At 42.5% G+C, this 135,803-nt stretch overlaps 8 protein-coding genes and 1 long non-coding RNA gene across 11 annotated transcripts in view; 3 read left to right on the forward strand and 6 right to left on the reverse strand.

Moving 5' to 3' along the window:
- Positions 1–1,572: 1,572 nt before the first annotated feature.
- Positions 1,573–11,556, reverse strand: LOC310874699 (carbonic anhydrase 4-like). The gene is made up of 12 exons (XM_083787563.1): positions 11,433–11,556; positions 10,306–10,401; positions 10,139–10,217; positions 9,869–10,035; positions 9,329–9,500; positions 5,349–5,506; positions 4,431–4,580; positions 3,920–4,015; positions 3,753–3,831; positions 3,486–3,649; positions 1,881–2,064; positions 1,573–1,604 (listed from the first exon to the last, which is right to left on the reverse strand). Exons 1-12 carry the CDS (start codon positions 11,436–11,438, stop codon positions 1,588–1,590), a joined length of 1,368 nt encoding a protein of 455 aa, XP_083643689.1. The 5' UTR covers positions 11,439–11,556; the 3' UTR covers positions 1,573–1,587.
- Positions 11,557–19,926: 8,370 nt separating this feature from the next.
- On the reverse strand, positions 19,927–35,251 carry LOC310874700 (uncharacterized protein). Its single transcript, XM_083787564.1, has 17 exons — positions 35,113–35,251; positions 34,017–34,071; positions 32,997–33,026; positions 32,709–32,885; positions 32,042–32,193; positions 31,657–31,746; positions 29,237–29,312; positions 28,548–28,708; positions 26,983–27,124; positions 26,619–26,798; positions 25,876–26,030; positions 23,612–23,701; positions 22,779–22,825; positions 22,721–22,730; positions 22,324–22,396; positions 21,945–22,108; positions 19,927–20,719 (listed from the first exon to the last, which is right to left on the reverse strand). Exons 1-17 carry the CDS (start codon positions 35,134–35,136, stop codon positions 20,561–20,563), a joined length of 1,785 nt encoding a protein of 594 aa, XP_083643690.1. The 5' UTR covers positions 35,137–35,251; the 3' UTR covers positions 19,927–20,560.
- A 2,996-nt stretch (positions 35,252–38,247) lies between these two features.
- LOC310874498 (uncharacterized protein) lies at positions 38,248–42,757 on the reverse strand. The gene is made up of 6 exons (XM_083787319.1): positions 41,870–42,757; positions 40,884–40,990; positions 40,516–40,584; positions 40,366–40,420; positions 40,237–40,273; positions 38,248–39,322 (listed from the first exon to the last, which is right to left on the reverse strand). Exons 1-6 carry the CDS (start codon positions 42,456–42,458, stop codon positions 39,301–39,303), a joined length of 879 nt encoding a protein of 292 aa, XP_083643445.1. The 5' UTR covers positions 42,459–42,757; the 3' UTR covers positions 38,248–39,300.
- A 4,381-nt stretch (positions 42,758–47,138) lies between these two features.
- On the reverse strand, positions 47,139–78,384 carry LOC310875004 (transient receptor potential cation channel subfamily M member 4-like). Its single transcript, XM_083788009.1, has 28 exons — positions 78,130–78,384; positions 75,239–75,300; positions 74,929–75,106; positions 74,047–74,227; positions 71,667–71,830; positions 71,279–71,456; positions 68,825–68,889; positions 66,611–66,841; positions 56,884–56,986; positions 56,652–56,773; positions 55,522–55,812; positions 55,202–55,303; positions 54,464–54,592; positions 54,235–54,364; positions 53,456–53,601; positions 53,110–53,222; positions 52,856–52,975; positions 52,589–52,653; positions 51,030–51,265; positions 50,810–50,925; positions 50,346–50,478; positions 50,072–50,246; positions 49,807–49,972; positions 48,833–49,014; positions 48,285–48,420; positions 48,090–48,162; positions 47,773–47,911; positions 47,139–47,197 (listed from the first exon to the last, which is right to left on the reverse strand). The coding sequence occupies exons 1-27, from the start codon at positions 78,193–78,195 to the stop codon at positions 47,774–47,776; spliced, it is 3,801 nt and encodes a 1,266-aa protein (XP_083644135.1). The 5' UTR covers positions 78,196–78,384; the 3' UTR covers positions 47,139–47,197; position 47,773.
- A 7,887-nt stretch (positions 78,385–86,271) lies between these two features.
- On the forward strand, positions 86,272–94,473 carry LOC310874701 (chaperone Ric-8A; the record flags this gene model as incomplete). The annotated part of the gene is made up of 13 exons (XM_083787565.1): positions 86,272–86,361; positions 86,663–86,710; positions 88,198–88,287; positions 88,411–88,675; positions 89,360–89,690; positions 90,001–90,133; positions 90,406–90,594; positions 90,693–90,787; positions 91,290–91,440; positions 92,218–92,313; positions 92,779–92,923; positions 93,301–93,580; positions 94,332–94,473. The coding sequence occupies 13 exons, from the start codon at positions 86,272–86,274 to the stop codon at positions 94,471–94,473; spliced, it is 2,055 nt and encodes a 684-aa protein (XP_083643691.1).
- A 2,352-nt stretch (positions 94,474–96,825) lies between these two features.
- Positions 96,826–102,583, reverse strand: irf3 (interferon regulatory factor 3). 2 transcript variants are annotated; one of them, XM_083787139.1, is made up of 11 exons: positions 102,366–102,583; positions 101,858–102,026; positions 101,442–101,613; positions 100,276–100,349; positions 100,100–100,160; positions 99,877–99,939; positions 99,522–99,761; positions 99,142–99,232; positions 98,722–98,897; positions 98,158–98,279; positions 96,826–96,964 (listed from the first exon to the last, which is right to left on the reverse strand). In XM_083787139.1, exons 2-11 carry the CDS (start codon positions 102,020–102,022, stop codon positions 96,851–96,853), a joined length of 1,278 nt encoding a protein of 425 aa, XP_083643265.1. In that variant the 5' UTR covers positions 102,023–102,026; positions 102,366–102,583; the 3' UTR covers positions 96,826–96,850. The 2 variants fall into 2 exon arrangements, with proteins under 2 accessions (XP_083643265.1, XP_083643264.1); XM_083787138.1 differs by having other exon boundaries at positions 98,614–98,897.
- An 857-nt stretch (positions 102,584–103,440) lies between these two features.
- On the reverse strand, positions 103,441–123,612 carry prr12a (proline rich 12a). Its single transcript, XM_083786856.1, has 15 exons — positions 122,584–123,612; positions 120,330–120,487; positions 118,090–118,251; positions 112,824–117,763; positions 111,966–112,196; positions 110,317–111,028; positions 109,545–110,017; positions 108,426–108,542; positions 108,177–108,310; positions 107,341–107,906; positions 106,471–106,590; positions 105,677–105,774; positions 105,256–105,387; positions 105,057–105,152; positions 103,441–104,809 (listed from the first exon to the last, which is right to left on the reverse strand). The coding sequence occupies exons 1-15, from the start codon at positions 122,664–122,666 to the stop codon at positions 104,675–104,677; spliced, it is 8,157 nt and encodes a 2,718-aa protein (XP_083642982.1). The 5' UTR covers positions 122,667–123,612; the 3' UTR covers positions 103,441–104,674.
- A 2,379-nt stretch (positions 123,613–125,991) lies between these two features.
- On the forward strand, positions 125,992–127,861 carry LOC310874441. Its single transcript, XR_014570569.1, has 3 exons — positions 125,992–126,126; positions 127,168–127,280; positions 127,653–127,861. It is a non-coding gene; the product is annotated as an uncharacterized lncRNA (long non-coding RNA).
- A 4,597-nt stretch (positions 127,862–132,458) lies between these two features.
- The window catches only part of brsk1a (BR serine/threonine kinase 1a), a gene marked incomplete at both ends in the record, with an annotated part of 13,279 nt that continues 9,934 nt past the window's right edge, over positions 132,459–135,803 (forward strand). For both annotated transcript variants that reach the window (XM_083786788.1, XM_083786789.1), the window contains 5 exons: positions 132,459–132,543; positions 132,728–132,822; positions 132,953–133,038; positions 134,136–134,276; positions 135,202–135,318. In XM_083786788.1, coding sequence (XP_083642914.1) covers positions 132,459–132,543; positions 132,728–132,822; positions 132,953–133,038; positions 134,136–134,276; positions 135,202–135,318 — 524 coding nt within the window. The remainder of the gene's footprint in view (positions 132,544–132,727; positions 132,823–132,952; positions 133,039–134,135; positions 134,277–135,201; positions 135,319–135,803) is intronic.

The raw sequence follows: 135,803 nt of genomic DNA on the forward strand, positions 1-135,803 counted from the left end.
TAATTGGTCTCAAATGTCTAGGTTGAGAGAAAACTTAACATTAAAATGTCAAATTATTTACAATATGTCTTATCCTGGTCCTTGTCTACTTTTGTTTATCTTGTCCCTGACACCACTCCACAGCCATCTCAACTTCTGATGAATGTCAAACGTCATGATACTGTTAAGTCCTACTGTAATGTTGTCTTTGTGCTCATGACAAACCTGTTCAGTGTACTGTACATGCTGTTCATTCTCAAGTGATGGTTATCAGTGCCTTGTGATCGTAACATTCCTGTTGATCAATATCTGCCCCTATTAGAACCATCCCTTCCAACTGTGCGTCATCATTCTCTGCATGTTACTGTCTATAGATGGTCACTGTGATGAACATGAACCAAGTATGCTACCTGGACTCTCTGAAAATCAAATAAGAGAACTTAGGCAGATGACTTCAAATACAGGATGGTACATCACTATAGGATTGCTGGTGAATTGTGAATTTGAATAAAACTGACTGAGCCAGTCAGAACTAGAAACATTCTCATGAAATATATCAAAAGCGTCTGAGCTGATTACCCTTGTGTACTGTAACCTACTGTACATGTAAACAACAGTACCTCTAATTTGCCATCTTCCCACACTTTATTGACAGCCATGAGTGAAAAAACACTGCATATACTTTGTTCAATATTAACACTGTTGGCACTACCTCAATCATTTTTAGCACCTATTAATAACTGTCCAGTTAATTCATGCCATAAGGGTTTTATCCCTTAGATGCTTTTCAAAGTGCATCAGTGTCCCTTTATTAATCATGGAAGCAAAGAAAGATGTTTGCAAAGTAATGTTTATTCACTTCTTCTATTGTTGGACACTTGAAACACTTGGCAAGCTTGTCCCTTTCACTCATGTAGTCAATATACGTCCATGGAACACCGCAAGCATGCTGCTAGAAATCACTTAACAATACTATAGTAAATGAACAATGAATGGCAAAGCCAAGAATGGACTCTGCCTACCATCAGTCCAAACTAGGCGAGTACCACTATATTTTGGAACAATGTGCAGGGTATACCTTTCAATTATTTGAAATAGAATCCACCTGCTTTTGTTGAACTAACGTTGAACTAAGGTTTTGGGAACACTTCACACGCTTGTCAGAGGCTAACCTCTGACAAGCCCATATCAAGCCCATGGAAAAGTGCAACAAGATTGATTAAATGTAATGTTACTATAGGTTACATACATAAATCAAAGTTCTACATCATTGATTTTAATATATTTTATTAAACATATCTATGAATACAATCCTAAAATAAAAAACAACAACTTTGTAGTTGTAATACATTTACATTTGACCACCTTGTGACCAGAATGCATCTCAATACACCCCCCCGGGGTGATAGTGATGCTGCAATCCAATTTCCAATTTGAAAAATGTATAATTAAGTTATTTTATCAAATACATTTTAATGGAAGATGGATATGCGTATGCAAATATCAGCAATTACTTAAACACAGACAACTGTTTTCCTCCACTGGTTGTTCAACAACAATGTCACAGGTGGCAGTTGATTTAAAATGATGAGGTTATCGCCTATAACTCTAACGCCAGGGCTCCACTGGGCGCGTTGCGTCTCCGTCGCGTCCTGCTCGTGTGAGGTGCTCCACCGCGGGCCTTTGAAAACTGCGCGTCAGCAACATTCTTTTATGTTGCAGTGTCAACGCGTGCGTGCGTCAAAAAACGAACCGGGGAAATTTTTTCACCGAACGCAGCACAACGCAACGCAACGCGGGCAGTGGAGCCACCCTCCATTGATTAAAAGGGAACATTCCCGACGCTGACGGAGACGCGACGCAGACGCGCCCAGTGGAGCCCTGGCGTAAGGTCTAAGCACTCCAGATCAGTAGGCAAAGAGCCATGAGAATGATGAGACCTAGAGAGAAACACGTTTTGGATGATCCACTTGTTGTGGCCTGGGTTGTTACTGGCTGTGCCGGCTGAACGCCTCTGAAGTTGAGGGTCATCAGCTCTGATGAGGTGGAGTCGCCAACATGCACCATGGTGCTGAAGAGGTCAATCTGCAGGGAAGACATCAGTCCATCAACTACAGCAGTGGTTTGATGTCAATCATAAGAGTTTGCTGTTAGGAAAAATATTCTTTTGTTTTGGATCAAGGATGTTGCTCCATCAAATAAATCATGGCATAACATTATAATGGGCTGTATTCCTTGTATGTTGCATTCTAAATTGGACACTTTCTACAAAATCTGGGACCCTTATTTGAATCATATTGGAACCACACTGTCTGCCACGATACTTGGATGTTTTCCGTACCAACCTTAGATATTTTATATGCCAGCATTCTTCCCTAGTGGGTGCTCTGCTTTGGGGCGGGGGCTTGTCTGCCCTTTGGGTATATGGGGGGGTGGTCGCCCGTGCAGGGGTCTCGATGCGTTGCGTCGGGGCCGCTTCTTGGGGCGGTGGCCCTGCCGCCTGGAGGGTTGGCGGTTGCCGCCTTTGAGTGGAGCATGCATGGGTCTGCTCTTGTTGATTGTTGTTGATTTGGTGCCTATGATAACTATTGTTTGCCTTTTTAATATATGTATTAATGTACTGTATGGATGTATTCCCTGATTGGGAGTCTATGAAAATTCGAAAGTCACTTGTCATTATAGTTCATTGTCCTTGTCATGTCTTTGTATATTCAATCTTTTTATTTATAATAGTGTTGTGCCTGAGCTGTTTTTCTTTTCTTTTCTTTTGTTTGTTATTATGTTCTTGTTGTGTAATGTCTGTGTCTTTAAAAACCAATAAATATACTTTATAAAAAAAGAAAAAAACTACAGCAGTGGTTCCCATACGCATTATCCCGAGACCCAAAGAGAAATTTGCTCTCTCTCCGGTACCCAACCAGTGAAAATAGCCAATTTACAGTAAGATCACAATATGGGTCACATTAAAGATCTGCTATTTTCACAAAAGTTTTTAAGATTTGAAATTATTAAATTCTTTTGAAAGTTAAATTTTCATTTTGAATGAATATATTTCTGCGTGCCAAAGATGGGTGCTGACCCGGCCAACTACAGATCCTCCCATCAGAGCTGTAACATAATGTCATGATTTCAAAACGGTTGCATTATTATTATTTTTTTAATACATTTTATCCCACAAATTTTGTAGCCCATTTTTTTCACCAGGTGCCAATGACTGCTGTGATCCTGGGCCCTACTCTCCCTCTGCCAACCTGGGGAACGCCCCAAACTGAGCTCATGCTCCCTTCATTGCATAAGGAGTTAAGGAGCTTCTTATCATCTGACAGGGCGGAAGGAACACTTCCAACCAGTTCCTTTGCCCTCCATCATCAGGCACCCGAGTTGACCAGGGGGAGGCAGTAAAAAGACCAGGATTACTGCATGTTTTTGTGAGGGTACTATACCTGCATTAGGGACACAGGGAGAAAATGCAAACTTCACACAGATTCATGTAAAATCAAACTCACCAGATCTTTGCTGACTTTGATTGATTCCTTGAACACAGTCCAAACTACAGCTTCGTTACATGTGGGGGTGGTCAATGAGCCGAGGTAGCGGTAGTACTTGGTACGATCCACTCCACTTAACAGATCATCCAGGGAAAGGCCAGCAGCAATTTCCGCACTGTGGTCTGTAGACAGATGCACTGACTGGTGAAGGAACTGCAGCTGATCCTTCATTGAATTCATTACAAGGTCAAATTTGAAGGGAAATTATGAAAAACAAATGCTTACCTTTCAGTGTGATGCTGGCCAAGTTGTCGGTCAAGGTCTTCCAGCTTGCAGGTGATGCAATTTCGTTACCTGACATTTCCTGTTAAAGTGCAGTAAACACTGTATTAAACCACATGTATCAGGTCCTGTTATTAACACCTGATGTTAATGGAAATCCCCTTCTTTACCTCTATAAGGAACCCAAGAGCAGCAAGCCCAGTGGAGTCATCGAAAGCGAGACCTACAGACCCATTATGTGAGGCCTTGATATTGACAAGGTGCAACTAAGAGGGAGGGAAATAAAGAAATAAGTAAGTAAGGTCAGAGTGGTTTATTTCGAAGAACAAGGACGAGTCTCTATTCCCTTTACAATGCGCTATAGAGCACTGGGAGATGGATTGCTGAGGTGGAGCCACTGGAGTGAAAAACACCTACCATCAGCTCCCATTACTTACCGGACGACTTAAGCGAAATACATGCTCCTTCTGAGGTTTATGAATTTACTTAGTCAGACGTTCTGATGGGCCGTCTCAGTTTTTTCAAGACGTCAGAAGGAGCATGTCTTGACCGTTAGTCACTCAAGCCGTGCTATTTACATTATACTTAGTTGGTAGTGCCTGGGATCAAACACAGAATCTTGTAGTTCAAAGGCGAGGCAGAAAAGCCTAAAACAAATCTTTAAAAAAAAAACGGCCATACCTCCATGGGGTATTGTTTGCCATCCACAGTGTGCTCTGAACCGCCGACTGAAGAGCCATTGCCCCAATGCAAGTGGAACTGCAGGCTGTCATAGGCCTCACCTAGACCACCTCCTGAAATACTGACCCCTCTAAGTCCTACTTTGACTGTGTGTGTGTGTGTGTGTGTGTGTGTGTGTGTGTGTGTGTGTGTGTGTGTGTGTGTGTGTGTGTGTGTGTGTGTGTGGGGGGGGGGGGGGGGGGCGGGGGGGGGGGGGACAGGAAATGTATTAACATATTGTACAGTTATCATTCTGTAGTTGGACAAACAACATTCAAAACACACAGGAGGAAGGTAATTGTCAGGTACTACTGTATGTATGTGTACAGATTGAAGGCACTACGGAGGTAATCCTCACATGAAAATGAAGGCAGGGAAACACAGGAGAGTAAGCGTGTGTGTTCTCCAACTATAAACAATTAATTTAGCCCAATGACCATAGGTATACTGAACTACAATTTTGAGGTATTTTTACTTAATAGCATAATAGCATTTTATTTATTACCAAAAAAAAAGAAGAAAAAAAATCATGACGGGTAAAATACCCAGCAGAACATTAAGTAAATTCTTCCCCAGCTTTACCAGCTGCAACATTAATGATGAATAGTCTTAATTAAAACACAGTGAAATGATTGTGAAATGGGTCATTCTGCATCATGCTTGGCATTGTTCCACAGTATTTTAAAAAAGTCACTTTTCAGGATTAAAATTAAGATTAAGATTTTTTAAAATTAGCTGAGGCTTTTGATGCTTTTGTGTGATGCTGTAGTATGATCAAGTAGGATGTTAATCTACGAATATAGACATAAGAAGTTTCTGGGACAACAACGAAAAGGTCTCTAAAGCTGCTGCCTGCTGCTCGCCTGTTAAGCCGCCAACATTGGTGATCTTTGTCATTGACGAGTTGCTGTCAAAGTTGGTAAAGGTGAAGGCTCCCAAATTGGAGTCGCCGGTGGCTGATGCTGAGACGATGTCAATGGGAGACTGCCTGGTACCATTACAATGATCTGGAGCAATGGTCGGCCAAACGGAATAGTCTAAAAGTGCACAAACACAAGAGTTTCAATTGGTCAAGCAGCGTAACAAATTCATTGTTCATTGTATTAATCACATCATTGTATAAACCATTTAAATCCCATAGTCCCTCATGGTCTTTTCTGTTTTTAAGTTATTGAGGGCAAAGCTTTCACTAGCCTGCCCCAGCCAGTGTGATTTCTGGTCTAGAGGGGCGGGTGCCGGCGAGTACAATCCTATTGGTTTACCGTTCTGAGCGCCCGCCCCCGCTCCCTTACTGTTATCGGTTAGCGAAATACAAGTTGACTCCCACTTCCTATATGCCAGATTTTCCAATGGGTTGCCCCAGGCTTTTCATTTTTTAACTGAATGCGAACGAAAATAAAAGCTTGGGTACCGAAGCTAAGCTTTCACTGAAGATAGCAGATCGACAATCTCAAAATTGTAAGCTTGTCGATCTGTTATTTTCAGCAAAAGCTTTAAAAGATATCACGACATCTCTACAGTTGTGGTTCCCAAAGTGTGGTCTGACTGGGGACCCCCTGGGGTCCTTCAGTGGGCTCCTGGGGATCCCCAGTAAAATTAATTGATTGCATTGAGTCGAGTGTGACATCATCGATGGGGAATCCAAGCTAATAGAAACTGTAGGCTTTCTATAGTCTATGTGACATTGAAGACATCATTCTCACGATAATATTAATCTAAATCTTGTTTAAACAAGGCCCTCCATTTTTGATGGGCGCTATCCCCTCCTATGTTTTGAGGGTGTGTGTAAACACAAACATTGTCCTAACAAAAACATTAATGCCATTGATAATGAATGGACAGTTTTAAGTCATTGTCCCAACACAAACATTAAATGCCATTGACAATGAATGGCCTTCCTTTGAGTGTGTGTGTGTGTGTGTGTGTGTGTGTGTGTGTGTGTGTGTGTGTGTGTGTGTGTGTGTGTGTGTGTGTGTGTGTGTGTGTGTGTGCGTAATCACAAACATTGCGTAATCACAAACATTGAAGATGATGAAGGTGAGGCGCAAATTCTAATTGGCCGAAATTAGATGATGTATTATGATGATAAGAGTGCCCCTCACTTCACACGGGTGTGAATTTTTCAGAATCGGTAGGACGTTCAATATGAATGCAGAATAGGCCACTACTAGCCCATACAGGCATACAACCTGGTGACCGCTGTAGGCCTATATGTCGGTAGCAAAAATATATATTTTTTGTCAAATAGGTTTTTATTGAGAACAGATTATAAATTGTTACACAAACATTATGATATGAAAGCAAAAATTTAATTTTGACGAAAAGGTCCATCACAATTAATTGGTGATGATGTTGAGTGAAGACCATACGCCGGGTGGATTGTGCGCTCGGATATGCAGCGGGAGCGCATTACTTTTTTATTGCACAGTGAACGCACGTCAAGAACCATGGTATTTGAGGAAACCTATGCGCAATGCAATGGACTTACTGCAGTGTGGAAGATGGTAACACCAATCTGCGGGAGAAAATAACAAAAACAAAAGGCTTATTATAGCCTGATACGGCCATATGAATATGCAACTAAATTACGAATAGATAGGCTTTCTAAACAAAATCAACAAATGTAAACTTGTTACTTAAAAAATAAAACCAAACACTAGCCTACCGACTGAGTCCGAAGCTCTGTCTTCTTTGACTACAGCGGGCTGTAGTACAGCCCACTGAGGCCAGTCATCCGCTTTGACTACAGCCCAGCTGGACACGAGAGCGCAAGAAACTAACACAAGAAGCCACTTCATCTAAAAAGAAACGGACAGAAAACGGTGACTCGGTGAGTGACAGGCAGCAATTCACATCACTGACTCAAATCAAATGCACAACTGAGACGAAATGATCACTGCAGGCTGCAGCCAATTAAGTGATTCAATTGGCTAATGGCTTTCAGTGCACTTCTTTCCTTAATTGCAAGAACAGCATTGAGTTATCCCAATATCTGGCCATGCAGTCACCGTTTTTGATCAAATTGTCAAACGTAGGCCTATGGTGCAGCTATATTAGGCTAGCACATTAACTAGCTTAAAGGGGAAAACGCAAATAAAAAAAACCACAAAAATAAATTAAAATGCTTCTTACCTTCACAAAACACATGTTGTCGCCTTAAAGTTCTCCTTGGGGATCGAAGGATCAGCTCCTCTTTTATTCTGTTCAGCTAGCTTGAGCACGCCTCCATCACCCCCTTTTCAAGTTCAAGTCATGCGAACAAGTTTTTCATGGAGTAGGCTAGACTAGGTTGGGGAATCTCTTTGGAATTTTTAACCAGTTGAGTGTGTAGCTGTCTAAATTAACTTTGTTGTCAAAAGATAATTACAGTACAGACTATCTGTGTGATATATAGCCTATTGTGGTTACTTGTGAGAGAGCAGTAGGCCAAAGAATTTGACTGAGCACAGAGTTCATCTACTTCATTGATTTAAATATATTTTATTAAACACATTAGGTTATACAATCCTAAAAAAGAAAAAAAAAGAAAAAAAGTAGTTTACAAATGGAAAAATAAATAATAGTGTTTTTCATTATGCTCTCACCACTACTGCATGTTTACATGATAGTACACGAATGTATAACAGGGAAAGAGAGCATACAATATTGTCATAAATGTTGGTGAGTAACATCAGTCCTTCATTACAGTCCTTCATTACACCAACAGCACAGTTCTAGCTGAGATCTTCATTATCACCTGGATTACATTGTGTGTGTGTGTGAGTGTGTGTGTGTGTGTGTGTGTGTGTGTGTGTGTGTGTGTGTGTGTGTGTGTGTGTGTGTGTGTGTGTGTGTTTGTCCACAGTATTCTGTGCAAATCAATGTGGACAAAATCAAAGCTTTGCAAGGAATGGATGGAATAAACTGTAACCAGTAGGTTCAACTACACTTATCATGCTGATTCTACACTGGGAGTGGTCTTGTGAGGTGCATCCGTTTAATGTTACTTTGTGCGTGCTGTTCTGTTCGGGTGTTCATAAAATACAGGGGTTGACAGTTTGACACTAAAGGTCTCAGGTTGCACATCGGGCAAGTACTGTACAGGTCATGTTCTACTTGCCCAAAGGTCATGCCCACTTGCCCGAAAAGTCTAAAATAACAGGTAAAAAGTACGTTTGTAGAACAAATTAATGTTAAATCCAATCAATAACTGCCGAGTGACAACAGTCACTTTGAAATAAACTGAATTTGTTAAACTGCTATTTGTAAAACAAAAAGAAAAAAAAAAGAAAAGAAAAAAGAATAGCCAATAATATTTAATGAAGACGGAATGCACTTGCTCGTCGGGCAACCTGGAAGCAAACTCCACTTGCCTGAACATTTTATTTACTTGCCACGGGCAGTCGGGCAAACCGTTTGTGTGTTTGTGTCAACCCCTGAAATACATTTCAATGGTGTTCATATCTATAATCTATTCATCTATACATTCCTGCCATTGCTATAGTTTACAGAAAATGGTGTCAGAAAAAAAACATCCAGTAAGTGCCAGTTCTGTGGTCAAAATGAGAACGGTCACACCGGGCCAAGCTGAGGGGAAGCACTGGTCAGTGATGCTGCATAGAAGAGCATTGTGCAGTTGCGTGAGGGTGGGAGGATCATACAAAACTCTAAACTCTAGAGCTTTGTAAGAACCTCCCACCCCCACGCAACTAGAGGACAAGTCAGTAGGTGACATGGAAAAATAAGGGAGACATGGGTATGCAAATAGCAACTTAAACACAGACAACCATTTTCCTCCACCAATATCGGTGTTCAACAACAATGTCACAGGTGGCAGTTGATTTTAAAATGATGAGGTTATCGCCTATAACTCTAAGCACTCCAGATCAGTAGGCAAAGAGCCATGAGGCCTAGAGAGAAACACGTTTTGGATGATCCACTTGTTGTGACCTGGGTTGTCACTGGCTGTGCCGGCTGAACGCCTCTGAAAGTGAGGGTCATCAGCTGTGAGGTGGAGTCGCCAACATGCAGCTTGGTGCTGAAGAGGTCAATCTGCAGGGAAGACATCACATCAGTTCATCAACTACAGCAGTGGTTCCCATACGTATTATCCCGACATTCTCTGGTACCAAAACCAGTGAAAATAGCCAATCAGATCACAATGCGTCACATTATAGATCTGCTATTTTCCTAAAGTTTTTGAGATTTAAAATGATTACATTATTTTGAATGTGAAATTCCTTTTTTATGTTATCTTTGAAGATCTTTTGAAATAATATTTCTTTTTAAAATGGGGTGTCCCCCAAAGATGGGTATATATTGACCCATTATTTGGGAAAAAGTGAACTACAGAACCTCTTATCAGAGCTGTAACATTATATGATTTCAAATCGGTTGAATCCATGTAAAATGAAACTCACCAGATCTTTGCTGACTTTGATTGTTTCCTTGAACACAGTCCAAACTACAGCTTCATTACATGTGGGGGTGGTCAATGAGCCGAGGTAGCGGTAGTACTTGGTACGATCCACTCCACTTAACAGATCATCCAGGGAAAGGTGAGCAGCAGTTATTGGTACCTCCTGGTCTGTAGACAGATGCATTGACTGGTGAAGGAACTGCAGCTGATACTTCATTTAATTCATTACAAGGTCAAATTTCAAGGGAAATTATGAAAAACAAATGCTTACTGTGCTGTGTAACGCTGGACAAGTAGGTGGTCAAGGTGTTCCAGCTTGCAGGTGAAGCAGTTGCGTCACCTGACATTTCCTGTTAAAGTGCAGTAAACACTGGATTACCACATATACTGTAGGTCCCGTTATTAACACCTGATGTTAATGTGAATCCCCTTCTTTACCTCTATGAAGAACCCAAGAGCAGCAAGCCCAGTGGAGTCCTTGATAGCCTGTCCCACATTCCCATTATATGAGGCCTTGATATTGACAATGTGCAACTAAGAGGGAGAGAAATTAAGAAACAAGTAAGTGGTTTATTTTGAGGAACAATAAGGACAATTCTCTATTCCCTTTACAATGCGCTAGAACACTGGGTTTGCTGAGGTTTAACACTGGGATTGCTGAGGTTGAGCCACTGGATCGAAACACCTACCATCAGCTCCCACTAGTACTTACTGGACGACATAAGCGCAAATACATGCTCCCTCCTTCCGAGGTTTTCGGAAAGGGAGGACATAACTGTGACACATATAATAATATATATGTACTCACTCAGAAGTTCTGATGGGCGGTCTCAGAACTCCTGCACCTCCAGATGTCCTAACCTCGCATCGGCGGTTTAGAAACGTGTTTCTAAATGTGATCCGGTCGGGAGCGGATGGTAACTTACGTCATGTTGTTGTAGTCACTGATTTGTGTCACTGATTTGTAATCATCAGGCAGGAAACCACAACCGGAATAAGAACTACCCAAAATAATTCCTAGGTAGGCCCTAATTAATAAAATAGAATTTCCCTGTGGGATAACAAAAACATAGAGACGCTAGCTAAATAATTTATCTGCTAAACTACTAGGATTGTTTGGGGTAGGCCCTAAAACTATGATCGCAGTTCATTATTTTGGGTACTTCTTATTCCGGTTGTGGTTTCCTGCCTGATGACTGCAAATCTACTACAACATGATGTAAGTTACCATCCGCTCCCGACTGGAACATAAACCCGAAAAGGAATGCTTCCCAGGCTACAAGATGTCCTGACTCCCCAAACTAGTTCAGAAAGCCCGTCCGATGAAACATTTTTTCTCAAGACGTCGGAAGGATCATGTCTTGACCGTTAGTCACCCAAGCCGTGCTATTCACATTATAATGAGTTGGCAGTGCCCAGGATCAAACACAGAAACTTAGTTCAAAGGTGGGTGCTCTACCGACTGAGCTACACAGATACTACAATACATTAACATTTGACATAATACATTTGTAAAAATAAACAAGACAAAAAAACAAAAAACAAAAAATTAATTTGAAACATACCTCCATGGGGTATTTATGGCCATCCACAGTGTGCTCTGAGCCGCCGACTGAAGAGCCATTGCCCCAATGCAAGTGGAACTGCAGGCTTTCATAGTCATCAGCTAGACCACCTCCTGAAATACTGACCCCAGGGCTAAGTTCTACTTTGACTGTGTGTGTGTGTGTGTGTGTGTGTGTGTGTGTGTGTGTGTGTGTGTGTGTGTGTGTGTGTGTGTGTGTGTGTGTGTGCGCGCGTGTGCGTGTGCGTGTGCGTGTGTGTGCGTGTGCGTGTGTACGTGTGTTCGGGGATGGGGGGGTGGGGGTGACAGGAAATGTATTAACATCTTGTACAGTTATCATTCTGTAGTTGAACAAACACAATTCAAAGAGGAAGGTAATTGTCAGGTACTGTACTGTATGTGTACAGATTGAAGGCACTATGGGAGGTGACCAGATCCATTCATAATATCCACTGAGTCATTATGTAATCCTCACATGAAAATGAAGGCAGGGACACACATGAGAGTAGTGTGTTCTCGATAAAAAACAATTTAGCCCAATGACCATATATGTAGGCTCTCTATGGTCATTTCTTAAATGACACAGTAATTGAAGTACTGTACTTACGTACAATTTTGAGGTATTCTTACTGAAGCAAACTGTATGTGCATATATTTCTACCACATTTCAGAGGTAAATGTTGTACTTGTTACTCCAATACAGTTATATTTGACAGCTCAGTTACTTTTCTGGTTAGATTATTATGAAGAAAATAAAAAACATAGATAACTGATACATCATGACATATAGGCTAAGTTACCCAGCAGCACATTAAAGGGATATTTCAAAAAACATTTGGTCATTTCATCGTCTACTCAGGCTTATGTGAACACCTCAGACAGTTTTTAAGTTGCTTGATTCAGTATTTAGAGATTTCATTTGATATTCCTTTTAGCTGCTCCCCCTTCCTATACAAACCCATTGTAACTTCAACTTCAAAACACGGTTACCTCACGTATTAGGAGGGCAGTATCGGTCACCAGAGAAAAGGACAGGTGTTTTCGATTAATCTATCATGGTTAAAAAGGAGTTTGACGTTACAATGGGTTTGTATAGGAAGTGGGCGGGGCAGCTAAAATGATGATAGATGATAACATGACCAAAAGGTTTTTTGGAAAGTGAAATATCCCTTTAAATAAAGTCAGCCCCAGCTTTAGCTGCAACATTAATGATGAATATTCTTAATTGCAGCCGTGAAATGCTGCATAATGTTTGGCATTGTGCCACCACTGCATTCAAAATAAAATAAAGTCTGTCGGGTGGAGACCTCATTATGTCCAAAACGGATTAAAATTTAAAACTAGAAGATCGACATGCTCAAAACGCATGATATCCTACTTTTGATGCTTTTCTGTGATGCTATAGTATAATCATATAATAAGTATAATACTTAAATAATAATAAGTAGGGCGTTACTTTACGTATATGGATATAAGAGCTTTCTGCTTGCCCGACAACAATGAAAAGGTCTCTCACTTGTTTTGCCAGTGTTGGAGATGTTTGTCAATGACATGTTGCTGTCGAACTTGGTAAAGGTGAAGGCTCCCAAATGGGAGTCGCCGGTGGCTGATGCCGAGACGATGTTAATGGGAGACTGCCTGGTACCATTACAATATTTCGTAGCAATGGTCGGCCACTGGGTATAGTCTAAAAGAGCACAAACACAAGAGTTTCAATTAGTCAAGCAGCTACAGTAGGTGTTCATTGTATTAATCACATAATTGTATTATTAACCACTTAAATCCCATATGTCCCACTAGTGTATTTCTTTTAAAATGAGCACAACATTCTTGAAACATTTCAATCTGGTTTTAAAGCTTTCCATAGCACTGAGTCTGCACTGCTCAAAGTTTTTAATGATCTTTTAATTTCCACAGAAAATGGTGACACTGTAATTATTTTACTCTTAGATTTAACTGCTGCTTTTGACACAATAGACTATAATATTTTAATATCACGCCTGGAGCACAGTGTAGGTATCAGGGATACCTCCCTAGACTGGTTCAAATCATACCTATGCAATAGATCCTTCTCAGTTAAATTTGGTCATCATACATCTTCTTCCGCCCCCATGTCATCTGGAGTCCCCCAAGGTTCAATTATTGGCCCCATCCTGTTTTCACTATATCTTCTCCCCCTAGGACTCATCTTAAAAAAACATGGCATCGCGATCTCCTATCATCTATACCAGGGGTGTCCAAAGTGTGGCCCGCGGGCCAAATGCGGCCCTGGGATAAATGTCATACGGCCCGCAGCCGGGCCGTATGACATTTTTACTTTTTTTTATATATATATTTTTTATCCTGTGATTTTGTAACCCATTTTTCACCCATGTGTCAATTATCTAATGTGATCCTGGGCTCTACACACCCTCCGCCAACCTGGGGAGACCAACGGACTTCAACTCATGCTTCCTTCATGCCTGAGTGTCCAGGTTGCTCCTTTACACCTGACATCAGGTCCTTTGGGTCAGGTCCCAGGTTGCTCCTTTTCCCCTCCATCAGGCGCCCCAGCTGGCCAGGGGGAGGCATTCAAGCTTTTTAACCTGGGCATTTCCCAGAATATAATTTGTCAGTGTTCCTTGAGTTCAATAGAATAGTTTAAATGCAATGCACATGTATGTGACTTTGTTATAGACTAGTCCGACGCTACATTATGTGACTTTGTTATAGACTAGTACGTCACTACATTATGTCAGGAGATATAGTAAGGTTGGCCCTTGGGTGTTAATATTTTCTAATATGGCCCCCTTTGAAAAAAGTTTGGACACCCCTGATCTATACGCAGATGACTCCCAAATATACATGCCCCTAAATAGAAATAGCAACACCCCCCTATCCCCTCTCTTTGAATGTTTAAAAGATATTAAAGCCTGGATGGCCCTACATTTTTAAAATATAAATAAAAGTAAAACTGAAGTAATAATGTTCGGACCAAGTGTCATTAACGCTCCTCCCTTAGACCTGGGCCCATTTCAACCCTTTGTGGCAGATCAACAAGCTTGTATTGATCTGTGTGCTATATCCGAACACACGTCAAGAACCACTGGTCTGCGTATACTTGCGTAGGTATTTCAAGGAATATTATGCGCAATAGACTTACTGCAACCTGGAAGATGGTAACACCAATCTGCGGGAGAAAACAACAAAAACAAAAGGTTCATTATAGCCTGATACGGCCATGCATATGCAACTAGATTACCAATATGGTATATATCTAAACAAAATGAACAAATGTAAAATAAAACCAAACACTTGGCCTACCGACTGCGTCCGAAGCCCTGACTTCCGCCTTGACTACAGCCTTATCCGCCTTGACTACAGCCCAGCTTGACAAGAGAGCGCAAGAAACCAACACAAGAAGCCACTTCATCTAAAAATAAACAGACAGAAAACAGTGAGTGACAGTCACTCAAATCAAATGCAAAAGAACAACTGTGAAATTAAATGATCAATAGACTGCAATCAAGTGATTCAATTGGCAATTAAAGTACACTCATTGCTTCCCGCAAAGTTATCCCATTGACCATAAAGCTCTATTTAAGCTATGCCTCAAGGGGGCATTAAGGCTAGCACATCAACTTAGCCTAAATTTAAAGGGGGAAAAGCAAATTGTGTAGCGCCCAGGATTACATTAGATAATTGACACTGGGTGAAAAAATGGGTTGCAAAACCGTGGGATAAAAATGTAAGAAAAAACACCCCAAAAAATTAAACCTTTCTTACCTTCACAAAACACCTGTTGCCAGTTGCCACCTTAAAGTTGTCCCTGGGGAAGGATCAGCTCTCTTTTATTCGGTTCAGCAGAGCACGCCTCTTACCTTCCATCACCCCCGTTTCAAGATCAAGATATGCGAACAAGTTTTTCATGTACATTGTACACCAAACAAACACCCGATCCTCAGTATTATCACATAAAGCTCAAGGACATCATTAATCATCCAACATTCAGTTTATATATACTCTGCCCTGACTGAGTAGCTGCAAATCTGTGATAGACTCTTTGAATATGTTTTTTCTCATAGCCTGTGTCTGCCAAATCTTAATAAAATAAAAATAAAATGTAGACAAACTACTGGGGGAATTTTGGTTTGTTTAACCAACTGTTTAATCAGAACATAGGAATCGCCCTTTTAGACCAATATTGGGCAGAGGCAATCAAAGCCATAAACTCCTCCTTAATCAAGTTCACAGTACTCATTGCAGCATAGCTATAGCTAAGCACATTGAATTGTTCCCAGAACTAACAGACTCATGTTGTGACAATTAAGTGTCACCAGTCACTCACCAAAGACATTGTCCCACACATTTTGCACATGTCCCAAGCTCTCACATTACTGAGAACAACTTTTCGCTACAATCTCTGAGGTATTACACACAATGTCGGCTCGATTCACTAAGCTGCTTACATCCATATTTTGGGAGTAAAGTAAATTTCCAAACTTCTCACGTTAGTTGTCTAGAACAGTGGTTTTCAACTGATTATGAACCAGAGACCACCACCCTGACTGAGAATCAACCTGGGGACCACCACCCTGACTGAGAATTAACCTGGGGACCATTGTTATGTTGGGAGGGGGGATATGGTCGTGGTGTGGGGGAAAGAAATTAACCTTCCATATTAAACTCATGTTGCTGTTCAACTTTGCTGTTGTTGTAACTTATTCTATGAGTAAGCAGACACTTGCGACACTTGATTATGGGCACATTTCCTTATAATGGTGACTCAACCAGGCAATAGTACGGATTCTAACTCACTTTTCTGTGGAAGTTCTTGACATCCGACTTCCGTAACTAACAACATTGACGCGTCATCATTTGTCACCAGATAATTTACTGCATTGTTTCTCAACTTTCTCTAACCCTAACCCAATACAATAAATTGCATGGTCAGGGACCACATGCAACACCTTCACGGACCACCAGTGAACGCCTCGGGATCCCACCGGAAGAAGTTACTAATGTTGCTCTGGAGAGGGAAGTCTGGAGCTCTCTAGTGGAGCTGTTGCCCCCGCGACCCGACTACAGATAAGCGGTTGAAAGATAGATGGATGGATGAAGCTTTGGTCCCATGTAAGTCTGATTCCGAGCAGACTTGAGAAAAAGCGACCCTCCGCAAAATGCACAGACAAAAAAATATATTACTGAATCAGACTATACTAACATGGGAAGTTTGGAAAATTCCTTTACACCCAAAATATGTGTGTAAACTTAGTGAATCAGGCCTAATAACCCATTTGCCCAGATAGACTTACCCATTCCTCTAAGCAAGCTAGTGGGATCTCATTCTGCTCTCTCTCATCATTGCCTGTCGACAACTTTTGTTTCATTGGAAAGGTAGAAACCACCACCAACCTCATCCTTGGCTACAAGATGTCATATCATGCTCTTTTGGAAAAGAATAATTTACAATTCTTTCTACTGTGAGGGTATTGTGAGGCGACAGCGCTACCGACTGAGCTACCGTTGCCCACCTCTTTGTTGTAGTACGTATGTATAGTTTGTCATAATGAGGAAACAAAATATTTTTTTTATTTAGTTTTTAACTTTTTCATAATAGGACCAAGAGTACAATCAAATAAATCTTTATTTATTGAAGCAACACGTAATAATCATTCATTCTATATGAAAACTATTGGCTACTGTTAACTATTGGCTACTGTCAATTACTGTTGCAACCTAATGTGTTTAAAATATATATATATTTACAGAATCATTGCATGTATTAATCATTTTCTTTTTATATTTCATCAAAGCCCAACTAACCTTACATAACTTTTTTTCTTTTTTAAGATTTGTTTTTGGGCTTTTTATGCCTTTATTGATAGTGAACAGTATACAGACAGGAAAGGGGGAGAGAGATGGGCAGTGACACGCAGCAAAGGCCGTCGGGCTCAGGAGTCGAACCTGCGGCACGCCATCCGGATGGCTTGGCAGCCCAGACGGTTGAGCTAACCGTCTGGGCGCCTAGGCGACTGGGCGACTATGTTATCCGAGATATGTAAAAGAGACACGTACAATAGAGGGTATGCGCGTGGCATCATCATACCAGGAAGTTATGCGGAAATGCCTACTGACTGGCAAAAAACTACTTTCTGTCCTTGACAGCCCATACATCCAAACAGAAAAGTCATATTTGATTGCATTAAATGACTTTAATCAACATTAAACTCACTTTGTCACTCACTTTGCCACTCGATTTGCCACTCGATCTGCCATTCACTTAATGCATGCGCATACCCTCTATAGGAAGTAACAGTTCAGATTTAGCCGACACAGTCTACAGATAAAATCATTGCTCAGGTCACAAGACAGCCAACATAACTTTGATGAACCTGATTGACATACACCATGATTTTCTGGTTCTTCCACCTTACAAGACCTACAGAGAAGTAGGAACATTAAATTCCCATTGACAATGAATGGACAATTTTACGTCATAGTGTAAACACAAACATTGATATGTTGTATATAGGAGGTTTTCACAACTCAACTGTCAGTAAGGAGTCAGCGATGATGATGTACGATGATAAGAGCCCCACGCTTCACACAGGTGTGATTTGTTTTAAATAATAGATTAAATCGATTTGTTCAATCAACTGTTACATCCCAAATTCTGTAGTTATTGTATACTGGGTATGCAGGAAACCTCATCCTTAATGGACAGGAGAGACAGAAGACTAGATTCAGGCAACAAGGGCCTGGAATGCGTCAGGTATACCTTGGAATTTACCAAGGTAGACAACATCCGCTCTCTTCTCTCTCTCTCTCTCTCTCTCCTCTCTTCTCTCTCTCTCTTCTCTCTCTCTCCGGGCTGCTGAGGCATGGCATGAGTCTGTCAACAGGACGCTGAGCAAGGCATGAGACTTGCTTGCAGCGACCTTCTAAGGCAGCGAGCTGATGAAAGGCGATGTCCTGCTCAGCGGCCTGATGACAGGCAATGTCTGTGTAGTTTGACCTTAGCTTTTTTTGCTCTTCCTGACCCCACTGTGGACTATACCAGGATTAGTTGACTTGGACTTTAGCTCTTCCTTGAACCACCCGCAGACTATACACACCTTGAATAATGTTGCACCGTGAATAACGTTACACCTTGAATAATGTCCTTATTGTACGGCTGTACAGCCTGTAAATAAGGACATAGGAATAATAAAAAACAGCTGTGCTGTTTGTGAAGCAAGGTTTTCAATTATCCCTTTAAACTTTACTTGTAAAGCTGCGATGTGACAATAAAGTTTATTCTGATTCTGATTATCTCCCACTCTGTCACTACACCTGTCCCAACTGTCGTCCCACAGTCTGGGATGGTACACCCCCTCCTCTTGCTTCGCCAACACCACACAGCAAGCATTGTCAAAAAGTCTTCTACCTGAGCCCTGGACCCCCTTCCCATCGTCATAGTCAAATCCAACATCTGTGCAATAACTCCCCTTATCACAAAAACCATCACCCTCTCCCTGCAGGCTGGCCACGTTCCATCCGCTCTAAAAACTACAATTCTTACTCCCCTCTTCAGAAAAACCCACCCTCGACGCAGACATTCTTGCCAACTATCTCAAACCTCCCATTCCTCTCAGAAATACTGGGGAAAGTAGTGGCTACACAGCTTCAAAACCATCTCAACAACCTCTGTGAAAAACTTCAATCTTGTTCTTGTTTCGCCCACACCGCCCTGGTGGGTCACAAATGGCCTCCGGCAGCTGATGCTGGCTTCCCCTCTCTGCTTATCCTGGACATTATGCGTTCAACACTGTCGACCATGACATTTTACTCAACCGCCTTCACTCCACCATCGGACTCGGTAACGCTGCACATGACTGGTTTAAATCATATCGTTCTGGAAGGACAGATGGATACGTTTTGATCTGCTTTCTCAATCAATAATTGCTTGTATATGTAACAATTTACATACGTCCTGTTAACTCGTCCTGTTAACTGAACGTAGTGTCAGATGACACATGCCCTGTGCCTGTGTTCCGAGCTAAAGGAGCGCATGTTCCGGTGGGCCGGCCCCAAGGCCATTGATAAGAAGAGTGCAATAACAATTCCTTTAGGAAGACAGAAGACCACTTTTGACCGCCTGATAACGACTTAACACCAGGTCAAGGGGTGATGCTACAATAATATCAACGTGACTGCCCCATGCCCAAAGATGTCATCTTCTCGTCTTGGCCTATGGGGTCAGAACACCTCTGAACTGTCATGAAGTTGCTTGTCATATAGTCCCGTGTCCACAAGACACGGACTATCCTTTTATACAATGAAAGGAGAACTACAAAACATCACAACATATTAAACTGTTCATTTTCATCCAGGGCCGGTTCTAGGGGGGCCCGAGAATGTGCGCTTAATTGTTCTGCTGCTGGCGTAGTGATATGGGACACCGAAAATGTGACAGAGGGGTCAAAGTTGAACAAATGTTGCGCTATATGGTAGAAATAGGTCAACAATACAAATTACGCTAGATTTGTGGATACATTTATTTTTAATGGGTGGCCCCCAGACCCCCACCAAATAACCGGAACTATAATATTCACCAAAACCAAACCAGAACTCTCACCACGGGAATCAGGCAATCAATGAATGAATGCCTTTGAAACCACTATATTAAATGCAAGTATTTCCTATACAGCTTTAAGTCCAAAAATCTGAACTAACTCATTAAAGTACCAAAAGTAGAAAATAAGTATACTTTTCATATGAAAACTTGTAGATAGTAAAAGTGCAATATTGTCCTCAAGATGTACTGCACTGGAGTAGAAGTAAAAGTACAGTTTTCTGTACTTTTACTTATACAAAATACATTGTATGGCAATCCGAGTAAAATTTTGTTGAGATTAAGTGCTAAGTCATTTTAAGAAGCACACACAAACACCCAAATCTATAAGCACATTGCAATGTGATGGATACAACTATCATGAACATCAACACAGGTGACCTTTTTTCTGACCCGTTATACATTTCCCTATACATTTCCTTTAATAGATTTGATAACGAAATTCAAATAAATATACATTTTATTTCCAAACTAATTTCTGAACATTTTAAGTGGCCTATAATACACAGGGGGGCCTCTCTGTTACAACCAAACTATTTCAACAATGAGGCACACAGGCAGGCCACTAGAAGTAGTGATGTGAGGCGTTCTGTAGCACTGGCTCCAGTTGTGGTATAAACTTTCCTGCTATGAAGGGACTGTTGAGGGCGATATACGTTGCTGTACCCCGCGTGGCTTGGGAACAATTTCATCTGGTGGGAGTAAAGAAAGCTGGTTATGATCTTTTTTGTTGTAATCGATTATTAGAAGCAACTGCAAAGTGAAATAGCTTCAGTCAATAAATTGCACATGCAGAAGAGAAGCCCATGCAATACAAAAATATCCATTCCATAGCATCTCAAACATGTAATTTCAAAGGAAGTCTGTTTGTGCCTGTCACTTATACAGACAGAAATGCTGCAGACTTTAAGATAAACGAGTCAAACAGGTCACAGTTTCGAAAAGATTACCTTTAGACGATATATCAGTGGTTTTTATCTGAGATGAACTTTAGATAAACCTTGTCATGACGTAGCCACTGTCATAGCAATATACTGTACACACGCACACACACACACACACACACACACACACACACACACACACACACACACACACACACACACACACACACACACACACACACACACACACACACACACACACCCTCACACACACACACACACACACACACACACACACACACACACACACACACACACACACACACACACACACACACACACACACACACACACACACACACACACACACACACACACACACACACACACACACTACAAGCAACACCTACAGTCACACTTAAACAGCCTTATTTTATTATCTGCCCTGACCAAACAGGCTTTTCCTTTAAACTCAGCTGTAGAAGTTCTGGCCCTCAAGTGGGAGGCTCAGTTTGAATAGCAGGTAGGAACGCAGCTTTAAACGCTTGCCATAATTTATAATTTGAAAGCTAAATTTGTCCTCCGTAGTACTATGGTGACACTTACTGACAAGACCTGGTCTTTAAGCTCAACTTGTAAATCAATTTGTGCAGCAAGTGACAGTGTCATGCTATGGAGTAGAGTAGGCTATAAATTAATAATAATAATAATTAATGAATTGTAGTACAGCTAGCAGAGAGAAGAGATTTTGTTTTAGTTTACAAATTTGAAGGTTTTATGTGGTTAAAGGCCATGAGGGATTCACATCTGCATAGTACAGTATTACATTACTCTACTTATATTGTTAGCAGAATCCAACAATCTATGGATTTTGTATTTTTGTGTTTTTCGTGCAAGCTCCATCATTTTGTAGTTTCCAAGAAGAGAGGATAGTGTGAGTAAACAATATTAGAAACAGGTAGCCTCGGTCCCAGCCTTCATCGGTGAAACAGGTCACATAGGATATTGCACTGAATCAGTAAGTGACACGTACCAGTTTTTTGTCCACTTTGATTGGACTTTTGAAGACAGTCCAGATCACTGCTTCATTGCAGGTGGGAGTGGTCAGGGAGCCATTGTAGCGGTAGTATGCTGAGCGGTCCACATCACCAAGTAAGTCATCAATGGAAATGTCCTGGGTGATATCAGCTTGGCTTCCTGATTTGATAGAGGGAGGATTTTAACCACTTTGAAACCTGCTATCCCTATGCAATTTGGGGCATGTCATTATATTATCAAAATGGTGAGAAAAAACAAAACAATTTACAAGCTCACAATGTGTTGCATCGTGATCAGCTATTTTCACTATTCATTGTAGTGGAGGTAGAGGTAATAGGGCTTAAGTGGCTCAAGACGTGCATACCGGTACGTACCTATGTCTTGAACAGAAGACAGGTATGAAGTAAAGGTTTTCCAGGCATCAGAGCTGGTTGCGGAACTCCCACCCTACAGAGACATTTCATTCATTGTAATAAGGAGATTTTACTCTTCACTTATGTAGGTTATTTTATGTACTGTGTATATCAAAAGACTAAGACTGGTGCTTATTATTTAGGCAAATTTATACGTCATTGTGCAAACTTCACTCAACAGAGAAGTGTGATTTCTGTCGAGTGACAGTTGTCATTCGACCAGTGGAATCCCACTTAAAGATATGGGGCCACCTGAGACCAAAGTGCCATCTGACCAAAGTGCTCAAAATGTGACTATAGAAATGTTCAGCAACACAGTCAGGTTGATAAATATTGAGGTGGAAGCTTTTTCAATTACCTCTCCATGCCCATCTCCATCATCATGCCCATCTGCATCTTCATGCCCACCTTCATCTCCATCTCCATGTCCTGTTTCAGCACGTGGCTTTCTACCATCTTTGGCCTAAGAAATCATTCAGAAATGTTACTTCCAAAGACAAGTTATATGGACCTCCATATGCTATCACAGAGGTATAGTCTTCAACATATGCAGTAGGGTTAAATCTAGTAGCCTATGGCCATGTCATTTAGGCAGAATAATAAATAAAATAAAATAATAAGATAAATGTCAAACTAGTCCAGAAATGGTGTGGGACAAACAATCATTTAGTCAAATGATCTGCAATTAAAAAAAAATCAAATTGTTTTTCTACAATAATGAATATAGCCAATCTACAAGCTCTCAGCACTGGCTATTTTCGCTAATTGCTGTGCATACACTGTATGTCTTAAGTGGTTATTAATAAGTGGTGAAGAAAAGATTTAATTTAGCCAAGTGTCCAGTCACTCCTCTTTGAGACATTCACAGCCTGAAAGATAAATAACAGTAAACAGTATTTGTGGGTAATATCCTTAGTTCTTTTCATTGGATAGAAGCTTTCACAGCACTTGCAAGAAACTACGGTAATATTTTTTAGTTATACCTGTATTTATACAGGTGAAAATCCCATTGGGATCAATATCTATTTTTCAAGGGATCCCTGTTCAATAATAAATAGTAGCAGCATTCGAACTCTGAGATGTCACCAACCTGCGTGCGTGTATACAAGGACATGTCGGTCACATTATTGCTGTTATTAATGTAGCCTACACAGTAGGCTATATTATCTATATTATGAACTCAAACACATGTATTTCTTTCCTTCCTTATCAGAAGTTGGGTTAGGATAATGCAGCGTGCTCACTTTACCTCAATGAAGAACCCTAGCACAGCGAGTCCATTTGAAGTCTTTATTGCCTCATCCACAGTTAAATCTTTCCTCTTGGTCACGATGTGCATCTGAAAAATGATGAACCGATTGTGCACGATTTGACACGCATCAGCTGGAAGATAGCAGTATATCAGTAAACCAACATTTAACAGTGCTGTAATACCAAAATATTGGTTCTCAAACTTGTCAGGCCGCGACCCCCCAAAATAATCACATTTGTTTTGTTTTGTTCATTTCTTTATCCCACGATTTTGTAACCCATTTTTCACCCCTGTCAATTATCTAATGTGATCCTGGGCACTGGACAACCTACGCCAACCTGGGGAGAGCAACGGACTTGAACCCTTCATGCATGAGTGTCCAGGTTGCTCCCAGGGGGGAGTTTCCCTGGTTGGACGTAGCGTGTGGAAGGAACACGTTAATCCAACCAGTTCCTTTCCCCTACATCAGGCACCCCGGCTGGCCAGGGGGAGGCAGTTTAGAGACCAGGATTACTGCATGTTTTTTGTGAGGGTACCTACCCTGGGGGAGAACATGGAAACTCCACACAGGGGGGCCCTTTTGCCAACCCCGCCTCGGGTATGGGCACTGATGACGCGGAGGAGGGAGAACGCCGCCAGCACCCACGGCGTCCCCAGCGGGAATCGAACCCAGGACGTTCTAGCTGGGAGGCGACAGCACTACCGACTGTGCCACCGTGCCCCCGAAAAAAAATCATATTTGACCTGTGGACCCGCGACCCTGACGAGCACTTGGAATTGTTAAGAGTTGAGGGCCTGAGTCAATACATTATATTTGATTTGTTTCTCTAGATAAATATTGTGAACATTTTCACCCCCCAAAATAATTTGAGGACCCCCCTGTGTGTAGCTGCCCACAGTTTGAGAACCACTGCTATATTACAGTATTACAGTATTTGTTCTGTAGCCTATTAGGGGTCTGTCTCTCCAGCTAGCAATTATATCCAATCAGGAGAGAGAACTGATACAGGATAAATAAGTGACATTAGAAGTGATAGAAGTGAAAAAGCAGACAAAAGTGGCACACTATATAGAATTGAACCAGATAAATTATATTTGGTTCTCTCTACTGATTAGATAAAATTGTTATCCCAACCTGAAAATGTAATTTAAATGTACAGTACAAGTGTACAGTGGCGGAACAACATTGGCCCGGGCCGGGGTGTGAGACGGCACGACCGGGCCTCACCGAACCTGACTCTCAACAGCACCACCCCCCCCCCCCCGACGGAAAAAAAAAAAACATTTACGCAAACAGTTGCTGCTCATTTGAGCAGGCGTGCATGGACGAGAGTCGAGAGAGGAGTTGTGTGTGAGGAGCTGATCACAGTCACAGATAGAGGGAAAGTGCTATATTTTGCCTGTTATTTATGCTATATATTATTGATCGCGCCTATGTGTCTGTGACACACACGAGAGAGAGAGAGAGAGACGTAGAGAGAGAGAGAGAGAGAGAGAGAGAGAGACGTAGAGAGAGAGAGACGTAGAGACATAGAGAGAGACAGAGAGAGAGAGAGACGTAGAGAGAGAGAGAGGTGCGTGCGTCAGTGTGTTAGAGTCTACTACTCATCTTTGTGTTCTGTTTCACCTTAGTGAGTGATCGCACACAGGGAAAAGAAACAAGAAGGGGTTTAGAATCTAAAGTTCTAAACAGTCCGTTGTGGAGAAAAGGAAGTTATCCACACATATGCACTCCTAAATCCTCACAGAGTGATTAGCCTACTAATGAGTGACAGGTGCTGCACTTTTGGAGCGTGGCTGAGAAGTGAGGATGTCTGTTGGAGAGAGTGTGAAGCCCGACACACACCGTCTGCGGCGCGGCGCGTTGCCGCGCGGCGCCGCCTGGAAAATAGAACTGGGTTCTATCGGCGCGCCAGGCGCCGCGGCGGACGGAGCCGGTGTGCGTTAGGTTCATTGAAAATAATGGAGGCGGCTGTGTCCGCTGCTAAAGTGTAGGCTATTATATAGGCTATATAAGCTCTGTATCTGGTTAATTGCGGGATTCGCGGGGGCCCGCTGGTTTTATCAGTCGTGAGTGACTGTGTAAAAAATCGTCAATCGGTCAGCTGACAGCCCGGGCCCTCAGGAGGTCCGGGCCGGGGTGTGACCACCCCCCCTACACCCCCGTTAGCTCCGCCCCTGCAAGTGTAACAGTGTAACATTTTATACAAAAAAAGTTTCACAAAAACCTTCAACGGCTGGATTGATTTCATTTACTGTACCTCCATTGGGTACCTCTTGGCATCCACTGCGTGTTCTGAACCCTCAGATTTGTCCGAATCATCTCCCCAGTGGAAGTGGAACTGCAGGGTGGAGTAGGTGTGACCTAAGCCCCCCTCCGACACCTCCACCATATCATCCTTCAGCACGCATTTCACTGGCGGCAGGCAGAGATGAGTACAGTTACAGTATGTTAGTGAGAAGTGAGTACAGGCAGCACGTTAAGAGTTAAATAAAATCTGTCACTCAACATCAACAAATCAAGATGAAGTTGAAGTTGCTTAATTCAATATTTATACAGTATAAGCCCATGCAAATTCCCATTTCATATTGTTAACCATGTTATACCATGTGTTCAAAAATATATATATTAATTGAAAAAATAAGGACAACTCATTCATTACTAAAATATCAGTTGATATTGAATCAAGCAACTTAAAAACTGGGAGCATACAAAAGCCAGAGTATACATTACAATCCCCCCAGAAGCGTTTTAAAGAGAAATGCCCCTTTAACCCAGTTAGGCCTGACCTCGAAATTAAAATAATATCTGACCTACAAGTTCACAGCGTGTCATGATCTTGCACATCTTCTATTTTAGCCGTGCAACACTGACATACGACTTAAATTGATCATACAATTAGGCCTATGCTATTTTGGAGAAGTTTTCACCTATATAACAAGATGTCCTAAATAGGAATGCCAAGTTTAATGTGAATAAAACAATAGAACCCTCAACACCAACCTGTGTGTCCTGTGTTAACAATGTACTTCATGGAGTGCTTGTCATCAAACTTAGTGTAGGTAAAAGCAGCAAGTTTCTCATCCTTCATGACACTCTTGGTCTCTATGTTGACGGGTGACTGCTTCTCGCCATCACAGGAGGATTTAGGCAGAAGATGCCATTTAGTGGGACTGTAGTAATCTGAGGAGAATTAATATTTTGATATCTTGTGTATGTATCGTAATAGTGTCAACCCAAAAAGGGCTGGGCACCTAAGAAATCAATCTACTTACTGCAGTGATCATGATGATAGCACCATCCTACAGAATGAAACAAAAGAAAGATAACAAAAACAGATACATTTTTGATCGGTTAATCTCATCACAAAGGTCGTTGGTAGTGATTCCACGACATTCCAGACCATGCTCACCTGGAATCGCAGGGGAAGCATAAACATAGCGTCCATGTAGATCCTGTTTTGGCCGATACACATTTTTGAGCGCAGTCCTCATTGGGAATCGTTTCATCTAAAAAAGATTTAAAAAAAACAAGACATAAATTGGTCGTTGAGAACTTGAGACTCATGGTTTGTTCCAACTTCCCAGCCATGTCTGGATGTTAAACAACAGTATGACTTTAACCTCATGCGATAGTCTCACATCATGTCACATTAATCCTCTGAAAGGAAATCCATTTGACATGCTTATCTGCTTTTCTCTTTTTCTGTGTGCATTTACACACAGATTTCTGAAACATAAAATATTAAGTGAATCATCTGTATGTCAGTGATGTATACATTGGTATGTCAAGTTAGAGAAGCGCTCCAGCCATGCATGAAGTCAAACCAATAGTATTATTTGGTAATAGCCTACTATCCCTGAAGGGAGTCACCTGATTGACAAACAGGCAATGAACAGACTGACACGACCGATATGCGTGTCAGTGGCCCGTTTGAGGAAATACAGGTAGCTGTCACCGAGATAACACATAGAGATGAAGGGCATTGGTGCGTAGTACAGTATGAAAAAACTGATAAGGGTGATGGAGAGATTATGTACAGTAGACATGCCATTGAATAGCATGCAGACATAAAGGGATATTTCACTTTAAAAACTTTTGGTCATGTCAACATCTACTCAGGCTAATGTGAACACATATTTCACTTTCAAAATAAACTTTGTCATTTTATCGTCTACTCAGACTTATGTGAACACCCCAGACAGTTTTAAAGGTTTCATGACATTAATTTAAATTTTTTAGCAAGATATGGTGTACCAGCATACAATAATGTCAGACTAAAGAGGTCCTTTGTCCACCAGTCGACCTTGAGGCTTAATCAGGAGTTGTAGTAGCCACAGGGTAATCTAAGCGGTGGATATTGTTCTTGTCTTCATGTCTTTATGTATGTAAATTGTTCTTTGTTTTATGTCAAATGTGTGTAATGTATACATATGTTCTGCATACTTGGCTGCTGGGTCACAAGACAAACATCAGTGTGAACTGACAGTAAAGTGCTATAGGCTATCATATCATATCATATCAGTTCAGAAATACCTGTCAAGAGTGAGGGATGCTCACAGCTAGTCAACGAGGGGATCAAGTTCATTTGATCTTACCCAGGGCATTTAAGGGAAAATATGTGTTTTATTACGCCGTCGCAGCCACTCAGTGGAATACTCTCCCAGCATATCTGAAATTCCTAAATAGCAAAGTAAGAAAAATGGGGGAAGTCATAGGCCTACTGTATTATCACTGCTCGATCAGTTAGTGCAGACCACTATCACTATAGGCTACTCTAGTTTAGGGTCATGTGATATTGGACACAATCTACAATAAAAAGAAACCTGTGTGTGTGTGTGTGTGTGTGTGTGTGTGTGTGTGTGTGTGTGTGTGTGTGTGTGTGTGTGTGTGTGTGTGTGTGTGTGCGCGCGCGCGTGCGTGTGCACTCACCAGTTCTTTGCTGACTTTAATTGGTTCCTGAAACACGGTCCAAACCACTGCTTCGTTGCAGTCCGGGGTGGTCAGGGAACCCATGTATCGATAGAATTTGGTCAGATCCACACCTTCAATCAGATCACTGATAGAGATGTTGTGTGTGATGTCAACAGAGTCTATCAATAGAAATAAAAAAATGTAATGTTCCTAAATCCTAAATACATTGGCTTTAAATGAACTTCTACAGCAACAGAGACGATCAGGGTCTGTACTTGAACAGCCACAGTCAAGGTGCTGCTTTCACATGCAGAACATGACAAAGCGGTGCATAACTTGCTCCATTATTACAAATATTTTCTTTTCATTTAGGTGCAATTTGTGCAAACACATGATGGACGAGTCTACTGAGTCGGCCATCGTCAGGTCAATGAAGGCACCAATCTGGGGCCAAAGATTCTACTTTCTTACAAGATATGCCAAAATGTACTAGGAGGATTGCTAAAAAACCTACTGAGCACATTCATGCTCCCTGGAAGATAATCCCCAACTATTTGAGCGACGCCCATGACCTTGCCTCTAGTGCCACCCTCAGGCCAAAGTGTCAACTTTGGCACAAACAGTGTTCAGGGGTCTGCCTCTGCCATGACAGTCACCCCTCACCAGGGACCATGTCAGGCTACACACAAGTGAAACAGTGGACCAACCTATAGAGGAGATGTTCACCAGGTAAGATGTGAAATCTTCCCATGTTTGTGAGGTAGCAGCTCCTTCTTCTGTTGCCTACAGAGAAGAAATGATGGTGTTGGTGTTTTCAAATACAGATCAAACGTTTGTTGAATTTGTGAGAGATGTTGGTCCAGTTTAACCGATGGTGTTTGGCATCAGAGGTTAAAACCTTTAAAGAGCAGTCTGACTTGATAACTCTGGAACAGTTTAAATACTGTGTTCCAGCTACTATTGCTACCTACATAAATGAGAGAAAAGTTCAAACACCTCAGGAAGCAGCCGTGTTGTCTGATGAGTATTGTTTAACCCACAAATAATTTGGTGAGGACTGGGGTATGCACCAGACCAGTGGTCCAGGATGTAGGCCTACTGAAAAACCTGTTGTGGCTCAGGGAGCTTCAGATTGTGCTCAATTTGAGGCTGGTTCATGGAAAAAGGATGACCTTGACAATTGTCATTATTGCCACAGTAAAAGGCACTGGAAAAAGCATTGCCCTGCTATTAAAACTAAAGAGAAGTTGTCAAGTGGTGCACAAATAAAACCTGTTGCTTTGGCTGCCCCTGTCATTCCATTAAATAAAGCTGTTTATTCAGCATTTATATGTGTATGTGTCTCTGCCTGGTGGAAAGGCAGTTGCAGTGAACATCTTGACGCACTACAAACATACATCCGTCAAGCCGTAATTCCATTCTCCTCTCGAGTTACGGTTACGGTTACAATAATAACAATTAAATAAACCAATTATAGAAAAAATGAGGGAGGTGGTGGGTCAGTTCAGAATAGGAATCACTACAGAAATCAGTAAATAAGCTTAACGGTGATTTATTAACTCAAAACAAAATAAAGTTTTCAATAACAAAATAGTCACTTAATTAAATCAAAATAAAATAAACTGCCTCAAAAGGGATGGGTGTGAGGTTCAAGTGTCCTGGCACTGTCCAAAGCTAAACTTAAATGTCCAAAAAAAGAAATCCAAAATGGAACCCAGTCAATGCTGTGTATAGCCCCTCTCGGAACCGCCTGGGTCAGCCCAATCCGAACCGAACCGGGGTGACCCGTAGGGTCCCTGTGCGGTGATGTGTTTTCGTATGGAAATGAATGGACTGACAGAGTCTGGGGATTCACACTATGGTCCCGGGTGCGCACTCGGGACCACTTGGTAGATGTTGTGGTAGTGTGAATGATGCGTACCGTTCCCGGGAGCGGATCGCCCAACCGTCCCCGGGACCGCATGTGGTCTCTGGACCGTTGAAGTGTATCCAGATACGGATCGTTCCAATGTGAATGCATGTGTACCTAAAGAAGGAAGTGGACTGTTTTTTTTTTTAAGAACGTGACATAATCTCTAGTCAACGAGCCAAGCGTCAACAGAAAAAAAACACACAGCCGCTGCACAGTGCGCGCTGATCTTATTCTGCGGACTACACGTGGCTCTTGGGCTTTGCTTGGCATAGTTTCCAAAGTAAAACAAAATAATAATAATGCTAAAGTAGAATCCATAGCAAACTAATATCAAACACGACACTGGAGCACAGAACTGACTGACACAGAGAATAGCAGGCAGGCTGACGTATAGTAGTATAACGGCAAAGAGGCAATGCAATTCAGTGTGTCTGGATTTATTTGAGACAATGTCGCACAGTTGATGGTCAGTGTCCGTGCGCGCCAGCCATCAAGCACACCGTCATCAGGACTCAGGAGGATTAAAGTGTGTTATGCAAGTGTACCCGGTGAGCTGTTGAATCTCAGGTATTGTGAATCATGGCCATCGGGGACCAGGCAACCATATTCGGAAACGGTTCCAATGAAACGGATTCAGTCCGTCTCAGTGTGAATCCCCTATCAATCTCTCCAGGTGGCTCAAACAATGTGATTGCCCCTCACTCCATCAGCCAGGTGAGCTGTGGGCGGGGCTTCCCAATCACTGCCTGTTGCCATAGCAACACATGTATCTAGCTGGTTTCTATGGCATATAGTCCAGCAGATAACTAGAAAAAACTCATAGCGTGGCAGATTGGTGGGAAATAGTAAAATACATGAAAATGGTGCATAACAAACAAAAAATGCATAGAAACCAATGTGACTCTGGGCACAGATGTTACACTTCTTATCAGCCAAATATGTTAATCGGATGAAATATGGTGACGATCTTCTGTAAATCGTAGACTGATATGCGTATGCGGTCTCAAAACATTGTTTGTCAGATGAGACCGAAACTAAGATTTGATCCTGAGATGTCAGGAAGTGTCCAGATCACGTGTAAAATATTTATATATATTTAAATATTTATTTATATAGAATATAAACACTTGTATAGATGTCCCCAATTTTTTGTCAAATGTTATAGAAGCTCACATGAAGCTCACATTTTCTTCATGAACTAGTGTGGCAACGTACATTTAGGAAGAAGCCCAGAACCGCAATTCCCTCTGGATCATCCTTGGCCTGTTGTACAGTAAGACCTTTCTTCAGGCTAACAATGTGCATCTGTGGAGATCAAATCAATTCACAAGTAAACACAGTTGAGCAAAACGAAACAAAAACAAGCATATTTTTATTATTATGCTTGTAATCCCTTGATCATGATGTAACTTCAACCAATACTGTATATCAGTGGTTCTCAAAATGTGGAGCCCCAGAGGTCCTTGGGAGGTTCTGGGGAGTACCCAGCAAAATTAGTTAAAATAGCAACAAAATCTTTTCAGATGGGGGTCCACAGACAAGTACAAATCAATGTGAGGGTCCTTGACATGAAAATGATTGTGAAACACTGCAATATTACCTCCATGGGGTATCTATACCCATCCACGGTGTGCTCTGAGCCGGGGTGAAACTCTGTATCTCCCCAGTGGAAGTGAAACTGGAGAGTAGAGTAGATTCCATTGAGGCCCCCTCCACTCACTTCTACCTGGTCCTCCTCCAAATTGCACTTCACTAAACCAAAGGAAAGGTGACACAATATACCATGCATGCTTCTTAAAGTGGGGTGTGGGACTTGAGGTGGTTCCAGGGGGTCCTCAGCTAAGTGAATAATAGTTTATACAATTAAGACCCTTGTTAATATTTTGGCTGTAAGAAAATGTTGTAGTTTGTAAGTTTGAAGGTCTGCCATTCTTTTTATATCTTGACAAATCCTGGGCCCTGGCACAAATCCCTGACAAACAATCTTTTCAAAGGGGGTTCCGTGGACAAATACAGATCAATGTGGGGGGCCTTGACATGTTTGAGGAGTGATGACTGTAACTAGAGACAAATACAGATCAATGTGGGGGGCCTTGACATGTTTGAGGAGTGAGGACTGTAACTAATGTACGTTTTTCACCTTTATGCTGTTGTTGGTATGTTGATACGATGCATTTACTATACACAGCATGCACACACGTCAGAGCACGGTGGACAAAGGAAGGGCTCACACTGATGATGTGTATATATGATGCAAGTATTATTACCTGTATGACCGGTGTTGCTGAGAGACTTTATGACATGCCGGTTAGAGAAGTTCTGAAACGTGAAGTCACTGAGTTTGGAGTCCGATACAACATGGTTGGTATCAATATCGACGGGAGACTGCCTGTCTCCTCCGCAGTAAGCATCAGAGATATCGGCCCAGTGGCTGGAGTTGTGCTCTGACAGAAATAATAAGACATGATATTAATATACCACACACCATTGAATAATCTACTTTACATTTTGATCCAGATATACATTATACAGTATACTGTAAAAACGGTCCTTACCACAGCCATTATAGCACCATTCACTGCCTCCTGAAAGAGAAGACATTGCATATTGGATCCAAATAGAACAGCCAATTCACAAGACCAGCATATCGCCTGAGCTATACGCGAGGTCCTAAGGTTATCAACTTTTCACCCTGGGCGGCGGTGCAAATAACATTGCATTTTAATTTTCAAATTGGCATGTGTACTATTTGAAAATGAAAAATGCAATGCGATTTGCTTTTGCTTTTTCATTCTGACATAGCATGACCACACCTGGAGATGAAATGTAAATGCTATTGCATTATATTTTCATTTAAATGCATTAAATATCCGAAGGTTAAAAAGCATTTCTATTATTTCATTTGAATTTTATAAATTGCATTTTCATTGTAATATTGCCCACTAATTTGTGTCATAGAATGAGCACTGTAGATTAAATGTAAATGCTATTGCATTTTAGATTTATTTCTGTCTCATGAAAAGCGTTAATGACCTGAAAATGAAAGAGCATTTCTCTTATTTCAATTGACTTTTCGTATTTGCCATTTCATTTGAGTTTTGGCAGCTTTATGCATCCATAGAATTGATGCACAATCTATGTAAAGCGACTTGGATAAAGGCACTATATAAATGCACCATTTACCCTCTAAGCTTTTTTTAAATTACTCCCCTCGCCCAGGGGAATACATTTTGGGTATGTGATATACAGTATACTGTATATAACAACTGGGCCCAACAGAGTTCAGAACTTTTAATTAATCCACATCTGAGCGGATCAGATTGGGATTTTCTTACTTCTTATTGACAATGTTTGCTGAGAAAGTTCTATGCTCAAAGATCGGATATAAAAGTGATCCCAATTCCATTTATTTTATTTTTTTACTGTCCAAAATCCAAATCGAATCCACTCAGATTAAACACACTATGTTTCATTAGTGACCTACTACAATTCACAGAATGCCTGGATACCAACTATATATAGGCTATGTACAGTATAAGGCACAGACATACAGAATTATATTGCAGTGCACTCACCAGATGCTTCAGAAAATACTCCCAAACACAGATACAGAAGGCAAGCTAGATGCATCTTTGGAAGAAGAAAATAAATGAAACAATTAACAGTCACACTGGACGCTGATTAGTCAGGCAATTGTTGAGTGATTGAATGACAATCAGCTGAGTGTCAGTGTCAATGAGTGTCAGTCCTGATTTGAACCCTTTGCTCTCCTTTTCTCCAAGTTGACTTCACAGTTGTATTAAGTCCATAACATGTCTTTGCAATTTCTGGTGTGGCAATCAGGTGTGGCCACAATTGGGATGTCCCAATTGTGATGTGTTGAGCAGGGAGTATCTATTATATTCTATAGAATATCTATTCTATAGAATCCAGGTCAGTCCAGGTATCACACAGACACAGATGAATGTCACTAAGCTGGTTTATTTGGCAGCCAACTAAATAAGAGCATTGATTCAGTAATCGCCGTTAAATAATTAAACGGTTAAACTTAACAGTTAATAACTAATTGAATAAATCGAAATGTCTCTGCTTTTGCATGTGATGTGATGTGACAGACAAGACTTTTCATTTGATTATATTTCTCATGCCATTGCCTGGCCCTGTATCGCAAATGTTCAAATAACTATTTGATTAAGGAATATAATATGCCTTTGTATTCTTATCAGCAAAGTGTAGATTTTTATGTTAGACATTGAGGGAAATTAACAAAAATAAAAACGTATCTAACTAACTGGTTAATCAATCGATAAGCTTATAAAAATGTATCAATGAACTATTAATGCATTAATCAACAAGTGCATGTGCAGTGCAAGTGCATGTTGCCAGTGATTCTTCAAAAAGTATGTTTTATGCAAGTGTAATTGCATAAAACTAACTGAAAAGGGCCATATTTCTGACGATAAGATAAATATGAGGCAAAGTACGTGCCAATGTTATAAGAACATTAAAATCACATTTCTAATTCCACAGTGGGAAACATTTTTTTACATCAGAAATGTCATTGCAAATGTCATTGACATAACATCTGCCACAGATTGTCAAGACCCTACTGCAATGGTGATACACCCATTATTTCTACCATACAAAGGGGTCGTGACAATCACATCTTACCTTATATCCAGGTTTCTCCTTCATAATGTGAAGAGAGGATGATGCATCAAAATGATCCAACAGGTTCAAATCAATTCAGCTAGGGATATGGGAGGCGAGAAACAAGCATCTCAAGGTGTTTGAAGTCAGGGATATAGGGAGGACCAATACATGGGAGGGGGCCCAGTGTGTATACAACATTACGTTACATGGAAACTGGTATTAGCTTGCATGACTAGTTTGTTCCAGTTGCAATATTTTTGAACCGTGCAATACAAAATACAGGTGGCTAGACTCGAGACACGCCACCAGTGAAACAAAATTACCTTTTGTTTTTGTGCAGGTTCTCATCCTTTATTTTGTTCCTTATTGAGTGGTGCAACCACTCCTATAGACAGCTATGTGTGTCCCTGCATGGGTCCCTGGGTCTGTCCGAACACTGTTGCACAGCCTAACACACAGACATACTCAGGCCAGGGATGAGGGCTTGTACAGTACAGTACAGTACAGTACAGTACAGTACAGTACAGTACAGTACAGTACAGTACAGTACAGTACAGTACAGTACAGTACAGTACAGTACAGTACAGTACAGTACAGTACAGTACAGTACAGTACAGTACAGTACAGTACAGTACAGTACAGTACCACTCACTTCAGACGGGTCTGATTGTTTCCCCTATTTTTCACCCATCTAAGGGTCAAATTATCATAACTAATGTTACAGTGACACATCAGAATGATTATGTGTTGCATTAGTTCTTGTCCAGCCAAGGTGACAGGAGTTTAGGTCTGTACAACTCAATTAGATTTCCTGACAGTGAGAATACCAGTAGGTGAAACACTACATTAGTTCTATAGGAACGTCATGCTCATTGCTGCGGTTACAGTACATCCCCTATAGTACAGTCTGTTTATACACGACTGTGTGTAGGCCTACGTGACAACAGTAGCATCTTAACATTTGCAGGTGACACCACAGGAATAACAGTACAGTAGAAAGATCCAACTAAAATGTATTATAACAAATTAACCTCTCTCATAAATGCCAATAAGACAAAAATGAATCATTGTGCCAAGATCAGAGAAAATCACACTCCTATTTCCATCAATGGGAAAGAGGCTAAAGGGAGCGCGAGTCAAATGTGTAATAGCTTGAGGTGTTTCTAGTCAATCCTTTCCGTTTACACAACATACAAAACTTCCCCACGTGCCCTTCAATAAACCTTGCATCACCTTGCATTAGACACACCTCATTGCACTAATCCAATATGCCTCACTGGCACTGTTTCCTAAAGAACAGTACAAAGAGGAAATTATGCAAGCTTAAGGAAGAGGAATGAAATCAAACGCCTTAGATCAGCATCCTGAGCATTTCAAATGCCAAGAATACAATTTCTAATTCACGTAATGGTTCAATATGTGAGATTGTTGCAAAAAGAAGTACATTTAAAAAAAAGTGCATTACTTGGAAAAAATGGTGTAGGCATGCCATTAAATAAAGACATGACATTTAAACCAGAGACTGTACCAGAGCTAAACATGAATAACTCTGATGTTGTCTGTTTATCCCAAATGATCCCTTGGATTTAATACTGTAGTTGCTTTACACAGAACAATAGACCTCAGAATAACTTTACAGCAAGGTGGCCTGCCAGCATGAGCTTGCAATTAGTTGACCTTTGTTTGAAGGTGGTCATTGACCTTATGGCCACTACATTTGGCTAATGCTAGAAGTATAGTTCTGGAAACACTACAGTAGGCTACATACTGTACATGTCTGATCATCCTTAGTCATATAGCCTAGAAATGTATGCTACTTAAGGATGTTTTAAGCTGTTTCAAATATGCAAGCTTAATGTTTTTAAGACAAAGATACATTACATACCAATACAGAATAATAATGATTTATATATGGCATAAGTGGTTAAAAGAATGAAACTACTATAAGTGTACAACAGTGTACTTACTCAAAATGAGACCGGTTCAAGAAAGTCTGTTTAGGAATTGTGCACTTTTACAATTGGTATTAACATAACCTTTGTCTATGTCTATTTATATTGCTTAAATTGATTTGGTCCATTGCATGCAGATGCATGCAATGGACTGTCAACTGCAACTGTCTGTCACCACACTCATGTATGTGACTGACATGACATGCAGTAGAGCATGTACCAATGCGTACTGTATGTACAGTAGGTGTACTGTATCTACTTTGCCAATTTAGTCAGAAAGCCTATGACATCACATTAGCAATGCCAAACAAAAGAAGCCCTGTTCATAACCAGTGTGTGAGAGTAATAATTTAACCCATTCTGAACGGGCACCCATTTTGGTGTCAGCATCATGTTATGCTTTAGCTATTTAAAAATAGCAGATCTACAAGCTCATATCGCGCCACCGAGTGGCGCGATACGAGCTTGTAGGTCTGCTATTTTTGAAAAAAATCGAAGAACGACTGACATTTTCAGAATCTGATCTCAGGTCAGAATGGGTTCATCAGACCAGTGTGTGTCCGGCGGAAACCTCGTATGAATCTGATCTCAGGTCAGAATGGGATAAACACGACTACACCGTGCCCAAACACCAGTTTTAGTAATCATGATGTCATCTGTCAGTAAATCACTAAAAAGCTATTTCGGATCATCTTTACACCTTAATATTGTAGCTCATGACAATTGAGATGTTTCTATACTATCATTATGGATGAAAATGGAATTGCCTTTGGCTCTTGGTTGATTAAACCACCCGCGACATCTGATTGGTTCCCAGTTCGAACCTGCATGGGCTCCCAGAGTTAGCGTCAAAGTGTCCTTGAGCAAGACTCTGAACCCTAATTGCTCCCGATGTGCAGGTTGGTGCCTTGCATGGTGGTTTCCTCCGGCATCGGTGCATGAATGTGTGTGAATGGGTGAATGTAATGCACAATCTCTGTAAAGCACCTTGGATAAAGGCGCTATATAAATGCACTATTTACAATTTATATAGCTTATTTAAATTAAGAAGGGTAGTATAGGCACTATAAGCTAAAGCTGAAATATATATTTTTAATGTATTTAATGTTAATAAATACCTTTTCTGACTTGCATTATAAAATATCCTCAACTAGGCAGCATTCCTCATTGAGCAGTATTTCCGAATAGACAAACACTGTAATGACAATTACATCGACATTAGTTTATTTTCAGATGGGAATCAGTACCACCAATAACATGGTGGCAAAAAGTATAATATAAAATAAGAATTTATGCAATGATGTGAAGCTCATCTTATGGGTTGTTTTGTAGAGCAAAGAGATTATAGACAACAACTTTTATTTTTCTTCTGTATTATTGCAACCGAGAAGCCTGTACTCAGGCCTCTGCTATGGAAGCAATTATAGCCCTTCGCTAAGTCCCTCCTTTCTATATAAATAATGGATCATTACAGAAGCAAAACCTTCAAAATGTCTTCTAAATCTAGTCAACCAGGCCTGCAGTAGGCTGTGCACTGGGCAAATGTGCATGACATTATTTAAATCAAACTAAAAATACGACGAAATGACAGAGGGAAAACGACAGGAGTTTTCATGTTGCACGGTAATCACCGGGGTGGGACAGCTATGAAGTGGCGAAAGCTTAACCTGCATAGCAACAGTTGCTAAACTATTTGGATTGGCATTGGACAATCGCTTTTTGGGGTGGGATTTAGCGAAGGGCTAATTGTTTGCTCCAATGTTTGTTTGATGTCGTTAATGGAAAAGTTTTCCAATTAAAAAATGCATTATATATTTGTTTAATAAAGCTACTGAGTAAACAGAATGAAATAGTACTAGAACATTCAAAAGAAATAGCAGATCTACAAGCTGGGGTAAATATTCAGCAAAAATAACAGATCTACAAGCAGATGTGAGCTTGTAGACCTGCTATTTTCAACGAAGAGATTTGGTGTAGAGGGAAAAACGTGTGTTTAAGTGGTTAAATCTAAAGAAAAATGCCATCAGATCTTGTTTGAGATGTCAGAGCTAGTGGAGATATCCTATCTATACAAGCGTTACACCAAAATCTTCATTTCATAATGACTATCAAAACATATTGACAGGCATTTCTGTGACCTTAAGGCCAAGCGTCGGTGATGTGAAAAGTAAACATCGTAGCTCCAAAACGGAAGGCCTGGTGCATCCACACGGTGGTGTCCAAGGGCACAGCTTCCAGGTTCCAGCTAGGGTTCTCACAGTAGAGAGGAGAAGGTCCTGGAAATACACAGGTTAGAACATAGATATGCTGACCATCACACTGCATGGACATAACACATAACCAACCTACGTACCATGGGCGACCAAGTGTCGTGATTTCCCCCCTAAAACTTGATCATCAGGTACTATGATATACTATGGAGGGCGCTATGGCTTTAAGAAGGTAGTTGTGGGGGGTCCCACAACTCCATCTTCTGACCTGAGATCAGATTCTAAAAATGTCTTCTACATCCTGACAGTTTTCTGAAAAAGCTATGTTTCTATGTCAGTGGTTCTTCGATTTTTGAAAAATAGCAGACCTACAAGCTCATAGCGCGCCACTTGGTGGCGCGCTATGAGCTTGTAGATCTGCTATTTTTCAATAGCTAAAGCATAACGTAATGCTAACACCAAAAGGGGTTCCCGCCCAAAATGGGTTAAGAGAGGACATTTTTTAACAAAAAGCATTTGTATTTTGTTGCTACACTGGTTATACCTCTAGGCTTTATGACCTCATGTTTTAAATGTTTTGTTTCTGTTTTATGTTTAATGGTGTGCTGATTTTTTTCTTTTGAGATTTTTGCTAAAGTAAAGTGCATTATAAATAAAATACATTATATACCGATATTTGCTGTCCAGATTGTGTGAAATGCAGAAGTGTGTGTGTGTGTGTGTGTGTGTGTGTGTGTGTGTGTGTGTGTGTGTGTGTGTGCGCGCGTGCACACGCACTTGTCCATAACAATACATATTGACATACCCTTCACTACTGTAGACTTAGCTTACAATTTCAGTGTAAAAGTTAACTGGAGGATGTGTTGTTTGCCACCATATAAAGTATATACTGTATTTGTTTTCTGTGGGTTGCAAACTGTATTTCCCTTGGAGCAATAATACACAATGTCTTTGTACTGTACTGTATCCAGGAGTCTTACATGAAGATGGACCCGGTTAGCTCATCCAGAAAGCCACCTGGAAGATAAGAATAATATAAGAATAAAAAATACAATAGATACAAATGACAGGAAATTTGGTATCATCACTGGTGTAAAAAGTGCATTTACCTGGTGAGCAAACTGTGTCACACAATAGAGGGCACAGGTAGCAGTGCTGGCATTCCTGGGAGAACAGAGAGAAGTCATCGTTAGTTAGATTATTTGGTGTTGCCCCCCCCCCCCACCCCACTTTCAGAACCGGTGAGATAGGCTACTTACTTGACAGTATTGGCAATGGTTAGAGTCCTCTCCCTCATCACATGGACATTTGTCACAGTAATGACAGTTCTAATGAAGGACAGAGGCACACATTAGTTTACATGGGCTGTGAAATGATCATGTAAGCTGTAAGGTATTGTCAAGTCAACAAGTAGTGACTCAGCTGCCATGTTAAGTAGTCTGTTTATTTTAATGACCAATCAACTGGTTAATCGGTTGGCTAATTAAGTTCCAGATTTTTCAAGGGTTTTTCAATATCCTCATGGCCCAAAGATTGGGAATTGCTGGGTTACTCCATTAGCCGTAATTATTGTATTAATTATTGGACAGAGATTATTACTTTCACATCATCTTTGCAACTTCTTTACCTTGCAGATGGCGCAGACACTACACAGAGAGCCTGAGCGGAAGTGTGGAGCATCGATGTGAGCCTCCTCCTCCACCACATGCTCCATTACGTGACTTTCATGCTCGTCTAAGAGAAGGGTTCAATATAGTGGTGTGCATTACTGCAGAGTGTACAAAATTAGCCCGCCCTTTCATGCACACCCTCTGTAGACAAGATACCGTGAGATTATATTTCTGGCAGTGTCACACTGCATTGGAGAAAACCATATCTGAACATGAACCACATTTTGAAATGCAATAACAATGTATGACATTTATTTAGCTTGTTGTCCATTTCATGCATGTATAGATCTCTATACAGGGCTCTAGTTTCCTTTTCCCCTCTACGCCAAATCTCTTCACAGCAAATCTACAAACTCAGAAAGCAAGCAATCACAATCTGACATGTTGAGCCTGAACTTTCTTTCTCGTTTATTCTTGTTGTTTGCTGTTGGGAGGTGGAGATCAAGCTGACACTCACCTGAACCTTTCTTTGTGCAAATATCACTCCATTGTTAATGCCTGGGAATCCAGAAGTAACTACCCAACTGATCTGACCAGACAGGGTGTGTGTGTGTGTGTGTGTGTGTGTGTGTGTGTGTGTGTGTGTTTTATGAAGTTATGTGCAGCAATGTTGCCAGCAATATAATACTAATACTCCTGTGCTACTTGACACTCAGTATTGGTGGTCATGCCTCACATCACCGTCACAATGAATCAACAGGTTTGAATAGTTTAGATACTGCTTGGCTGCTCCACAGATATAGCAATCTATTAAAAGACTCCCCAAGTGTAACAACATTCCTGTGGCCTTTGCAGTCAACCTCACAATGTATCCATAACAGCGCGAGTTAGAATACACTTCAAAGACTCACATCTGTAGTTAGCCCAAGAGATATCCCATTAAACACCAGTTTAATATATATATTGCTCCAATCCCAATGCTGTTATGTGAGGAAGAAGCTACCTGTCTCCTCCTCCTCCTCCTCATCGGCATCTTCGACAACTTCCTCAGCAGCTTCCTCTTCTTCCTCTACAGCCTCCTCTTCCTCAGTTACTTCCTCTTCTTCCACTTCTTCCTCTGCCACTTCTTCCTCTGCCTCCTCCTCAACTTCTTCCTCTGCCTCTTCTTCAGCCGCTTCCTCCACCTCAGCCTCCTCTTCCTCCTCCTCAGCGGCCTCCTCTTCCTCCACTTCCTCCTCCTCAGCGGCCTCCTCCTCCACAGCCTCTTCCTCAACAGCCTCCTCTTCAGCGGCCTCCTCTTCCTCAACGGCCTCCTCTTCAGCTGCCTCCTCTTCCTCAACGGCCTCCTCTTCCTCCTCCACTAGATGTTCATGTTCCTCCTCCTCGTCTTCCAGGCCTCCGTCTGCGTGATGGTGTTCCTCGTCATCCATCACAAGCTCCTCTGTGTGAGCCATTTCCTCTGCCTCATCACGGTGGACCTCCTCTTCCTCAGCCTCTGCCACGTCCTGGGCGCTCATCCCAGAGAGAGAGAGCTGGAGAGGAGACAGGAGCACAAGGAGGAGCCCCACCATCCAGCATTTGATAACAGCCATGTTGGAAGACTCAAACAACTAACGTGGAGGAAACCTCTTCTGGACTGTAACTCCACTCAGGATAAATGAGGTCCCCACAGAAATAAAATGTAAATTGAAGCGCGGCTTCAATAAAACAATCCGTGGCAAAAAACAAAACAAACTTTATTAGGCGTTCTCAAAGTCCGAGGTCCGAGGTGGGTTCGAGTGAGAGGCCGCCTGAGTCAGAGAAAGGCTGAGTACAAGAACACGGACCCACCAGTGAGCTGCCCCTTATGCTGGTTACACAGAGGGTAGTGACAACAAGGGGGCATGTGTGTGCAGCGTATGAGGTTTATGGGACTGATTGACAGAGGCACATGTCTGGGAAGAATGCCCATAACCCAGCATATAGGAGAGAGGGGACACGTGCACGAGAAAAGAGAGAGACACACACACACACACACACACACACACACACACACACACACACACACACAACAAGAAAGAGAGAGAGGGGAGGGGCAGTCAAGTAGTCAGGCTGCTGAGTTTTTTGATGGATCTCGGGGAGGGAGGTGTGGTGTCAGAATGATGTACAGAGCAACTGGAAATAGAAAGAAACTGAGATGATGGGGCATTGAAAATGCATGCTAGGCACATACATTGACAGCTGACATTCCCCTGAAACCAAAGATTTAAGTTGAGGTATATAGTGACTGCAGGATTTGGATGTGCCCAGATGGGCAAGGAGTGGCTTGAGGCAAGGCTTTGCAGTTTCAGCGTTGGAAGCGTGCGATTGAAAAAAATGCTGAGGTGGTCCATTTAAAATCACATTGAATTGCATGGGTTAATGACACGTACGCACGCACTCACGCACACAAGCACACACGTCATAGTAGCAGTGCAGACAAATGTATGCACAAAGCAAGCAAGCACATAACTCCTGTGCACATGTTCTCGCTTGCACATGCGTGGTTACAGCATGGGTCCAACTCCCTGTGTTGAGTCACTGAAGATTGACAGGTGGCCCCGCTTGCTATTAAAAGTCTGTCTCCCCACACAGTTCCACAGTGTGACCTTCAATAAGAGTTCTGGCACACTGAAACCTTGCACTACGCTACACCTTTTCCTTGGTCTAGCCATAATCCACTGTGCCTGCACACGTTTGGAACAGTTGGTCTTCACCCCACCTCTGACATTACCTAATTCACAGCTCACCTCTTCTTAACCCCGAAGCATGATTTATACCTTACTATAAGATGGTGTTCCGTGCCAAAAATAGCTTGTCTTGTGAGCTTGTAGATTGGCACGGTAGATTTTAATCAAGGCATTGGATTCTCATGCACTCTTTCCACTAGTCTTTTATTATTTCTCATCTCTTTAACATCAGAGAATCTGTGCATAACCAAGGCTGAGAGGATCAAGGACACTCCACCACCACAGCCACAATCGTGTCACTGTGGTGCCATGACCACACAAGCAATACCAACACTACAGTATATATCTATCAAAAGCCATATTCCAATTCCACTGGTGGAATGACTATAGGGGCTGATGAATTTGCATTGAGCCCTGTTGCCAGGTCAGTCTTGGCAATGGCAACACAGGCCGTCTCACAGGCATTATCACTTCATGCATGAATATGATTACACCCAACTGCTGCAGCACTGGCTATATCATTATTGCGACCAATGGTCGCAGTTAACTATGGAATCCCATCAGTGTGTGTTGGTTGGTTGGTTGGTCGGGGTGAGAGAGGACATGACATCATCAGGAATGGAGCACGTGACATCACGTGACATCATCATCAGGGATGGAGATCATCAATATTAAGCCCATATATGGAGATACCTGATCATCAATATTGGCCAGCAACTCTACATCTGACCTCAAACCCTTAGATCTCCATATATGGAGCTAACCTGTTCTGACATTCCATATGTTGATCCTTCCCCATCAATCCTTCCTCTTCGATGTCTCCCTTTTGACTGATACCTGTCCATTTAAACTCTAGACGGGCCTGCCCCACAGTTATTAGTGCAGCCGCACCTGGCAGCCGGCGAACACTAGAGTTCTTAACAGGCCCAAAAATTAAGATCTTACCCCCCATGTCAAAGCGCCAGCGCTCGCCCAGCAGTCTGCTGTTACCCAGGCGGATGCGTGCATGCGACCTCGCCCTTGGCAAGATTGATTCTTGCCCTCAGGCGTCTTACTGGTTTTATATACACTTAAGACATCGGCTGCTATATGATGTCTTGCAGGTGGTCCCTCAAAATCTATTTTTTTTTAAATAAACATTGGCCATCATCTTCAGTTTAAAAGTACTTTATTAATAAAACACAAAAGTGTTTCATTACATAACCAACCAAAGTTATTAGTTAGCTGTTATAACAGCTTGAATAAAGCTTGAACAAAAGCCAGATGTAGGCCTATTTGACAGTGCAGAAACATAATTGCCTATGCATAGTGAGGGCCAATGAGCATCATCTGAATACAGACACACTCTCACACCTGCCCTCTGAGTCTGGCTTCATTTCTCTCCAAAAGCCTTTTAATGGAAAATGATTAAAGATTATGATTAACGTAAGCTCACCATGACATGTGGGACATGTGACAGACGGTGCAATTTCGGGACTGTCCCGCAGGTCTCCACGTCAGCTCACCCGACACAATAGTGATGGTTCCCAGGTTGCTCTTAGTCAGAATGGTAGTCCCTGGGTCAAAATCTGTTGAAAACCCGTCTTCCATTGTCTGAGTTCACCTAAAAAAAATATATTGTCCATCGATTACACGCCTCATGATTTATTGTTTTTGTCACATTCAAAGCCAATAATTTGATGACCTGTGGTCTCCAGTAAGAGAGACACTGTTATATTTTGCACCTCTTAGCCCTTATCCCTTTGTATTATTTGAAAACATTTTAAAATAGCTGACCTACAAGCTCACGTGTCGATTAGCTAGTTGAAGTATTTTAAAATATGGCAAATAACTAAGTTTAGGGGTAAGGGGTGGCGCAAGATAGGGCCCTCTCCTACTGACGATGACCCATCAAATTATTGGCTCAGGAATACGACAATCTTTTGTATTAAATCAAGGCTTCATGGGGTGTGTAATTGATAGAAAATAAGTCCTTTTTGGGTTAACTACTCCTGTGACTACACTGAGACTGATTCTACAGTACATCTGCTGCAAACTTGTACAATAAGCATTTCTTAATTTAATTTCCATTTTGACCTTATGACCTTACATTACACTATTTTTGTGAAACTGCAAAACATTGGGAGCTTGTACTTTTTGATGTGACAGACTGTTGATTTTACAAAGTAAATGTGTTCATTAAAATGTATGACTTTTACCAAGAATTTAAACTCTTTGATCCAATTAATCCTTCAAGAGAATATAATCAGTTTTCATTTCTCCCCATAATGCTCAACAGGCTGAGGGTCCAGGACAAAGATTTACTAATGCATGTTCAAATGTAAATGTACTTTAATTATTTAAAAGGATTCCAATCCATACATGTCTCATCATTGACATGTCTGTAGTATTCATATAATCATGTAGCTTTTTTGTGGAAAACCATACATGTAGCATTAGCAAGTATACATTTGTACAGTAAACGTGTACAGATACCACCAAGCACATGTACATGCACAGAACAGAATGGTCCCATGGGGTAATTTGATGCCAGTGAAACATGACCACATGTTACATGCTTGGGACATGCCGGCCTACAGCATTCTATATCGAGTTCAGAGACTAGATTCTCCAATATGTAGTATCTGCCATTTACATTAATACCAACATCAGCATTGTTGATCTTTAACATGACATATCAAGGTAGTAAATAAGTGTTTTAGTTTAAAAATCACATGGAAACTAATTAAATTTGAACATGAAACAGCAGCAACCCATGTGAACATCAAATACACCTTGTAAAAAAATATTTTTTAAAGATACAGTACCAGTGCAATAGTGCAGCAACTGTGAATACATAATACATTACACAAACATATACACCCACACAGTATATTATTTCCCTTTGCATGTGCTGAAATGAATAAGTGCACATAAAAAAATATATTCCATTATTTACTTGATAGTGTACAAAACTGTGCCTATTCCCTGCTTTCAGTTGAAGTTAGGAATACATTAGTCCAGTGGTTTTCTTTTTAACCCAAAAGGGTAAATTCTTCTATAGGCCTATCTATAATGGACCCGGAAAGGTCCATTTGGTTCCATTTGTACACTCAAGAGTTACAGATCGGTAAGGCTCTATTTGGAATTGGAACCATCACAAGGAACACGGAGGGTCCCTGGACCCCACTTTGAGAACCACTGCATTAGTCGAATACATGCTTAACATTTAGAATCAAGAACTGGAATCAGTTGGCGTAGCAGCAGACAAAGAGAAAGGAGATTCCTCCCTCCCTTTCATTGAACCTGAAGGGCTGCAAGTATTAAGGAATTGGTGAAGGAATTGGTGAATGCAGAGGAAGATGAGAATGTCTCTGTGAACAGAAGGACACTGGGTGGCCTGGGCTGTGGCTCAGCGGTTCAGGCACCTTGGCTGCTAATCCAGTCTGGCAATGTGCCGCGGGTTCGACTCCCGATCCTGACGGCCTTTACTGCATGTCACCCCCCCCCCCCCCATCTCCTGTCAGCCTACTGTCTGTCCCTCTATAAAACTAAATATTAAAAATAAATAAAGGTGAAAGCCACAAAAAAGGTGGGATCTGCAGACATTCTGTACTTACATGTTATCTAGTCTCTCTAAATGTATTATTTTACAAGTAAGACGCGCAAACGCGGGAAGCGAACGCAGCTCGTAAATGGCAATAACAATTAGAATAAATTACATACTTTAAGGTTTTCTTTTTAAAGTTCTCTTTTTTGTGTTTTTTTAAGATTTTATTTTTAAGTTACGTTTTTTGAAGTTAAGTGTTTTTAAAGTTTTTTTTTAAGTTAAGTTTTTTTTAAGTTAAGTTGTGTGTGCGTGTGCGTGTGCGTGTGTGTGTGTGTGTGAGAGAGTGCGTGCGTGTTGATTTTTTAAGGGATAGAAAGTAGGCTGACAGGAAACGGGAGAGAGATGGGGGGATGACATGCGGTAAAGGCCGTGTCGGGTCCGGGAGTCGAACCCGCGGCACACCGCGACTGGATCACCAGTCCGGTGCCCAGACCGTTACGCTACGGCCTGGGCCCGTGTGTGTTTTGTGTGATACAGCTGCGCCCTCTGGTGGCGGGCGGGTGGTGTAACAGCGGGACAGACAGACAGACACACACACACGGACACACAGACATGATCTGCAGGGTCTCATAGTTAGTGCTCACTGCATTCACAATCACTGCGTTCGCAATTATTTCATCATTCCAGAACGTGAACTCGTGTCTGTAGAAATACTTCTAAAGGTGGGGGGTGGTAGACCAGGTTTGGCCAGCGTGCTTTGTGCCAACGTATCTGTGATCCAGGTGAGAGCCTTCAAGCAATTCTCCACCTAGTGGACGGAAAGCAGAATGAATCTCAACCTTTAAATAACGTTTTTTTTTAAAGTGCCCGAGGTGTCATCACAGACAAAAGATTGTGCCTGAGGTTTCATCATCACAGACAAAAATCAATGTGAGGCATAGGAACAGGCCCAAGGGCGGTGCTTTGAATAGACAGCTTTAAGTTACCTCGGCCTCCAAAGCTCTCAGCCTGTGGTCAACGTCTCTGGTTTCAGTCAGCTGTTTCAGCACACTATCCACTCTGCCAAAACACACACAGTTCAGTACAATGCGATACAGAGCCATTTAACTGGTGCAAGTTTATGACCAGAGGTCAATTTAGTGATCGACATGAAGTGAAATTGGATGAAGTCGTTATCTCACTTGGCAGACATCCGCTTAAGCCTCTCGGAGTCGCTGCCTCTCTGAATCTTGCTCTGGTCTGTCAGGAAGTTCTCCTTTTGAATGGTCTCCCATGTAATGAGACGGTTAGCCTCTTTCCCTATTCCTAAATCCAACACTAATCATTGGGGGAAAATGCTGAAATTATTTGCATGCATTAACATAATTTGAGCAGTATCGTCGTAGACATGATGAGGTCGAGCTTGGCCTAGAGTCCTAGACAATGTCCACAAATCAAAACATTACATTGTTTCCATCATAATCAATGTTTGGTAGGTACTAACATCTGTGTTACACACATTTTGCACAGATGAGATCAGTTTTTAAGAATAATGCCTTGGGAATGACTTATGACCCGAACATCGATGAACCGACTTATTATGACCCGAACATCGATGCACTTTAATCAACAATTCTAGTGTTGTTCAAAACTTCACACAATGTTCAAATCAAAACTTCACACAATGGTCAAATCAAAACTTCACACAATGGTCAAATCACAAAATATTTGATCCAAATCAAATACTGACCAAAGTGGTGGATCTTGACAGAGGGCACCTTGCGTATTTTCCTCTTGATAAAGAGATGAAGGTGGGACAGGATGATGAATGGAGGAGCCAGAGAAGGACGGGAGTGGTACTCCACGATGAGGTTGTAGCGCTGGAACTTCCAGTAGATGTCGCTGTTCTCCTGCACCTTGGAGAAGGTGTAGCTGCATGGTGGATCCAAGGGACAAAATCAACACACTATGTACTGTAGAAATCATAGGGGCAGGAATCTCTAGATTCCTGACGATTCGATTCCGAAGGCTACGATTCGATGAATTCTGATTAAATGGGCTACAATCCGATTACCGATGCATCCCGATGCCAGTAGCTACATGATTCCCCCCCCACCCTCTAATGATCCATAATGAAAAACACCATTAATTTTCTTCCATGATCTTGTATTGCTAATAAAACGGTTATATTTAACCGTCTGGACACCTAGGCTTCTAAGCCAGCCTGACGGCATTTGCCCATCTCTCTCCCCATTTCCTGTCTACTTTCAACCTATCAATAAAGGCAGAAAAAGCAAAAAAAAAAAAAAAAAAATTGTAAAATAAAATTATATTATATTTCTTAAATAATAAAATATATTTTTGACATTTGTGAATCGATTATTAGTTGCGTTTAATTGATCGATTTCATTTTCCACCCCCAATATCAACACACTGAAAAACAACGTTTCATGGGATGCGAGGGTGACATGTACTGTAGAAGGCAAGATCAGAGATGAGGATGAGATAACTGTGATAACTGTGTGACTGAGAGGGAAACCAAGAAGAGAGTTACAGCCAGCGTACTACATATATTACTACTTAATAATAATATAACTATATAATATAATATATTATATATAACTATAATAACTACGTAATACGTACTACATACGTATTACAGAGCATGGTTATGGAGCCACAGACAGAACCAAGGGGAGATGTCCCTGGTTCCTGGTTCTCTACCTGAACATGGCAATGAGGAGGTTGATGAGCAGAATGTTGGTGACCAGCAGGTAAACCACCAGCAGAATGACCACCAGCCAGTTGCTGTACAAACTCCTGCATGGCTCAGCACCGCCATCTATCAGCGTCACGTTGTCAGTGCAGGGCATGTCCCATTGCTTTCCCACTTTGATGAAACAAAAAATAATAATAATAATGATGAGGAGGAGGATTGGAAGGTTGAATTTCAAACTCTTACACAGATGTGAAACTAAAACAGACATACCATCTACTTCCTCAACGGGAATCTGTCCAAAAATGTGCAAGTACGGTCTGTAGAACACGTGACGGAAGATACGATCTGGGTTGGGATCATAGGAATAGAGCAGCGCCTGATTAGCTACTCCATATGCCGTTATCCACACCCCCAAGAAGAAGAGGAAGAAGAAGATATCTTTCATCTGAAAGTGAGAAACAAACATGTGTTCATAATAAGACGAGTGACCAACACTACCCTCACAGCAGGATGAAAGAAAATTGATGTACGTGTCGGGTCTTACCATCTTGCCAACAATTATGATTTTTGGTCCCATTTCTTTGTGAATGGCAAAGATGTGAATGAGGCGGAGTGTGAAGACCATGTAGTCGATACACAGGAAACTTCGTCCAGACTCATACGACCACTCAAACATCCTGACAAACAAGCAGAATAAGCACACATTTTAATCTCTTTAACCACTAAAAATGCTTCTTTGAGGGGCCTGTACTACGCCCCTACATGTTTCTCTGTAACAAATTTCATGGACGAAAATATCTGATATACAGTCTGATCTACAACGCATTGGGCTATTTTTGCTGAAAGTTCAACTATTTTTGCCAAATGTTTTGCCTATTATGACTTGCCCAGACTAGGGACGCTGAGGTTCACGTATCTAAATACAATTTAATTCAACTTCTCTTTTTATGATTTGAAGATTCTGATCCCCGTTCTGGCTTAAGCTCTCCAAAATGTCCATCTACCAACCTGCAAATAAGACCAATAATGAACAAAATGATGGCAGTGAGGTCACACTGGTTCCAGAGATCCTGCGTGTATATCCTCATCCTCTGGCGCAAAGTCCTGTTGCCCACGAAGAATGCCTGAAAAGTAATTAAACGTCAACCAAACCAATTTGTGAATGCATGAACAGAGTGTTCCAACATGGGAAATGCAATGCAGGACAACCTAACCTCCTCCCACTCACCTCTCGGATCTCCTCGCATACGATGGTGAACACCCAGAAGTACAGCACGTATTCAGTGATGGCCGGGCCTCGAGGGGGAGGTGGCTTAAAGTCCACCAGCAGCACATAGGCAAACAGGAGCAGGAAGACGAAGTACATCAGCACGTTGCCCAAAAAGGAAGTGACGGGAGCGAACCAGAACTGACGCCATCTTGATAGAATAAAGGGACGTTTGCGTGGCGGAGAGTGGGGTATGCCTGTACAGGTGAGAAAGTTTGACCACAATTAGGAATATAATCACTTCAATAAGACACATCATGCCATATGAACTAGTTAAGTGTTCTCACTTCACACTGGTAAAATAAATGCTTTATTGGCATGAGTTTACATTCAGTATTTAAATCTGACGTCATTTTGTAGTGCTACGTTACGTCCGGGTCCAAGTGGCACCAGCTCCCGTCCGCATCCCATTGTAAATAGAATATCTAAACGCGTGAATCTTTTTAAATTGACGTTATTTTTCAGAAAGGAAGCCATAGAGGGTTAAAATCAGTCTTAATGCTTCCAACTCGAGTAGAATTATTAATGTTTTGTACAAGTGTCCATGACAACAAAAATATATGATGTGAAGACAATAAAGACTATTATTATCATTATTATTGAAGGTGGCAACAGTCCATTTGTTCGGTAAAATATTTCGGGGGATATTTAGAATGTGTGCAGGCTTGAGTATGTTGAATCTAGTTTGCATTAATGAGGATTTAGTTGACACAATAAAATAAAATGGCGATAGTATTCCATGTGGGGCAGACGGCCTGTCACAGCCAGATTTTGGAGAGCAGCGCAGGAAAGCGGTAAAATGAGACTTTCGTGGTTGTTTTCGTCTCAGATTTAGTCCGACGGAGCATCACAGTATAACTCCATGGGGACACAAAAGCGACACAAAAGTAGGACCCGGAAGTATCTCAGGAGGGGGCGCTCACGTCACAGCTAAAATACTGAATTGTCAAAGCAAGTGTCAAAATATAATAAACTGTTTAAAATGGGGTACAGCATTTTGTAAACAGACCTATGTCATATTGCATCGTTATATACATGTTGTATGCATGGGGTATGAAGCGTTTTGAAACAAATGGCAATCTTTTGAAGTCATTTTGGGACAAAAAGCAGCATTTTCCCTCAAAACCATTTAAATAGTATACAAAAGGAAAAAAAACAGCACATTTAAGTGTGTGTAAAAGTAGCAGCTCTGTTTACATGTACAGTAGGTCTAGAGGTCTACTCGATACAGGCAGTAGTCCTTAAGGTGGTACTATGCTATTGGCTAACCTTTTAGCAACAGTTCACAAATCTTGCACTTGTGCACAATGTTGCATTTCTCCCAATATGTATGGGAGTTTTTTTGTCGTTTGTCATGGGTGTGTGTAATCTGTGGGAAGTATGCGTCTCTGATATCTTGGTATAGTGGGCCGGTGGTTAGAAAGTGTAGCTCTGTTTCCACCACATTTTGTGTGCAGTGGGTGTCTTCCCTTGGGAGTGGAGTACATACCAACAGCAACTGACTGTAAGATAGGCTTTACCTTTGATTGGACCAGGTGTTCTGGGACTGGGATAGGGACTGTTTGTTCCCTGTGTTTCAGCATCACTAGAAAAATACAATTACATATTTTGTGTGAGTCAGTAAAACTATGATAGTCTGACCAAGGAGACAGACAATGCAATAAAAGGTTAAACATCCTACTGTATGTTAATCAAGTAAAAGCATTGCTCTCTTACTGTGGGTGGAATGTTCTCACTTGATTGATTTACAGAGAGGATGGTACATTTGTGTATTAAGTGATGATTACATGTGCTTCATATCAGAGAAGGAGAAGATGGTGTTTCCATAGCCTCCATAGCTGCTGTCATTGTCCCGACCCGGTTGGTCTTGGTTGGGTTGTTCAGACTTCTCCTCTCCCTCTGGTTTCCTGCGAGGTGGAGCGGTATGACAAACCCGTGAACAAAAACAAAGCTCAACTTAAAAAGTCTTCAAACTAATTTTGAAATAAGTACCGGTAGTATAATACACAAATGGGGCAAACGTGTAGGGCCGGGCACCAACCTGAAGGAAATGAGGCTTGTGTAGCAGAGGACGGGGCAGAAAAATGTAAGGAGAAGTTTCCACACGTCTGTGCTCCTCTTCATGTCACCCCACCAAATCTGAGACAGCAGCGACTGGACAGCAGAGAAGAATGGTCTGTGTTTAGCCGTCAGTTGATTATGTAATTTGATAAGCTACAGCTCAGTGTCGTCCTGACAAAAGTTTTAATCCACAAACTCTTCCAATGTTTTTTGTTGGAGCGACCGGCCAAGTCGGAGGCACCGATGCTAGGAAATTAATCGAGTGTTTTGAGGACCTTTTAACACAGCATCCGGCAGCTGAGCCAGCCAGATAGATATGAACCAACCTGTACTCCATCGTGGCTGAAGAAGAGGCGTGCGTCAGCAGCCGTGCCCATCTGGAGGCATGTTGTGCCGCCCCATACTGGAGACTTTCTGATGAGCAGCTTGAAGGAGCGACTCTCATCACTCTGGTAACATGAACCGAACACATCTGAGGGCACAAGACAGCCCACAGAAAATAATATTATAGAGAGCTGAAAATAAAGAAACAATTAGACATTTTCATGCAGTAGACCGTTTCCAAACTGGATAGTGTTGAAACGTAACTTCAGTTGAGTTATTACTTATTCATGATTAGATATCAAACGGTATCACAAGAGGATATCACAGGGGGAAAGTAAAGAAATGAATCAGGTTTACAATAAGTTATTTATAAAGCTATTAAAAGTTTGGTGGTGGCAGTACCATATCCACAATGCATTGTGCAATCAACCAGAGCAGACAGGTGACTGAACGTAAAAGGTTGAAATGGTATTAGGATAGAAATGGCATTAGGATAGAAATGGGTTTTGTGCCGTTAAGGAGCTTGTAGACATAGGGGGCTGTATTTTGCGTGTCTTAAGTACCAGGTCTTATTCCCTAACTTGAGTAAACTAAAGACCTGGAGGCGTGATCAATGCCATTTGGCTATTCTGAGTGGCCAAAGAGCATTGATCACGCCTCCAGGTCTTTAGTTTACTCAAGTTAGGGAATAAGACCTGGTACTTAAGACACGCAAAATACAGCCCAGGGTATCAGTTGAGGAGCAACAACCTAAAACATTAGTTTAAGTGATTTGTCTCACCATGTGCCAAGTTCTCAAACTTCTGTGCCAGCTCTTTCATAGAAAGTTGGTTCTCCGCCTCAATTTCAACCTTCGACATCTCCCTTAGCATCTTGCAAGCACTCAGAGAACTCAGCACAGACTCCCCTGCCTGGAATGAACAGGGGACAGAGTTAGAGAGTACATATGACCCAACATAACATATGTACATACAAATGTGTCTGCATTCTCTGAGCATTAGGTGTTTTACCATCTGCCAGAAGAAGACAGCCATCTCACTGCGGTTCTGTAGGACTGCCCACATAAAGAGAGAGGCCCAGGGGTAGCGACAGAGCTGGTCCCTGTACACACAGTCTCCACGCAACAGCTTACTGGCACGCTGAGGAGGAGAGAACATAACTATGAAGACGGGCGGTAAAAACACAATCCGGGAACATATAAATTAGGGTTATTTTTTGTAGATGGAAAATATACTACTTGGAACTATCTTACCCTATCATCTCTGGCATCAGCATTTCTCCTAAAGGTATCTATCATAAATATAGGTCTGTTTTGTTTACCACCATAGACAACATACATTAAAATGTTAATATTTGTAGTCTATTATGACCTGAGTCAATCACCTGACCTAGAGATTAAAAACATATCCAGGGCTATTTGTTTATGTTTATATTACTAATCAGGCCTTTCAGAAGTAACTGCTATAAGTAGCACAGCATTTACATAATCAAACGTGTAATCAAATGTAATACAGTACAAAACACATGAGCCCTAGCTAGCATCCCAATTATTGGTGTGTCAAAATACTGTAGGTGAATATTCAGCAAAATTAGCAGACATGTGAGCTTGTAAATTGGCCATTTTTGCCAGAGAGGTTTGGTGTAGAGGGAAAAAGGAGGGGGCCATGCTCAGACCCCTAGTGAATCCCGGTAAACAAGTATATAGGCATAGGGTTTAAGAAGATAGTAGTTAGTATTCTGAAGAGTACCCTCAGTGCCCTCCGGTGGGAGGTGAAGTCTTCTAGTCCCAGAGTAGGGAAGTAGAACGGCTTGCACACGTCGCCCATTAACATCTCCAGGACACGAGACACCTGGAGAGGTAGGGAAATGGAAACAAGATATAAGTGAGGAAAGAAGGCAAACCTATGACAGAGGCCACATTTCCTGTGCTTCTGTCAAACTCCTGATTTAGTTTTCTTTTTTTGCAGAAAGATTCATAAAACAGATTTGTTTTTCCAACTAGTTTGCCCTCCCCGAACCTTATTCATCTCTGCAGTGCCACTAATCAATCAAGGATCAAAAGCCCTACCTCAAACAGGGTGATCGCTGTCGTTGGTCCACTCCGAGGGCTTCCCGATTTCGACTTTGCAGGCGAGTCTAGCAGGTTACCCACAGAGCCTGGGATTCCCTGTCGCTCCACCAGGCGACGCTGTAGCAAATAGTAGGCCAGCGTGCCATCAGCCACTGTGCGGTAGAGGCTCTCCAGCCTGCCGTAGGTCAGGTAGGCCATGATGTTGAAGCCATTCTCAGTGAAGAGACGCACAAACTGGGGCTTGTTGTTGACCAGGGCATCCGTCATGGAGTCCTCCAGGTCCTCGTCCTGGTGAATTAAGAAGACGGGTCATTTAGCTGTTGTAGCCCAGGAAATGAAATAGATCATTCAGGTCTATACGTTTTTTCTGTGTAATTGCCTATACTAGCATTAAAACAGTATTGTACAATATAGATTGTGTGACAATGTTAGCCTTTATAAAAATACAGCACTACTAATAATACTTAAAAATGTGTTATTGGCCCAGGCCGTAGCGTAACGGTCTGGGCACCGGACTGGTGATCCAGTCGCGGTGTGCAGCGGGTTCGACTCCCGAACCCGACACGGCCTTTACCGCATGTCATCCCCCCATCTCTCTCCCGTTTCCTGTCAGCCTACTATCTGTCCCTTAAAAAATCAATAAAAGGCGTAAGCCGCAAAAAAATATCTTAAAAAAAAAAAAAAAAAAAAAAAATGTGTTATTGTGTGGGAGTCCCCCACAATAATGCATAATGCAGCAGATTGCACTTGGGTTGAAAAATTGTTCACTCTGGGGCTACAGCTGATGCAAATCATGGTGTGTGTTTGTGTGTTACTCTACCTGCAAAAAAAAGTATTTCTGCCTAATTTCAATTCACAATTTCACATTGTTTCTTTCTTTGTTCTTTACCATTATACTCTTTCCTTGAAACTACAAAATGTTGGCAGCTTGTACAATAAAGAATTTCACCAACTCTTTTACTTGTGTGATATGACAACATGTTACAGGTCAGTAAATCTGAGTCACTCAAAGGAACTCCAAAATCTGCAGTCGTAACATGTCACTGCCACTAGGTGGTAGTATTTACATGTATGAACCTGTAGTGATTATATTTATTTCTATGACTTCTTGTTGTGTTGGTTCTCACCCTCCAGTGGATGTCGCCATTGAAGAGCTCACTCTTGGCAATGTCCACTCTGTTCCAGGTGACTGCAAGTTTCAGCTCCTCAGTGTATGGGCTGTCATCACAAGATACACGGCTCTTACTGGCTGAAACATGCGCACACAGACAGACAGACGTTACAGCAAAATCAAAATATACAGTGTGCCACTTTATTTTAACCTCCCGGAACAGCATGTATTATAATATTGTTCTATACCTCGCACCAGGGCCTTGAGTAGGACTGTATCAAAGTCATCTGGCCCCTCCTGCTCTCCATAGTAGACTGTGATTAGGTCTCTGTTCTGGTAGATGCTCAGAGCCTGAGGGTCAGAGTCAAGGGTCACAGGATGAGTATGATTACCCATTTCCGCAATTACATAATCAACTGTAAACAGAAACCTGTAAAACTATTTTTCTGCTCCGTTTGGTACACTATGGGAAGCAAGATAAAGAGTTTGACTTACAGTCATAAAGCAAATGTCAGCCAGATTCAAAGCTGTGACATACAGTGTTGTGACTAACGCCCTTACATCGCGTTACGTTACATAACGAAACTACAATTTGCAATAATTTGTAACCTAACGCTTTACATTTCCCATTCCATAACGGCGCTATAATTACTGTGCGTGTGTTAACCACGTTATGGCGTTATGTCAACTTCGCTCCGTGAGTCAGAGACTGTCATACAGGCATCTCTGTGCTGACTGCTGCTGAGAGAGCGCTCTCTGTGTTGACAGTTTTCGTTTCGTAACTGCGGGAAAAGTGCTGCCAAAGTGCTGTGCATTGCGACGGGTAGATAACTTGTAGATCTACTACTTCCAGCGCAGGACGGGCGCATGCTTATGACACTTTTTTTTTTTTTTTTTTTTTTTTTTAAGATATTTTTTGCGGCTTACGCCTTTTATTGATTTTTGAAGGGACAGACAGTAGGCTGACAGGAAACGGGAGAGAGATGGGGGGATGACATGCAGTAAAGGCCGTGTCGGGTCCGGGAGTCGAACCCGCGGCACACTGCGACTGGATTACCAGTCCGGTGCCCAGACCGTTACGCTACGGCCTGGGCCTGCTTATGACACTCTTAAATATGCATCAGCACTCAGCAGCCAGCAGCGACAACACACGAGCACTAGCAGCATAAACCACTCGTCATCAGATGGAATACACACGCAAATACGAGTCACGACACAACTTTATTGCACATCTGTGCTTTCATCCACGCTTCTATAGCCTTTTAAATCTCATTTCCCATCCACGGGCACACAAGCAAAGTGATATCAGCAGCTTCCACCCGATCTGGATGGTGGTGTTGTTTCTGACGAGGGTAGCAACTAATTAGCATGGGAGCTAACATTAGTTTAACTCTGGTCCATATCGTTAGAAGCCAAGGAGTCCTCCTTAATAACACTATGGTACTTTCCATCCGTTCCCCAATCCTCACACTCGATGCTGCGTTTACACGGGCAGACACAAAGACGAATGGGAATATCATTTGGAGCAGGCCGAGCAGCTACTGTACACGTCTGTTTGCATCAACATGTGGCTGGCTTCACAATGAATGATAGACTGTATCGTTGCGTCTGCCCGTGTTTAATGGTCAGGGTTTCACTGTCCACAGCAGGCAGACCTGTCAAAACTATGCACTTCCCAAAACTCACAAGACATGCCAGCCACCACCTATAAGTTCAAACACACCTCTAGAATATTTCTTTCCCCAGCTATCTCATTCCACTTTCTTTTTTTTTTTTTTTTTTTTTAAGTAAATTTTATTCAAAGAGTAAGGTTCCACAGATTTCACATACAGAGAATATAACTCTTTGTTTTTTTTTACATTTTCTCCCACAACTCCCCTCCCAGTCATCCCCACCCACCATCCCTCCCCACGAGGCCAGACATACAAACAACATATAAACACAGGTATAAAAGCAATGGGTTGAGTACAAAACAACACACATAACAAACAATATATACACAGGTATAAAACCAATAGGTAGACAAGACAATTTCAAATGGGGGGTAAAAATAACATTAACAATAACACAAATAGGTAAATCAAATAAAACAAAGTAATATTAAAAATAAAAAATAAAAAATAAAAAAACAAGAAAAATAAAAGCTTAATTGGCTCATTTCTCGACTCTCATGTGTAATGATTTCCGATGTATTATTATGCTATATATATACACTGCACCAATAGAGATCCGCACACCCACACCACGTGTCTTCAGTCAGGTGAAAGTGATTCTAAACTGCTTACATACGATATTAAAGGTTGCCAATGGTTGTAAAATTTGTCAGAGGACCCTCGAATTGTGAATTTGATCTTTTCAAGTTGCAGAAAGGACATAACATCAATCAACCATGATTTAGCCGAGGGAGGGGACTTAGCCTTCCACTGTAGAAGTATCCTCCTGCGGGCGATTAATGAGGCGAAGGCAATAACATTAAGTTGCTTTCTGGGTAAAACTACATCCTCCTCCGGGATTCCAAAAATTGCAATTTGGGGGCAAGGCAAAATGGTTGTCTCCAGCACTTCAGAAATTATGTCAAAGAAAGATTTCCAGAATGGGATCAATTTGGGGCAAGACCAGAACATGTGGGACAGATTCCCTGGTGATTGTAAGCATCTATCGCAACTATCCGTCATGCCCGGATATATTTTAGATAACCTTGCTTTACTGTAATGGGTTCTGTGGAGAACTTTAAACTGAATGAGGCTAAGCCTAGCACAGGAAGAAGAAGAATTAACCCTCTCCGTTGCCTGCTCCCACCACTCATCTGAAAATGCGATCTCCAATTCGGCCTCCCAGCCTGCCCTGATCTTATCCAAACCCGGGTCTCTGCGGGGGATAGTCTCATAGAGACAAGAAACAACACCTCTAGCTAGGCTTGCTGCAGGCATAAAGACCTCCACACCCGACCGCATAGGTAACTGCGGGAATGTTGGAGAGTGGGTTTTAACAAAGTGTCGAACCTGAAAATATCTAAACCGGTCAGATTGTCGCAGGTCATAAGTTGCACACAAATCTCCGAATTCTGCAAATTGGCCATCTATATACAAGTCTCGGAAGTAAATCAGACCTTCTCTTCCCCATGCAGCAAACCCAGAGTCCATTTTAGCAGGTAAAAAAAGATGATTATTGCAGATGGGCGCTGACATGGTGAGCAATGACCAACCAAACTCCTTCCTAATCTGTCCCCAAACCTTAAGTGTTGAGACAACAATCGGGTTTGTACTGTATTTTGACGGCACAAAAGGTACAGGACTACACACCAATGCTTCAAGCGAGGACGAAATGCAAGAACCAGCCTCAAGCCTACACCAGCAGTCTTCAGGCTCACTCAACCAGAGAATTATTTTGTGAATGTTAGCAGCCCAATAATAATACCTGAAGTTTGGAAGGCTCAGTCCACCCTCAGCTCTAATTCTCTGCAGTAAAGGCAATCTGATTCTTGGAATTTTACCTTCCCAAATAAAGGATGAAATCATAGAGTCTAATTTAGTAAAAAACGATTTTGGGAGGAATATTGGGAGACATTGGAAAAGATACAAGTACCTAGGTAATATGTTCATTTTAACAGTCTGTACTCTGCCAGCCAGGGAAAGAGGCAGAGCATTCCACCTCTGGAGGTCAGTCTTGACCATGGTTGTCAATGCAGTGAAATTTTGTTCAAGAAGAGAGCCAAAAGACTGGGTTATATTTATACCCAAATATTTGAAGCCATTGTTTGCCATATGGAAAGATTGGAGAGATTGGGAAACATCACGGGCCAGTTCGTTAATCGGGAAACACTCACTTTTTTGTAAATTTAGTTTGTAACCAGAGAAGCTTCCAAATGTGTCAAGAAGGGATAAAATGTGTGGAATACTGGGAACAGGGTCAGATATGTAGAGTAACAAGTCGTCTGCATAGAGGGACACTCTGTGCTCAATACCCCCTCTCCTCACCCCAGAAAACAGAGTTTCAGCTTTTAACGCTATGGACAATGGCTCAATGGCAGCGGCAAACAGCAAAGGGGATAAGGGGCATCCCTGGCGTGTCCCACGTGTGAGTGGAAAAAATGTTGATCGACAGTTGTTTGTTGCGACACAGGCCTGCGGGTTAGTGTAAAGCAAGCGTATCCATGACAGGATCCTTTCCCCAAAGCCAAACCTCTCTAGAGTGAGGAACAAGTACCTTAATTCTACCCTGTCAAAGGCCTTTTCCGCGTCCAATGAGATTACCACTTCCGGTTCGATCTCTGAACTAGGGGAGTTGACGATGCTCAGTAGTCTACGGACATTAGCAAAAGAGTGGCGATTCTTTATGAAGCCCGTCTGATCTTCAGATATTACCGTGGGAAGAACCGTTTCCAGTCTACCCGCTAGCACTTTAGCCAATATTTTTACGTCCACATTGAGAAGTGAAATTGGACGATACGAAGAGCAGCAAGTGGGATCTTTATCCTTTTTAAGAAGTAAAGAAATGGATGCCTGTGTAAGGGTCGGTGGTAGCACACCCTCTTGTAACGAGTCCTCAAACATTTCTAGGAGCAGAGGAGCCAGCTGGTCTGTGAATTTCTTTAAAAATTCTACCGAAAAGCCGTCAGGGCCCGGAGACTTCCCACTTTGCATCAGCCGGATAGCTGATATAATCTCTCCAAGCGCCAGAGGTCGATCTAGACCACGACAATCCTCTGAGGAAATCTTGGGAATAATTTGTTTTGAGAAAAACTCTAGCATAGTCGAGTTGTCCTCCGGCGCCTGGGACGTATAGAGTTGGGAGTAGAATGTCTTAAAAGTGTCATTTATTAATTTAGGATCTGTAGTCAGTGATTCTGAACTGTCACGAATCTGGGAAATTGATTGTGAGGCCGATCTACTCTTTAACTGGTGAGCGAGAAGACGCCCCGCTTTGTCCCCATGCTCATACAAAGTACCACGAGATCTGAGGAGAAGCCGCTCTGCATCCCTAGTTGTTAAAAGGTTGTATTCTGTCTGGTACGCAACTCTGTCCTTGTAAAGCTCAGGGGTCGGACCAATGGCATAATGATAGTCAATATCAGTGATAAGAGCTAACAGTTCTCTTTGTCTAACGAGACGAAGCTTGTTGGCATGTGCCGTATACGAAATTATTACTCCCCTGATATTTGCCTTAAATGTCTCCCATAGTAATGAGGGTGAAGTTTCACTGTTCTTGTTAGTCATAAGGAAGACGTCTATAGCTTGTGAGATAGTACTGCAAAACTCATCAGACGAGAGTAGAGAAACATCCAACCTCCAAACCCGAGCCTCCTTGGGCCTAGACCTAAAGGTTAGATCGAGGATTACAGGGGCATGGTCAGAGACGGTTATAGCAGAGTAGTCTGCTGAGACCAGGGACGGCAGCAAAACCCTATCAAGGAAGAAATAGTCTATGCGTGTGTACGAATGGTGGACATGACTAAAAAAGGAAAACTTTTTTACCGTTGGGTGTAGAAATCTCCATGGATCGATGCAGCCACACTGGTTCATAAAGGTAGAAAAGGTTTTAGACATCTTTGAGGGCACGGCTACTCTGGTACTAGACCTGTCAAGAAGATTGTCTATAAAACAATTCAGATCACCGGCCAGTATCAGGTGGTGGGTGTTCAAATTAGGTAGGCTAGACAGAAATCTTTTCATAAAGACAACATCATCCCAATTAGGTGCATATACGTTAACAAGAACAACAGGGGTCTGATATAATGAGCCGGTTACAATGACAAAGCGACCAGACGAGTCTGAGACAACGTCAGTAGAAGTAAACTGTACATTCTTATTAATCAATATAGCTGTCCCACGTGTTTTGGTGTCAAATTTGGAATGAAAAATCTGACCAATCCATGGTCTAGAAAGCCTTATTTGATCCGCAGTAGACCACTCTCTAACTACTTTCACCATAACCCATAAACATTGTATTATCCCTATATTAAGTGTATCCAGATTAAATAAATCAATGAGTTTAACCGAAATCCTATAGGCTTCCTATAAGGAAGCCAAAAGCTTAATAGCAAGGAATAAATAATAAAATAAAGAGAAACCAAAACCACCCAACAGCAAAACCTGTCAGTCTGTCAATCAACGAATTGAGACGAATTACATCAAATCAAAGCCTCCTGCAAGGGAGATAAGTTTGTCACTTGTAACAAAATAAAGAAAGAAACTAAAAATACTGACAACAAAACTCGTCAGACTCGTTAATGAGTTGAGGCAAATTGAACCCGCCCGAAGGACAGACACAGGCATCAAATAATGATTGAGAACCATCAGGACAACCAGACAACAGGGCCAACGCACGATAGCAATAATAATAATATCAGCCCGATCAATAGCTCCAATAAACGCTCTATTCGTTCATAAGGTAATAAATAATATATAAAGATAAGTAGTGATTAAGTGTACTGATAACTTAATCTATCAGAGAACAAGCAAAAGAAAAAGAAGAAGAAGGGCGTTTCGTTATTAGGTTGAAAGCCGTCTGACCGACCAAGCCCACGCACCAGCAACCCCAAGTACAAATGGCATCAATTGTCTGCCAAAATTGCCAGTGATAGTATCATTAACCTGATATAAACGATAAAATTATAAAAATAAATAAAATAAAAAATAAGAAAGATGAACACACACACACACATACCTTCGATAGAGTATACCCCGTAGATATATATATAAAAAAGATAACGAAATAGCAAAATATTTACACTATTACAGCATGCATGCCCAACCTAGAGCACACACGACAGGCCTAATTAGATTCAGTCAAACATTTTCAGTGAAGGTTTTAACATTGATCTATGCCGCCGCCCAGTGGAGACCAATTGGCATTGAATGACCAATGTGCAGTGGGGGGTATAATGACTACACGTTTAAACAAATTAATGATGTTGTTCGTTGTGCCAGATCGGTCATGCATGCACGCCACAAAACCAATAGAAACAACACGATCACAAAGAAAGAGAACAAAAGGGAGGTTTGACCCTAGCTAACAGCATGATCACTGATAGAAAATAAAAGAAATAAACAATATGGTAGGAGGTTCATAAGTGGGAAAATAAAAACAATAATAATACACAACGCTTGAGAAGATGTAAAATAAAAATAAAAATATCTATCAGTACAAACTATACACATATACATACACACACGCACAAGCACCCACACACAGTCACACACACACACACACACACACACACACACACAGAAGCGCAAGCATACACAAGGACACATGCATACATACTATATGACAACAATAATAAGAGTCTATGAAAGAAAAAGAGAGAACAAATACAATGAAATAAGTAGGCTAACAAATATAATGTCCATCAGAAGTGGGGTGCATGTATATGCGCGACCAGTCTACCAGAATACTCTCAATCTACTCACGTCATGACCCAATGTTCCGGTGCGTCACGATAGTCTCAAACAAACGGCAGTGTTATTATGTGGCTAATCATCAGATGCAGAGCCACCACGACCGGAGTCCTTTCTGTAGTTCTGGATGAAGCTTGTAGCCACCAGGGGGGAATGAAGCCACTTCTTTTCACCGCCCGGGAGGCTTATGCGTAGTCTTGCAGGGAATAATAGAGACGGACGGAGACCCATTTTGTAGAGAACAGCCATCTGGGTTTTGTATTCTCCGCGTTGCTGCAGCACGTCCGCTGTAAAATCCTCGTAGAATCTTATTTTGTGGCCGTTGTATTCCAAGGAGCCACGCTTACGTGCCTCTCGCATTACCAGTTCCTTGAGTTGGAAATGATGAAAGCAGACGAGGACGGTGCGAGGCCTATCCTTGGAGCCGGGTGTAGCAGCACCGGTGCGATGAGCTCTGCACAGCTCAGGGGGTTTTGGCAACACATCCGCTCCCAGAACATCCATAAACATTTGAGAGAAAAAGGTTGTTGGACGTGTCCCCTCCCCCAACGATTCTGGAAGTCCTACGACGCGGACATTGGACCTCCTGCTATGTCCCTCTAGACTGGACAGCTTTGTCTTCATCCATTGGTTGTCCTGCAGTAGCTTAGCATTAGCCGCTTCAAGCTGCTCAAAACGTTGTGCAATCGTCTCTGCGTTAGTTTCGAGACTCCTTATGCTCTGACCTTGGTTGACCACAGTGGCTTTCATACTGTCTATTTTCTTCTCCAGGGTGGTAAACGCTGATTTAATGTCCCCCGCGAGTGCTTCTCTGTGTTGGTCTAGGCTAGACTCTAGCAATGCAGCTATTTGGGCCATAGTCACAGGACCCGAAATGGCGGCTGTGTTGTCGTCGTCACTCGCCGGCTTCTCACTCACGTTGGGGTGTTTGCTTCTCTTTTTCCCCGTTCCCGACATGTCGGCTATGTTAGAGGCTTCGATTTACTCACGAAAAATAACTTTTGATGAGCGATATATAGGGCTAAAATAGGATAATAAACGGTGTTTGATGGGAGCGGTGAAACGTGCGTCTACTCCGACATCCTGCGCATGCGCTCTCTCCTCTCATTCCACTTTCATTTATTTTATTCCATAGTCTTAGTTTTTATCTAATAAAGTAGTTTTTATTTGTTTTCTCATGTTCCCCTTGAAAAGCGTCTTTAAGTACTCAGAGAAGCATTATATAAATAATAATATCATCACTATTATTATTACTACTTTTTTAATTGCCTATGCTTATGTAGTCACTATTCATTGATTCACTCGTATCCAAATCCATTCGAAAAAAAAGCTCACTGATGATCAGGTCAAATAAGCCTATTGATATGCGATTAAAATGTGATTAATTAATCACAAAAAATATTATTTTTTAAAGTAAAGTAAAGTAAAATAGTTACTTTCATAATTGAATGTAAAGTAAAGTAACAAATTCATTTTTTAGATAAGTAACGATAACTATAATTCCTTACTTTTTAAAAGTAACTTCCCCAACACTGGTGACATATGATATGCTGTACAACCCTGGCCACTGAGTCCACAGCGTGCAACAGGCAGACAGACACTTTGCAGGCCTTTGAAGTTTCCCGACTATTATTAACACCTTGAGGGCCCGGCCCTATTTAATCCATTAATAAAATGTGCCCATCATCAGCAAGCGCCTCTAGGGCAGGCTGTGTAGAGCGATGCAATCAGTTTTCATAGCACTAATTTGACGGAGATGATCAACCTCCGTCTCGGGCACATGACCGTGCACTTGAACTTGATGGTGATTTACGTCATGGACCCCGATGGTGTTAACCAGAGTTATGCAGACAGTATTCCTATGCTCCTTTAGAGCCGTTTACATATAAACTGCAAGCACAGACATTAAAAAGGACATCCATGACCATGACCTTGTCTGAGTCTGGATAAGTAGGACAAAGTCATTTTCAGCTAAAACAAACTTTGCATTTGGCCACATGAACCCTAACAGCCTTGTTGTGGGCATTCCAAATTATTTTGGGGGTCCCCAAATTATTATTATAAAAAAAAAAGAATTTTCTTTTTTGTTTTTTTCCAACTGAATGGCTGGAAAATGGAAATGAAGAGTTTACATGGTACACATAGTACATGCATAAACCTCCCTAATGATTATGGTATATCTGGATTCAGTATTTATTTATTAATTCATTATTATATGGTGTATTGTCTCTATTATTAAGGTTATTGTAGCAGTCAATTTATATTGGGTGTCGGGAGGGGTCCCGAGACATTGCCAAAGCATTTCCGGGGGTCCCCGGCCAGAGTACCCCTGGTGGAGAGGGGAAAAAGAGGTCTCTGTGGGGGACCCTAGTCAACAAAGTACATATGGTGTATGTGTTTAAGCATCAGTGCTGGCCATTGACCTGAACACAGAAAGGAGGAACAACAATAGACAGGACAGACACAGACACTTTAACACCCGTAGACCTACAGGGTCACTGTATCCATGTTCAGAAAAGCCCATTGACTTAAGGGTGTGTTGAAAGCGGTAGTTTGCGCCACCAACTGCACTTACGTGTTCAACAAGTTTATCCGTGTCTGCTACAGAAGGGAAGTGCTTCCTGACCCGTTCCGCCACCTTATCCTTCAGATCACTATGACCCGCCTCACCATCTCCCTCATTGGAGGACTGGGCAGCAGGGGCAGATGATAGGTTCTCTAAAATGCCAGTCAAGAGATCAGCCACCCCTCCTGAACCTGCCAGCACCAACCAGGGCGTTGATTTCCTCAGAGACAGATCCACCCGCTGATGGAGATATTAGGGGAGGAGGGAAAAGGAGAAAAAGAGAAAGTGAGGGGGAGAGACATATGCATTTTTTTCTCTATGGGTTACTACTTTTAATGCCTGGGTCTTATTTCTTTACATAGCCATCCAATTTATAAACATTCTGATGCCTGGAATGGATACAAAAGCACTGGTCGCTGCAGTCTTTATTATGAGTTATTTATCGGTTTAGATGGCACACAAAATATTTAAGCATCAGTTAAAGTTGTACGCTCAGATATCTCCTCTGTTGTGAGTAGTCATCCAACTATGCTTACAGGCAAATCAGTATGGAGATGGCAGCATCTGTCATATCGTTAGTCAATCAGGATGGAGATGGCAGATTCTGTCATATCGCTAGTCAATCAGGATGGAGATGGCAGCATCTGTCATATCGTTAGTCAATCAGGATGGAGATGGCAGCTTGTCATATCGCTAGTCAATCAGGATGGAGATGGCAGATTCTGTCATATCGCTAGTCAATCAGGATGGAGATGGCAGCATCTGTCATATCGTTAGTCAATCAGGATGGAGATGGCAGCTTGTCATATCGCTAGTCAATCAGGATGGAGATGGCAGCTTGTCATATCGCTAGTCAATCAGCATGGAGATGGCAGCTTGTCATATCGCTAGTCAATCAGCATGGAGATGGCAGCTTGTAATATCGTTAGTCAATCAGCATGGAGATGGCAGCTTGTGGTATCGTTAGTCAATCAGCATGGAGATGGCAGCTTGTAATATCGTTAGTCAATCAGCATGGAGATGGCAGCTTGTGGTATCGTTAGTCAATCAGCATGGAGATGGCAGATTCTGTCATATCGTTAGTCAATCAGCATGGAGATGGCAGATTCTGTCATATCGTTAGTCAATCAGCATGGAGATGGCAGATTCTGTCATATCGCTAGTCAATCAGGATGGAGATGGCAGCATCTGTCATATCGTTAGTCAATCAGGATGGAGATGGCAGCTTGTCATATCGCTAGTCAATCAGGATGGAGATGGCAGATTCTGTCATATCGCTAGTCAATCAGGATGGAGATGGCAGCATCTGTCATATCGTTAGTCAATCAGGATGGAGATGGCAGCTTGTCATATCGCTAGTCAATCAGCATGGAGATGGCAGCTTGTCATATCGCTAGTCAATCAGCATGGAGATGGCAGCTTGTAATATCGTTAGTCAATCAGCATGGAGATGGCAGCTTGTGGTATCGTTAGTCAATCAGCATGGAGATGGCAGCTTGTAATATCGTTAGTCAATCAGCATGGAGATGGCAGCTTGTGGTATCGTTAGTCAATCAGCATGGAGATGGCAGATTCTGTCATATCGTTAGTCAATCAGCATGGAGATGGCAGGTTCTGTCATATCGTTAGTCAATCAGCATGGAGATGGCAGATTCTGTCATATCGTTAGTCAATCAGGATGGAGATGGCAGATTCTGTCATATCGTTAGTCAATCAGCATGGAGATGGCAGCTTCTGTCATATCATTAGTCAATCAGGATGGAGATGGCAGATTCTGTCATATCATTAGTCAATCAGGATGGAGATGGCAGATTCTGTCATATCATTAGTCAATCAGGATGGAGATGGCAGATTCTGTCATATCGTTAGTCAATCAGCATGGAGATGGCAGATTGTCATATCGTTAGTCAATCAGCATGGAGATGGCAGATTCAGTCATATCGTTAGTCAATTAAACTGAGCAGAGAAATCTGAGCGTGGTAGGATATTATAATTGCGCCTGGATTTTCATGAAACTTGGTAGGATAATTCCATTTATATTATGTAATGTTGTCAAGGTCAACATTACATAATCCTGTCCCCCATGTGCATTGTTTTTATTGTAGGTACATAAGAGTAGTATGATAACATTGTTAGCCTGTATGTGCCTGACTGATAAAAGCCCAGTTATGTAATTCATTATATTGGATGAATGATTATTGCATTAAAAAGCAGTGACTGTACCTCAAGCGTTGCCGCCTCTCCCGATATGAGCATGCAGAGAACAGGAATGTCAATGCTGCCACTGCCTGCAAGAAGAAATAATTAAATCACAACTCAAACTGGTAGTTTATTTATAGCTACTAGAACACTACCCGTTGGGCACCGGCCTACTCGTGAATGATTGGAAATGCATGGCACACCCAGTTATGCAATTATTTAATGCAGAATTATGTGTGTGTATTATTGTGTGTAATGACATGAGTATATGCCAGGGGTCGCCAACCTTTCTGACATGAAGGGCGAGGTCGCGCGTTCATTGTGAACACCGGGCAAAGCACTCTCTGTGGTGGTGTGGAACATGTGTGGGGGCGAACGGTTCTCGAGTTACGTGGATTACAGACATACGTACATACACACACGTACAGAGACTTTGCGCATTTATAGATAGATAGCATACTGATGTACTGTAGCTACATCAGCTCTCTTTCTTTTAAGATATTTTTTGCGGCTTACGCCTTTTATTGGTTTTTTGAAGGGACAGACAGTAGGCTGACCGGAAACGGGAGAGAGATGGGGGAAGACATGCCGTAAAGGCCATGTCGGGCTCGGGAGTCGAACCCGCGGCACACTGCGACTGGATTACCAGTCGGGTGCCCAGACGGTTACGCCACCGCCTGGGCTACATCAGCTCTCTTATGTGAATAGTGCCATTATATTTCCACATTTTGTTTCATGTTTTTATTTGTATATTTAGTACATTTTAACCCTTTCATTTGGTGTCAACATGGCTCTCTGCACATAAGACAATAGAGAGCTGTGAAGATATGACTTTCCACTGGAGCTTTGAGGACCGCTCTCTACTTGATTCTACATGTTGAATAGCTCAGCCTGAAATTCAAGCAGCAGCATGCAATGGCCAGTGTCCAATCAGATGCCTGGTCTTAATCCCATCAATTCCTACATAGAAACATGCAATAACCACTAGGTCAAAATGAAGAGTGAATCTGAAGTGAATGATGTTTAGGTCTTTATGACTTTATATTCATTTAACGAGTAATGCAAAATTCTGTGATTCAGCCGCAACAGTTTCCCTACTGCACTCCTCTGAGGCCTCTTTTAGACACAGACGGTCTCCAGATGAAACGGTAAAGTCCCGTTGCGTTCTCATTTTTTATTGACCCTTTACACGAGAACGCACACTTTATGAAAACGCTATAATGTCGCTAGGTGGCGGTACCGGGCTGCCAAATAGACCAGTCACCCACGTATAAGAAGAAGAACCAGGTAGATCCCCCTTCGGTGTTTTGAATGACGCTTCCAGAACACAACGTGGTTGTGGCAGTCGCTCGCTGCCTGCTTTCACAGACAGACAGGCTGACAGGCAGCCCAGAGCATGCAGGCAGAGCGCGCCACGGGATGGTTATATATTTTATAATACATTAGGATACATAAACGCTGCTGCCGCCTATCACATTTTATTTACATCATGGTTTTACATCCACCATCGTTGATGAGCAGCGCTTTGTAGGCGAGGAGGGAGGCTTGTTCAGGAACTCCATTATATCATATATGGCTCTGCATCAATGTAATAAACATATGCACTGTGAGCCAACGTGATGTCATAAGTTTTGTGGATTCACCGGCTTGCCCGTTTACACGGAGAAGGGATAAAACTGCGTTCTCAAAGATTTCCACTCTGGGAGGTGGTTTCACTTTGTTGCGTATTCACCTCCTGAAAACACCGTTCTCGTCTCTAAAGGGACCCCAGCAAACGATACTTTATTTTGTCTTTTCTTATGAACACCGTTCTAAAGACCACCTCAGAGACGAGTAAACATGATGGTTCTTCTAGCAGTTTGGAAGAAAGGAAGGGAAGTTCACACACTGTAGCTCCCAGTAGAGAATTTATATTAGAGTTTCAAATAACATTTCGACCACTGTGGGTCTTCATTAGCCTCATGTAGCCATACTGATCACTGGCACTGCGTGATCTGCCTGGGGCAATATGCATTGCAAAGGCAGGCTAGGTCTTCATCAGTTCAATGTACATTTTAAACAGGAAAAAAATTATATATATATATGGGCCTATGCAATGTACGTACCTGAAAAGTTTTTGTTGGGGTGGCTTTATGTGTATGTCTACACCCCCCCCCCCCCCCCCCCATCCCATCTTTTAACCCATTTTGGGCGGGAACCCCTTTTGGTGTTAGCATTATGTTACGCTTTAGCTAATAAAATAGCAGATCTACGAGCTTGTAGGTCTGCTATTTTTGAAAAATCGAAGAACGACTGACATAGAAACGTAGCTTTTTCAGAAAACTGTCAGGATGTAGAAGACATTTTTAGAATCTGATCTCAGGTCAAAATGGGTTAAGTCACTTTTATTCAGTTTTTGACCTGGTCATGGCAAACAATTCCCATGATCATTTTAATTCCACTAACAAACAAATTCTTACATGCACCACCATCCCTTACCCCAGATGCCTGTGCGTTGGTGTGAGATGTAGTCCTCTAGCTTAGCCCTAAAGCTGGTCTCTCCTCCTCTGCGACCTACACTCCCATCGTCCACCAGCAGGAAAGCCTGGTAGTTGTTGTCGAGGCTATAGTTGTTCCCGGTTTTGTTCTGGATATAGTACCTAGCAGGGAAGCTGCCCTGAGGGAGGAAAAAATATATACAATAATAATAATAAGTAATTACAGTGTATATCAACTACAGTACATGTAGGTCATGACCGGGAAATGGGTAAAGAGCATGTTCTGGTGTGTGTGTGTGTGTGTGTGTGCGTGCGTGAGAGAGTAGTGAGTACACTCTTTCAGTCAAATGTCAATATAGGAAAACTACTTGTAAAGTATGCGCGTATACCTGAGGGTTGACCAAATGGTGTCGGTTGTGCACAAGGCCCCAGGGAGCAATGCCCAATGCAACGACGTTGTTGACAGAAGATGCTGCGGTGGCGTGGTCCCTCACCGCCTCTCCTACGCATCGCCCGACGCCTTCACGCAAGCCTGATGTCAGTATCCAGGCCCCTGGGTGTAAATATGTGAGTAAGAATGAGATTAAGTAGATTTTAGTGTGTTTTGGTGATAGAAAGTGAGTGACAAATTTGACCATTAGAGATATCTTGATATTCACAGTTCAAAGCTGGAATTTGATATAAAGTTTTAAGAATGAGCCTTGGGAGCTGTCAAAGGCCACTACTGTGATTTCAGTATAAATCATTACATTACTAGACTTCTTGAGCCAATTGGAGTATATCTCTTTGAAACATTTTAACGTCTACTCTGGCTTTAGTGTGCACCCCAGACAGTGTGTACCATTTTCAATTAGTCTTAACATAGTTGAAATGGAAAATGAATTCGAATGGGTCTTGTATAGGAGGGGAGCAACTATCTAAATATTGAATCAAACAACTTAAGAACTCTACCAGAGTAGATGTTGAAATGACCCCAGAAGTGTTTTAAAGTGAAATACAGCCCTGGCTTAAGTGGGGATACTAAAACAGCGATATTCAGTTACACTTCATACCAATGATACTGTGCGGGTGTAGGTATGTTAAGTGATAACCACTTTCAACATGGCATTATAGGCAAAAGCTTTCTAAATCTTTCACATTTTCCAAACATCTACAAGCTTGTAGGCCAACTATTTTCGCTATTTGTTGTACAACAAAGTATATAGTGCTTAAGTGGCATTCTGGACTAGACCTGTCTGGCTGGAAACATTGTGGTTGCAAGGACTGCACTTCTGACCTTTCAGCTACAGGAGAAAGCAGAAAATGTTCGGCAGAAAATGGCTAAAAATGCATTTTCGGCCTATTCGGTTTCGGCCTGAATAGGCAGAACATATATCACTGAATAGTGTATGCAATTAATGCATTCAAAAGGGCTGAATAAATGTTTTATGGACCCATAATAGTGATTATTATTTAGTTTTGCCATAACCATTTATTTTGCCATAAATCAGGTAGCTTTAAGGTACGGCCATGACAGCAATGGTAGGAAAAATATTAATCATATTCGGATATTCGGTATTCGGTTTTCTGCCAACTGTTTCCTATATTTGGTATTCGGTTTCGGCCAAGAATTTCCCTTTCGGTGCATCCCTAATTTCTATCTACAATAGAAGATAATAGAAGACTGGTGCCATAAATGGGATAGGACACTAGTATGTCGTATTTATATAAACGAGATTTGTTTCTTTTTTTTAAGATAGGTTCGCCTGTATATTATACACAGTGTATGTCTATATGCAGTGTATCTATTTACAAATAGGAGGGAAGTGAAAGAGTGGACAGTTCTCACAGCACTGTACTGCATCCTGTGTATCTTGCACAACATCCACAAAACTCTGGTAATGCAGTTGTGATGATGGCATAGGGGTGGGTGTTTGTGTGTGTGTGTGTGTGTGTGTGTGTGTGTGTGTGTGTGTGTGTGTGTGTGTGTGTGTGTGTGTGTGTGTGTGTGTGTGTGTGTGCACAAGCTCATGCGTGTGTGAAAGCAAGACAAGAGAAAGGACAGTTAATGAGATGGTTCGATTGTTGAGAAGAATGGGGGTTTACTATCACAGTGTGCTACCTGGCCTTGGCACAACAGTTAGGAGGAAATGGTCATTGTGGCAACAAACTGGGAAAAGACCCCAAGGAGTCGTGCAGCGCAAAGCTATTGCTACATTTTCTTGCAGCTGCAATGCTTTTTTTAAATCATTTCTTTCAAGGATTTTATTATTCAATATCCTTGGAGGGGTTGGGCAATTTAGTTTCAGTTTGTTTTTGGCAAGGATTTCATTTTTCCAAGAAAATAATATCCTTGGAAGGGTTGGGCATTATAGTTTCATTTTTGTATTTAGCAGTGTGTAGGTTACATCATTACTGATGCAGGTGAAAAAAAGTACGATATTAGTACATACAACATAAGCTATGAGCCACTTCAAGTTCCTTCAGGCAGTGCTGGCCCCAAAAATGCACCCCTCTTTCATGCATTTTGTTCCGTCAAGCCATGTGTATCATGACCACTCCGGAGCTACGCTTTCAGTGTTAAATTAAGAGTTAAATTAACACTGAGGATTTTTACTGTGTTCTCCCTTCTCGGTTTTTCAATCCGTAGCAACACAGAGGATGTACAGACAGGTTTCTTGTTTAAAAATGTATGTATGTATACGTGTGTATATATATATATATATATATATATATGTGTGGAATAATGGCTAATAAAATGTAATAGTTACAGACTTATATCGCACCTACCTGTGCTTTGTGAGGCTTTGACCAGCCCCTGCCTGAGCACCTCCCGAACCCAGGTCTTGACCTTTGAATTGCCTTCTCCACCCACCACAGACACCACCAGGTTGGGTGAGGGCAAACCCCAATGGGTTGTCATCAGGGTGTAGGCCATAGAGGGGTCAGTGTTCCATGACATGCGCAGGAACTAGGTGAGTAAATTAAATAAGATTATTACAGTGATGGACACAACCTAAATACCGACAGGGCTAAGGTCTAGGCAGGTGTATAGACCAATTGCTGCATTATTTATAACTACCCCATATTGATCAAATTGAAGTAATCTGTGGGTTTGTCTGACTGGACTGGACTATTAAAACACAGGCCTCAAAACAATTGGTGCCTATTGCCGTGTTGTGGGTTTTCCGCTTTTGCAGTTTCTGTCTCTCAGTTTATACCAATGAGTACAGACAGACAGAGTACTGACATCATAAATCGGCTTCCAATTCTCCGACAACGGGTACCACCATTCAGACAAGCTGATCAGCATTATCAACTCTGTTCTTAAGTGAATCCTGAGTATTTACTATGTAGATGTGGTGTGGCCAGGATTTCAAGCAGGGCCAACTGTGGTAGTCAGGTAGGGTAAATTATCATTAAATGCTCTGTGTAATGAGCGGCTTGCAGACGTGTGTGTTGGTGAAATGTATTCTCATTCTACTAACCAGGTCTAATGAAAAACATTTAGTTTGAGATTTTGCGATCCATTTAGAGGATTCATTTTCCTCACCCTCTTGGGGGTCTTAAAGCATAACCAATAGTAATCTCAGTAATATGTTGAAATTGATAAAGACACTCCATGAACCACAGTAAACATTTATCAGTCACATTTGACGGTCAGTCACCCACATAGCTGTGCCTCTTGCTTGTTCCCGCAAAATGCAACTCTCCAAAGGCATCGGTGGGATATTCAGAGGAGTGCTGGGCACTATCCCAATGGTTAACGATGGCTGTGCTGAAGTAGTCGCCCAGAGCCACTGATTCATGGGCATCCCTCCGACCCCCACACTGGCATAGAACGCCTCTACTGATTGAGACAAACAGGGAAAAACATCAAAACAGGATGTCTACACAATTATTTAAAAATGCTGTATCAGCTCTAGAAACAAGTTTTATTTCCCTTTTTGCCATTTTCAGGTAGGCTATTGTTTATGTTTACCTGGACGAATCTTCCACAAAGGTGGTGCACACTCTTTTCTTGATGAGTTTGGGTATCCAGCTCTGAGAACAGTTTTCACAGGTTATGGTTAATTACAGCACACTGCAAAGTTATGACATTTTCTGATGTAAAACATGTAACATGTAGTGGAGAACAGGGTAAGATGAGCCACCCCCTTTATCTTAAACTGTGTTAGCATGTGACCTTGCTTAAATCCATCCATAATTTACACCTGGCTGTGAAGTTGGGAAGCATATGGGGAAAATAGAAAACATTATACACAACTTTTGTTTTGTTGAGGGGCGATAACCCCTCCTATGTCCAGATTTTGGTGTGTGTAACCCAAATTTTGTCCTAACACAAACATTAAATGCCACTGACAATGAATGGACAATTTTGAGTGTTTGTGTTAACGGAAACATTGCGTAACAAACATCGAAGATCAAGGGCCCCTTGAATGTCACTCCCCATGGTATGCACCCATACAACTGTCTGGTTAGTGGTTGCAGACAACTATAACGTCGCTTGAGTGTGATTTTTCAAAAAGGCGTCATCCAATTCATCTAGGTGAACATGTAAATATCAAAAAACTCCTGTGGAAGGGTCATCATACGGTACTTTACTTAACCCATTTAGGCCTGATGTCAAAATTAAAAAAAATGTCTTCTATGGCTTTGCCTACTCATTTGGTAATCTCGTCTCAAAAACTCCTGGGAACCCAGATTAGCCCACATTTGGAGCTCTGGCTCATGGATTTATGTTGGTATTTTAACACCTGAATGCAGCCCGACCACTGACCTGACCAGTAATGTAAACCAACCAGAAACTCAACTGAGAATACAGGTTCTGTTTCTTGGCCATGCAGTTCAAACCTGTCACCCTGCACTGAGCCACTATAGACCTCATAGACAGCAGCTACAGAACAACAGGAAAGCCCTCGATGCCCTTTGGCTTTTAGTGACCAGAATCAGATCCAAACTGATCATTTTCTTTTAAATGCAAATTTTGGTCATGGGTGGTATGGCCGACTTGGTACCTTAGCCTTGGGGATATTTCTAATGTTTTTTTTTTTTTAATTATATTTATTGGTTTTTAAAGACAAACAGACATTACACATAATAACAAACAAAAGAAAAGAAAAGAAAAACAGCTCAGGCACAACACTATTATAAATAAAAAGATTGAATATACAAAGACATGACAAGGACAATGAACCATAATGACAAGTGGTTTTTGAATTTTGATAGACTCCCAATAAGGGAATACATCCATACAGTACATAAATACATATATTAAAAAGGCAGACAATAGTTATCATAGGCACCAAATCATTACAACAAGAGCAGACCCATGCATGCTCCACTCAAAGGCGGCAACCGCCACCCCTCCAGGCGGCAGGGCCACCGCCCCAAGAAGCGGCCCCGACGCAACGCATCGAGACCCCTGCCCGGGCGACCACCCCCCCATACCCAAGGGGCAGACAAGCCCCCACTTCTCATGTTATTTTAACAGACATAATAATAACACATCTTGCAGGAAAGAGGCAAGAGAGCCAACTATTAGGGGACTAACTATTAAGGCATTTCAGGCAGTGAGGCCTGCCAGTCACAATGTGGGACATGGTCTCAATTTGTGGGACGCCTGAAAAGTCCTGGCAATGAGGGACTGTCCCACACAAAGGGGGACATCTGGTCACCCTAGGCAGGACATCGGAAGTCAAGGAAGAGAGAATTTGAGAGAAGCTACATTTATAAATAAAAACACTTAACGGCGATTCACACAATCTCACCAACACTCAAGCAACCTATTTGTCCGTGACCAGACAGTGGTACAGGTGCGTACCAGGGTGGATTCATGGATTGACATTCAAGGGACCCTTAATGTTACCATTTCCCCAAATACAGAAAAGGTAAACAAGGATCCCAAAGGTAAGTAGGAGTAAGTAACCCTAGCTGAGTCATGAGGCCCATAGAAATGGTCTAAGTATTATTCTAGACAAAAATGTTGGCTCTGGGGCAAAATGAACCCAATCATGCATGCGAGAAAGAAAATGTAGTTGTATTTTTTGGCTTAGCTGGAAATGTACAATTAACTTTCTTGGTCGTTTGTTCTTTATTGTGTTTGCAGTTGTATGTATAAACATCTGCAAATATTACACTGTTCTGAATTTATTTGGTTTTATGTTGTTTCAATAACTGTTAAGAATATAAATAAGACAATTTGTAAAATGTGTGTCAATTTACCCCTTGACTTGGATCAATTTACCCCTAACCTGGGGCAATTTCAGCAACATGACCACTTTTTATTATTTTGATGGCCCTTTGTCAACTCATCATTTCAATTGATAGAAGACATGAAATAAAGGTAGATGTTTAGATTTGACTGCCATGTAACTGCCATGTTGCCTCCAGGACAACTTAACTTATGGTAGTGAAAATTAGTTCATACCAGTCTATGATCTTACCCCGGCCGGGGCCCGTAGGTTTAAGATCTATGTTTCAGAAAAAAAAACATTTTCGATACTTGGAGCATATGATTGATGGTGTAGATGCAGGCAGGGTTTTACGTTTGTTTATCCATATGTTTACTTTGGCGCAATGGTGGCTAGGTGCACAAGGCTGAGTGAGGAAGTTATTACCTGTCATGTCCCTGTATTGGGCAACTCGTAACTTCCACTCTATAGTTTTATAAAATGCGTAAAGAGTTAAATCATTCTTCGTGAATTCACTTGCATACTAGAGAGCATACACAAACACCAGCCCGCACATTCCTGCCTGCCATATTACGTTTATAACTTTTCACATAAACTAAGCATTCGTTCAAACTTCGTTGGAAAATATTATGTTAACCGTCATAAATAACTCATCTAGGCTAAATGACTGCATGCCCACCTGGTCCTTGTCAGATTTAGATATTTTGGCACCGGCGGCGTCTTCTTCTGCTTCCTTGTCGCTCATGGTCTTTTTGGTGCCGTGAGTAAACCAAACGAACTTTAATATTCTATTGCATTTCCTGCTAAATGTTAACTGTATCGAGTATGGGTCCAAAACTAGTAAAATGACATTCCCTGTCGTTTTAACGCCACCTGAGCCTGAGACGGAAACGAAGGTGGGGAAGCGAAGCGCCGCATTGGGTGTGGTGGTTCAGCTGAGAATCTAAAGAGGTTGAAGAAAACAGAAAAGTAACTTCAAAGAATCCAGATAGACAAACTTGGGAAATGGGAGGGACCATCCACCGTAGTCTGCTCTGCTCTGCGATGGTAGGCTACTGTACTAACCTAATTGGCTATACTCCAGCCATGTCATGACTCATGATGACTGCACTTGACAAAAAATAACAGATGGTAGGCTAATTAAAGAACAACACAAGCAACAACACATCATTAATAAAGTTAAATATTTAATTTACAATGCATTTAAATATTGGAACGTTTATATAATTTATATGGGCGCACAAAAAATATATATGAATAGGAATTTCATTCGGAAATATCAGTCAAACTAGAAAAAGTGCCCTTCTGGGCACAGGTCTCCACCAGGTTATCCACAGATCCGTGCAGTTAGAGGTAAAAACACTTTTCGGCCAGTTATAGCGCCACCTTGAGGCTGAGTTGAAATTGTTCATGTGGCATTTCGTCCTCGGCCTAGTGGGAATGTGGGTGCACAATTTCACGGAAATCACGCGATGTGTTCATGATTTGCAGCATTTTGTTTGAAACTGAGCACTCCTGTGAACTTTGGAAGCCAATCTTAACCAATCAGGATGGAGTCTGATAAATGTGAAAGACCCGTTTCGTTGAATGGCTCTAGAGAGACTGTGTACCAATTTGCGTGATGTTTGGACAAAATCTGTAGGTGTACTGTGCAAAAACTTGTTTTGCACAAAGCGGCCTCCTGGTGGCGCTATAACAGGCCGTTCTGGAAAGTTTGGGGCAGAGGTTCATCGTTGGCATCCAGGGAGTGTGTGTGCAAAATATGGCATCGACCGGGTTAACGGTGGCCGAGATTAGCTGTTCACGGACACACGGACACACGGACACACGGACACACGGACACACGGACGGACACACGGACGGACGGAGTGCAAAACATACTCTCCCCACATGCCTTCGGCCTGGTGGAGACAATAATTCCTCTCGCACAGTAGCCTGGTTAATAAACCAGACCGAATCAGGTTTATTAACCAGGCTACTTGCACAGAGCAGTACCAGTCTGTCTGCAAATGTATTAAAAGGACTGAGGGCCCATATGTGCCAAAGTGTTCCTTTAAGATATCAAGTCCTTTTCTTTTGGTCACTATCGACCATATCCCTGTGGATCATGAGCGTTTTTCGATTCCTCTTTTCCACTGGTTTTGCCAATCTGGTATAATGTGTTGGCCAAGTTGTGAAGCTGACAGGTACCAAGTTGGCATCCACGCGGGGGCGAGCGCTTTGGACGTGGCACTGGTACCACAGCGATGCTGTTTGAGACAAACACACAATAAAGAACAAACAACCAAGAAAGTTAATTCATACATTTCCAACAGCCAAAAAATACAATATTCAAATAAATCACTGTTTCATCCATAAGATTTTGCATAAATAGCATTGTAGTTGTCTGAACACTTCAGTTGCCATAAGGTAAATAAACATCTACTATAACTACACCATTAAGATCACACTCAGGCCTACCTGCTTCTCAGAGCATCCATGTCTTGATGTTTTTCTTCTGAATGGAATGGGATAATCCTGAGTTCTGGAACATGGCTGTCTTGTGTTGCCCTTGACCTTGTGACCTCTAATGTCTGGGCACCGCTTTGTGAAGGAAGGCTCTCTGACTGTGTCCTGTAGGTCCAAAAAGAATGAGACGTTGGCGATATACTTGAAGGTGTGTGTGTGTGTGTGTGTGTGTGTGTGTGTGTGTGTGTGTGTGTGTGTGTGCGCTCGCGCGTGTGTGTGCACGTGGTTGTGTGCATGTGTGAGAGTCGAGAGTGAGCGAGAGAGATATTATGGTAAGCTGTATGGTGCATGGATTTCAAACCAAACGGGATAAAACGAGAGAGAGAAACAAGAGGATCCACGCACACAATGGTAAAACGGAGCTGGAAACAGACTATTAAAATAAGGCAAATCCCAACATGTTGGTCTTCAATTCTTTATCAGGGCGATGAAGACCGATTGAGTTTGAAAATGTTGGCGTTAGACTTGTTTTAATAAAGGCTGAGTCCTCCGGACCATTTTACCATTGAGCGCAAGGATCCTCTGTTTTTCCCTCTTGTTTTATCCCGTTTGGGTTTGACCCAGGAGAGCACCTCTGATACTGTTAATACCACTTGATTCTCCTGGGCAACTGGTTGTAGTGTGTTTTCCGTTGTATTTATTTTTTGTCATATATATCTATTTGATGTATTGTAGACCTGTGTGTACTAGGAAGTAAACAGTTGCCAGGGTGAATAATGTGATGATTGTGTTGTAGACATATCAGTTAGGTTAACCTACCTGTGTGAAGGTCTGAGTGGAGAGGCGCTGGTCAGGGGCACAATCACTAGTAGCAGTATGGCTATCTCCATACTGTGTTGGCCTATCGTGTAGAAAGAAATATTAAATTCATGTATATTCTTTAAATCCACACAATTCTAGCCGTATTTCATGCATATAGTCAAGTAAATATTTATTTTAGATAGGAGACAACCATTTGCACAACAAAATACATAACAAAATAATCATACATTTCCATTTCACTTTGAGTTTGAAGACAATTAAAATGGCAAACACGTGCAGAAGCTTACCAATAAGAAAAGACAAAATCCCACAGTGCGTCTCTGAGTGAAGTTAAGATCCTGCTGATGGTTTGATCTTTGAGTCTCAGAATCCCTCTCTGCTCATTTATAGGATCAGAGAGAAGGTTGTGGGTGTGTCTAGGAGTAGGAATTAGTCACTACACTCTTATCCACTCCCGTTCTTGCCATCAATCAATGACCTTGACATTTTTATTGCCTTTTTACAGGAGCGCTGGTAAACATAAACAACTATGTATAGTCTCAAACATCACATTGTAATTCAGCTTGAAATGAACCCTGACCTTCTATGTTTACATTGAGTAATCCTATGTTTGGTTCACCTTTTGCACTATACCCCCACCCCCCTCCCCTGTCTCTCTGTCACCAGCCCCCCCGCATCTCCTCCAGAACTCTATACTTGCTGCTGAGCAATTGTTCCAGAAACGAATCTCTCATTTCCATCACCTGCAGGAAGCCCTGCAGCCCAAAATAAGTCCTCCAAGCTTTTTCTTTAGCTTCCCATTTTTTCCTGCCCCTTCATCCCTTGAGTCACCCTTGCCGTCACCGTGTTTATTCCTGAAATGACCTTCAACAACACACGCACGCACGCGCACACGCACACGCATACGCGCACACGCACACGCACACACACACACACACACACACACACACACACAATTTCCAGAATACCTCATGTGTCTAGGACACAACAATAGCAGAAACAATCAGGTGCTGCTTTCAAGCCTGGTGTGTGGTCATATAGTAGCCTCTTTCCAGGAAATTGATCCATTAGGCTTTACCTGTTAATAACAGGTCCACAGGGAGCTAATGTCACATTTTAAAGTTCTCAGGTTGTCTGGTTCCACCTCCCTAACAACCCCCTCTCTTTCTCTCTCCCTCACAGTTTCCTGTCTTGCCTCTATTGTGTGTACCTTTCCTGTAACTAACATCTGGCCATGTTTTGCAGCCAAAATAGCACATTGAGTAATCATTGGCACGCATGTCCAACTGACCAAGACCAGACAGTTTGCCTTGTGTTTTTATTTTGATGAATAGGCATGGAGTCCCAGTTGATACTGAGCCCATATACTGTCTGAGTGCAACCCAGGATAGACATAGAACACTGGTCCCCAATCTTTTTCCTTGGAGCCCCCCCTTCTTTACTGTACTGGTACGAGCTGAGCTCTCCACCACACACACACACAAGCACGTACGCGCACACACACATGGCGACAAACACATACAGTACGCACACTTGTGTGCACGCATCCGCCTGAGTGACGGCAGACTGCTGGGCGAGCACTGGCGCTTTGGCATGGTCAGATCAGCATAATATGGAATGAATTCTGTACTGGCCATATATGGAGCGTGTCTTGAGTGTACAGTGTTTGATGAGGTCAGATCAACATATGGAATGTCAAAATGCAATCCATTATTATTATTATTATTAGAACAGGACAGTTCCATATATGGAGATCTAAGGGTGGCAGCGGAGGCAATGTCTTGAGTGTACAGGGTTTGATGAGGTCAGATGAGGTCAGATCAACATACAGTATGTAATGAATTCTGTATTGGCCATATATGGAGCGTGTCACGAGGCGTGACTGACGGACAGACTGACTGCAGGTTTTGCAGGTGTTCACAGTAAACTGTGACCTACGGTCGCAATTATGATTTTGTGCAACATGTTTAACATTTTGGACTACCTCCAAACAGACAAGGCCTTGCTCATTGCTCCCTTAAGGGAGGGGCGGATGCCAGGTTAGGAAACACTGAGGTAGTTACAGTAGTTAAGTGCTCATCGTCCACGTTGTGTGCTCACACTGCACACTCATTCTCGTAATTGAATGACTCTATCCATTCGGTCTGACTAAACCATCAGATCAAATCCTGTACACCTGCTGCTTTGCACGTTGTGGGAATTTCCAGAAAGAAAAAAAAATCCGGAACAAATAAACTCCAAATTACTAAGTCTAAATCTTAACACAAAACTCCTATCGTTTAAAGGTATATTCAGTGATTTCACTTAATTCAAATATCACCTATTTTTTTGTTTTGTTGTGATAATCCTGCCTACTATAGAGTGTGCTGGCCATATAAGGAGTTCCTCCCTGTCCCCAGTTAACCCCTGGGGGTCAAAAAACCTTAGGTTTCGTTTTTGACTCTCTATCCTGATTGGACGAAAGGCTGGGTCCCACAGCCAAAAACGAAACCTAAGGTTTTTTGAGTGAAATCACTGAATATACCTTTAAGTGTATTTCTTAACCGGTCTTGTTTAGTCAGCAGATTTTTTTTTTTTTTTTGCGGCTTACGCCTTTTATTGATTTTTGAAGGGACAGACAGTAGGCTGACAGGAAACGGGAGAGAGATGGGGGGATGACATGCAGTAAAGGCCGTGTCGGGTCCGGGAGTCGAACCCGCGGCACACTGCGACTGGATTACCAGTCCGGTGCCCAGACCGTTACGCTACGGCCTGGGCCTAGTCAGCAGATTTAAATGTATTTATTTTTTCATACAGGTTAAATCCCATTGCAATAGATCTCTTTTTCTGAATGTAGCATTGAATGTAGTATTTATGTGTACCATTTATTTTATTCATGGCCTTTAGTCATTATCGCCTTATATAGACAACTTAAATGATGTATGTGAGACAATTTTGAACTGTTGGGCTAAATGTCCATCTGTCAAGTGGTTGATACAAAAATAAAGGATTTCACACCCCCCTCCCCCAGGGGCCCCCGGACCCCCTGTTGAAAACAGCCGGTTTACGCTATATACCTTTAATCACCACATTCCCGTACTTATTTATTTATTTGACACTGACTGTCAACTACTAACTGTTACTACCGATGTCATGATCTTGTGATTCTAGTATTACAATTGATTAGTAACTGGATTGTTTTCTTCTGAACCATCGTTTCTGGGAGAACTCCCAGAACCATTTATCCGGGCTCCCTTCCATCCTTTCCAACAGAGCATCGCTGCATTCTGCAAACTGTGACCTCCACCAACCCATCCAGACCCAAACAGTAAAGCCCTAACCACACCAAAGGGATCACCATGCAACTCCTTGGGTCCAAACGGTTGCAAGGATTTAACGCTAAAACCGTCTTGACCCTTTGGTGTGGTTTGGGCCATTGAATTCCATGCGTTGAATCACTAGGGTCAACGTGGGTCAACGTGCAACAAGACATATCACACCGCATCCAACATATGCGCCAGTGGATATTGCAGGTTTATCCCAGTGGAGTCATTCAAGTTCATAAAGGTCACGACTCTACATGCTCTGGTTTGTTATGAATCTAAGGTCTCAAGTTCCTATGGATTCTTCAAACGTACAAATTGACAGTTTCCTAGTATACTACTATGAGAGGACTTTGTCAGGACTTGTCTGCCGTTGCTCCCACTATCGTTGCTGACGCAGGGCACATCCTGTTGTTCAAAAGCTGCCCCCACTCCCCCACCCAGTTTCCTTTACCCACAGGGCATAACAGTAAGCATCCTGGCAGGAAGACCTGTCACACACTTCCATGTCACCCTCTCAGAAACTTCCATGTCACCTTTCTCACATGCAATATTTGACTCCTGACTCCGGAGTACCGGTTAAACCAAGGGGATGAAAGACACAGTTAATTGTGGAAGTACGTATAGGTTAAGTGTTCGAAGGAGATATATGTACTGGACAGGGGAAACAGGTGTTTACTAGGAAAATATTTAAGAATATCAACAAAATAATAAATAAATATTTGTTTTCTTCCATTGTTACAAGACGTCTTTCCATTGGCACTCTGTTTGCGCTTCTGTTTGAGAGTGTGATTTCAAAACTTACTCAAGAGGAAACATTATACACCTGGTTGGTAAGAAATAACAAACGAGTTGGCATATAAAGATGAAATGACTCCATCTAGTGGAACTGAAGATTAAGGACATGCATATAATATGACTCATTATGTAATTATTCCTTTGATTTAATTTCAATGAAATACATAAGGCACACGTGTGTGCTTGAAACTAGCAGCTGCAAAAGATAAATATTTTGGGGATCCTGCATCTCTTAATTAGGGATGAGGCTGTCTGTCAATAGCTTCAATCAATATGGTTATGCAATAGCTATGCAGGCAGTGTCAACAAAACCTTGATGGTTATTTTAGTGATTGTCAGGGGAGTGAGAGATTTCCGTTAAAGATGGTGGATATGATAACAAAAGAGAGAGTGTGTGATGGAAAATTACAATGCCTTTATCTTTGCTGTGCTCAAGTTGTTGCTTTTGTAGACAGAAGCATAGTTCAGTCTTATCTTGTGGATGTACAGTAAAAGAGACTGTATCAAGGTAAAGATAGGTCACAGCTATATGGTGTTCAAAATGTGCTGTGTGTGAGACACTGAGACACTAGTTAGGGCTTAGGGGGGTGGGGGTAAATATGCTGAGAGATAGAATTAAAGTCCATTAGTGGATTATAATCATAACCACTCCATGGTTCCTGTATCTCTAGGATTAGAGGGACGAAGAGAGAGAGAGAGAGAGACAGTGAGGTAGGGAGGGAGAGAGAGAGAGAGAGAGAGAGAGAGAGACAGTGAGGTAGGGAGGGAGAGAGAGAGAGCGTTAGATTGCGTGCAGAACAGCCATTATGTATTAGAATTGAGCATATTTTGAAGGGAGATTTACACAAACAAGTGTGAGTGTTGAAGGTGGTACTACATACTGTACGTCGTGGTGAACACCCGCTCATCCACATTTATCTGATAAAGGTAAGATTACATGAAGTTAACATACTGTATGGAGTGATAACGTGTGTGTGTGTGTGTGTGTGTGTGTGTGTGTGTGTGTGTGTGCATAATCCCGAGCAAAGAATCTGTCTTTGCTTAAATGTCTGCGTTGTAATAAAAAAAACACAAGACACAACATTCATAGGAATTACATGAGTGCTAGGTAGTGCATCCTTTTTACACATTTTTAATCGTGGTTAAATAAAGAATTAATTAATGAAAAGCAAACAAACAGTCTATGTTGATGATGTGCTTATTGTCATTATGCTCAGTTTAGTGCTGTCTAAACACAGTTAACAAATCCTTCTGCAATGTTACTTTTGTTATGGCCGGGATTCACTTCCCCTGTGTGTGTGTGTGTGTGTGTGTGTGTGTGTGTGTGTGTGTGTGTGTGTGTGTGTGTGTGTGTGTGTGTGTGTGTGTGTGTGTGTGTGTGTGTGTGTGTGTGTGTGTGTGTGTGTGTGTGTGTGTGTGTGCGTGTGCGTGGGTTTGGGTGTCTAGGAAGCATGGACTTGGACGTGGAGAAGATAATCCTATGCATCAGGGAGGGGAATGGAGGTGGCGTTCAAACACAACTACAGGAGTTCAATACAGAGGTCAGACGCATGTACACACACACACACACACACACACACACTGTGTGTGTGTGTGTGTGTGTGTGTGTGTGTGTCACAGAGAGACACTGCAACCCAGATTTCTTATTTCTTATTTCCTCGCTCCTCACTTGAACCAGAAGTCATACTGGTGCACCATTTTCAGGAGTGAGGATCGAGGAGGGGGGATACACAAGAGCATCCTCCCAGGAAGACTTGCCTTATTCTATATTATTAGACCTGTAATATTCCAGACAATTCTTCGTATGATGACTTACAAATATTTATATATTTTTTATTTTAGTATGCTCAGTGCTTCTTCTTCGACGTAGAAGAGAGGGACCGAAGGAAAGTAAGTATGGTTCACTAGCTGTAGAACCGGGTTTTGCCTTACGTGTGGTCCTTACGAAGGCTTGCCTTATGTTACAGGCGTTTCCTGAAAGCGCACGTAAGCGCCTCTCAACACAGGCTACGCAGTAACTCATTCCCTGACATCTATTTAGGCTTTGTAAACAATTGCATGGAGTAGGTATGACAAATAACTTAACTTAAATATATATATTAAGTAAATAACTGAAGTGGCCGATACCAATAACCCAGATAAATTATATACAATGGCAAATATAGGCCACATTTAAATGTAAAATCACACCTGTGTGAAGTGTGGGGCGCTCTTGTCAACGTGCAAATTTGTCATATTTGCCATTGACAATGAAAGGAGAAATTAGGTCAGATGGAAGACCATGCATGGGGGCACCAAAAGTATTAGGCGTCATTTTCTGGGTATCATGAAGGTGTACAGGTGAACCCATACGTTTTTGAGATACAGTATGTTGTTTAGTATCAAAGTTGGGGACCAACCAAGCACAAGAGCCCTGCTGCTAATGGGGCTAAAAAGCAAATAGAAAACTGGAGATGGTGTCCATGTTGTGGAATTCTGGATCAACCCGTAATTATTGATGAGGCAATGGGAGTCTGAGACAATATTCTAGGTTGTCATGGCCATGCTTTAATGTACATGATATCATGGGGAGAAGTACAAGGAGCACAGCACAGGGAACAGACAATATTTTACTAGCTGCTTCAAGGACAAGCTGAACCATAACAAGACAGGCTGAAACCAAAACAATAGCTATAAGGACTAGTGGAGTATATGGTCAAATATAAAGGATAGATATAAAAGCAACCATAAAAACAACATAGTATAATGAATAATTATTCTGCAGTCACCCACCCCTCCCACAAAAGAGGCTCCTCCCACCCCACCCCTCCCCGAAGACATCATCTGTGATTAAGAGTTCTGCTGTATCAGTTGACCCTGATCCCCTCTCCTTGTATGCTCAAGCAGATTAAGCGCAACCAGTGTTATTGAATTAGTGAACATACTGTACTGTGTGTTGTGTCTTTCCTACACTCTCAGCTTTATCTTGCCATGCTGCTAATGAACACCAATATTGTCATTGCCCCCCCCCACCCCAACCCATTACATGCTGTTGCTGACTGAAAATGGACGGTCTTCTGCAGCAAAGAAAATTAGATGAGGTAAATATTGTTGTTGTTTACAAAACATTAACCTCAAAGAGCATAGTCACTGTCAGGTGCAAACCAGTAGTATCTTTTTTATTTTATATATTGTTTTTGCAAGAAATAATACCACGTTTTATACTTCCACAATATGTCGCGATGCAATGTGTTGAGAGCTTGTAGATGTGCTATTTCGTGAAGGTTTTGAGGTTTTGGAAATACAAGGTTTCTGCCAAACAGATACGATGAATTATGCAGGCCTATGTTACACACGCTTATGCGAGCCTTAATAATTGATTTGTCTCACATGATCAGTTCAGGAAGAATAAAGTGAGGAAGTATGTGGAGTCAGAATTTGACAGTGATGAGCATGACGAAAAGGATCACAACCTCATCCTAAGACAGGTACCTGATGATGTCACTTCCTCCTGTTGCAAAGTTTAACCAACAAACCAGTAAAACTTTCTTTCTTTCTTAAAACATAAATTAACTAGCCCATAATATCAACTTTTCTCTTTGTGTCCTCAGAATTTAGCGGCTGTACTGGTGAGGTTCATTCGTGCAGGAGTTAAATCTCGTCTGCTGAGAGTTTGTCTAGTCACATTACGGATCCTCTCCAGGGATAAAAAAGTTCTGAGTCCCCTGCTCACCGACAGCGCTCTGCTAACACTGACCAGGCTGGCTGGACTGACCTCCAGTGACAACGCTGAAGAATCTGAATCTGACAATTATGACGACATCATTACCGCCCTCGCTGAAGCTAAACAGGCACACAATAGTGATGACCATGAGGGTGAGATTAGGGCTGCAACTATCAATTATCTTCTTAGCAATCAATGACTTTTTTGATTGATCGATTAATCAGGAAGCAATTATTATTTATTTATAGATCAGCGATCAACTTCTTAAGACCTATTTCATTGCAAAACAACGTTGTGCAAAAATAGTGAAAATAGATGATCTAGAAGCACGGAACGTGTTGCTTGTGTAGATGTATTGTGAGCTTGTAGATAGACTATTGTACATTTTTGTCAACACTAACATACCCAAAAAAGTATTGACTATTATTTGATAGTAATCATTATAGAGTGTTTGTTCTGTAATAGGGGTCTCGCCATCTCTCCAGATTTTTTACAAACAGAAAATACAATTTCCATTTGTCAGCTTCAATTTTATACTGTTACAGTTCCAATTTGTCTGCTCATTTCATTCTGTCATATCACTTCCAATATCATGTGTTTAATCTGTATCCTGTATAAGTTCTCTCTCCTTATTGGTATCAATCAACAATTGGTATCTTGACCTGAAATTGCATTTATGTTTAATCAAGAGCTGGAGAATCAAGGAGACCCCTGTTACTGAACAAACTGTGTATACCAATGCTACGGTACTATCAGAATATAAAGAAATTTAACACTTAGTTTTTGTTTTTTTAAAGAAAAAAACATATCAGTTTGATTAACTGTTGCACCCCTAGGTGAGATGGAAGACGGTGAGGAGGATGACGAGTGCGTTACACTCGACGCAGACGCCAAGAGTGACTTTAGCAACAGCAACAACGGAGACCCGGAAGGATGTGGCGGGTGCGGTAGCCAACCTGCCAGTGTCAATGACACACACAGGGGCAGCAGCAGCAACCACAGGGCCTTGGAGCGCGGGAGGAAAGACCGCAGAGAGAGCAAGAAGGACGAAGAGGTGGATGAGGACAGAGTGACAGCAGAGGAGGAGCTGAGGAAGGAAGCGATGAAGGTGTTGTGCAATATGATGTACAACAGCACCTGGGCCCAAGAGAGGTTCAGCACCCTGAGGTGGGGTCATGGGGCCACACACACACACACAAACACACACACACGCACACACACATGCAGCCTGCATCCCAGATTTATTATTTATTATTTCCTCGCTCCTCACTTGAACCCGAAGTCGTACTGGTGCACCATGTTGTGTTTAGAGGACTGAGGATCGAGGAGGGAGGATACACAAGAGCATCCTCCCCAGGAAGACTTGCCTTATTCTATATTATAATTAAGCTATATTCTATCTTATTGTAATATTCCTCACGACCTTTGGTATCATGATATTACCTGGCTGCCAATTAACGCCTTTCCTTTTCCCCAGGATTCTGAGTGATCTTACAGAAAGCCTGTCTAAAAGCGCCTACCTAGCACCCTCCAGTGTTCAGTTCTATGAATTACGCCTCATGTTCCTCATGACTGCACTGCGGCCTGAACTGAGAGTTCAGCTTCAGCAGGTTAAATATAACCTATATTATGTCAAGTTTAATTTTATTTTATTCTTAACACTGACTGTCCTATAAGTTTGTGCAGACCCACAGAAGGGTGTAGCTGTGTTCCTTTGAGGTGAAATAGCAGACTTAACTTTATGTATCAACTATAAAGTCGTTGTGTCAATCTGCTATTTTTTAAAACATGGCATATAATATATTTTCAAATGGGGTCCGCAGACAAATACGTATCAATTCCTTTGACATGAAAATGTTCTCTCCCTGTTGTATTGATCCAGGCAGGAGGGGTGTCCATCCTCACAGCGACTCTAGAGCATTGTCTTGAGATAGAATGGAAGAACCAGTATGAGGCGGTTCTGGGTCCAGCAGTGGCCCCCATCTCTTTCGAAGCATCTCAGCGTGCTGTAGAGATCCTCAAAATCCTCTTTAACATCACCCACAGCGCTCACAATCAGGAGCTAGAAGCGGTCAGTGGATTTCTAACTGAACAGGGGTTTAATTCTCAGTTGCTGTTAAGTATGGTGGTTTAAATCTAGTTGTATGGTGGCTTTACCTTCTTTCTCAGGAAAACGCAGATCTCTACCGACACCTAGTGGCAGTACTTCGTCTCTGCATGATGAGGCCTTGCGTGCTGACAGACGACACTGATGAACTGCTGGGGTGAGAGAGTGAACAATGAACATGGGCGACATAATCAATGAGAGGTTTATGATATACTGCCAAATCTCTGTGGCAAAGGGTATTATCAATCTCAAACAGTACAATTTGGTTAGATGAAGGTTACATCAAAGGGCTTGTCGACACCTCAGGTGGCACTGTCCTGTCTCGCCAGAGCCTAATTAGCTATCCTTTGTCGTATGATCCACACAGTGGTGGAAAGTAACTACTGTATGTACTGTATTGTGTAAAGGTTGAGGTACAGGTATATTAAATGTTATACTTTTCTACTCTACTAACACCTCAGAGGCAAATACAATGTACTCCACTACAATTATTTAATATCTTTATTTATACTAGCATTGTAGATTTTGATTAGTAATAGTGATACATTATGTATTGTTATAGGTTAAGCTACCCAGCAGCACATAGAGTAATTATTCTTGTTATGCTCCTTCCTCCCTTTCTATCTGTTCTCCTTGCATGACCCCCCCGCCTCCCATAGCCACACAGTCAACCTGCTGTCAGCTGTACCTCTACAGTGTCTGGATGTGTTGTTGTCTACCCCCCCGGTTCCCGACTCCCAGCAGAGCGAGGGGGTGAACATGGACTGTGTTCTCCTCCTCCTTGAGTTCATGGAAAGACGTCTGGAATTGGTGAGGTTGGGCAGAGAGTGAAAGATTAGAAGATGTATTTAGGATGGGCAACAGTAGAAGATGGAGCAAAAAATGTAATAAAAAGAAAAAACACCATCTGCGTTGCGCCATACATACAGCTTTTGTTGCAAAAACAGAAAGGCAGGTAGCAGCCAATGTGAATGGGCAAGCTATTTTACTGCAGTATATGACACAGACACTCAACCTTTTTAACTTGGATCCCCAGTTTCATCATCTCTGTTGGGTGGAAACCTCATTTGTCCAAAACTGTTACTTTTCAGGATTCCAATTCCAAAATAGCAAAAGTAGCAGATAATGTAAGTCTCCCGAGCCTGTGGATCTGCTACCCCTCTACTTCTGTGTGATGCTGTATAGCATGATCAAGTAGATGGAAAAAATCCCAAAAGTTAGAATATGGAGATAGGAGGTTTCTGCCTGACAGCAAAGATATGCATTGGGGCATATGAAACTGGGGGTCCTTGACTGGGATCCATCGCCTAATGATTAAGCCATTTGGCTTATCTACACTATCAACACAAATCTATACTGTATACAAATAGAACCAAATCGACCCACCTGTAAGGGTCCATTTGGTTCTCTTTGCTCTATTGACATACAGTACATGTACTGCTGTCTGTATGTCATATGAAAACTACACACACTTCAGAGCAAGCACACATATTTAGGGAACTTGTGTGCATAATATGGAGGAATGATGGGCCAATATTGAAATAAGACAGATGCGTGTTGTGTGTTACATGTTTGTCTGTCTTTCAGGAGGACAAGATGAAAGAGAATTTGACCCCCGTCCTCAACCTCCTGATTGAGAGCTGCCGAGCCCACAGAGAAACACGACGCTACGTCAGAAACCATGTAAGGCAGACAAAACCACACAGCCTGTCAAATAGACTCAGCTTCACTGCAGTGCAGTGACAGCGTTTTTCACATTCAACTTCAATACATTGGTACATTAGGTTGTTGGAGAGGACCGTGGGCAGAAAATGGACAGAAATATGGGTTATGGGGTGCAGGACGGTCTGACTCTGTACAGCCTATACAGCTGAGGCTGTTGGCTGAGGATGTGTTTTTCCTTGCAGTCCAAAGCGACACTGTGTGAGCTTGTAAGTCGTCTTATTTCCGGCAAATCGGGATGCTAGGGTTCAAGAGGTTAAAGAGAAACACTATTTTGGCTGTAATATATCAAATGGGGTTAGAACAAATATACTCTGTGTGTGTGTGTGTGTGTGTGTGTGTGTGTGTGTGTGTGTGTGTGTGTGTGTGTACTGTATACACAGTATATAGTGAATTCAATTGCAATCCTACCCTGGCTTTCATCAGATCCTGCCCCCACTGAGAGATGTGTCTGTGAGGCCAGAGGAGGGAAGTACAGTTAAGAGCCGTCTGATCCGCCTCATGACCCACATGGACACAGACCTTAAACACTGCGCTGCTGACCTCATCTTTGTTCTCTGCAAAGAAAATGGTGAGACCATCACTCACAGCAAATACAGTACCAAACATTCACTGTACAGCTCCAGACAGGCCTCTAATGGCTTTGATCACATTGATCACACGTTGAAAACACATTAAAATCAGAACGATTTTTTTTACCGATTTGTGCGTCATGATTCCATAACCCGCGGTTCAAGTTATTGGCTAACACTTATGTGTCCTCCTGTCATAGCGCCACCATGAAGCCAATCTGAAACAATTTGGGTGGAGGTTCTTCCTTGGCCTACTAAGAGTGTGTGTGTGCAAAAACATAATCCCTGCCCGCCCCGCGGCCCCATTCCGGCTTGGCGGACATAGTGACCACTAGCGTTTGTGCATGTTTTCTCAAGCACCACCTTTTCCCTCTAGTGGGCCGTTTCGTCAAATACACGGGCTATGGCAACGCAGCAGGCCTGCTGGCCACCAGGGGCCTGCTGGGAGGTGAGAGGCCAAAAGGCTCAAGCTCCACGACCCAGTATTCCAGCGACTCAGACTCAGACACAGAAGAATACCGGCAGGTCAAAAGCCGTGTAAACCCAGTAACGGGGCGTGTTGAAGCGGAGCAGCCGGACCCCATGGAAGGGATGACGGAGGAAGAAAAAGAAGAGGAGGCTGAAAGGCTGGTCACGCTTTTCAGTAAACTGTCCAGGTCAGTTTTATACTGAGGAAGCTTTTATATTAGAGATACACGCCTAATAGACGAGACTCCATTAATTTACTGCATGTACATGGTCAATTTGTTGGTAACTGGAACGCTCGCCCCAAAATCACGCTCGCCCCCATATTTTGAGCGGATCGCTCTTCCCCAGCAGATGACTATTCGTCCCACCTGGGTGAAACTCTTGCCCAACTAACTGTTCCGAGCTCGCCGGATTTGACTGGGGCGAGTAGACCTTGTTTGCCAGACATACGTGGGTCTGACCGTTCCGACGTCTTTCACCAGGGACGAGCTTATTTTGGGGCAACCGTTTTTTTTATTCAACAATTGTTTCTCCCCATGGTGATACAACAATCCTTAAATGGAATACGTGGATTAGAGATCCATTTAATAAGCGAATATTGGTTATGTAAGTAATACATCAGTTAATATCCATTCCATATACCCCTACAGTATGGGCTCGGTAGTCGGTAGTGCAGTAATGGGTGGCACATTGTGCATAATACTGTTTATAAAATCTTCATTGAAAAATAGCTTATCTACAAGCTCATGTGTTTTGAACTTGAATATTTTCAAAAGTTCTTGAAGATTTTCACCTACAATGACATGCCCAAAAAAGGCACACCCGGGTTCAAGTTGTTAACACGCAGGATTTGTTTTGTGAACTGTGTCAAAATTAAGTTGTACTGTTTATGATTATTATTACTATCTTATTTTATGGGCTTATCTGTTGCGTTGGCAGGGAAAATATTATCCAGCCAATGAGATTGGATGCAGAAGGAAAGCTTGTTCCCATGTCAGGCTTGAGGAACACCTTGCTGGCTGAGGAAGAAGAGTCTGGCGCCGACAGTGACACAGAGGCAGATGAACGCCAGCAGGAATGACTTTTATCTACTGTATGTTTTGTTTTTGTTGGTTCTTTTCTTTTTTTATAAATACCCTATACTATATGTATATAATAATATGTTTCTTTCCAGTATACAATACTTTTGGTTACTGTTTTATACTGTTCTTTTAAAGTTATGGGTAGAATCTAAGGAAATGTTTGATGCACACAAGAGAAAATACAAAACATTACAATAATACAAAAATACAAAAACATTTTGTTTTATTTGAATACAGACTCGATGTGTAGCACCAATCTGATTGCAGAACGATGGAAAAGTGGTTGAGGACCACCCCATAAGAAAAGGCAAAGTGTGACAGACATATGAATTGACCAACCACAGACCTCCTTAGACCAACCGTGGACCAAACAGTCCATGTCAAGCCCATCACACACCGTCTGCGACCGCCGCGCGTCAAAACAGCCGCCTCCATTATTTTCAATTAACCTATCGCACACCGGCGGCGTCCGACGCGCGCTGGAGCCTCGCCTGGCGCGCCGATAGAACCAGTTCTATTTTCCAGGCGGCGCCGTGCAGCAACGCGTCGCGCCGCGTCGGACGGAGCCGGTGTGTGTTGGGCTTTACAGTCCAGTCAATAAGAGGCTTCCTGGCCTTTTTCTCAGGCAAAAGCTGAAATCTCCCAAGGAACCCCCAGGGATCCTTGGGAGATTTTGCCTATTAAAACATTATACAAACTTGCAATGCAACACGTAGTGAGCTTGAAAGCTTGAGGAATGTTGGAGAACAACTGATTTAGACGCTACACCATTAGACCTACTGACCACACGACACAAATCTTAAGAACAAACTGTATGTTATAGTAAATTAGGTGTTTGCACACTAGTGCGTCTTTTTTGGCCGAATATCGGAGTGAATTTCGGCGGAAGTTAGAAAAATCACAGCAGTGTGAACTGAGTGGTGCAACTCCGTGTGGGGGTCCCCGTAACTTCCAGACGCACAGGAACGCGCCCAGGGGAACCGGCCCGCCACCCTGCGTCCGAAACGGTCGAGAAATGACATAGTTACCGTGTGGGGGTCCCCAGGGGTCCCTCTACTGTACTGTACTGTCACACCCGAAATCATCATTATTTTGACCGATCCAGACACACGTGCATCGATGTAGTCGCATCGTTAATGTTAAAATCGATTATCGATTCATATCGATATTTTTTGACACCACTAATATATACAGTTAATGTGTGTGTGTGTTAAGTTGCACAACAGTGACACTTGGTGGTGAAAACCAACCAAACGCGTGCTCGGACGGACCCAGCCAGCCAGGGACACACAAAGCTCTGCAATGGAGTGGTTGCACCACTCAAAAATCAACCTATTTCGACAGTTATACGATAGACATACCCATATGTCTAGTGGGATCTAGTGGATGATAGCCATTAGCCTACTAAATAGTAAATGGTGCATTTATATAGCGCATTCACAGATTGCGGCAGAAGCCATGCAAGGTACCAACCAGCACATTGGGAGCAATTTGGGGTTCAGTGTCTTGACCAAGGACAATTCGACATGTAGACAGGAGGAGCCGGGATTCGAACCGCCGACCCATAGATCATTGGACGACCTGCTCTACCTCCTGAGCCAGTCGATACTTTTGGATCTGCAAAACGCACCAGTGTGCAACCACCTTTATCTGAAATGTGAATTCAATAATGTTGTGGAATCCTTTCAGCAAATTGTCGTGTCTAGTGTCTACCAAGAAACATCACTGCAGTTTAGCTGTCTTTTGGTAGACATGACAATTTGACATACGACAAATATATTATGCCGTAGTGTCTGTAAATCTGCTAGATTGTTTATTTTTTAAATGCTGTTTGCTTTGTCTGCTAAATTATTGTAGGGTGAAATCATCCATCACCATTAAAATGTAATTTTATGTGTAACTGTTTCCAAAGATCCTTTGTATTAACTTGAATGATTATAATGAGTTTTATATATAGGGTGGATGAAAAGAAAATACTTAAAATATGTTATTTGAGCAAAGTGCTATTTGTAAGAGTTTGTTTTCAGTTTGTTTTCTTCTTATAATGTAGTGATACTCTTGAGTTGATGACATGAGTGAAATTTCACGGCTACAATATTGTCATTTTATGAATATGTCATTACTATCATACAGTTCTTTACTGTTTCTTTTCTGCTGGAGCCAGCACCAGCAAGTTTTATCTTTTCGATAAGTTGATTTCACTGTGCTTTACATTTGTTAAGTGGTATTGTAATTCATTCATCTATTCTATTGTCAAATGAAATATTGTAAACGTGTTGATCAATAAAATGAAAGTAAAACTACCTGAAGAAGGCATAGGTAGGCATTTGTAAACTTGTCACTTTCAGTGAGTCAATTCAAGCACTATCAGTTGCTTTAACACAGTTCCATCATCTGCTCTAGGGAGATCTGCAGGTCCATAGACTGCAGGGAGGAGGCGCCACCTTCCACAGCAAGACTCTTCAATAAATCCAGTGATGTTAGCACCACCTATGGAATGACAAGCAGAGTAGAGAGGCTAGAAGAAAGATACATGTGAAAGTGCATGCAATGTGCACGTGCATGCATGTGACAGTGAGTGTGTATGTGCGCGTGTGTGTCCAGGGCCATAAGCAATGTATTCATTCAGACAACCTTTAAGCAACATCTTTGGGTTCTTATAGCAGTACTTAACTTTTTGCTGAATTAGCCCCATCTCTCCAGATCAGTATAAATATATCAAACACAATGAAATAACATCTGTTTTAGATCACATCCTCAGTCATATACGGTACAATGTGCTTGTTTTTAAACACAATTCAGGCATTTAGCAGACGAGCCTCTTATTTTAAGTCTCAGAGCGACTTCAAATAAGGTAAATAGTCACATAAATAAATTGTGATAAATAAAGTATAGTATAGTATAAACCCTAATATACTTTGTTGACCGGAGTCCCCTATGGGAATATACTTGATCCCCTGCCTCTTTTCTCTCTAAAACAAATCTCTTTGCGGAAAATAGCAGTTCTACAAAATGTCCAGAATAGTAGTCTCTCAAGACAAGAGTTCTGCTCACACACTTTTCAAATGCTTCCGTCTGTGCAGGTTAACGGAAGCGCTGAAAATGCAAAGACATTACAGCATGTTCCTCTCCGCGCTTCCATTTAGTCTTTGCAGTCATGTAGATAAGTCCTACTGTAAATAAAATTAGTCATAGCATATATCTAGGTTATGAACGGAAACGACACACAGATGACAGCCCCCATTTGCCACTTTCAGTAGGTGGAGTTACACTGTCTGTGTACTGTGTAGCATTCAGATTCTGGAAAAGTTACCAGAAAAGGGACACTATATGTAGTTAAGATATATGCAAACAAATATATTTACTATGACTATAGTTAATTTTAGAACAGTATGAAAATCCACTTCCTTGATATAGCCTACTATACGTAATCTGTGATTTGTTGTGAATGTTTTAATGCAAGTGGATAGATTTTAAAAGTCTAGCTGAAAATAGTCCATGGATAAGATTGATTTATGATTGAAATTCACACCTTTCTGACTTATTAACTGATGTTTAGCCAATATTTACTAACTTTTACCATCAATCTACATTAAATCTGGGTCTATGACCCATGTCTATGTAGGATATTATGGCTGAAACTGTAAATAAATAGACAATGGTCCTTTGAAAAGCTCTCGTACCTCCACCACGATTAGTTTCTTCTCCAAAGGCCTGTTTTCTGGACATGGCCACTTCTCTCCCAGACAGATATACAGGGAACAGGAAGGAGACTCTTTTCCTCCATGAATGAAGTCACGTATTCCTAGAAAGACAAGACAGCACATTAAGATACTAGTTACTTTATATGTAAACAGATCCACCAACACAATACCTGCTCATTTGCAAAGTAGTATTCTTGAACAGAAGAGATAGTGTATGCATCCAATATACAGCCTAGCCCTAGGTGCTAGACAAACAGATCAACAGCTAAAACAAAAAATTAATCTGCACACTTGTTCTCAACTCCTCTTTTTTATTGCTTATTTTTAAACATTTCGATCTCAGTCGATCAGAAATTGAAATTACATTTGTAATGAAGATCGACTGAGCTCAAAACCTTTGCATTCTTGTTTTTTGCAAATGCTTATTCTACTAACCTTGCAAAAAGTCCTTGAACAGGTAAAGTGATTGGGGCTCTTTGGACATGTCCTGTGGCGTTCCACTCTTGTCATATTTGCAGAGGCTCCAGAAGGCATGGGTCTTACCCTGGCGCTGCCCATAGACCACAGGGCCAGAGACTCCCACGTCCACAGTACCCAGTGATTCCAGGATTTGCTTGGTGAGTCCGGTCTGTATCTGATCATGTATGTCCACGGGGCTTGGCAGAGAGACCAGGGTCAGGTCTGAGACCTGATCATAGACTGGCTCGGTGAGTTCAGGCCTAATGTTGAGACAACATGATTAGACTTCACATACATGTATATCCAAAGTTCTGAGAACCACTGTTGTATTATGCAGGCTTAAACCCATGGCTAATGCAATTCTGAGCTTTGAGACTAACTGGAACACTTGGGGCCCTATTTTCCTCAGTGCTAAACCCCTTATACCTAAACTTCTTTGCCCATAATTTTGATTTTTTTTGCATATTTCAAATAGCCGATCTACAATTTTGATCTGTTCTGTACCTGTAGACTAGTCGGAGTCCAGCCTCGTTTTGCACCATCCGTTCATAAACCCTCGCTCCTCTGTAGAAAACCGACACCTTGAAGTTAGTCTCTGGGAACACAAATAGTAGAAGATACATATGAAATCACAGTCTAGAAGGGTTTTATGTAAGCAGCTGTATTCTTTATGATGCATTTATTCACAGGTGTGAGGGACGTCAGCATGTTAGTATTCAATAGCAATATTGCCAGCCAGGCAAATCATTGTATTGGCTTTAGGAAACTGTGGAGATTGTAATACCCTTCTGATATAGTCACACTTTTCTTTTTGGATGAATTACATTTAGAAATGGATAGCAAATGGATCATATGATTATAGTAACATAAAACCATAAACTCACTAAAATGATCTCCATCCATGGTCTTAGACATGGAGTCTCTGAACTGTTCCACCATCTGTGGATCAAATGCCCCTCCCACCGCTCCATCAACTGGATATGCTGGTTGCTCAGGCAACCCGACTCCGCCAACAGCATCCTCGTATGCTATTGGATGCTGTGGTTGCTCAGGCAACACGTGTCTGGCGATCATGCCCTCAATTTGTTGTGGTTCAGAAGGCAAGTCCAAGTCAGCAATGCCAGCTATGGAAAAGTGGAGGAAATTAAATAATGACTTCCAGGAAAGTACCTTGGATGCACTTGTTTACTGCTACTGCTCTCAGAAGACGAAATTGATAAATACTGGTGATAGGTTTACCTTGTTCAATATTCAGTGCCTGTAGACACTGCTGGAGAATATCCGAGTTGATGGTAGGAAGGTCTGTAATGGGGTTTACATTTACAACATGATTAGAAATTTCGTGAACAAGACACTTCATTAGACACTTCATATTAATATATGTATGATACAAAGAAGTGTCATAATGAAAGACATAAACAGATAGTTTACCAATAGTAACAAAGTTGATAGAGACTATCACCTTGAATAAATATGTTTTCTTCTGGCATGTAGATATCATCCCCAGATGTCATCTGGTCGGTTTGGACAGACACATTTATTTATTTGTTTGATTGTTGGCTGCACAGTCAAAACATTCCTCAAATGTCACACATTGTAATTCCCAAAGAAAGACATTCCACTCCAGTATTCACTTACTTCTTGTACAGGAAACAAAAGGTTTTCAAACAAGCCTGGATCGTCCTGCTCCTGAGATCCTGCAGAAGAACATGCTATGAGGGAAAAAAGCAAAGTGGTTATTTTTTAGTATAGTAAGTCGATATCAGCTAAAATATATCCTTATTTTATTTTTATCATCATTTTATTTTTTACCATTAGTTATTTTTTAAACCCGCCTTTCTCGTATTATGTACTTGTTTTCAGTAAAGCGTCTTTGAGTACTTGCGTGTATAAGCGTGTATAATTCTGATGCATTATTATTATTATTATATGCATGTTATTCATCTATATGACCCATTTACACTTTAGTATATATTTCACTTGGTTTGTTTAAATGGTGAAAAAGCAATAGGCCTATTGTTTAATCCAGTAGCAAATAATACTGACAAGTTGTCTGACTATGTGATTTTTTTATTCATCCTCTTTGTTAATAATAATAATAATAAATAATAATAATTCTAGAATTGTAGAAGAAAATTGTATACATGTGGCTTATATCTTTACCAGCAGCACTAAAACATGCATGTTTAGCAAATCCGAACCAAGAGGATGATTCAAAAACATAAAATTAATACAGTTTCAGTGATCATTTTAAAGTGCAATCTGTTTCTGTGGATAACCGAGATGCATTTAAGACTGCATTAGCTAAGAATGGGTGCTATATGGATACAATATGCATGTATATGGAAGGAAGTATATGGAAGCTGCAATGGTGTTCTGTCTTCAGTTACTGGAAAATAGCACTGAGCAAATTAATCACAAATTATTCTCATGCACTGACCATGGATGGGAGATTGACCTAAATGGACTCTGAGTGACTGTTATCCACTGATTTATTATGACATTCTAATTTCTAAATCAGCATTATATACAGTAATAACGTTGCTAGTAGACACAAACGAAAAAATATCTAAAGTAGCCTATCCCTGGAAAATCAATAAGATTATGTAACAATCTCTCCTGCTAGTGGCCTGCTGGGAGTAGCAAACATTCACTAGAACAAACACAACTGTGTAACTTTCTGGGCATGTTAACACAATGTCCAGGTCAATGGTATTCCCTTTAAACGCCCCGTGGTGTGTGACCAGTCCACAGTCAGAAGGGCAAAAATGGTGCCTCCTATGGAATTCCTGCTGGAGCCTCACCTCCCGGGGATGCCTCTTCCGGCCAGTGGAACACTTTGTGGGGGTTAGCAGCGTCGTTCTTGTTGTCAGATACCAATTTAAAGAGCTTGGCACGGAGGGCACTGCGGAAGTTCCTCTTCCAGACCGACGGGTCACCGTGAGCCTTGCCATTACCACTGACCTCTGCCCAGGCCTATAGAAGGAAGATCACGAAGGACAGAAAGAGAATGAACACAAGAAAGGATTTAACTGGTCTGCTGACATCAGAATTACATACCGTACAGCAAATGACATATCAACATATCAATACATCACGCAACGAGCCTTGATACAAGAGTGTCACATTATATGACATCATGTCAAGGCTGTCATGTGAAGGAAATCATGTTATTGACATAATATGTCAATTATAACCACAATAGGTTACTTTACAGTACCTTAAAGATTAGCACATCAGTGCTTGAGGCATCCTGTCTCAAAGCATGCTTCCATGGGATAGAGAATTCTGTATGCTCTGGATTTGTCCAGGCAACCCCTGGGTACATCCCACTGTTAATCTTTGTCCGTAACCAAGGAACGAGGAGTGGTTTGGAATGGGTCATTTTTCTACAATGTCAAAAATCACCAGTCAGAAATGTCAACTAGGTTCTTCTTTGACACAACATCAACTTTAAAGAAAACTGCTGATATTAAAAGTAGGCTATTCACCATGAGGATATTAAATTGACAGTTCTTGTTTCAGTATTGTCAATAAGCTGCAAGCAGTTTAAGGATGAACTATATGCATTTTGTTTAAATCAATAGGGCAAAATGTTAACTTTACTACTACTACTACTAATAATAATAATGATAATAATAATAATAATAATAGGCAGCAGTTGCGTTAAGAATAAATATACCGTACGTCTAATAAATAAAATAATATTATTCCTACAGTAGGCCTACCTGCGATCGATAAAGCTTCCTCCAGGAGGTGCGTTCGAGTTATTCTACAGACTAACAGAAAGTCGTTGACTCGTTTCCTGAATCAAAAATCTGCAATGTGAATGATACGTACTACTACTTTGTATCTCTTAATTCTTATCAGCTGCACAACGGCCCAACAGTGTAATGTCCTCAACTACAGCTGGTACAGTACACTCCTTAAGTATCGTTCAATGGAGCCATAGCCATAAGGTGGGCTTTCTTGGGAAACTCCGCAACTCGACAGTTTCGTTTTCCAAATTTAATACGTCACCACAGAGAAGGCATTTCCCTGAACGCAGGGTGTTGGGTGTTCTCATATCTGTTGTCAAGTTAAAATGTTCAACAACCTAACCGTCAATTAAGCATTTAACTTCCCGGTCATTGGACTTCAAAATAACAGCTCAAACTACACTAGACTGGAGTATAGAGCAGTGCTTCTCGTGCTTCTCAAGTTCTCAACCTTTTTTATTGGAACCATATTACCGACACTGTCTGTAATGGTTCCAATGAGTGGGTTCCAAACATAGACGGTTCCAAATGGGAACCCACTCAAGGAAGGATCTGTGGAAGTTGTGGAACCCAGAGGGTCCTCCCTCGGCCCTGAGAACCACTGGTCGGAATTCTGTTGTATAATAATATCATATCATGAATTGACCAATTCATATAACATTTTTGTAGATGTTTGGGACTGCAAAAATGTCATTAAAAGTATAGGTCCTGGACCCCGCTGTATCCTAGGTCCACCTAGGTCCTAGACTTAAGGTTTTCCGAATAACTCGTCCAGTCCAATTAAGGACCTTTACTGTGCTTTTCCACAATATTTGCTAGTCAAATGCTCTTATTTTGAAGTCCTCTGATCATTGGTTGGTTGCTTGATGAGCATAGTCTGACACTGAACAACAATCAAAAAAATAAAAATCAAACTATGATTATAATTAAAGGTATTTGTATAGCATACTATTTTTGACTGTTATACAGTTTTGTATAACCTTTTTCCGGAATAGTTGAGAGAAAACTGCAGATAGATGCATGCCACGACCAAACACAATTTGTTCTTTGCAGATTTTATTTGTTTCTCAAATACAGTAGTTAATGTACAGAAGAACAAAGAATTTTGTCAAGAACTGTACAATATTTACACAAAGACTTTCCTTTTTTCTTTCTTTTTTTTGGAAAATTAGATTGTTTCCAAAATAAGTCATAGTATGCACAAACATCAAAATGATAAAAATGAAATGACTATTTCCTCTTTAAATATTACTTATTTATACTCCATCCTGTGTGGGGAATGGATAGTTATTTATTTCTTTTTCTTTGCACCTGCATGGTTTTCATGACTGAACTGAAGCACTACAATGTTAAAAGTTTCAAATATACTTTCCCATTCTCTTCTTTTTACAGCCATACTGTATTTGATACTATATTTCTGTCTCAACTTCTGCTCTTTTGTATAGAAGAAAGGGGAAGACGGCTTGAATATGCGGATTACGATTGTATATTTAACCTGTGGAGAAAAGAAAAAAAATATTTAAAATGTTAGGGCAGCAAACCAGCGCTTTGTGAGAGTTTATGTTAAAAACCTCATATAAATAATAAAAATGTGTTTATATATTATCACATAGCTGCCTGGCGCTGCCCCTTATGTAGCATAGAATGAGCGCGAGCGTTAATTAACACATTTCAAGTTGCAATTTCTTTCCACCGACGTGTCCATGTTCACACTGCTCACAGCACACTCTACACGCAGTTTTTAAAAAGCATTCTCTCCCTCTTCCACTCTTTTCAAAAGCCAACCGCTAACGTTAAAGGTTTTTTCAAAAAAATAATTTATGTAAAAATTAAACAGTAATAGTTTCTCTTTAAACTATTGTCTTCTTGACACACAGTTACATGATGCCTGGCGACTCCTCTGTGACTTGGTGCTATAGCTCCTCCGTTGACCTTTCACCCTCATGTCTCTTCTTTGCACAATTGTCAAGTATCCTCTTGACCAGCTGTGGGTGACCCTTGAACCAGTGGGGGCCCCTCCCACGCTCAAAGTAAGACCTTTCTTTATCACAGTCATTGAGCAACAACAAAAAAAGAGAGGTCGGTGTCCAAGTTCACATGAATGGACCCCTTGTGTTCAATGAGGGCCCTGCAAATTCTTGCTCGGATCTGAAAGACTTCAAGGGGGTTCTGGGGGTGAGGGGGCTATACAGCAGGGTCCATCTATCTTTCTGGTCTCTTTGCCCATTTATTTATTTTTATTTTCGTAGCCTCTTCCTCTTTTTTCCTCCTTTCGTCCTTTATGCCTTGGTGCTGAATGTGAGCAGCTCGATGAAGGAGGCGAAGAGGCTGTCGAGCCAGCTCTGGTTGGCCATGCACTGCTGCACCACCTCCTCCTGACCGGGGTCCTCCGTAGCCTGCTCAATAGTGTTGGTCTGGACAATGGAAGAAAAAAAGGTTCATTTCATGAATTCAGGCATGTGTCCAGAACAAGAATTTGGATGATTTCAAAACACAATACTTACACAGACAAATCTGAGGCTACCCTCTCTCTCAGCTACAAATGCCTAAATTAATTCAAGGATTTTACTGTCTAGTCTATATAAGAGGTATTAAAGGTATTAAATTGCAAATATATGATAAATATCAAAGCATAATCATGCTTGGGAGAGGGGAGCTTACCTCTTTTTTGCACTGTAAGAAGGTGTGGTATTTATAGTGATGCAGAGAGTGGTACAGACTGTAGATCCCATATGTGTCGGATGACAGCTTAAGGTCCTGAAAGCAGAGATTTTCACACATTCAAATCAAATCACACGGCTGTGAGCGACGTTAAATCATGCAGCACTGTGGCATGTGTGGCGCGTCATGACAGGCGTACCTGTGGTCTGGGAAGGGTTTTCTTCACTCTGTTGAGGGTCTTGCGGTTGTACGCGTCCCCACTGAGCCGCACTCTCGCCACTCCTGTGTCCAGGCGATCTACCATGATCTGAGGGTAGGCATGCAGGACCTCCTGAAAAAGAAAATAAGTCAGAGAGGAGTCAAATATCGGCACATGGTATATCATATCATATCATATAATATTATAGACAGACAGATAGATAGATAGGTTTTAAACCTCTGTAAGATGTACCTATGATGAAAAGAAAGTGCATTAACACAAAATCTAATTGTTACATGCATTATATAGTGAAAATGAGTATGTTAGAATAAGGGGATATATTTGTGTGCATGTAAACAGCCAAGAACAGCCCCAATGAAAGTGTAAATCAGACAGAAGTTGGATATTTAGAGCAGATTACCTGGTGCTGTGAGCTCATGCTGATTCTCCTCAACAACCTCCTCTTCTGTTCGCTGAGGATGCTGTCAATCTTCCTCATCGGGGGGAGGTACAGCTCATCTGAGAACCAATAGAGACAAAGCGAGTCTTGTGAGTCATGGCTTCTACACCTGTCAGTACCAAAGCCAGAGGGCAGACTCAAACCAGTTCTTTCTGTGCTCCAGTGTATTAGCAGTGCTGCGCCGTGTCCTTCTACACCCTAGAACCTTGTCTGTCTGGTTTTCTGTGAGTGCCAACAACAGTATCACAGACTTCTGGTCTTCAAATGAATCGTCCAAAATTCACATGGGACAATAATGATGGTGATTCTGTTTGGCAGGGCTATCAAGCACCATAAAACACCACTTGGTAATTGCTGGTTAGTGCTGTTGACTTACTTAGGCTCTCACATGTGTTCAACATTACCTGGAAATGTCTGTGGAAAGCAAACCGTGGCAATGCCTCATGCCTCAGAGACAGCTGGCTCATCCATACTCCAGTCACGCACATTAGCTGCAGTATACTCTCTCACACATTTAACGATTTAAAACATCTCGCCAGTATTCAACTGGGAGCAGGCGCCCACTGGGAGCAGGCGCCCACTGGCAGCGCCTTCAGCTACTCATTCTGTCTTTGAAACACCCCTCCCCCACCAGCACGTCAAGAGCTTTCGAACTAAGGCTCAAATTGTCAAATATGTGATGAGCTCAGAACGCAGTGAGCAAACTTTTAGCAGGGATGGAAGTGTGTGTTTGAGTGTGTGTGAGAAACCCTCACCATCTGTATCCTCCAGAGCTTGAATCATGTCAGCGTCCAGGGCCGTGCTGACCAGCATCTCCACGTAGCTCCTGAACATCTCCCTCATAGCGCGGTTGTTCACTCCACCTTTCACTGGCACTGTGTGCCAGACAGAAAGAGAGAGAAAGGATTTAAAGCCACCTTTATTTTCTTCCAGGTCCAGGAACACAAAATGGACAAATACAGTGAGTCAAGCTTACTGCGATCGTCTATTCTCAGCGAAGGGATATGGTGTACAGGGGAAAAAGGATGGGGCCTAGTATAGACCCCGGAGGGACTCCAGTCAACAAAGTATACAGGGTTTAAGATGTAAGTGCACATGTTAAGCTCCTCCTGAATTGTCATTAGTGCAAAAGTGACCGATTATTAGCACCACTAACATGACCACGGAAACACTGTGGCATTATACACTAGTATGGTTTCAAGCACATTCCTGTGTGTGGTTTGGTTAAAGTTACAGGGGAAACCATTGAATCAAATTAGCTGAAGGGGCGCGTTAAAACCACTGAATACCTCACTTCTGCCACCATTGGTGACCCACATACATCTTTATTTTTTGTTTCCTGCTCTCTACTGTCATCATCGCATCTATGTGCTGAGATTGCCAAAAAGTTGAAATAGCCTTTGAAATGATAAAACTCGCTGACTGTCATTGTATGCTAACTGATGCAATGTGGCTGCCTGGAGAAGCAACAACAGCTTGTTTATTATTGCCCGACTGAATGAGCAGCCAAATTGATGGTAATACTGTATGCAAACAAATTGACTTTCAACATCAACAGAGACAGAAACTAAAATGGCTGAATGATGGAGAAAAGCAGGTGGTCGGGAAACAAAATGGTGCCTCACTTTCGTCCTCGCTGGCTGCTTCCTCTGACGAATCAGAATCAGATGATGAAGCGACTTCCTTCAGCCACTTCTTCCTCTTCTTGGGCGGAGGCTCTGCCTTTACCTTGGCAGGCTTGGACTTGGGTGAACGTTCTACTTTCTCCCTCTTCTCCACCTTCCCCTTCCCTCGTTCTGCAGTGGCGGCGGCCCTTTTCTCCACCTTCTCCTGATGTGGTACTACTCTCTTCTCCTTCTCTCTTTCTCTCTCCCTCTCTTTCTCCTTCTCCTTGTCCTTCTCCCTCTCCCTCTCTTTCTCCTTCTCCTTCTCCTTCTCCTTCTCCTTCTCCCTCTCCCTCTCCTTCTCCTTCTCCTTCTCCTTCTCTCTCTCCTTCTCTTTCTCCTCCTTCTCTTTGTCCTTGGCTTTGGCCGCAGCAGCTGCAGCTTCCTTCTTTTCCCGTTGCTCTCTTGCCCTTGTTCGTTCCCTCTGTTCGCGTTGGATGGGTGGAGTCACTCTCTCCTCTTTCTCCACCGATCGCGGGGCAACCTGGGGCGCAGGGGGCGAAGCCATTCGAGGAAGGGTCTGTCGTCTGTTGCAGTGGAGATAGGGAGTTGTGTCACGGGAGATGCAAACCACATTGGATGCAAACAGGTAGATACTGATGTCTACTTGCAAAGTTATCAATTTAATTTGTTAAAATAAAACACGAGGATGGGGATTTCAATGCCTGTAATGCTGCTACCGGTATTGTACTGTATGTGACGATAAATAACCTTGAATCATGTATAATGTCCTATAATAAACATATGAGTTGTCCTCTAATAAACATAATAGTTAACAAATGCCAAACTGGACAAACCTGAGAGCAGGGGCAGTTTTGCGCCAGGGTCTTCTCGAGCAGACTCTGACATAGTCCTTCTTATTCACGTTCTCCAAGAATTTGACGTAGAGCCGTTGGTACCGCCTCTTGGCATCTCCAAAGTAACCAAGGTACTGAGGAAGAGAAGGGAGAGGTCCATTTAGTTGCTAAAAGGAAATCACATTTTAAATCTTTGCATATCTGCAGCGTTGACATTTGACAGATCATTTGATCCAAGAGTGCTCTTACATTGCTAGTGGCACAGAACTGTCTTTGCCCATCTTTGATCTCGGGGCTGAACTTCTGCAGCAGGGCTTTCTGCACCCTCCAAATGGGTGGTGGCTCACGACCCGTTTGCAGGGCCACCTACACACACACACACACACACACACACACACACCAAGAGAGAGAGAAATGGGCATCTATGTAAATTGGACATTGCACACAATGGTACACCAGCGCTGGGCTGGCGCTTTGGCATGGGGGGTCACATCAACATATGGAATTAATTCTGTATTGGCCATATATGGAGCGTGTCTTGAATGTATCAGGGTTTGATGAGTTCAGAACATAATGGAATGTCAGAACAGGTCAGCTCCATATATGGCAAGAAGGGTGGCAGCGGGGGCAGTGTCTTGAGTGTACAGGGTTTGGTGAGGGCCCAGGTAGGGCCAAGCCTTAATTTTCGGGCCTGTTGAACGGACAGGTACAGTAGGTATCAGTCAAAAGGGAGACATCGAAGAGGAAGGATGGGTGGGGAGGGATCAACATATGGAATGTCAGAACAGGTCAGCTCTATATATAGAGATCTAAGGGTTTGAGGTCAGATGTAGAGTTGCTGGCTGGCTCTATATATGCAGATCTAGGTGATGTTCGAGTCTTCTCCATGTATGGCTATCCAGGGTTTGATGAGGTCAGTGCCGTGATCTTCATGTATGGAGAAGGGCATATATGGAGACGTGATGTCACGATGTGTGATGTCACAAGGTGTGATTGACTGATAACCATATATGGAGGCGTGACACGACTGACAGGATTTTTCAGGTTTTCATAGTAATCTGCGACCTACGGTCGAAATAACACATCAAGGATTATGCACCTGCGCCCTACAGATGAAATGTACACAATTAAACGCACAAATGAACACAGAATACCTTGAGAGTCCGGATGTCTTCCACACGCACCACAAACTACTACTACTAAATGAACACAGAATACTACTACTACTACTAAATGAACACAGAATACTACTACTACTACTAAATGAACACAGAATACTACTACTACTACTAAATGAACACAGAATACTACTACTACTACTAAATGAACACAGAATACTACTACTACTACTAAATGAACACAGAATACCTTGAGAGTCCGGATGTCTTCCACACGCACCACAAACTCGTCCCTCTCACGGAAGATGCCCTCGCCTCCGCTCTCACTCTCATCCTCCTCGCTCTCACCAACAATGGCAGCATCCTCCTGTTTCTCGGCCAGGTGCAGTGAGGTCTTGGAGGCTGGCCGCTCCTCTGGTGAGGCGGGGGCCTCCGGAGACGGCTGAGGGGACTCCTCCTGAGCGGAGTCGTCCTGGGATGGTGAGGAGGAGGGTGGAGGAGGTGATGCGGGGATAGTGGCAGAGGGAGGTGGCGATGGGGGAGCAGAAGGGACTGGGCTAGGGGGCTGGGATTTTTCCTCCTGCTCCTCGGGTGGTGGAAGGGGTGAGGGGAGTGAGAGGGGAGGTAGAGGGGAGTGGGATGGCTCGGAGGATGAGGCAGGAGATGGAGGGACAGGGGGAGACTCTGGGTCTGCCAGTGCCAGGTCAGGTTCGGAGATCGAGGCTGGGAGGAAAAGGAGGGAAAGATTCACGTTACACAATCGGACAAGTCCAGCTTGCAGTCAAATCAAAGCCACAAGACGTAATTCTTGATATCAATTTTCAGCAGAGCACATAGGAGGGAAATAATTTTGTGGACCAAAAATACAGTAACAGCTCCAGCCAGGGAAAGAAAAATTCACTGTCATCAGCTGAGCTGTAAAAAATCAATTTAGAAAAATGGGGACAAGACAGGGAAAAGTGGGGCATGAGATGAAAGGAAACAACTTGGTCCTACCATGCCTGATGCTCAGTTCGTCTTACCTTCCAACTTGGCTGCACCCAAAGTCTCCAGCTGTGGCTCCTTCTCTTCCAACCTATCGCTCTCCTCATCTTCACTTCCCATCGGCCTCTCCTCATTCTCATCCTCGTCGTTCTCCTCTGTCTCGCCGTCTTCACGTTGGAGCACGGCCGGTTCATTTGACTGCGCCTGGACATGAGGGCTGTGCACTGTGGGCTGGGGGCTGAGAGTGGGGGGTTGCAGAGTGGGAGTGAGCGGATCAGGGCTGGGCTGAGAATGGGAATGAGGCTGGGAATGCGGCTGTGGCGGTGAAGGAGGCAGAGGGGTCTGGAGGTTGGAGCCCAGCTGGGGAGTGTCGTAGAGGGCCGATATGGCCGACGAGATGCTTTTCTGGAGGTCCTGATTCTTTCCAACCGAGTCCTCCTCGTCGGAAGAGAACGAGGGCAGGGTCTCCAGATTCCGTTTAAGCTCATCCTCCAGCCTCTTGGGGCTGTGGCAGCCGCCTAGGGCCAGCCCCCCATTACCTTCTCCCTCCCCAAATGGAGGTGGGGGCGGTGGAGGAGGATGGGCAGGAGATAATGGACGGAGACCCCCTAACTTACAGAGAGAGGCTTCACCATTGCCAGGTTCCATTCCTGGTGGGATGTCCAAGTCTGGACCTTTCTTTCCTGTCTTGAGAAAGTCCAGAAATGAGGCCATGAAACCAGCTTTGGACTCTGAGTCCCTCTCTTCACCCTGGTGGGATTCAAAGGTGAGAGGTTAATAAACAGGTGGAGATGGCAGTTTGTCAAAGTAAATAGTAGTTTTCTGTGTATTTTATTATTGGCTGGCACCGGGGGGTCTCGGATAGATCTAGTGACTTAGTCCCACCCACAAAGGCACCGACTGACGTTGGTTCTTTCTCCGACCTGGAACAAGCCACTGATGGGTGCAACACAAAACCTCTCAACCAAATTTTAAAAGTGGGTGAGATTAAAATAATTCGTTTTTTCTCTTCTCTCTGGGTTAAGAGTCCTGGAGCCAGGCATCATGTCCAAATCATAGTAAATGGTGCATTTAGTACAGACTGACTTATACCAAATAATAATGTAAATGAGCGTATGGTAACAAGAATTATTTAAAAAAATGTTGATTGTGTTGTTAAACATAAGTTGAGTGTCATGGTCATATGATGAAGTACATAATCGTAAATTCAAAGTTTTAGATATGCTCTCTTGCCTTACATAATACGTGGAAGATTTGTCCTTAACCACAACCTACCATCGCTATTTTGGTACTCTCTTGAGACACTGTTGGCTCGCGTGGTTTTCAAATGCTTCTGCCGAACAGTGCTGAAAATGCCAAGATGTCTGGCTTCCCCTACTGCAGTTTTTGTTTTGCAGTCGCGTAAATACATCCTACAGTCTAATGTCTATGTTGCTGCTTAGCAGAAATGGAAATTCCACAATATATTAGAGAGTATTTTAAAATATATCGTGACTTTCAGAAGGGGTAGTTACAGACTCTTTGTAGCATTCAGAGATTGTGGAAGATGTTCTACAATAGCCGTCTACAAGCTACAAGTTGGGAGCTTGTGGATCAGCAATTTTGTTTTTAATTTGATCTTGAAAAGTAAGAGTTTTGGACATACAGTATGTCGGTGTTCCACCCGACAGAGTGCTTGAGCCCTTACCCTTTCCTCCAACCCCTCTCCATCCATTCCATCACTGCACATCTGGTTCTTCTGCTTGTCCTTCTCCTGGTTCCTGCTGCCCTCTGTGCTGCAGGGAGGTCCAGGGCTCAGACCGAGGGAGGGGGCCGAGCCCACAGAGCCGTCAGAAAGTGCAGGGTCCGTGCCGGACAGAGAGTCTGTCCTCAGTAAAGCATCCGAGGTGGAGGACAGGGTACCGATTGGCAGCTTGATCTAGAAAGATGATAGAAGGGATTATAGAAGTATATTTACCACAATGAACAGTGCTCCACTCACTCACGTTAATTAACTGCTAAGGTAAACTGTGACCTTCCTACACACTACCCTCCAAAAATCAACCTTAGAAGAGAAAGGGAAAAAAAGGAGGGCTTTGCTCTTTCTACTACCATTTTAACCCCCTTATGGCCACCCTAATTAACAGTGGATTGTGCCTTCTACCTGCACTATTCATATTTTTAATTCATAATTTTAATGCCAATAGAAAGATCTGTGATATACATTTATCTCATTTTCACAGGGCAAGACTATAGTATTAGACACTGAGTCCTGATGGTGGCGGTAACTTCACCATTATGCCGATTTTGACCGATTAGAGCGAATCTGGCAATGTAATTTCCGGTTAAACGGATCACAACACCCACAACATATTACGCAGCTATGCACATAAAGACAGTGCGTGTGCGTGCGAGAGCGTGCACGCGAGGATTTCAGACGGTTTTAGGTAGATTACATCGGCCGTTAGCCAAACTAGCCAAAAGTTGCTACAGTTTGCTACATTAAGCCCCCGATTATAGAGGATAAAACAATTATGTAATTTCTTGGCCTACTGGCAGTGCTCACCTTCAAAGGTGGGATGGGTTCATGGTGCTGCTGCTGGGCCTGGTGGTGAAGCGGCTGCTGATGGAGTTGATGGGGGTGCATCTGGTCTTCCTTCCCGCCCATTTCCATGTACATGTCCTCTCTCTTCCCTCCTCTCCCACGGCCACCACGGCCTCTGCCTCTACCTCGCCCTTCCACGTTGAACCCTGCTCCGCCTCCTGCTCCGCCTCCTGCGGCCGCTCCGCCCATCTCCCCCATCATTCCCCGAGGGCTATAAGGCTCTGGCAGAGGGCGGATGCGAGGCCTGCCTCTGGGTCTTGGGGGTCCCTCCCTTTTGGGCTTAGTAGGCTTTCGACCCCTCTTCTTGGGGCCATCGTGGGACAGCAGAGGTGGCGGGCCAAGGGAGGAGTAGCCGGAGGAGTGGTAAAAGTCAAGGTCGCTCATTAAGGGGCTAAGAGACCCACTTCCACTTCCCGCCCCACCTCCCTTCCTGCAGCTGGACACCAAGTCTGGCAGAAGGTCAGGGAGTCGCCGGCTGTTCAGGCGGATGTCAGCTGGCTGGTCGGCTTTGTCCTCGTCGTCTTCAAACTCGTACTCTTGGGCGTAACTCTTCTTGGGCAGCGTGTTGGGGTCCCGCCGCTCCTTTAAGAGATGGTAAGAACTTGACTTAAGGAGCTTCTTGGGACGTGAGGAGCAGAAAATGGGAGATTGCAGACCTCCAGAGCTGGTTCCTGTCCCAGTTGCTCCAGGCCCGGAGGGAGGTTTCCCCCCAGAGTTGGTGGAACCAGTACTGGTGGATCCCATGCCCATCCCCGGGGCCTGAGACTGAATCAGGCCAAGCTGTTCGGTGTTGACGGTGGAAGGGAGCTCATGGGACTTCAGTGAGTCCAGATCCAGAGTCATCGTGTTATTGTTGGACTCTTCCAGGCCATGACAGTACTGGCTATAGTCCTGCTCCCCGCCATGGTGACTCATGATGTCATAGCCAGCTCCAGCACCTGTGCCCGACCCACCTCCACTCTGCCCCGCCTTCATAGACTCTAATCCCTCTTGACCAGACTGGCTTTGGTTCATCTCCTCCTGCCCTGGCCCTGTGCCTCCAGAACAACTGGACTTGTAGTCGTCTGCACAGAACATGTCCTCCATTCCTGGAAAGAAGGAGCGGTCCTCATCCTGAAGGAGGGAGTCGGGGAAGCAGATAGAAGTCAGCGGGACAAAACGGTTGCTCTGTTGGTTCTGGCTCGTCTTCTCCACGGGACTGACTGAGTCGAACTGGTGTTCTGAACGCTGCTGATCCATCTGAGCCTGCTGGGGAGTGAGCTGGGATGTGAGGGGCTGCTGAGGGTCAGGCTGAGGCTGGGAGTGGGCCGAGGCAGGGGGCATGTGGTGAGCGTGCTGGGGCTGCTGCTGCTGGGAGTGAGAGTGGTGGGGATGGGTTTGTTGGTGGTGCGAGTTGGGGTGCTGCTGCTGCTGTTGTTGCTGCTGATGGTGTGATGGCAGGTGGTGCATGTGAGATGGAGTGGACAAACCCAGGTCGGGCTCAGAGAGGAAGGAGTGGAGCTCGGATGCAGAGTGCTGTTGCGAGTGGTGGGTTTGCTGTGTTTGGTGGTGCGACTGGTGTTGCCTTTGCTGCTGCTGTTCTTGCTGCTGCCGTTGCCTGTGGCGCTCTGCACTTCCCCCACTGCTCCCTCCACCTCGCCTCTCCTCTGCGACCCCCGCATCCGTGCTAGAGGTCTGTGAGAGCGAACGCTCCAGCATGTCCAAGGAAGAGACCACTGAACTCTGCTTGGCCTGGGTCTGGTCGTGCTGCTGCTGCGAGCCATGGCTGTAGTGAGCTGCCGCCACCTCCAGGGCCTGGGATTGAAGTTGGAGCTGGAGCTGGGTGGCCTGGGATTGAGGCTGGGCCTGGTGTTTGCTTGAGCCCATTCGCCCATCAGTACCTTCCATGACTGCCTGCTGTTGACTAATAGAATGCTGCTGCTGCGATTGTGGGTGAGAGTCCATCTTGTGGTGCTGCTGATGCTGGGAATGAGTGTCCATTTTGTGGTGCTGCTGATGTTGCTGTTGGTGGGAGTCCATTTTCTGGTGTTGTTGTTGGTGTTGTTGTTGGTGGGAGTCCATTTTGTGATGCTGCTGTGGATGTTGTTGGTGGGAGTCAATTTTGTGGTGCTGTTGATGTTGTTGGTGCGAGTCCATCTTGTGATGCTGCTGATGTTGACCATGGGAGTCCAGTTTGTGGTGCTGTTGATGTTGTTGTTGTTGTTGGTGGTGCGAGTCTATTTTGTGGTGTTGCTGTTGCTGATGCTGCTGATGGGAGTCCAACTTATGGTGCTGCTGTTGATGCTGTTGGTGAGAGTCCAACTTGTGGTGCTGCTCATCCATCTTGTTCCGGGTGGTGTGGGACAGCACTGACTGGAGCAGGTGCGGGGGCTGGCGGGCCTGATCAGTGGGGGAGTCCATGAGTGAAGCAGCAGCTTGGGACTGGGGATGCTGCTGTGGGACTTCCGGAGTTTTGCGGGGGTACGGTATTTCGGCGCGTTCTTGAGGCTTCTTTTGTAGCTCCAATTGGCCATGGGACTGCATTTGTGCATGCGAGGACACATGCTGACTGTGAGAGGAGTGCTGGGGAGTGAGGGAGTGCTGGGAGTATGGGTCACCCCGTCCATAGTGGACTACTGAACCCAGGTTGTCATGGTCATGGTGATGGAGGTGGGGATGCGCTTGTTCAGCACTGCCTCTCCCCCCACTACTCCGACTGCTTCCAACAGATCTATCATTCCTTTGTTGTTGTTGATGGTGATGTTGTTGTTGTTGATGTTGTTTCTTCAGAGACATCTCCAGCTGGTTTTCCAAGCCAGAGATGGTCCCTCCAGATGCAGCACTAGCAACTCCAGCACTGGAGGTGGCACTGTGCGTACGGATGACACTCTGAAGGTGGTACCTCTCCTCAGAACTCTTGCCCATATCATAAGAGAGGCCTTTGTCTGCATCAGTGTTTGACGGCACAGATTGGGGCTGAGCCTGCTGCTGTTGAGATGTCTGTTGTGATTGTTGTTGTTGGGGGTGGTGATGGGCCGACTGGGGAGTAGGACTGTCCTGCGCTTGAAGAAGGTGCTGGATCAAGAAATCATCGTCGTCGTCTACTTCCTCTTGGGACCTCTGAGTGCCCACTCCTAGCATGGAAGTGTCAGACTTGGATTTAGACGAGGTAGGGTGATAGGACTGGGGCTGGGAGCTGGGGCCTCTGGTGTCAGGGTAGCCCTGCGGGGAGGCCAAGAAGGTAGGGGAGAGAACCGAGGATATGTACTTGTTGGAGCCAGCACCTCCTGGAGACTGAGTAGGGCAGGCAGGTACTGGGGAATGCAACCCTGGGCGGATGATACCAGAGTTTCCAGATGGGGAGGGACTAGAATCTGGGATGTGATAAGAACTGCCTCCACCCCCTCCCCCACCTCTCTCATTGGCCATGCTACTCCCAGCTCCTCCACCTGACCCAGAGTTCCCACCTGCTGTGTTATTGCTGCTTCCCCCGCCAGATGCTCCACTGCCTGACGAGCCACTTGACCTTAGAAGAGCAGGGGAGTGGCCTGGGGCTCCATAACCTAGTGATGGGCTTCCAGCTCCACCTAGGGAAGAGGGAAGCGAACCATAGGCAGAGTCTGCCCCATACACATCAGTGGAGTACGACTGGCTTCTGCCTCCAAGACTCCCATAGCCTTTCCCTCCAGCACCCGAGCTCAGGTCCTGGGCTTGAGGAGAGCTGAAGCCTCCATAGGACTGGGGCAGATGAGACGTAGGGGGCTGGTTGGGGGAGTACGACTGGTTCTGCTGCTGTTGAGGAGGAGTCTGACCAGTGAGGGCGGTGGGTGTCTTCACTGGGGGCACAGGAGAACCATAGCCTGAAAGGCAGGCCTTGGAGAGAGGCTGTGGTGCAGAGGTGGAGGAGGTAGGTGGGGGCTGCTGTTGCTGGGAGGCAGGCGGAGGTGGAGCAGGCTGAGGGGGGGGCTGCTGTCTGGAGGGTGCCGTGCTAGAGCTGGAGGTAGGAATGGAGTTGGAGGGGTGGGGGCCTGTGGCAGCAGAAGTAGAAGAGGAGGAAGAGGAGGTAGAGGAGGCAGAAGGGGGCGTGTGCGGAGTTCTAGAGGAGGATGCAGAGCTGGCAGAGGAATAGCCGCTGCTGGAGCTGCTCTTTGTACCTTTTCCAGCTGACGAAGATGAGGAAGAGGAGGAGGAGGAGGAATACGGGGGCTGGATGATGGGCCGGTACTGCTCAGTGCGAGCGGCAGCCTTGAGATCAGAGGAGGGGCTCTGTTCCCCCAGGGGGCTGCAGGAAAGGCCAGCATGCCTATGGTGGCTGGCTATCTGCTGATACCCTGCCCCTCCACAACTGAGATAGTGCTGGAGGGAGTGGGCAGCAGAGGAGGACAGCTGTGACTGGGACGGTGTGGGCCGCTGGTAGTGCTTAATAACACTGTCCTGTCGTGGAACGGCTCGCTCCTGGGCTGAGCTGGACTGGGTCTGTGACTGGGGCTGGGCTGAGGAGAAGACTGAGGCATTGTACAACTGGGATGACTGATCCTGCAACTGTGAGGACAGCAGGTTAAACTGGTGTGACTGCAGGTGTCTGGCTGAGGACGCCTGGGCAGAGGTGGCACCTGTGGGATCCTGGCCACCTCTATAGGCGGCTGCGGCAGCGCCTTGCGAGGACAGGAGTCTGTCGAAGCCCAGGCTGGATTGGGAGGGGGCCTTGATGTGCAGCAGGGGGTCGTGGGGGGAGAGCAACCCGTTGGAAGTGGGGCTGAATGTGGGTGTGTCCTGCAGGGAAAGGGAGCCAGTGGGGAAGGACCGACTGGAGAATGAAGCTGGATGCTGATAGGCTGAGAGAGCTGAGGAAGAGGGGAAGGAACCAGAGCCAGGGAGAGCTCCAGAGATGAAGAGCTCAGCAGGAGCAGGAGTGTGCATCGCTGTTAGGAAAAAAGACAAATGGTAAAATTACTGAAATCCGTCAATCTGATTCAATTGAAAAACACTGACAATCACAGCAAAGTAAGAAACGATAGCCTACAATATTAATATGCTCCTAAATCAATGTTAAATAAGGGGGGGGGGGATTACAAAATGAATCAAAAACATCAAAAGCATTATTTCCACATTCTAAAAAACAATTATCAAAACCAGTAGCATAATAATACAGCCAAACATGAGCAGGACGGCTGCTCTGTAAATGTCATATTGACTGTGCGGCCTGCTTAAATGTCAACACATGAGGAAAGACTCATCACAGCCCCACCTGTCTGCCAGGATGGTGTGCGGAACTGGGAAAGAAGGGAGGAGGCAGAGGGTGGAGGCTGGGGACCCCGGGACTCCAGGGCCGAAATCAAGTTCATGACGGAAGCATCAGGACCAGATGGGCTGGCGTGGTGCAATCCCGTGTCAAAGAGACCCGAAAGACCTGATGGAAGCAGAGACAGCATTGTGAAACAAACTGATTGAAAGAATATGACATAGATAGAAGTTTTATTTTTAGTAGCCAATTATTTAACCTATTATTTCATCACAATTTAGTCATTATGCCTATTAAAAGTCCCAACACATTTGTGTTGCCACTGCAATTGGTTTAAAAGAATGAAATAATGAAGCAGTGGCGGATTAAACAATCTGGGGGCTCCCAGGAAAGCTGAAGCAGGGGGCTCCTCCCGTGGGCAGGGGGCCGATGGGCGGTGGGGGACGGGTGGGCGTCGGGCTACCCCTGCCTCAGGGCTCCATGCAATTGTGTGGTCTGCATGCATAGTGCAATGAACTGGAATGAAGGCCAACTGTGCCCGAAACGTCATCAGGTGACCACCTGATGAAGGCCAAATGCTGTAACGTCATGTACCCTGTCATGTCTGCATTTTTAAGTAAACAAACAACTGAGGAGCAAAACTGTTGTGCTGACTTATATTCTTTTAACTCTGTAGGTAGGTAGCAGGTGCCAGCCGAATTTGCAACATGAGCAGCAAAGAAGAGGAGGCCTTGTTGTTTTGGCTGAAAGTTTAACTACTCAAGCCCCCGGCTCTGTGGAGGCCCAACGAGGCCTACTAGCGATGGGATCAGTTTTTTGATTAACGGGAGGTTGAATTAATGTTTTATTAGGCGCTGATCATGCCTATTTCATCTCATTATGAGCCATAATGTAAAAAAAAAAGGCATGCACGTGCGTGCACGCAGGGATTTTGGCTGTTTCTTACGTGGACGCTAGCGGTGGCTAGCAACAAAGCTAAAAAATGTTTTTTTTCACTCGATTAATGCCAATTAATCAAACCTCGTTCTCTCGGGCATGGCTACCTGGACAAAGGTAGATTAATCTTATTATCTCGGGCATGGCGTTGAAACAGTTAAACTGTTATTTTGTGTCCAGCAAAAGACCAGCAAAGAACTGGATGTGCACAACCCATTGTTTTGAACTATAGCCACTGCTATTGGTACCATACTGGCTACCTGCCTGTGAAGAGGATGAAGCTCTCACGGTGCTCTGCCAAAGCACATGTACTGATGGCAGATTCGAGCCTCTAGACCAGAGGGTCTCAGCCTTTTGACCCGCAAAAATATATCTTTGGCCACGTCTCGCAGAGCAACTTCGAGCGGCAGGCGGTCCTCACTTTGAGTTCGCTCTAATCCTTTTATAAACCCGCTCCCATGGGGACATGCTGTCTTCTCAAAACATATTCGCTATTGTGCTTCTACTGAATTAGGCCTATTTAACTGGGTAAAGAAAAGGCGACCCCCCGATGGAGTTGCGAACGGGAGCCTACCTATGTTCCCCACCATGCAAAAAAGGTTATTTGTTCCCCACTTAGAATAAATCTAAACCTAACCAGAAACCTTTAGTAATTCTAGTAAGACAAAGTATTTTAGCAACTTCAAAGTCTTAGTGTTACTTTTAGTAGCAAATTCTGATTTAAGCTCAGTCTTTGAACAATCCATTGAACTTTAGGCCTGCCTAGGCTACTTAAACTATCTAGTCTTAGCCAACTAAAACTTAACACTGGCATAAGATAAACTAAAACATAATTCCTCAGACTCTTCAACAAAGATGGCAAAAACAAACATTCTTTGTTTTGTACTTATACATAGAATTGTATAGTACAAAACACTGAAGTCCTTAAACCAGAAACCTAACCCTAACCCTAAGGTAAGTGGGGAACATAGAACCTGGGGAACATAGGGATGACCCCTTGCAAACCCCTGCTCTACACTAGTGGTGGACAGGTACTTGACCCCTGTGCCACCCGAGCACCCCCAGATATAGATTTGACATTGTTGCAAATATAGTAATCTCGCAAAATCTCAACAGAAAGGAAACCATAAGTGAATGCATGGATGGTTTGTTAAAAATTATAAAATAATAGAAATTCCAAATAATTACCAAAGATGAAGCATTTTACGGTGACTATATTGTACCCAGGCAAGTTCAACCACAAACAATAATGGTTCATGACTGGGGCCCCTTGTTGTAGTACCAGGGATGGTATATGACATTTAGCTCACCCAAACTCCGTCCAGCTGCTCCCCAAGCTCCGCCTTGACCAGAGGTCCCTGGGTGGTGATTGGTGGCATAGCCTTGCAGAGGATGTGGGGTGGCGTAGGCTTGTCTGTGAAGGAGCTCTGATTCAGGGTGGGATGATCTGGAGCTCCCATACACAAGACTAGGGAGAGACGTCGGGAGGAAGGGAAAATGTGTGGAGGGTCATTAATCAATTCATTTCTGGGTTAATTTACACACGCCCCTCCCCCAAAAGGTGACCATTGGAGAAAAAAGATCCTGTGCCTGTCCTCATTAGCAAAATGTCAAAATAATTTGTCAGCTAAATTATATAAAAAATTAAATAAATCCACACAGATTTAGATTTTAATTATGACTTTTAAAGTCAATGTTATCTATCAGTCTGGTTATCATCTGAGACAACTGATCACAAAACATGCAGCCTAGCCTAACTGAGAAGGAAAATCCAATGCCTAACCAGTCTGTGGCAGATTAAATACAAATCATTTATTAAATTCTGAGCTTCATGGGATTATATGCCCTAATTAAAGGATGGAATGCAGATTATGTTCAAATGTATTCATCTGAAGTATAGGCTATAACTCAACATGAGTCAGTGGCATACATTACAAAAGTGATATTTTTTTTAAATATTACAGCATCTCAAATTGTCATAATAAACAGCAGCATTTGTCATCTTTCCATATTGCAGACAAATATTTATCCATTATTATTTTCACATTGAGCGTGTTGGCCAAACCCAAACCTAGTAATAACCTATCAATAAACTAGCACGAGCCCTGGAATAAAGATAGAAAGGATGAATACGTGACGACACAAACAAATCGGAAGTGTTTGTAGTCCCCAATAAAAACGACCACAGGTGTCATTTGACAGTTTATTTCCCCTTCTAAACGAGGACGCAAGTAAACGCTACGCTATATCTGTACTGCCAAGGGGAGGCTAGTATAGTGCGTCTAATATAAGTTTAATTGGTCTTAATTAACGTGTCAACAGCGTAGTTTTAAAACCGAAGCACTTCCGCTAGGTGACGCTTAGTTGTGACATCATTGTCGAATCTTTGGTGTCTTTATATAGGACCTACCACCGCCATAGCAGCAAGGCGTAGCAGACTGACTAGGCCCTGATTCACAGACCAGTCTTCTGCGTTTAAATAAACCACATGTGACCTATGTGCAGTAGTCAATTAACAACTAAAATATCAGGGACACATTAAGTAGAGTGTGCGTGCCCATCTACTCTGGTAGTTATTTCACATGCCTACATTGCCTGTATACTAGGCCTGCATTTAAACAACGCTAGCTTGCAAGCTAAGCTAAAAGACCAGACTAGCAAAGTACCTTGTGATTATAACCCAGTTAAATTCTGATCATGTCGGATTTTGATCACACTGATTCATTTGACCCTTCTTTTTTTTTGTCTGGGCCAGACAGGCTATATAGCATCAATCACCAAGTGCAATTCAAATTAAAACGTATCGCAATTCAATTATGCAAATAAAAAAACAAAATGTAACCCCAAAGATGAGGACCAATAATATGGAGAAGAACACGCTTGGGGGAGGAAAGAAACAACACATTTTGCGTTGCAAATTTCTAGTATGACGTCTTACAAATGTTATAACAACATCCTGGTGCCTGCTACAATGTAGCCTGTTGGTTGTTGTTAATGTGTCACAGGATGGATTGCAGTGTGTGTGTGTGTGTGTGTGTGTGTGTGTGTGTGTGTGTGTGTGTGTGTGTGTGTGTGTGTGTGTGCTGCGTCTGCACTCCAGCATTTCCTTTCAGTCACATCTATCAATGAATTTATCACCGTCCGTGACAAGGCCACGGAACAATAATTCCCACAGAAGCATTTCTGTGGAGTGTGGACAGACATATGCCCCCCTCCCCACCGTCCCCCCCTCCCCTTGTTTCCATCATTAAGGCCACCTAAAATCCCATAGGGTCTGTCTGTCAATCACATTCAATTCATTTTCAACATTCCCCTTTACCTTTCTCCACCCCGCCCACCCCCACACACGCACTACACTGCCTGATCACTGTTTATAACAATATTACTATGCAATAATTTGGATGACAATGCAATACATCCACTGGCATGGAGCGAAAACCAACCATTTCCACACAATGACAATGTGTTTGCGTGGGTGCACGCCGTGCATTTTGCAGAGTATTTGGAGATGCAACGAAAAAAAGAAGAAGAAAAAAAAGCACATTGTGTGAATCGGATGCATACCTTGCTTTTGCCGATCTCTCGTAACTCCATCCAGCTCCTGCGCCCAAATCGCCGAATCCTGTTCCCGGGTAATTTCTATCCATTTATGTTGATGTATGTAAAAGAGGACCAAAGCAACGAGGAGTCGGAATCCCAACCGATTATGGGGGGGAAAAAACCTGTCTCCCCCCGCTCTCGATTTTCGGCTATTTTCCCGGTTTCATACGCAAGTCGTCAGGAGTGGAAAACAGCATATTGAAAGAGAAATGGAGGGGAGGAGAAAGCTAGATGGAAAAGAGGGGGGTCTACGGGGTATTCTCCAACCAACCTCCAAAAAAAATCACTCTTTCTTTCGCCTTTGCTATACTTTCCCCGTCTATCATTTCCACGAATGCAAATGTGTCCCAAAACTACGCACACTCATCGTGATGAAGATGCCACGGATTTGGCTGATAAACATTTGATCGAATGCGTCCTTTTCTATGCCTCTCTCCTCCCCTTTCTTCAAGCTAGTTTTGCTACAGTGCTAGTAGCGCGGTCGGAAAGATTGCAATCTCTAGGCCACGTTGGTTGATAATCCTTCTCTATAGATGAGCAAAAAATCCCCCTGATCATAATTCTTTTGCATGCAAAATCGTTCCCCCCCGCCCCCCAAAATGTTGTTGGCTAGCAGATGCTAGCTGGCCCTGTCGACGCATCAAAATAAAACAGGGCTGCTATTTTTCCCCTCTCTCTCTCTCCACGTATTTCTGCTTTCTGCCATTCATCAAGTACAGCGACGAGTTTGCCGATATATAGATTAGCGCGGTCGCAGTCGAAGCGAACGCAGACGTGTATAAGAAAGTAGGCCTCGTTTTATATATTTTTAGTCATTTTCCTCTGAAGACGCCATTTTTGAAGGCGGCTAACTGCTTGGCTCTCCGTTCTCCCTCTCCCCTCACTCACATCGCTGAAACACACGCACACACTGTCTGTCTGCTTGACCTCCATTCACCGGTCCTCCAGTCTGCCACTAGTAGACCTACAGCAGCTTATGCTATTTGGGTTCTGTTTAACAACTAGCACAACATATATATAAACTAATAAAAGGTACTTGCTTTAATAGTTTGATGCATTTTATAAACTGTTTTATAAGTGGGTCTATTTTCAACGATGCTGCAGGACAGTGTGAGTGGGGGTGTTTGACAAATTGACAGTTGAGTAGGCTATACAAATCAGATTTCATGCATTCATCTGACACTGTTTTCCCCATTTAAATTGTTCTCCAAAGCAGCTTCAATTTATTCCATTATTTTAAAATAAAATGTTTTATTGTGTCAGACACTTGTAGCCAGGCCTATAATAATACAGTTATGCACCACACAGGCTACAAGCACGAACTGTGCTACACTGTACTATATTCTTATTCCATATGCATTTTATTTTTTAATTTAATCTTGTACATTGAAATTGTGCCCAATGTAGTGGAATTTAACCATGTTTCTTAAAATGGTGTTTTGACATTTAGTCTGGCTAGGACCTTTCAGGGGCAGATTGGGGATTGGTGTTTTGTTTTACTGTAAAGTGGGGTTCAGGGACCCCCAGGGTTCCTTAAGGGGACTCCATGCATGGGGTCTCCTGCAGCAAAATGTGTTAACATAGCATCAAAATATAAAAGTATAACCACTTTAGACCCATAATGCTTTGGAAAATAACAGATCTGCAAGCTCACAAAGCGTTGTGATGCATCATGATGTGAGCTGCATCTGCTTAAAAAAAACCACACAAAAAACATTAAGAAATGTTACAATTTTAGTTTATAACAACACAAATATTTTATGGGGGACACTAGCGGGCACAACATATTTTCAGATAGGAGTCACGGCCAAATACAGAGACTATTCATTTGGGGGTCTTAGGTCTTTGACATGAAAAAGTTTGCTTGGTGCTACAGAGCACCAAGACCCTATCCTAAGTCCTAACATGGGCATACATTAATCAGTGCATATGGGGGAGGGGGGGGGGGGGGGGGTGCTTTTAGTTAAGAAATATACACACAGATTGTTTTTCTCTCTGTGTTGAGTTATACACGGTTGGTTATTGCCCTCTATTGGCAACATTCATGCATGACTAGAATATTGCATGATTTAACTTAAGTTAGCTGTTTATATCCTAGCTGTTATTTTTTAATTGTTTGAATTATAAAATTATTATAAAACAGCCAAATAATAAATTGTATATAGGCTACTCCACTGCACTGTACATTATTAGTATTGTTGACACAAATAAAGCAGTGCGAGCATGGTATGATTTAGGAGGTAAAAATGGCCAAAAGTCACAATTTTTTTTATAACTGTACATAAAGGTATTATAATCGTTAATTGTCATGCAAATATGAATTGTGTTATTTTTGATGAATAGTAGCCTACACTTTAATGTCCTACATTATATTTTATTTATATTTTATAATAACCCTGGGGTCTTCAGAGAATAGGCTACTGCAATATCCACCCAGCAGAATTTTCTTAATTTGTATTTATTCATTTGCTTACTTACTTATTATAGCCATTGAATATTTATATATTGAGTTGAACATTTTAAGATAACAAAACATTGCAAAACGAAAACAGGCTTCCCCACCCTTTATCTATAGTTAAAGCTACACTGACAGCGCCCCTGTGGAGAGTATTTTAAAGACATTGTCATGTCTTTGTGATGCATATTGAATGAATCAAAAGGGTCAGAGACTTGCATATTCATTGGGGAGAAAAACTGTAAAACAAAGGAGAGGAATGAAAGAATTTGATGAATACAAAGATAGATGGTGATGCGCATACGACAAGAAAGATCTGAAAGAAGGGAATAAGCAGAGCAGCATTTCCTTATTAGCCAATGCCATAGTCATAGACTCTCAAGACAGACTGTTGATGGGTTACAAAATCGTGGGATAAAAAATATATATATAAAAAAAGGAAAAAAAAGACAGACTGTTGACTCCGTCAATCCTTTATTTTTTGACGATGGGTTCTCAGATTACATGTTATTACAGTGCGATATTTAGTGAAAATAGTCCATTAACAAGCTCACAACGCGCCATGATGCAACATGCTGTGAGATTTATAGATCTGCTATTTTTGCAATATACAAATATTGTTTTCCAGAAAATGCTTGAACTCAATTGTTTTAATTTTTAGGATTCCCAAAATAGGGTTACCACTTACCAGGCTGAAAATGGTTAAACGAATTGGACCAAGACAGTGTAACCAGATGGGACAACTGTTCAGACATATCCTCTTCTGTTTTGCATTGACATACCGGTAGTAGCCTACATACCGGTTTTGGCTTGACCTCACTGCCTTGGTGACTTATGTCCTCACTGTCTCTGTTAACTATAGTCACCTAGCCACCCACCCACCCCCCATACCCTCCCTCTCTTTCATTCCATTTTGAGAATCGAGCATTCTCCCACTTGACTCTGGCTCTTGCAGCAGTAGACTTCCGCAAACTCCACCGTGCCACCATGCCAGACTCAGAGATAGTAGTGCCAGCACCCTGCCAGGTCATCAAAGCGGACGTAGATAAATGGTGAGTTCTGACAGGGGAAAGCACTAGAGACTCTTATTAAGACATTATCTGCAAGTAAAGCTTTGTTTTTGTGTTGAATAATGAAACTATATTTCAAATCACTCTCACCAATGTCCCATATACAGATAGGCTACAATGTTTTTTTACAATGTTGTTAATTTATGATATAGTATATTATATTATAATATATATTTGGATTAAATGTGTATTTTATGTGAGTCTTAGATACAGTTGAATTATAGTGTGTGCTGCAATCACATGCAAAACACTGTGGTGATTATTTGTTCTATACACACCTCTCTTTACTAAGTGCTGTTTAGTGTTTTCAGTATACAACCAAATGCTATCAAGGCTGATTCGCAGAGGAGAACCGTGTTTGGTTTGCCACTAAAGAGATCCCCCTCTGAGATCCCTCTGAGGGGGTCTAGCCAGTCCTGGTCACAACTTATTCAGCTCTTTGCTTGTCATCCAATTTATCCACATTGACTTCCCTGCGCTCATGTCGTTAAGACTCTGGGAAGATAATTAGCCACAGAGTCAGTTAGAGATAATGGCATGGTTGTTAAGGGTTTCCTGTGACTCCACAACCAACATTATACTGTACTGTAGGACCCACTGGGATACCATCTATAGATAGTCCTTATAGTATGTGTATGTGTCATGTGGCATAGAGTTGCGGTTTAAAATAGGCTCTAACATGCATGACCTATTGCAGAGGCTTGGCACGTTTCATGTTGTTGGTTCATGTTACATGCACTCTTGCATAAATGGACATTTGGCCTTGGTCCAGCAGTGATCACCGTTAGTGGAGTTGCTGTCAGACTACAGCTATCCTGTATATTACCTATACACATCGTTTATGTGGAAACACACTATGTAAAATAAATTGAGAGTGACACAATTTGATTTGGAATCCACACACTGATCATTTACAGTCATTTAATAGCACTGTGTCCGTCTTGAATTGGAGCACGTATCTGGTCTGTATATCCAGACATGTGGTCAGTGCATGGGTAGTAAACACAGCCTCTTGTGTTTCAGTGTCAGGGAGAAAGGAGAAGAAGGCTGCAAAGATCTGATAGAGGCCTTCCAAGCATGCATTAGGACCCTATCTGAGGGATCATGATCTACAAACAAATGGATCTAGAATGAATGTATGTTTGCCCTTTGATTTGCTCACAATATGTTATCATTCATATAGTGTTGAAAGTTTTATAGGTATACAATCACTGTGTGACTGACAACTTTTGAAGTTAATATGACTGAAAAGCAAGACTGTGCGACGTACAGTATTAGTATAATGAATTAGAGATGAGTCAGACGACCTTGTTGGACCTTGTTGTGTCTGCTAAATCTATCCGCCATAGATTTTATCTCAAGTAGATACTTGTTCTTTGTTGCAAAATCTAGTTAACTGGAATTCTAGTTCATGGTGGATTTGAGATTAGCGTTTATTTATATAATTACACATTATATGCTATAAAGAACAATCTCACACTTTTTGTATTGTTGCTTTTCCAATACAGCTTCACTTCCCAAATATCCTTCCCATCGTTCCTTATACTGGACTGAACCAACAAATGACATCTACTGTATGAATACTGTCGGTGCTATGTTAATGCCTTATTCATCAGTCTTCAAGTAATTATGTTCTAACAGATTCCACATGATGGGTGTACTGTAAATGACGAGAGAGAATTATACATATTGTACAATAAATACAAATGTTTTTTTCCTCTCCTTTCATTCTTTCTTTCTTTTTAAAGTGTATATAGCATTGAAATCCTGTCTTTAACTCAAACGATGATGAGGTACATGACCATGATATAAGTCCAATTGTATTTAACAGAGTAAATAACAGAATTTCGTTATTGTTTTAAATAATAATGTTTCAATGTGCTGCTGACTATTTGGAACTATCCATGGTGCTGACCGCTCAAGTATTGCTATATTTAGCCTATATATAGACCATACTGTGCAAATTCACCAGTCTCATCCACCACTTATAAGTTATAAATGTCAAAAAGATATTCAGAAATGATACTTGAAATAAAGAAACCAATTTTTGTCTTTATCCATTTATTGAGACCACGGCATAAGCAGCAGTAGGCTAATGAAATGGTGGGGATGATGACATATAGAGACAACAATAAGAAAACTATATTGACAAAATATCTATTTACTGTGCGCATGCCGGTATGTGTGTGTGTGTGTGTGTGTGTGTGTGTGTGTGTGTGTGTGTGTGTGTGTGTGTGTGTGTGTGTGTGTGTGTGTGTGCGTGTGTGCGTGTGTGCGTGCGTGCGTCCATGCATGCGTGTGTTTCATTCTCAGGTGCAAAATAACTGCAAAGAATGCCTTTGCACAACCTTTAAAGGGAGGAAATTGGGGCAAGGAAGATACATGTAAGAGGTTCTGACATTTTAGTTTAGTATTGAAGAAGGTCAAAGGGACTGCAGGAAGGTGACTGCATGCCATTGTGGGTGAGAGTACACTGTTAAATCCTAAATGTTCATTTAACTCAGACGAGTGTACAAATGGAACCAAATGGACCTCAGTGCACAGTGTTAATAGCCACTCAGCCTGAATTTTCATTTAGTTTCACTTCATAGAACATATTTTTGAATGGGCATGGCTAGCGATTCAGGGACTGGAGGGACAGTGTTAAAGTAACAACTCTGTATATAAATCAATTTCAAAGGGGGCTTTATTGGCATGAAAAAAACATATGTTTATAGTATTCTGCTATATGCTTGTGAAGCTGGTCAAACAAAGACTCTCAAGTAACCTAACAGCAATTCTCAACCTGTGGGCCCTGGTGGGCCATGAGGATATTCCATGGGCCCCCAAATAATTGGCAAAACACTAAGATTGTATTATATAACAATAATATACTTCACACTCGTGTGAAGTGAGGGGCGCTCTTATCATCATACATCAGCTCTGCTGTATTCTGAGAACTATATAGGGAGGGTGATTGTCTGCATCATGGATGTCTATTTGGAACCACGAGTGTGAGCTCTGTGGGAGCCATTCTCCACTCATTTAGTCTGGGACATCAGAAAGGAGGTAGCTCAATATAATTCAGTACTTGATAAAGGGACTGTGGCCTATTTAATGGTGCACAAAACTGAGCGAAGGCCATAAATTGTACAGCATTGTATAGGTAATGGCTCTGTTTCTCTAACAAGCCAATTTAAAATGACTCGTTAATCTCTGCTTAACCCTTACTTTAATACTTGCACTAAAGCCTATAGGCTACGTGTATACTGTATATAATCTCACGTTTCCATTCTGAGGTAATTGACGTTACTTGCTCATGTTGGAGATAATGTAAAAGACACAAGGAAGAATAATTATTACAGTTCAATGTAATTATGGTAGAAAGGACCCGGAACAAGAAGACAGCTGAATGGAATCCTTAATTTAAACAGAGATGTGAACATCACCATCACCTCCTCTGTCATTTCTGTGCATGGCAGAGCAGACCCTGAGGCTATATCAGATGGAGCTCAAGCTCGAGTTCACTCCTAAATGAATGAAGACAGGCATGCAAATGTTATCCTTTTTTATGATTCAAGTGAAATAAAGTGCATGAACAAATATTGTAGTTGGTATAGTTCATTAATCAGTCTAAAATGTTTTTTTTAAACATAACATTTATTGATTTAATTATAAATCTTTGTATTGATCTTCTGGTGAGAACATCCCTTTCCTCTTCTCTCAGTTCTGCTCCATATCTCATATCTCCCCCAACCTGCATGTGTTTCAAAGCTTGGCTCTGCTTGAGGGACAACCATATTAGTTATGCATTATTATAGATCATAATTATATAAGACCTGACAAGTGATGTTCTTGCATGGTGTTCTTTCCTGGAATAACTATAGCCCTCGCTGGTCTCTCTGATCACGCACCAAAATGCATGCTGTGTTCCCAGCTGCTGGTCAGCCTGCATCATATAGCCTCAGTGCCCAGGCTTTTTCCCCTCTTCGGTTGTAGCCTCCTCAGGACTCTATAGCCACTATAGCCAGTTCCCTCTCCATCGCCAGCATGCTTTCACCAGGGAGTCTCAGAGTAAACCTCCATGAACCTGGAAGAAGGTATCCCTGAAGTTTAGGCCTACAGTAGCCTACAGTAGGCTACTTGTTGCTTCTTTGAGAAGACTCAATTTCCTTCAGTATATGCTATAGTCACTAGAGCATATACTGAAGGAAATTGAGAGTCTATAGTGTTTTCATTCCTAAGAGATAAAGCCTGCCCTCATGTGCGAACAAACATGTAGATGTTCTCAGTCACCATAATATTTCTGCTTTACAGCTGCCTCGTATGCAAATCAACCACTTATGCCCAGCCGAAGCTTTGGGGACTTATCTGCCCACACACATCATTTCAAATGGAGATTTTGATGTTTTCAAACAACTGTAGACGATGAATTAAAATGGCATACTTATCCTACTTTTGTGAAATGGTGTCATCCCCACTGCAGTGTTTGAATTAGCATGCAGAAACCAGCACAAACACAAACAATATGATCAGTTAAAAAGCCCCAATTAAATGCTAAATGCTTATTTCTCACTATTTCAGCATTAGGCCAAAGACCACATTAGGCCCGATAGTTCCAACCAGGACATGTGCTTGCCTGCATAACCCCCCATTGATTGATTGATTAAATACTTTAACGATTTTACAATGATGCTAAAAGGATGCTATAGGGGCTTAATTGTTTCCATTGTGGTCCTGTGTAGCATATTCAACTAATCAAAATTTACTTTGAGATTAAAGGCAGTATTTTATTTTCTATTTTTATAGGCCTGTATAGTAGTTTCAACTTCATCGGGTGGCCGAATAGACTCCTTGCCTGCGATGATAAAGGTTATAAAAATACTTGTGCATGCGTGCTTATTTATTTTATGATATTGTGGGAGGTGTCCGCAGAAATAAGACCACAGCGGGACGGTGCTGAGGTGAATGCAGAGACAAGCGTATTTGAGGAAGATGAGAGAGGGCGGGGGTAGAGAGGATGGAGAGAGAGGCAGCGGAGACCCGGATGCTGATGCGAATGAGACGGAGGAAGAGGAGAGAGAAAATATCGATTTACGGCAAGAAAAGCAAAAGGACTATAATAGAGAGGCTCTTACTCAGCGTGAGGTGTAATCAGGATAAAATAGCGCACTTGTGATTTCACTATATCCGCAGCTTTTTCTTTATTTTTTTCCCTCCCACCTGCAAATCGCTGGAATCTTCTAGCCGGTGAGGGAGGACACGCCAAAGGGGAGAGCGAGAGAGAGCGAGAAGATGCTGTGATCCGCTATACTTGCAGGGATAGCAGGGAGGGAGGGGGAGGGTGCTACGGTAAAGATGGTTGTTTTGCAAGCAACACATCTTTCCTCTCAGAAAATCGCAACAATGTGGCTCGCCGGCGAAACAGATCATTTCGCGATACAAAGAAACTTTAAAAGGTGTCGATTTTGACAGACGCTGAATAGCCGTGGATAGACGTAGGCTAGGCTAATCCTGCTGTATTGGAACAGTGGCTAAATAGCATGCTGTTCCACCTGTAAAAAAAATAGGCCTGGCACACTGAATAATATAATTTGAAAAATGTACAGCAGTGATATCCAGCACATATATTTAACGTTTGATTGGTAGATAAGCCTTGCAAATACCAATACTAATAATCATAATTCTAATAATAAATAAATATCACTTCCTGGTAGATAGCCTGAAATACAGGTTAAACCAATTTCTTCCTGGGCTGTGTTGCTTATGTTAATCTTTGTATTGATATCCTATGAAATGTGAGTAATGCAAAATAAGCTATAAGCTTGTCCAAAATTGTGTCAGTCTTGTCATGTTTATGCTTGGAATAGTGTCAGTATTGAATGCATAACAGCCTAGTAATTGTGTTATCTCAGTTTCTCAGCATTTGCCTACCTCTATATAACTGGATGCTATTTTATTTCAATATTATACAAGTTTGCTTCACGTCAATGCAAATGCCACAGATAATCCCATCGTCAAAAAAGAAAAACAAATAGCCATTGAGGCATCAGGTTTAGATGAAGAATGCTCTGTCACTATTATCCCAAAGTTATGATTCAGGACAAGTTTGGGTTGTAGATTTTTGCTTTGTTTTGACATATTCACCCAATAGTCTCCAAGTAGCGGTGTTACATGTAACATATTTTTATCACTGAAGTCAAAATTATAGTCCTGCTTTTGAGTTCGGCTGTGTACTCCTCTGTAACTTACTAGCTGCATAGAGTTGTCACATGCAGTCGTTGCAATAACCATAGTGCAGTAGTAATAGTGTATTAGCCTATAGTGAGAGCAGTATGAGTAAAGAACTGTCTCTAAGTCAGTCAGCTCAATATGTTGGGCCATATCGACTGGAAAAAACTCTGGGGAAAGGACAGACTGGTGAGTAAACAAATCAAACTGTCAAATCGTTCATTTGAGTATTTTATATTCTAAAATTATGTCTGAATCCCCAATGTATTGGTCTCTCTCTCTCTCTCTCTCTCTCTCTCTCTCTCTCTCTCTCTCTCTCTCTCTCTCTCTCTCTCTCTCTCTGTCTCTCTCTCTCTCTCTCTCTATCTTTTAGGTCTGGTCAAGCTTGGGGTCCATTGCATTACGGGTCAGAAGGTAGCAATCAAAATAGTCAACAGAGAGAAGCTGTCTGAATCAGTTCTAATGAAGGTACGCTGTTGATTACTATGTGCTTCAGTGTAAACAACGATAGCTTCACATTCTCTATGTAAATCTGAGTAAATACCAATGACCCCCCTTCTCTGTTTCCATCTCTTCAATCTCTCTTCTTTCTGGACAGGTGGAGAGGGAGATTGCCATTCTTAAACTGATAGAACATCCGCATGTGTTGAAGCTGCATGATGTCTACGAGAATAACAAATATCTGTGAGTTAATTGTACACTGAGAGGTGCTACAAGCTACAGCATACAGTATAGTCTGGTCTCAGTCTGCCCTATTTACCATGTTCACTGTATATATTATGATTACATATCATATACTATGATGTATGTAAATAATATGATATATAGTATGGCGTAAGAGAAAAATGTCCATGAGTTTATATTGGTCTGGTCTATCAAGGAATGTTTGGAGAGGTCTCCAAAGGATGCCAGACAGGCTGTCATATTGGAAGAGTGACAAAAGGAAAGATTATGAAGCCCAATTGGCTCTGTGCATAACTATAGCCAAGACAAAAAAATAAAATAATCACCATCTCCGGTTTACTTCCCGTATCTGCGTAGCTGGCCGCCTTTGTAGGAGACCGGAAGGAGGTTGGAGTCTATTATTTCCAATTGAAGAGTGAACGTCAACACATGCTTATGAACCATTCTTTAGCGCCATAGTCACTGAACTATTAATATTGGACTCGATCGCCACAAGCCACACAATATTTGTAGGATTTGTGTACCATTTTGCCTCAATTGGGATGCTGTATCTTCATAAATTAACCATCTTTGACTACAGTCCCGCGTTTCCAGAAGGTACCGTACCTGTTTCATGTTCTGGTTAATCTTCCCACAGCTTAATTTGATTGGTTCAGTAGCACATATGAACCGGAATATGAAGTCATATTTGTTACTGGTTCAAATCTGCTGCCGAGCCAATCAGACGAAGCCATGGGAAACGGAACCAGAACAGGCAGCAGGTATGCCGCCTTCTGGAAGCCTAGGACTAATCACGTTTTTCACTTTGTAGACTTTGTTCGCAATTCTTTTATATTGTTTTCCTCCAGTGTGTATTACTTGTCTGTCACATTTCCACTCCCCGTTTGACAATTATAATATCATTTATTTAGGAACTGTGCGTGGAACTAGCATACACGGTTAATGACACACATGTCATTACGTGTGTGTGTGTGTGTGTGTGTGTGTGTGTTTGTGTGTGTGTGTGTGTGTGTGTGTGTGTGTGTGTGCGTGCGTGTGTGTGTGTGTGCGTGCGTGCGTGCGTGCGTGCGTGCGTGCATTGTTCCCATGTAATGCAGGTACCTGGTGCTGGAACATGTGTCAGGAGGAGAGCTGTTCGATTACCTGGTGAAGAAAGGACGTCTGACTCCTAAAGAGGCCAGGAAGTTCTTCAGACAGATTATCTCTGCTCTCGACTTCTGTCACAGCCACTCCATCTGGTGAGTGAAATCCTCAGTGTTCATGTCACTGTGTGAGTGTAAACAGTTGGGTTGATTTGACCACTTTCGGAGTAAAATGAACACTAAGGATTTTACTGTGTGCTCTTGTTGTTTACCGACAGTTTGCAAGATGGGATCAGGGAACTAATAGAGGGCCTTCAGGGCGTTCCACAGCCAAATTCACCAGAATTCTCTTTTTGTGAATTCTGAGCTCGTGACACTTTCTCCATTACAAACCATTTTGACCACAGTGTTTTTAGAAGGAAAATGTGTCTATTTGGATGTGTGAAAAAATTTCAAATAATGTTCCATTACACAGACCACACCAATCATTAAATGTCATTATATTGCCAAATATAATGTCAAATATATATGTCAAATATGAACTCTATTTGCAGTGACTAAGTTAGTCATAGTGTCATTGCTCATTTTCAGCCCATAGTTGCAAATCCCTGAAACAAAAATGTTCTCAAATTCTGCCTAGCTACCATTACTCATTAGTGTTGATGCAAACAACCCCAAATCCACCTTAGCTCATAGAATAGAGGGGAAAATAGTTCTACCATATACTTCTTCAAATGAAACTAGACCTATACTAAAAATGATATCTAAATAATTTATTTCAAGCTTGGTTGAAGAAAGCCGCGTCTAGAGAATTATATGGTAAGGAGGCTCAAAACAACACTCATTCAAGCCCACACACAGTAGAAATCCATACATTTGTATAATCTCTGGGTTAAATTAGCACTGTGTATCGCTGTAATAGCTGACAGGTAACCCGATTAGCAGTGTGGTTTGGCAGGAACTTCGCCAGAACCGTTTTGGCTTCAGTCTCTGCTTCAAGGCTGATATTGTGTACATTAAATAGCTTGGTCCCAAGGTCAAACCGGGTGGTGTGGTGTTTTCTTCTGCTGTGCACGTACAGCCACAGGGACCTGAAGCCAGAGAACCTGCTCCTGGATGAGAAGAACAACATCCGTATTGCTGACTTTGGCATGGCCTCCCTACAGGTGGGGGACAGTCTGCTGGAGACCAGCTGTGGGTGAGTAACTGTCGCGCGCATGTATGTACATTTGTGTGTGTGTGTGTGTGTGTGTGTGTGTGTGTGTGTGTGTGTGTGTGAGTGCGTGCGTGCGTGCGTGCATGCATGCGTGTGTGCGTGCGTGCGTGCGTGTGTGCATGTGCACCTGCCTGTGCATGTGCACAGACAAAAATGCATGCATGCATGCATGCGTGCGTGCGTGCGTGCGTGCGTGCGTGCGTGCGTGCGTGCATGCGTGCGTGCGTGCGTGCGTGCGTGCATGTGCACCTGCCTGTGCATGTGCACAGGCAAAAATGTGTGCCGTGTAAAAATGCATATAGGGAAAGGGAGGCAAAAAGAGGGGAAGTAAAGGGTGTATGCGAGAGAGGGAGGCAGAGAAGTAGTTGACTGTGTACACTACAGTATGCATGCATGTGTGCATGTGTGGGTGCATGCGTGCGTGCTGGTATGTGAGTGTGCCTGCGTGTGTGTTCCTGCGTGCGTGT

Source organism: Protomyctophum parallelum (assembly GCF_964188405.1).
Source record: "Protomyctophum parallelum genome assembly, chromosome: 17".
NCBI classification, from domain to species: Eukaryota; Metazoa; Chordata; class Actinopteri; order Myctophiformes; family Myctophidae; genus Protomyctophum; species Protomyctophum parallelum.

Excerpts from the sequence above, each read along its gene's own strand:
- irf3 (XM_083787138.1), bottom strand. The coding sequence starts at position 102,022 with ATGACCCATTCCAAACCACTCCTCGTTCCTTGGTTACGGACAAAGATT. Across the intron at positions 101,614-101,857 it reads CTGATGTGCTAATCTTTAAG|GCCTGGGCAGAGGTCAGTGG; the intron begins GTACTGTAAAGT and ends TTCCTTCTATAG. Across the intron at positions 96,965-98,157 it reads AGAAACTAATCGTGGTGGAG|GTGGTGCTAACATCACTGGA; the intron begins GTACGAGAGCTT and ends GTCATTCCATAG.
- LOC310875004 (XM_083788009.1), bottom strand. The coding sequence starts at position 78,195 with ATGAGCGACAAGGAAGCAGAAGAAGACGCCGCCGGTGCCAAAATATCT. Across the intron at positions 75,301-78,129 it reads CTAAATCTGACAAGGACCAG|AGCTGGATACCCAAACTCAT; the intron begins GTGGGCATGCAG and ends AACTGTTCTCAG. Across the intron at positions 56,774-56,883 it reads ACTCAAGGCCCTGGTGCGAG|CCAGTAAGAGCCGTGTATCT; the intron begins GTATAGAACAAT and ends CGCATGTTTCAG.
- LOC310874700 (XM_083787564.1), bottom strand. The coding sequence starts at position 35,136 with ATGAAGGAGAAACCTGGATATAAG. Across the intron at positions 31,747-32,041 it reads GGTATAGATACCCCATGGAG|ATGCACATTGTTAGCCTGAA; the intron begins GTAATATTGCAG and ends TGATCTCCACAG. Across the intron at positions 20,720-21,944 it reads TCAAAGTGGACAAAAAACTG|ATGAAATTGTTCCCAAGCCA; the intron begins GTACGTGTCACT and ends TACTCCCACCAG.
- prr12a (XM_083786856.1), bottom strand. The coding sequence starts at position 122,666 with ATGGATAGAAATTACCCGGGAACAGGATTCGGCGATTTGGGCGCAGGA. Across the intron at positions 106,591-107,340 it reads AGCAGCCAGCGAGGACGAAA|TGCCAGTGAAAGGTGGAGTG; the intron begins GTGAGGCACCAT and ends TCTGGCACACAG. Across the intron at positions 104,810-105,056 it reads TCTTACAGTGCAAAAAAGAG|ACCAACACTATTGAGCAGGC; the intron begins GTAAGCTCCCCT and ends TCCATTGTCCAG.
- LOC310874699 (XM_083787563.1), bottom strand. Across the intron at positions 5,507-9,328 it reads TCTTTGCCTACTGATCTGGA|ACTATTCCGTTTGGCCGACC; the intron begins GTGCTTAGAGTT and ends GTGCACTTTTAG. Across the intron at positions 3,832-3,919 it reads CTCTTGGGTTCCTTATAGAG|GAAATGTCAGGTAACGAAAT; the intron begins GTAAAGAAGGGG and ends GCACTTTAACAG.
- LOC310874498 (XM_083787319.1), bottom strand. The coding sequence starts at position 42,458 with ATGGCTGTTATCAAATGCTGGATGGTGGGGCTCCTCCTTGTGCTCCTG. Across the intron at positions 40,991-41,869 it reads GGAGGAGGAGGAGGAGACAG|ACGAGCATGAAAGTCACGTA; the intron begins GTAGCTTCTTCC and ends CCCTTCTCTTAG. Across the intron at positions 40,274-40,365 it reads TGACACAGTTTGCTCACCAG|GTGGCTTTCTGGATGAGCTA; the intron begins GTAAATGCACTT and ends CTTATCTTCCAG.